Consider the following 121,702-nt stretch of genomic DNA (forward strand, 5'->3'; position numbering starts at 1 on the left):
TCGTGATTACATTTAACGTGTATTGGGGCCTCTGGGTTGGAGCAGGGGAAGGTGCAAGTTTGGTTTTCTGGCCAGAGACACTAAAGACACACCCCCCTTTAGCAGAAAATGTTTCTGATATGGTTGACATCAAACCCTGACATGTAATATCTTGCTTGCTAAGACTCTGCAATTGAACTGACTTCATCTTTTGACAGATAAAATAGGCATGTTACCATAATTACTGAGTTTGCTTTGCAGATTTTCAGATTCGCGCAGTGTGTGACATCAGTGTACTCACCTTTTATGTGGGATCTTTTGTTCAGGATAAATAATCTGTAAGTAATCCCCCAGTTTATACACTTTCATATTCATAGCAGAAGTTAAAGGTGGTGGCCCATGGATATACAAGAAAAAGAAAGAATGTTAACCTTTTTCATTGAACAGCCGGTTCGATTTCCCATGCAAACTGTCACACATGAACGCCTCAGTGCCCCACATTAGAGAAAAAAAAAACCATCCCAGTTCAAAGGCGCTATACCTGAAACCCCAATCCATCTGACACCAATTACTCTGATATAAACGCCCTATTTTAGCCGGGGCTGAGGTAACGCCCTAAATGCCATGTCGGAGTCTAATCGGCTCTATGTGGGTCAGTGGGAGAAAAACAAAAGATCAGAACAGAGTGTACGGGGTTTAGCACATTCTCCTCATGTCAGCCGTGAACTAAAGCCCTGGAACTGAAGAGTCTCTCCCAGAGTTCAGCGTGTACATGTGTGGGGCCTCGGTACAGTACACCCGTGAGTGTTCTGTACATCGGAGCTGAATGAGGGGGGGGGGGGGGGGCGTGTGGGGAGCACGTGTGAATGGACTGAACCACTCTCACTCCATGATGCAGCAATGCGTTTATGGATTTGCTTTTCATACGAGAGAATGGTTGTCCATAGTAAGTGTCAATATAGCAACAAAGATGAGGAGCGACCAGAAAGGTGACAAAAAAAAAAAAAAAACACTATCAAAAATGACTGTGCTCTGTTAAGGTGGGGGTTAAGAGGTTAAGAAGCAAAAGGAAGAGGATAGTGGGAGTGTATTTTGTGACACAATGCAGTTCTGAAGCAAAGAAAATTAGACAAATTATAAAACAGAACTGGAATACCCTCACAAGTGACAGCCAATTTGGAGAAGCCCTCCCAGAAACCCCCACTATTAGTTTACGAAGATCCCCCTTCACAGGAAATGACAGATGCGGTGACTGTACCCACTGGGACGCCATAAAGACAACTGTTTTATGGACAATTCTTTTACTAACACCAGTTATGTGGTCTACAGGCTCCAGTGTGTGGTTGTTTCTACTTTGGTAGATTGGCAGAACACAAACAGGCCATACGGAGAGGGAAGCCTCTATACCCTGCACTGCATTTTAAACAGTCTAACCATGGATTTAACACCTTTAAAGCTTATGGTATAGATTTTATCCCTGTGTTCTTAAGAGGAGGCGACAGATGTAAAAGGGGGAGTCCTTTTGGGTCTACTCTTAAAGCAACAGTATCCAGGTCTCACTGGACTTTACCCCTTTTCTTTAACCTCTAACCCCTGGCTATTACTGAGTGCTTTTTCTCCAGTTAGGCTTTACCCAAATCTAAAAGCTTCTTGACAGGAGAACAGTGTAATGCCTCATTTGAAAGCAATGACCTACAAAAGTGATCCTAACTTTTTTGTCACGTTTTTGCGGCACCTTTTGTCATTGTTTTGTTGCTTTTTAGTTGCTTTTTTGTCATGTTTTTGTCAGGGTTTTTTTTTGCTTTTTGTCGTGTTTTCATCACGTTGTGTTTTTGTTGTTGTTGTTTTTTCAACAATCTTTCAGATTTGCAAACTGGAGAGAATGTACTCAGTTCAGGTTTGTTTCCCTTTTGGGGCATGTATTCAGGATGACTTTCAGTCGTGTAACCTTCCTTAATGTAGATGCCATCTTGACGTTTCTACTTTGATCAAATTGTGCATATATTCCATTTTTTGTTGTTGCTGTTGTTTCTTTGTTGTTTTGTTTTGTTCCGTTTTTGTTACATTTCTATTGTGTTGATTTTGGGGGTTTAGATGCTCATAAGCTTCTTGCTTCAACCCACTCCTTTTGAGCAGAATGTATACGGCTCAAATAAACAAATAAACCAAACTAATCCTGTGAGCTTCACCGTCAATTCTAACAATCTGTACATGGGGCAAAAATATCGAGGGAAGGGGAGAATTCTGCTGCCTGAACGCCCGGATGAAGCTGTCCTTCAGTCAGTTGGACCTGGCCTGTGTAGAGGCTCCCCAGTTCCACAGTGAGAAGGGCTTTAGTAGGCCTTTGCAGTTCATCGTGATATCCAAAAAGCGCACATTATGGTGGCAGTCTGGCTCAGATACCTCTTTAACTTATTCTGCTCCCTGTTGTTGAGCTCCTCAGTAGATCAATTACTGCGACGTGCTCTTTGATCCAGATAGCAAAACCATTATTAACAAAAAAAACATCTTACTTTTGGGAATAAGAAGCTACAGCATGTTGGACACATTGCTAAAAATATTGCTTAAAGGTGGATTATGCAGCTTTTTATGTGGAAAAAAAAAGTTGATATTTGTTTGTATTTGACCATGTAGTGACCCTGTGGCTGTGTGGCGCCGTTAATTTCCATCACAGTGTTCTCTCGGACGCTTCAGGATCAACTGTAAGGTTTTCACTGCTGACGGAGCCTCTCACCAGAAAACCTACAAAACAATTGATCCAGGAGCGTTGTAGAGACCACCATGATCGAAAGTAAAGGCTTTGTGTTAACCACTCATGCGGCTGCTGGTCAAATACACACAAATATCAACTTTTATTTCACATCAAAAGTTGCATATTGCACCTTTAATGTCACATCACATCTGTAAAGGCTTAAAACAGGAAGACGCATACACACTCCAGTCTAGAATCGCTGGTTTACTTACGCTTCTCCTACACGCACATTAGCGCTGCTTAAACACACTTATCCCCTTTGTGTTAACTTTTTACCATCAGGCTGTGTATTAATAAGGATTGCCTTTCTGTGACTTTGGGGCATCTTAAAGTTTGCTCAAGGAGAATTCTTCATACTCCCCTTTCTTGGAGTGTCATTACACTTAGAGGAGTGAGGTGTTTCTCAATGTAACTGAATGTCATTTCAAGAGCTTTGGAACGCTGCCACAACACTCCGGCTGGGGGAAAAGCTTCAATGTTGGCCTTGTAGCATTATTACGATCATCATCACGGATTAATACTTGAGAGTAGTAGTTCTATGTCTATTGAGGCAATACAGCATGTCCCTGTTGAAAATGATGGTTTGATGGTTGTTTGGACTTGGATGGTTTCCAACTGGGCTACATGTCATTGTGAAAACTAGCCTCCTCCAAACTGTTCTTCTCACAACATTCACATTTTGTGTTACATGGACGATGAGGCAAATGAGTCAAGGACCTACTTAGATTTCAAGAGTGGCGAAAGGTGCTTCGATTGACTGTGAAAGTATGGCTGTATTTATGTCACAATATAGAGCTCCAAGGTTTTAGTAATTCTTCTTTTGAACCTAGAGGCCTAAATCTCACCAGGATAAGAGAAAATGTGCATTCTAGTTTTGCACGTATTTGTCTGCAGAAGGTTATACCAGCCCTGGATGTTTTTGGATTAACAGGGTGCATTGAGCCATTAGTATAATTAGCTTGTTTTATTAGATGTTTTCAAGTGGAGCTACTGCTATAGTTTGTCCTTGAGTTATATCGAAGGTAGCTACAACCTAAGGCTAGTGCTGAATAATTGTAAGAATCTGTATTTTTTTTATGCAAAATCAACGTTTTCAGAGTGCTCTGCCACGTCATAATGTTGTTGCCTAATCAAAAACATGCCTAGAGTTGTGCTTTCGAGTCGTTCACGCACGTTTGAGTAATCTTTGAATCTCTCGCGGCTGCTATTTGAAGTGCCGTGAGATACCACCTGTCTCGGTTTATTAGTTGTGTAGCCGCCCGGTTCATCTGTTCATCTCCCGCTTCATTGCACTGCTCCCCTCTCCAGCAAGAGGCAAAACAACACGCTTGTACCGCTCTCTGATATTAGCACCGATGTCCAACAGCACTCTGCATCCACGGAGCTGCAAAAATTAAGCAAAATTTACTTTTTGGAGCTTTTTCCCATGTTGCGATGTTGTTTTCTACTCTAAAACGTATCCGTAACTGTGTTTCAAGCCACTAGCGCATCTTTGAGTAATCTTTGGATCTTTTCCAGTGGCTATTTTCAGCAGTGCTGCCGCAGCTCCCAAACAGCCCTTCCTATTCAAACTGCAAATGGCCAATAAAATGAATCGGAATCGGAATCCTGAGGTGATCCAGGAAATGCTTTCCTCACCACTCTCTCTCTCTCGCTAAGCTTAATCCTCTCATCGCGGAGTAACAACACTCGGCATAGCTTTACTCGTGCAGCAGGCTTTTTTCTTTTTATTCATTATGTGTTCTCTTTTGAAACAGCGAAGGAGAGCAAGAGGGAAGGGAGCGCTTACAGGGAGATCACTTGAAAACCAGGAAGTGAAACTGCCAATAATACCACCCCATCTTGGTTGGTTTTCTATGCCGTATGTCCCTACAAGGCTGCCGTACAGATTACAATGTTACACTAGAGTTCCGCCCCTTAGTATTTATTTCTTTTGCCAACATAATTCTATCTCATTTTATTTTCAATTGAATCAGCTCTCCACACATCTTCCCTGACTGCTTTACTCCGTCTCCAGTCATCCCGGACACCAGAGTCCTTAAAATCCAATGGGCCGTGCCTGCATCTAATACAACAAAGACGCTGAACGATTTGCAGTTGACACATAAAATTCCAAGGTCTTTGAACGCTCAGCCACTGTATCCCACACGGCACCGTTTAACTGGCCATTTTTTTTAATCAGCGCCCGCCAGTCTATCACTTATCTCTATGAATTAGAGGCTGTACACCAAAAGTAATTGCCACTCAAAATGGTAAAAGTGCTCGTAATGAGTTGTTAAATAGGCTTTAACACTCCAAATGTCCCCAAAAAGAGGCTAGCGTGTGGGAGGGAGAACAGATTTGACTGAGCACCTCTAAATAGCCTTTTTCACAGTTCCACATTTGTACATTGGGAAAACATATCAGTGTTTTGCCTGGGTTAGATAATTACCTGCAAATTAGGTTGACTTGGATTTGCATAAACACATATTTACCTTTAAGGTGAGTGTTTTATTTCAAATCATTTATTGCGGCGCGGTAAACAAACCCTGAATAAGGCTTAGCATTCACCCGGGGGCAATTTGAAGTAATCTAAGTTATTTCAAAAGTTTGGTCAGATAGCTAAATAATGTAAGCTTTCACAGAGATTCAGCTTGGAATACTGTAGTGTTTTGCGAGCAACTGAACTTGAGCTGCGCTTGTTGCTGCATCACTGATTTGTTTGCATGCTGTTGACTACAAATGAAAGCTTGTATTTGATGTATTACGTACAGCCAGCAGAGGGCGCTTGAACCACAGAAGAGCAGCCCTCACTAATAAAGTGTCTCCTTTCAACATACATTATTTCAAAACAGACAAATCATGCAAAATTGACTTTTTTGGTTGTTTCTTCTTCTAATGCTGCAGCGCTCCGATCTGGATTTTCCTGGATTATAGATTAAAACAAACACTGTTCCGTATTTTCAGTGCCCATAATCCATCACCGGGCCGTTGACTTGCTAGCATACCGTTGAATATCGTGAGAGTAATCATTGTTTTATCATGTGCCATTCCCACGTCTGCCTGCAGAGGGTGCTCCAGGCCAGTTAAAAATGTTGCCTGACTTTTCCTTTTATAGACATGATTTCAAACTTTATAAAGCGTTATAAAAGTTGTCCGAAGTGAAATATCAACAAGCCACAATTACGCACGAGTCCACTTATTGCACTAACGTGACTAAAACTGTGACTTTTGTGTGTATGTGCGCAGTTCCTAAAGAGGGTCTGAAGAACCAGGCGGCGTTCGAGGAGATGAGGGTCAACTACATCAAGGAGCTGCGGCGGTCGGTGGGGAAGGCAACCAACAACTCGGGTCAAACCTGGCAACGCTTCTTCCAGCTCACCAAGCTCCTGGACGCTATGCACGATGTAAGGGAAACTGAATCTTTGAATGGGAACTTTTATAAATTATCTGACTCCTCCGTCATATGGGCTTGAAAGTAGGGTAGATTATTTACCTTTGCAACAGACATTTACTAAAGCCCAACAAAAGTTTCCAGGCTTAATGAACAAAGATATACTTGATACATTTTCCTTGAAGCTTGGGCTTTCCAGTTTATCCACCTCTACTTTAAAATCCAAACATTTTAATCCCACAGCAAAAAAAAGCAAAAAAAAACTGCAACATCAGGTCATTAAATAATGGCTTTATTTAGCAGTTTGTTGCAGCTTTGGTTGGATACAGGGATTACGAGAGCCCAAATGTGTCCCAGAGGGAAAGGTCACTGTAGAGCCACTCACCCCGCAGGGCAGCCGGATTGGTGCCAGATTAAAGTTTATCGAGCCTGTCTGAACGAACACAGGAGCTGGCGTGCTAACTCACAATAAGTAACCCGCGCTAAGTGTAATGACAATAGCACTGGAGGGTCATGCAGATTAATGGTTCACCGACCCCTGTGAGCAAGTGCATGGGGATACTGCTAATATTGCGTGACCCCAAGCAAACAAGTGTGTTAGATAAGACGGAAACGTGTGCTGCCTCCCTGTGGTGAGAAGGGGAAAGGCAGTTTGTGCAAAATAAGTCCTTCATTTTACTGCATTTACATTTTCTAGCAAAAGTTTCATTCAAGTATTGTTTTGATATTGTTTGACAGTATCGTGTGTTTTCTCATTTTATCAATGGATAGGTGGATTCAGCGAATCTCAGTGAAGTTTGAACTTTCAGAAGTAGAAAATGGCTTTAGTGACCTCTTAAAAGTAGTATGACTAAATATGGAAAAGAATCTCGATAAAATCAAAATTGTGCTCACGACATGTGATATATATTTCTTTTTTAGCAGATTGCCCACCCCTAATATGATACTTTGACAACCAAAAGATATGCTACAATGCCATGCTCACCTATACGTAGTTTTCTTTTGTGACATAGAGATCAAGATACACAATTATTTGTGGTCATTTACTACGTTGATGCACCATGGATATGCCACAGGCTGAACGGCCATTACTTAGAGTTACTTGTGCTAATACAAATCAAATGCAAGTAATAGAAAAAATGCCCAGAACATCAATATATCCAAACACATAAAAAATGTATTGTAATTTACTGTAACTACTTCTATTCTTACTCATGAATTTGTGACATGGGCGACATGGATGAACTTCATAATCTCTTATAGTTCATTTGACAGGTTGTCATGTTTTTCTAAATATTACTTGGTTTGGTGGGATAATTTTTTGAAGCAATTTTGAAAAACAGTTGCAAATTTTGTGGCATTAAAATGTCAGGGAAAAACTCTTGTACTTTATCTTGATCAAAGTAAATATATTTCCTGTTGCCCCCAAAGCGAGTAAGGCGAAGTAAAATTCTCGTGTATTCTTGAGTATATCTGACAAAAAATGTGAAATGTTCCAGATCGATTCGATTTCTAAAATTGCTGTGTGTTTTGCAGCTGGTGGGGAACCTTCTGGACTTCTGTTTCTACACGTTCAGAGAGTCGCAGTCTCTGAAGGTGGAGTTTCCCGAGATGTTGGTGGAGATCATCAGTGACCAGATACCAAAGGTGGAGTCAGGCCTCACTCACACCATCTACTTCCACAAGAAGTGACTGGGACGAACTCACGGCTAGAAACAGGAGCTGAAGAGGATCAAGAGGCTCATGGAAGGATCAGAAAGAAGGGGACGGGGCCCGAGGATCAGCCCGCCCCCTTGTCCGCCTGGTTTGGTCTGGTCTTAGAACTAGATACAAAAGCAACGCGGTGACAGAGGCCTAGAGGAGAACGTTTTGGCCCCAAAATGTGGCTCGAGCAGTTTGATACTATGGCGAGAAGGCAGAGCGCCAAGAAGGACATGCGACCAACGAAGCAACCCTCCCCCCACGGCCCCCGCCTCCTGCCCCAAAGACGATGACAGTATTTTCTATGGAGTAAAGCCATACATTTCTTCGGACGCGGCAGTCACAGTCACTTACAAACACTTCAACATAAAAATGAAGGACAAATGAAGGGGAAACCATTCATTTGTCTGACGATGCACAGATGCACTCCACAGACTCCCTGAGGCTACGTCCACACTCAAGCATTTTCACTTATCAGACCATTTGTGGATTTTGTCCACCTTTTTTTGCCTGTCTGAGAATGTAAAGCATTGTTGGAAGTGGATTGTTGTCAAAAAAAAAATCTTATGGTTTTGCACTGTAATTTGGCATGGCTAAAAGTGACTTACAATTTCCCTTGTTAAAGTATGTTAAAGGCCCTATACCTGACTTTTTTTCTGTGCAAACAATGAAAGCATGTGAACTTTAAATGGTTAGTTGTGCTCCAGAGTCACTCCTTACTTGTTTAAAACATTGCTCACAATTCTCCACAGAAATCACGTTTCACACGTCACGTTAGTATAAACTTCAACTTCTAGCCTGCTCGCTCTTGATGGATAAAAAACATTTCTGAAGGTTACTTTTTCACAATAAGATCTATTATTACAATACACTGAAGAACAAAACAAATTTTGTTCCACTACGGAAAAAATCAGGTATTGCGCCTTTAAGAAAGGTATCTTTTTTAATGTATTAATTTTACTTAACAATTTGGATGACTTCTTTTTTATGAACTTTGTTGTCCGTGTTCCTGTTGACAATTTAATTTATTGCTTTTTTTTTTTCTTTTCTGAAAACATCTAATAAAAAGAAAATGAAATGATAGGCTATTGTTAGTGTGGACGTAGCCTTAGTCACCTAAAGACACGTTCTTTTGCAAATATTACCTGTGGCTTATGCAGTCTTTAAAGATGAATAGCACTATGAAAACAGATGCCAATGCGTAGATTTCGCTTTGCAAAGAGATTTTAGACACTAAGGCAAACGGTCTTTTTGACTTTGTACTACTCCAAGGGCTATACCCCAACGTCACTATTAATAGGAATTATTGCTACATTCACACAAGCTTAAACCGCTCAATTGCAGCCATCAATAACATTCTACATGCTTCTTTTTTAAAAATGTGTAATGGAACAATCATAACTAATATGCAAGAATCCAAAGCGGAGATAAAATGAACGCTTGCACGTGGAGCTAACCATGCCATACACTTTAGTTTGGCTCTAGACTTTATCACAGAGGTGTTGATAGGGCACGCTGTGGTAGGCTTTTGGACTGAGGGGGACCCTTAGTTTGCGTTTTCTCCAGAGCAGCTGTGTGTTTCTACTCACGACAAAGCAAAACATCTCTTTGTGAACAAAAGGCGTTTCGTAAAGATTTATTTTTTTTTCCTCCCAAAAAAAACAATGTAGTTTCAGGTGCTAACAAGCAAGGCTAAACATGTACAGTAACTTACAACTTATTCTGTAAAGTAAAGCTCATATCCAACAACAAACATGGAGCTGCAGCGCTAAAGCTAACGGCTAATGTACCAGGCAGGCGTGTACAGGTATTAACCACTCTCTATTTAGCTTTTGTACAGAACTTGTTGGGAGGTACACTGCTCAATCGGATTCTTTACTTTTTTATTATTTGGGCCAGCTATTGGAAATACAACCGACCACTCATGATGAGCATATAGCTTGTGTTATAGTCCCGTGTGTGCGGATGGTTAGGCTGGTGGTACCACATTGACCTGAGTGTTCTCATTAGCATTAGCTTCGCTCGGGCTAGGTTCTGTTGATCATCGTAAAGCATTGGTCTAATGGCAACTGGTCTCTTTCCCGCTTGAAAACAATGACTTCCGACCTCAGAGCGTACAGGTGATTGAACCCGTGTGTAAACAAAATGGCTAATGCTACAACAGCTAGCTCATATGATGCTAACATATGAAAGTTACCAGATATAATAAAACATGCAGCGTTATGTTGAAAGCTGTGACCGAAAGTAACATTCACGTCACTGATGCAGTGGTTTTGTTACAGTTTTATCACTAGGTGCGCTCCTCCACTGGGGGCCGCCATTACTATCTTCATCTCGAATCCGAACTCGTAGCAGTCTTGAGGTCTCCGAGTTACAATTATCAATTCGAGCGGTGTTCCAAGGCATTTTTCCAAGTTGGAGGTGGTGCCTGGAACGTACCATTATGCACGTAGTTTCCAACCATGTCAAGATGAAATATAATTAAAAAAACATGATTATTGTTACTGCTAATTTTTACATGGAATTACTTTTTTTTCGCTTCTTATCAATTAGTTTGAGCGGGTGAAAGATTATGGCCTTGTTAATTCCCAACACATTGGTATCGGTATCAGATCGATATTGCGATCCTCGCCTCTGTCCCTGCTGATGATTTTGCTGTCCCATACTTTTAATAACCCTCGTGGCACAGAGAGGATTTCGCCTTTTTTAGTTAAGAAATAAATTGGATCCAACGACTTCTATTATCATCAATCAATAACGGCTATCATGTTTGGCCTTAAGCTTTGCGCATTTCCTGGTGGATCCGCGGTGTTAAAACGCCGATCACATCCACGATCGCGATGCGTGACTTTATTAGCTGGCGCACAAGTGAAGCTAACGCGAACACCCAGGGCTGATGTGGTGCCCACAGTGCAAGACCAAAATGATGCTACTGAGAAGTGATGGGGCCGCTGGGGGGAGGCAACAGCGGGGCGTGCGACCAGATATTTACATGGGAAAGAGCGGGAGAGAGATAGCTAGAGAGAGAGAGAGAGAGATTTTTCCTTGGCAAAAGTGTGCCTAGTGAATCTACTCCTTCAGTGTGGGTATTATGCATTTAACATGATAGGATTAGCCATATACCCGATTTCCAGATTTAAATTTGCACAGAGATGATACAATGTGAAAATGAGGCATTAAAGCAGCTAGCGTGGATTTTTTTTTTTTTTTTTTTTTTGTATTTGTGATTTTTTTTTTTCTCTCTTCTTCAGGAAGTTTTGTGCATGGTCACAGAGTCAAAATTTTTTGCAACCAATCCGGCAAAATCATTGACAAATGTTCTACGTCATCTTGTAAGCTAATCTCTCACGCTTTCTTTATTCCACCCCCTTCTTAAAAACCTAATCTAAAAAGGTTCATAGGAACGAATGGGAAAGTATTTTTGAGAGAACTATATTTTGCTGGAAAACAATATTTAAGTACTTTGTCTAAACTCCTTTTTGTAAAATGAAACGTTAATGCATGCTTTTTTTGAACAGATGTTTACATTGTATTTAAAAAAAAAAAAAAAGGGAAACTTGTGCCTTTTTATCTCACCACAATTTTACACTATATAAATATTGTAAATAGCAAGTCTTTATGTTGAGTATAGAAGCGTTTCTACATCCTTGTTGGAATTTTTGGACGTAATGTGCGTTCCTACTTGCCATGTCGTTTGTTTAAACATATATTGCGGCTCCGGATTGGGCCCTATGAAGATCTGAATGTACAAATTGTGTGAGAGACTTATGGAACTTACTACCTTGAATGTTAGAGAGAGTGCATTTTTATTATCTTTTTATTTGTTTGTTTTTGTTTTGTTTTACTTTTGCATTCTTGTTCATGTGGCTTGAAAAGTTTATTTTGTAACAAGTGATGGATCCTTGAGGTGTTGATGTTTTAAAACATTTCCGAAATCCATGGTGAAAAGACACCATGTAAAAAAAAAAAAAAAGAAAAGAAAAAAAGTGTTCTCAAGTTTCGTGCACAAAATGAAATGGATGTAGAACGGGGCTGTTTTTATGAACGATCACTGTTCTCCCGCTGCGAGCTAACACCGGCTTAGTTTGAGCTTGTTTGAAGATACGTATAAAGTAATGGAGGTCAATAGCCTTGCCCACCTCTGTTTCTGCTTTGGTGGTTCTATACGAAATGCCTTTATTTTACAACTCCTCTGTTTGTAAAGTTTGGGATAATTGTTGTAACTCCCAAATTCTATGAAATCTTAGCACAATCCCAAGCTCAACAATAATACATTTGGAAACGTGTTTCAATTACAAACCGCTCTCTCCAACAAAAAAACTACCATGTTGACAAAAATTCCTCTCACTGTTTTCACTTAAAGTTATATTTCAGGATTTTTGACATAGGGCTTAATTTCCTAGTTATCCAGAGTGTTGTTGATTTCTGAAGATTTTTAATTTTTTTTTAATTCATGCAATCCTTAATTGGACTGCTAGGCTAGCAGTCGTTTTGCTAGGCTAGCGCTAGGCTAGCGTATGTCTATGGTAACTAGTAGCTTGCATTAAAAACCTTTTCAAAATCATGATGTACTCCTCCAAACGTTGCCATATCTGATTTGTAGAAAGCTCCTTTGTGAATTCCACTTGCAGTAATGCCGGCTGCAGGTAAACAAACTACCGCAGATCCGGTAACCGAGCAGATCACTCCGCCGCTGTGTAGCTTACAACCAGGAAGCTGATGCTGCTCAAATATAAATAAATATAAATGCAAAGTGGTAATATTTAAGAAATTATTCAGTCAACACAGCCATTTATATCGGTAGTCTGGTGTTATAAGTTATTTGCCTCAGGTGCACTGTGCTTGGTCAGACTTTTTTTTAATGCAGGCTACTAGTTACCGTAGAGATACACTAGCCTAGCGCTAGCCTAGCACCACTAAACTCTTCAAATATAAGGACTGCATGAATTAAACTTTATATATATATATCCAGAAATCAACAACACTCTGGAAGACTAGGAAATGAGGCCCTAGGTAACAATCCTGAAATATCCCTTTAATGGCTTTTGTGTCTCCTTTAAACACAGCTTACAGGCCTAAACCACCAGATGTATTATGTAAATGTTCCACGTCAAGTAGTAATATATTCCTGTGGCAAAAAAAAAAAAAAAAAAGAAGACATTTCTTGGAAACTGGATTTGTGAATTGGTATGGAACATCCTGTTCTTCTTCATTGCTTTTGTCCTAAAAAAAAGAAAGTCTGCGGAGTGAGTTCATAGAAACAGCCCCTGAAATTTGGTTGTGTTATATACTGCATTTGTTGCACTAAATCCAATCACAAATTCTGATCCAAAGAACGCTACTGTAAAACATAAGAGCTAATCACTGTTTTGACCCCCACAGAAACAGCAGCCTTGACTGTTTTGCCTCATTCTTGTCCATGATATGAACTGCTTCGGTCGGTAAGAACCATGGGCGCGCAGTTTCCAAGTCGTCCCGTGGTGGAGCTCTTGTGGGCGGGGCTGACGCAGAATGTGACGTGTCGCTGTCACACATGTGCAGTCATTTCAATGCCATTTTGTGTTCGCGCTGACGAATCGGCTACAGAAGAGACCAAGCCATATCTCCACAGCCGTGGCAGCGCATTTCCTACGAACAGACACAGGCCAGAGGAAAACGGATGCATTTTTCCAGTTCCAACGAAACAACTTTTTACTCTGATGCTTTGTACAATATTTCTGAACAACTCTCCAGCTAACGGACAGTAGACATCCTTTGACATACACACATCTTTGAGAGCAGTTACTACTGTATATCTTGATGCAGATATTGCCATATTTGTGTTTGCAGAACTTGCAAGATTCTAATAAAACTGTCAAAGTTATGAGCCTGTGTGGTGTCATTAGTGAGTGTTTCATTTCACATTTCAAGTTCCAGTTCAAGGAAGTGTGTGATTTTTTGTGTCTATAGTAATTAATTTGTTAACACACTCTCCAGTTTTCCCTTTTTATCCAAACTTTTGCGTAATTAGTTGATTTGGCAAACCCAGATTAAACAGCGATTGATCAGAGTGAACCGTCTGGTGCAAAGTAGTTCGGCTTTGGCATCTCTTAAGCCGATACCAAATGTTTGGAGATTAATTCAAAATAGTTCATCAAGTTATTGACATTGCATCATTCAATGTAGTACTTTTTAAATTTTACATTAAAAAATTTCAATCAACATCAATATTTGCAGTGCAAGTGATTAAATCTCTATATTTCAACATAACTATGGAAACAATGAATGGAACATTTTGTTATAGAGCAGGTTTAGAGCAGTCAATGTGGAATTCCATAAGAAGGTGTAATGTTACATTTTTGTGGCTTTTTTAGGATACAAATTATAGCAAACACCCAAAGATTGAATCCCGGACGAGCCCCTCAATATCACATTTCCCGCCTTGATTTTAAGAAATCAATGTTCATCTATAAAACATTGTAAGTTTAGTCACCAGCCAATCTCAGGAACGATACTTAAGGGGAGACTCGTTTTCTTTCTGTTTTTTTTTTGTCATTTTCAGGTTTTGGCCCAATTTGTTCTCTTCAAATACAGTATAAACTTTCACCTAGAAACAAACAAAATACCTAATCTTCACAACAACATGTTTAATTATTGCACCGACTCAATGTTTCTCCATAGGTTTATATGGACAATTGTAATTTCAAGAGCCATTTTCTCAAAAAGCATCTTTCTCACATTGTGGTAAAGTGTCTCCACATCAGTACCTACAGGCTCCAGACTTTCCATTCTTGGATTGAACAATATTTGAAGGTTTTTTTGAGAGGGATTTTTTTTTTTAATTATCTCATTCCTACACTGATTTTTTTTTCTTTCTTTTCGTTTTTTTTTTTACAGATTTTTACACTAAAAACATCCCAAATATCCAAAATCCCCCCTGGAAAAGGATTTGTTACAACTATGTCAACAAAATAAATCCATAATTTTAACCAGGCTCAATTTTTCAGAATTTGTCAAAGTGTAATTTGGGGCATTTTTGGGCATGAAAGGCTTTATTTGTATGAAAACATAAACTTGCAATACATTTTTTAAATCATATTTATGTCAGCAATCTACAGCAAAAGTTTCAAATCGATATCTCTAAATTACAACAAAAAAAACAAATCCCTATTCACATGCAGCGTCTCGCCTTAATAATATATTTTATATTCAGTCAGGCTGATGCTGATGCTTGTATTATTAGAGACTGAAGCTGGGGAAAGGTGCCCTAAAAACGCAATGTTTGATCTGGATGAATCTGAAACAGCTGCGTTTGTTGGTTGTGGAGGATAATGAGGCAAAAAAAACAAAAAAAAAACACTAAATTTGCTTCAAACAGGCGGGATACGCTGCAGCAGGTAAAGGGCAACTAAACCACGTGAGTTAGCGAAGGCGAAACACTGCATATGACTATTGTTGTTCCCATAGGCTTTATTAAATAGGAAAATGAAACGTAAAATAGGGTCAATATAAAGGAGAGGCATTCTGCAAATTATCAGAGAAAAACACCCTGCCCTGAAACGTACTTATTTGGTATAAACTAGGGCTATATACAGTACCTGGTTCAAATGCCTAAAACATGACTGAAGTAGTTATAAGCCCAAGAACAAAATAGCAAATACAATCTTCTCTCGACCAGACAAGGAAGCAGTCCACATGCTTTGAGTTCGAGACCCTTTGGACTAAAGCGAGTGCACAATATGATACTCCTGATAGGATAGAGAGTGGGATACGTATTCCGCCTAGATTACTGTGACTCGCTCCGTTGTGGGCTGGACAAATCCTCACTTAAGCGTGCTGCTGCCACGCACGCTTACTGACAGAGACAAGACCTCTGTGCTAGCCTCCCTCCATTAGCTACCTGTCAGTCCCAGGATTAATCGACTCTTTAAAGCTTTTCACCATGCTACGGTGTTGTCCGCTCATCAAAAACAAACCTGCAGAATTGTGTTTCGATCCACTCGCGCGTCTTTTTGAGCATCATCGTTGTGAAGTGAAAACACTCTACAGTCACACAGGCCGAGCTGTGTGTTGTTGTTTTTCCTCCTCTTTATTTAAACCAGCTGCTCAGTGAAGGGGAGAAATAAGAGGGGGTGGGAGGGGCTTATTTGGAGATCAGGAAGTGAAACTAGTTGGATACAGTCGGCATCACATCCTACAAGGGGGCGTGGCCTCGCTGAGGAGGAAGGAAGGATGTTTTGGGAAACCTACTTTTAGCCGTTTTCTGGCGGAATCTAAACTTATTTATCACACACAAATAAATGAAAGTTTAAATCGGGTCCATATGGATATTTTTTCACAGCAGATTGTTCAGCAGAAGCGAAAAAACGGCAGTCATAGTAAGCGTTAGCATGTAGCATGATGCTAACATGAAGCATTACGTTAGTATTCTCCGTTATTTATGTAATTGACTCAAATCATAACAACGCCGCCCAAGAAGAGACTTCCTGTGTGTTTTGTTTGTTAATAGTTAGGCAAAAAGAAAGCTGAACTAATGAACTAATGAATAAGATGGTGCTTTTATTTTGGTGTGCTGGATCGAAACAGGAAGCCCCTTCTTGGGCGGCGTTGTTATGATATGAAGTTATGCACAAAGTCTACTACTACTAGAAACTACTTTGCTGCTACTACTACTAGAAACTACTTTGCTCCTCTCCATTTCTTTGTATCTTTATTGGGTAGAAAACTATATTCATAATTCAGCATTTAGTAGTTTTGGAGAAATTATAAAAAGTTTCAATTTTTCTCTTCTTTGTTTTCCCCCTCAACTGCTTCAAACTTCACCATTCATAGGCGATTCCAGAGATTCCGTCTGTATCTATATTTTGTCTTAGAAACATGAGATACTTTTGATTGCAGGCGACATGTCAGGGAGACAGGTTATCACGTGCCATATATTGCCGGACATTTTGTGATACCTAATCCATGTATCGGATTGCAGTGTCTCCTCCCCAATAAAACCTACTGTAGATCTTCAGCCCTGTAGTCCGGCCCTCCAGACGAACACATCCTTTAGCGCCGTTGATAGCTCATGATCTCACTTCTGTCCTCTGTGTGGACGGGTGGTGTGCTGACTCACGCCGGGGACTGGATTTGGGCTGAAGGACACTGCGTCATGGGAGGACTTTCGGGCACGCTGCCACCAACGCCAGGACTGAAATGAGACTGTCCATCTGCTTAAAAATACACACGCACCAACTGTGACATCTGTAACAAGAGCTGTGTCTGGCCATCCCAAATAAAAAACGAACTACCAGGCGTTTAGCATGAGCTACACCTATCGGGATGCGGAATGTTAAAGGCGAGACACTGCGGGCGGAAAGGGAGAACCTCACGCGGGATGATGCGCGGAAGTCAGAGCGGAGTCTTTATCCGATTCAGGTGTTTTGTTTTCCATTGGCATATGAATAAAGGAGATAAAATTCCTCTTATCTGCTCGGCGTGCTGCCCTGGGGGTGGTTTAACTGTGACACAATTCTTCGAAAGAAACATAACAGCGAACACAATCCAACAGCGCTTAGATGTTTATTTACTGAAGAGCGCTGCTGAAATTCAAATATTGTCTCAAAAGAAATCCCAAATCAAAGCGCTGACAAAACAATCTGTTCCTCTGACGACTGTTAAGGAGAGCAGTGTTTCCGGAACTGAAATTTACACTTTGTTAATGGATTTGCGGGGTTTAAAAATGGATGAGAGACCCATCCGATGTCTGTATTTTCTCTCCCAATTTATTTGCTCTGTCTGTGGGACCGCTACAAAATGTACATGTTCACATTTTGTTGAGGAATTACTTACTACACACGTTAAAGTGCAGCAAAAAAGTGACAAACGCAAAAAAAAAAGCAACAAAAAAGATGTAAAAGAATGTCAAAAAAGGGATGACAACACGGCAACAGCAAGGAAAAAGATCCATTAAGATCAATTTTGTGGGTCTTAGCTTTCAAATGGGGCGTTACACTGGCCTATAGGCTGTAAGCTGTGGTCCAGAAGCTTTTAGATTTGGGTGGTAAGAAGTGTTAAATGTATTTTATTTCCATGAGTGTTGAGAGAACATTTGAAACCAATTGAAATGAATTTGAATGACAATAACATGCTTCCAATACATTAGGGGAGCGACTGGTATAAAATGTGTCAATGAGATTTTACCAATGGCCGCGGACTATGACGCCATCGCTGCAGTACCTCCATCTAGTTGCTGCAGAACAAGCTAGTTTCACACAAGAAAGCATTGCTCTTTACCCATCCATCCATCCATCCATCCATCCATCCATCCATCCATCCATCCATCCATCCATCCATCCATCCCTCCATCCACGAGGCCTTCTTCCACTAGGACATGCCTGGAACACCTCCCGAGAGAGGCGACCTAGAGGCATCCGAAACAGATGTCCTAGCCACCTCAGCTGGCTCCTTTCGACGTGAAGGAGCAGCGACTCTACTCCGAGCTCCCCCCGGGTAACTGAGCTCCTCACCCGATCTCGAAGGGTGCGCCCAGCCACCCGGCGAAGGAAGTTCATTTCGGCCGCTTGTATCTTGTTCTTTCGGTCATTATCCAAATCTCATGACCATAGGTGAGGGTGGGAACGTTGAGAGCTTTGCCCCGACTCAGCTCCCTCTTCACCACAACAGTCCGATACAGCGACCGCATCACTGCTGATGCCGCACCGATCCATCTGTCGATCTCACGCCACCTTTTTTCTGGTGGAGAACCATGGCCTCGGATTTGGAGGTGCTGATCCTCATCCCGGCCGCTATACACTCGGCTGCAAACTGCCACAGAGCGCGCTCTTTACATACGTTTTAAACAACTGTAAAGCCTGGTTCCTAATTATGTTAAACCTGTGATAACACTGGGTTAGGTACAGGAAAAGAAACCAGGCGGGTTTCGTGAGGAACATTTTAGAAATCTCGTATATTAATGAGGGCATGACTTTGATTGACAGGCTGTTAGCATCAGAGCTAACGGCACGGGCCAGGTTACAACCAAACTATGCCGCGAGGGCGGAGTCTACAGTGAAGATCTTGCCCTTATGCCCTTTTTTAGGAACATGCTCCATCAGAGCTGGGTAAGAGGAGTCTGTAAATCCAGAATGGCAGTTATTAATGCAAAAAGGGAGGAGTGAGCAGACCCTGTCTTTTATTTTTTACAGAATATGGATTTTACTTATAGCGGTGTTTTAAGATAGTGTGGTAAGTGGGACTTTCTTTTCAAATGCAGGAGTCTGAAACTCATAACAACATTGCTTCCACCATCTAATTTTAGGGTGGTCCAATCACAGTCAAAAACATTTCCTCTTAAATGTCTCAAATTCTGCTCTTTTTTGTTTATGCAAACATGGCAGCTTATGTCACCGACCATGGGTTTCTCTGATTGGTTAATCTGCAAGTCAGTCACGCACATCTGAATTTGGGAGGACAAGATGAGGTCCTTTGGCTGAAGAAGACGTTTTTGTCCATCAGCTTCAGATTGAGGGGCCATTGTCTCAGAACACCTTGAAAACAGGGAAAGTACATCATGGAAGTAGAATATTATGCACAAATTTAAATAAACCATAACTAGCAGGTCAGAGTCTGCAAAAGGCACTCTTTGACAGACAGCGCAGAGGCGAGTGAGAGGCAGGAGCTGTGGATATCTCTATGATTCAGCAGTACTGGAGGAAGAGGAAGGGTGACAAGGGCCCTTGGGTGCAAGAGTGGGTGGGGGTGCCACTGGGGGAAACAGTTCCACCATGTCATTAGCGCTTGCTCATTTCATTATCTCTGCATAATTTTAGATACTTTTATTTTACCCAGTGGCTGGAGGATTGACCGATGGTTGTTACATTTCTGCATGGGGGAAAAACTGCGAGGAGAGGCTTAATATATCATCTATCCTTTCAGTACTTTTGGAGAGTTTAGCTTTGATAATTTAAAACTTTACAGAGTTTTATACTTGTAGTAGAGTAGAATCCATCTTGACATCTGCAGACAAAATGAGACCTCTGCTGCGTATCATGAGAGATCATTAATCCAGAAGTAGCACCGATGCTACAATAATATTGAAGATTACCAGGCCACTGTAAAAGATGTAGAATGAAGGATTTGGATCTTAGCGTTGGGGAAGGAAGCAAGAAGTTTGGACAATTCATTTTTTATTTTTGTTTAAGTTATTTTTTAGATAGTCTAGAAGGCCTTTAAAAATATTTCTATTGAATACACAGGTGACAGTTTTTTTTTTTTTTTTTTAACATTTCTGCACAGACAAAAACATTATGGTTTCGAGCACATTTTCTCCGGTTTGGCATTACCCAAATCTAAAAGCTTCTTGAAAAAAGCGCAGAAAACGAGGATGAAAACGCAACAAAAAAGCAACAAAAGAGCGACACAAACATGACAAAAAATTGTATAAAAATGTGACAGAAAAGCAATGACGAAAAAAAAGTCAAAAGTGTGATTGAAACGCGGAAACGACGCAAGGAAAATGATCTGTATAGATGAGTCATGTCGGTCTTAGCTTTCAAATGAGGTGTTACTCTGGTCTATTGCTGGGTTGCAGGTGACATCACAGCATTCTAAAGGCCTATACTATTATATAGAGGAAAAAATATTTTGTCTTTGAGGACATTTTTGGCTTGTACAGAGAGATCATGGACCCAGTGACTGATATTAATGATCATTTTTCTAATCCATACATTTTCTTTTTAGCTACGACTTGTGAAAGTGTAATGCTGTTAATAGGAAAAACTGGCTCCTGCCCCCCGCTGGGTCCGGTGACATCATATTCTAGAACCTGCAACCCAGCAATAGAGCTTTTAGGTTTGGGTAAAGGTGAACAGGAGAAAATACGCTCAGTTCAGGTCTTGGTCAAGAGGTTGACATGAATGAAACAAGACTGGGTAAAAGAAATTTCCAACAAGAGTAAATGATAAAGGCGTGATATAGAGGACAAGAGGATGTTCATCTTCCAGTAGATCACAGTGCAGTGTATGCTAGCACCTACTGTATGCTGATGTTATTTTGGAGGTGGCTTTCAGACAGTGCAGGTCAATAGGCAGAGGGCTTGCATTACATGACGCTGCTGCTGCTCCTGCTGCTGCTGCTGTAACAATAGTGGCTGCAGCAGAGAGGCCTCATTTCCACTTTATTCTTAGACTCTGTGGGAAAGCAGGAGCACTTCTCGGTGACACCAGCGATGACTCAGCACGATTTGGACAGTGGATTTCACAGCAGTTAAAAGTGGAGAGAGGCCTGTGAATAGGAAGCACATCCTCAACTGGCTATTATACGCAAGCAAGAGTACGCCTTATTAAAATGGACGGTTTTATTGCTATGTTTTGCGAGTTAAAAATAACACTATTTCAGTGGTAGTTTCTAGTGTTTCAGCCTATTGGTCGGATCAAAAATGTGTAACTGTGATTAACCTCTTAACCCCCAAATCAAGAACCCCGAATCTAAAAGCTTATTGACTGGAGAGCTTACAGCCTGTATAGACCAATGTGTGATTTGAAAGCTAAGATCTGCAAGATATTTTCCTTGTGTTGTTGCCATGCTGTCGTCACTTTTTTGTCGTGTTTTTGATTTTTTTTTTCATGCTTTTGTCACATTTTGTCACTTTATTGTTGAATTTTTGTTGCTTTTTTTGTCATTTTTTTTACATTTTTGTCATGATTTTGTTGCTTTTTATATTTGACTTTTTATGGCTTTTTTGTGACTTTTTTTGTTTTTGTTATGTTTGTCACTTTTTTGTCGATTTTTTTGTTGCTGTTTTGTCATATTTTTGTTTTTTTACATATTTGTCATGATTTTGATGCTTTTTTGCATTTTTTTTTGTATTTTGACTTTTTGCTGAATTTTTGTGGCTTTTTTTCTTTTTTTGTTTGTCACTTTTTTGTTTATTTTTTTGTTGAATTTATGTAACTTTTTTGTTGTTTTTGTCACATTTTTGTCGTTCTATTATTGCATTTTTGTTGCTTTATTGTCACGTTTTCATCCTTGTTTACGTCTCACTTCTGTTGCTATTTTGCTTTTTTCAATCAGTCTATAGATGTGGGTAATGCCCAACGGGAGAAAATGTGGTCGGTTCAGGTGGGCGTTAAGAGGTTAAATACAGGACACATACAATCAATTTATTCAGAAACAATTACTTGCCAAAGAATCTCAACATATAGAACCTGCAGTTACGCGTAAGACCTGAGGTGGCAGTAGTGAGTATAAAAATGACCAACTTGCATCGAGAAACTTTAAATGAAAGACAAAAACTAACACTCTACATTTCCAATATGACAACTTACTGTTACAATATATACGGACTGTAGTAATGCCTTGGTGGAGGTCTGCACTCTGCTCTCTTCTCCTTCTGGTCAAATCGGAGGAAATCTTCAGCCCCGGGTGCCATGGTAACCAATAATCAATGTAACGCACATCACCAGTCAGAGTCAAGGAGAAAGTGTGACACATTACTGTTCCTCCTTCATATTAAACAGGTACAAGACATGAACTTGAATTTTATCTCTTCACTGTATCATTAATAAAAGATTATGACAGCATTCACCTCTGCAGAGAAGCCCAAAGACAACTTTTGGAGTTGCGCGGCTGCTGAATCGAAAGCTAATCTCTTAATACTCGGTCCTGAAAGCAATCAGACAAAAATGCAATAATGAAACAAAAACTTTATTTGTTTAACATAAATCAAAAGAATACCCGAAAGGTATAAAAAAAAAAAGAAACAAAGGTGATGTCAAGGTCTTTTACGAACGTTATAAATCAATGTCTTAAATTATTGCAACCACAATTCCAAACATAAACAACTGGCTGAACTAAGAGCTCTCAGCGAAATTAAAGTGTCTCTTTGAACGGCGCTGGGATCATTTCTGTGACATGGCTTCATTCTAAAACCAGAAAAAGCTTCAAAACTTGTAACTTTATCAGTAAAATGTCCTTAAAATCTCTCTCTATAAAAAAATATACTGCATTGTTCGAATAATTACCTTTGTGGGCGACGATGCTAACAGTATATCGAACAAGTGCAAATTTTGGTTCTTAAAACTCAGCTTTGTAGTTGACAAATTTAACGGTAAGGATAAAAGGAGTGCACTAAAAACAAATAGTGTTTGCAAAATTCAAAACTCATGCATTGATGTGCCAATTAAATAACATACAACAGCAATGTGCCACATCTTTAAAATTCAATTAGCCGTTTACATTCGAGCGGGCTAACAATATGGCAAGCGTGGAGTTGTCAACAAAGCCAAGTACTTTGTAAAGCTAACTGAAACGGATGAATGATAAGAAATAAGTACATCTAAAAATGATAAAGAAAAATGATGAGTAGTGAATAATAACCCTAATGAGCTAGCGCTAACTCTGGGTAATGCTACGGCGCTAACAATGCTAACTGTACTGGCTCCTAGTTGTAGCCATTTTTAAATAGTTGTGGGGAAAATAGACCTAATCCACTAATTATATATAATAATACACTGAGGCTAACGCTAAACTAAATTTTGTAGATACGTGTGCCATGTAATGAAAATGGAGAAGCGCCATTCGACCTAAACGTATGTGGACAGTTAGCTAGCAAGTTAGTTAGCACGTATGTGGACAGTTAGTTAGCAAGTCGGCTAGTCCAGGCAACTTTTCAGAATCCATCAGCCTGCTGAATGTATTTTTCCTATAGCCGTTAGCATTAGCCACCAAATATTATGAACAATCCAGATGTCTTCAGCTGTTGTCAACCCATCGACCCCATAAAGGAAGTCAAAGCCGAGTTAGAAATCATTAATGAATGAATGTTTTTTTTATATACAAATTAATGTCTGGAAGTGGCCTAGGCTAAATGCTAAATCAAATTTAGGTACGATTTTGCTTATAAGATAAGTGGATGTTATGATAAAGAAACCACAACAAAAATATATATATATATATATATATATATATATATATATATATATATATATATATATATATATATATATATATGCCATGAAAAGAACAAAACGTACCACACCATACTGCACTTGGCTTCACCATTCATGTGTACGTTCAGATAGCTAAAGGCATTTTCATGTTTTCTATGACTTCTATGACGTGTGCTAGCCATAATAGTTCTATGACATTAAGTATCTACCATATTGATTTGTGAGCGTGTATGTGCAGAGTAAAAACAGTGAAAAATGAAATCATTATCACAATAATAAATAAATAATTTCCTCCACAACTGCCATATTGTTAGCCACAATGTAACATGCTAGCGAACATTGTTAAAATAAAAAAAATGATATAATAATAGATTTCCTTTTCCTGTACATACATTACAATGCTGTGGTGGATAAGGCACAGGCATTCTGATCGCTGAAGACAAGCTTGTGTACATCATTGTCATCACAAAATACCCATCACAGCGAGCAATCTTTGGGGTCTTCTTTACAATCAAAACAAAAATTGTAAATGACAAGCTCTGTCTTACCCTTAGCTACGTCATGTTTGTATGCACCTGAAGGAAAAAAAAAAAGTTGATGGCAGATTTGTTGATAGAAACTTGGGTTTGCTCTCTTTCTAGTTATGAAACAATGTCGCTTTTGGCATGAGCGTAGTAGGCACATGCGTCTCGCCCCTTTTCCTCGTGTCCGGAGATAGTCGGCGCTACATCATTTCCACGTAGTTTTCCGGTATGAGGCCCCTCTTGCCCTCCAGCTCGCCCTCCAGCCAGCCCGGCTCCCTCGACTGGGTCACTGCAAAGGTAGGGCAAAGCAGTGTCACCATATATAACAGCGTGGCATAGGGGAGAGCGAAGAACAGACATGTCATTGAAGTCATTGAAGTTCTTAAAACAGACAACAACATGAACCTAAACCAGGGGTGTCCAAACTTTTCTTCATTTAAAGCCGCATATTGAAGGTTATAGGCTGTAAGGGCCACAGATTGGTGGCCACTGAAAAGAAACATTCAACCAGGTGCATTTAAGAAAAGTATTAACTGCCCCACACCTTAAACATTGGCATAAAAATGAAAGTCTAAACCAGAGAAATACAGGTATCTTGAAACAATATGCTGAAAGTTTTATTCATGTATAAATAATATCTTATGTGAGCAGAAGAGGGTAGAGTGAACAAATTGTTTACTCAAGTAAGAGTAAAACTGCTTTCAAATCATTTTACTCAAGTACAAGTAAAAGGTAGTAACCCAAACAATGACTCACAAGAAAGTAAGAGTAAAAAAAGTACTTGGAGAAAATGTTACTTGAGTATTGAGAGTTACTGAGCAAGTGTTTGAACGAAAAAGTCTGATTTATTTTCAATGACGCCATAAATCGTGTGAAACAAAACATAAAATCATATGGAAATTGTGATATTTCCAAAGAAAATACCAAGAAAATACAGAAAAACGGAATAATTCTGAAGAACAAGATGCACCAGACAAACTACATCTGCTTTATAGATCAAAATTAAGCATTTGCCGCTTAAATATTTACTCCCAGTGGAAAAAGTAATTATTTTTTTTTCATTCAAGTAGAAGTAAAAAGATAAAACTTCTCGTACTAAGAAGCATTATTTCTACACAGCTACATATTTCTATACAGCTGCGGAAAAAGTGAATTAGAAGAAGAGGCACAGTCTGATCTAATTCGGGGGTAAATTGGGACCAACCCTGAAGTGTATTCTAACCAGAACTATTGTAAAGAAGTTCCACAGTTTGAGAAACACTGTCAATAGGTCTATGGGGGAGTAGGTACATAGCTTCCTGAGCAGACTTTTCTCCCATTCCCCGCAGTCTCCGGTGAAATAGAGCCTTCATAAGCTGTTGACAGATGTGTTGCACTGTTGTGGTGGTGCGTCTTTTCCTAAATCTTTTCCCCTGAATTTCGGAATTTGTCAAACTTTAGCGAGCCAACTTTAAACACTGCCGCAGTCTCAGGAGCCATCTGCCAGAGCGAACTTCCGAGGACGCTTAAGATTAATAACGCAGTGAAGACTTGTCACATTTGTAAAGTCACTTGTTCGTGGCTGAATCATCACAACAGATTTAAAAATAGCGGCCCAAGGTACGGCAACAAGTCTAATCACATCCTTTCAAAATGTGCCGCAATATGGTGGTAAGCTAATCCCGTGAAACAGAACATACTGGACATTGACAGCATTATATAAAGCAGTACTAAGTAACTCATGACCCTAGAGGCCATAAGCGCCACTGCAGGTGTCGTAGCATGTTGCGTTTTTTTTACTCATTAATTGTCCGTGAGAGTAAATACTACGCTGACAGAAAAGACAAAGGGAGAGAAGGATATTGTGCATCCAATTACACAATGGAGATATTTCTTTTCACTCAAACTTGGCTGTAAATACTGTTTAAGTGGCGCTAGCCCGCAGTTAGCTTTGCCCGTTAGCCTGTTAGCTTCTTCTTCGTGATTCCATTAGTGTGTATTGGTGGCCCCGACCCGGAGGCAGGAAAGTTGCAATTGTGGTTTTCTGACCAGAGACACCAGGGGGAGGTGAAAGACCCTCCAATCATAACATTAACACTTGTATTACCCCCACAGGGACTACGAAAAGGATTTATTACGGTAAACAAGTTACTTAGTTCTGCTTTAACCTCTTAACCCCCCCCCAACTGAGCACATTTACCTCCAGTTCGACTTTACCCAAATATAAAAGCTTCTTGACTAATGCCTCATTTGAAAGCTAAGGCCAACAAAACTAAAATGTTTCCTCACATTGTCGTCACTTTTTCGTTGTATTTTTGGTGCTTTTTTTTGTCAGTTTTGTTACGTTTTTGTTGTTTTTTCTCGTCGATTTCATCTTCATTTACGTCTCATTATTGTCGCTAGTTTGTCACTGTTTTTGTTGTGTTTTTGTTGCTTTTTTATTGCTTTATCATCACTGTTTGTTGCCTGTTTTGCCTCTTTTTTGCAGGGTTTTCATCCTCATTCATTTAAGAAGCTTTTTTTCAAAAAGCTTTTAGATTTGGGTCAAGTCCAACGGGAGAAATGTGCTCGGTTTAAGTGGGGGTTAAGAGGTTAAAGGTAAATTAAATTTTAGTCCCTGAAATAAGTTGCTAGATGAGGTACTGTTCAGATCGTGGAGTTGGCCATTTAAACATGTAACCGCCTGACAAGTCCTGTTTACGCGTCGGACTGTTACAAAAGGTACCTGTGAAATATATTAACTTGTCAAACGGTATCTGACAAGTAAATTATCTTCCACTTGTCAAACTGAGTTAGCCTTGAAGCCTTATATATTAGCATAAAAATGTTACTGTATTTCAGCTGCAGGAAAAGGCTTTGACTAAGTTTAATAGAAACATTTCACTATTGTCTATAAACCCCTTTTCAACACACACTTGCACGAAGAGTATAAATTACATACTTCTGGATACCCAATTTGAAGGTTAAACACACAGCAATCTATATTGGATTTTCCTGTATACATTGACACTGAAAGAACATCTCTTTAGACCTCTTGACCTTTTGAACACTCATTATGCATGTAGAGGATGCCTAAAGTGTGAAATAAAATCATAAACACATGCATAAGTAAGTCAAAAGTGTGGCGGTGTCAGAGGTCGTAACGATTTGGTGGATCTTTAGTTAATAAGACACTCATCGCGTTGTACTTTCAGAACAATGGCCGCTGCACACCCTCAAACTATTTTCAACACTCAAAGTTTGGACGGAAGTAAAACAATTTAATCAAATGAAACACTCTGCAGACGGTGTTATTGGCGCTTAGTTTTGAGTGAGGTCGGAGGGTCACTGCTTGAAACTGGACGTTGCATCTGCATTTGTTTCTATACTAAAAAAAGAGTAGGCTGGTCAAAAAAGTTGATGAACTAGTTGATGCATCAGGCCAAATAAAATAGATCATTTTCCTTGTAGTATTATAACCAATGGGATTGAACTTTGTTGTTGCATACCGAAATCTGTCCTTTGCATTTGACCTGTCATTCAATGATTGTAAATTGTTTTTTTAAGGGACCTTTCGCAAAAGCCCCGTCCATCAGAAAGTAGTTTAACACGGGTCCAAGTTAGTGACTCTTTTTGGTGTGACACCAGCGCTATATCCTCCAGATCGAGGCAAAATGGGTTGCAATGTGCATTATAGGAATATAATCAGAACAAAGGAGACACTTACCATACCATCGTACTCATTACATTCAATGATTGTATCATCTGTAAAGCACTTTGTGTTACAACCCTGTATGAAAAGCGCTTTATAAATAAAGTTTTGATTGATTGATTGATTACGTTTCGTACAAGGGTCTGGATCTTCACAATTGAGCTTCGTTATCAGGTGGGAGGGGTGAACTCCTTTGAAACAATTGGTCAGATTTTCGCTAGCGTTTGGTCGTGACGTATGTAATGCGCCCAAGTGAGTGAAGCGAGATATCATAACTCTTGGGAGCATTCCTTGCGCATTCCAAGGTTTCAATTTTAAATTTCTGGATATTTGGGAGCCAAGCCAGAACGGATTGAAGAGCTTCCATTACTTTCGTATCCGCCGCCATTGCCAAACTACAACCAGCGAATGTGGTGCAAATGCTTGACGTCACCTACAACCCCCTCCTCTCCTGTTCGCTGAATGGTAACACGGCCACTGAGATCAGACCCAGACGTACATGTAGGGAAATCATAATGGACCGGAGTTTACGGATGGCTAAGGCCAGGCTAATGTTAGTCTAGCATCTAAAATATTGTTAAAGTTAGCTAGCTTGCTAAACCTACAGGAGCCAAGTGCAGCAGCTGCTGGTGCATTGGACACGTCTGACTTAAAAGTTGCAACCTCTTTCTTACAACTTGTGACCACTCAAACTTAAGCCCTCGGCGCCTTACACCTAAGTGTAACTTTTAAGGCCAGACCAGGGTAGGCATAAGTGCCATATTTTGTGGCTATGACTCCCTCAAGGTTGTGTTTTTTTGTAACGATGCCCAGCAACGACAGCTCATGTGACCTCTTGGCAAGCGACAAAACGAGCCTTACCTTGGCTTATGAAGCAAATAAGCACCAGTCCTGTTTTGTTTTTGGCTTTCAGTGGGGAAAAATCATGCGCTTCACTCTTTTCTATGACAGGAAATCCGGATAATGCAGCGGTTGCTATTGACTGTTTTGGGGCGGGGTTTTGCGAAAGCGATTGGACACTTTACATTGGATTCTTTATTCACTCCAGAAGCAGAGATCAAAACCTCCAACCTTCTGGTTATATGACGACCCGCTCTATCATCTAAGCCATGTGAGGCACTTAGGATTGCAGACAGATGACCCCAGTGCAGCGCCCGGGAACTAATCTGAAATTCTTGAATGCTAGGTTTAATTATTGCACATTTTTTAGGTTGATGGGGGAATACCGGGCAGGAGGAGGAAACCCTTGCGGGCGCAGAGGGATAATGCAAACTCCACACTTCACCACCGTGCCCAATATGTTGAGTAAAACACAACTGTAGTGTCATTGAGAAGGATAAAGGCGTGATCCATCTACAATCGACTCCAATGGCCAGTATCAGTACGAACATCATCACTCAAGACACCAACAGAATGTTCATTTCCTGTGAGTGATTAAACCTCAGAGCGCCGTTTTCCTGCCCGTCTCTCCATCCCGCCCTCGCCTCTGTCTCATCCGTGCGTCCGATTGAAGATCAGATTGGCTGTTTTTGGTTTCCCCTCTCCCCTAAAAATCCAATATGGTGCCGGGCGTGTGCGTGGTGACTGGCTGCGGGGTGATAAGGCTTACCGGAGTTGAATATAGCTCCGACCTGGAAGGAGAGCTCGGACTCGTGCTCGGCCTCACACGGGTACACGGCCTTGGCCTTCCTGCTGCTGCTGCTGACACTGAAAAATGAAGGCAATCAGTGAGCTGGAGCAGGATTACAGAACGCTTCAATCCAGGAAACCTCTGCATTGGAGCACTAGAGTGGGGAAGGTAAACTGGGCATGGCAGGAGCAATTAGAAGAGCGCGTGTGAGCACTTTTAGATGGTTTTCTTAATAATAATTCAAAGGTTGTTGCTTTGGCAGATAACTAAGTTTACTAAGTTCAATAGATAACTGGCATCCAGATATCCAGGATTGAGTCCCATGGTCCAGGATCAGGTTTCCATTAGGTACAGCACCCCATCAACCCAAAAGATGCACAGTAGGCGAGTCTTCCAACCAGGCAACCCTGATATTGGTTCAAGATCGGCAGATGGGTTGTTCCGAGGCCCTTGCTGAAGGATGAGTCAAATGCAAAGAACAGTTTGTCCTTATCTAAAGGAGACATATCAAGTAAAATCATGTACATTTTTTTTAACTTAAAACCATGTTATAACGCTGTTCCCTTGTCAAAAACATACCAGGAGCAGTATTTTACGTCACTTTACATTCAGTCATTTTTCAGTAATTCTGTTCAGTTTGGTCGCCTCTACTGCTGAGTGCTGATATATTCTGATCTGTTTTTATTGCATCATAGGTTAACAACAAACAAAACAAAACTGCCATCAACAGTTTTAGAGCCCATAATCAAACATCAGATCGGTTCTGAGTCCGTCATGCACGAGCTTAATACACAAGGTGCAGTTACACGTCTGACCTGAGGTGGCAGTAGTGAGTATAAAATGGCTAACTTGCGTGTAGCCCCTTTAACGTTACTTTGATCATACTGTATAACTAATTACTTTTTTAAAATAACATTCCCGACACCGACAGTAGCACAAGAGCAAGCATTCTCGTTTCACACCAAGAAAGTCCCGGATATGATTCTGTGTGGGGCTTTTCTGTGTGAAATGTAAGAGTTCTCACTGCGCCTGTGTACGTTTTTCCCTTCAGGTGCTCCAGTTTTCCCAAACACTAAAAACTTGTCCAAAAACGTTCCCTCTTGGGCCAGGACTCCCCTGAGAAAAGAGATGCTGAGATCTCAGTAGAACTTTTCTGGTTAAATAAAGTTAAAACTGACCCCTTAGGGAAATTTGACTCATGCATTCGGTTGACCACAGGAGCTTTGGGTGACCATTTTTCTCCCCCATTTTTTTCATTAGTTTCAGGCAGCAGCAAAATATGGTGTGATTGAATTCAAGATGCTAAAGCAACAGCTCGTAAAACACAAAGATAATGGACAAAATGTGTTTCCCACAATCAAACCACTGATAAGTTCGTATCGGGTCCCTCCACTCTCAATCTCTGCAAGAGTCTCGCCCCCCTTGCATCAATGTGTGGACGCGGGGCACAACCATAGAGCGTATAATTACGACATTACTCCAGTATTTGTGCATGCTTTTGTGCGCGAGTAGAGCCAGCATCTGCGAGATAATTTAAAACTAGCGGGGGGATTGGGAAGCAGGTTCTGCACTCGAACACAGCCCGAATAGGAAGTCTGTGTCTGCAGCGCTCCAGCTTTTAAATGCACATTCGGGAGTTCAGAAAGCGCATTTTAAATCAGTTTGATGTAAAAGAGCCCCATCACAGCAACCGCATTCATGGCTTTGCAAAGGTTAGTAAAAAGCCGTATTTATGCCATTCCGTTTGCGTCAACATAAAAAAGAAAAAGAAAAAACCCTCTCCCCACAGAAAGCTTGTTTTGCCAGCTATTGCCGAGCGTTATCTCCCATCCCAGCGACATTAGCATGTAGAAATGGCGCCTTCAAAACGCCAAGCCCTGATAAATATTTCATATTCTTTCTGCACCGCGGCTACAATACAGGAAGAGAGAGAAGCCTCCAAAAATCGTGGTCAGGGCGGCGTCAATACACTGTTTAGTAGAGTTCCTGAATTCTGAATGCAGTTACGCAAAAGCCTTTTCGGGGGACAAAGAAAAGAGGGTTTGTATCTACATGAAAAAGGCATTAATGGACTTCTCATAGAATGACAGGGCTTTTTGCGTTAGCCTCCACAACATCTGAAAGCACTAGGGTGGATTCATTATTTAGCCAAAGCCATACATCAGCATAATGTGAACACATCCAGATAGCGGCGAGTGCATCGGGAAAATACATAACCAAAACCGAAGCCAGTGTTAGAATAGTGTAGCAGATTAGTCCAACTCCGACTCAACTTTTGATCCTTTTTTTCCCACCCCCATAAACTTTTTATCACAAATTACTGTAAGCCATGACAGCACTAACCTAAGGAACAGGGACATGGTTGAGTCGGTCTGAGAGCCCGGAACCCAAACACAAAACTCTATTCTAAATACCAACTCAGATAACAGGCAATTAGGGCTGGGCACCGTTAAATGATATCAGTCTGGTATTAGAAAAAAGGTTTAGGTACTAGTGGTATCGAAAAAATATACCATCAAAAGCTAAAAAAAAGCATTAAAAAACTTATCATTAGATCCAATTTCTGATGCTGTTGGTCCAGGGACAGCATTAAAGTGCATATGACACATTAGACATAATTTCTGCTAAAACATTGTTGACACAATTATATTTAAGATTTTGCTAAAATTGTATCCAGCTTTCCATACCTTGGCCACTTTTGTGATGTTTATAGTTTCACTTCCTTGTTGGACACTGACAGGAAGTGACATAGATAGAGGCAAACGTTTTTAAACTGTTACCGTGTCAACCGGTGTTATGTCAATGGGAAATTAGTCAAACTGTTGTGGAACTGTACCTCTATCTATGTCACTTCCTGTTAGGAGCTTAAAGAGGGGGTATTATGCTTTTTTCAGCCACATAGCACCAGTCTATATCACACTACAATGATGACGAAACCTTCTGTTGGTCTGTAAATGCAGTAAATTAGAATAACTGCCTTGTATAAAATTGCTCTTTCAAAATGGTCGTAGCAAATGACTTGAAATAGGCCCCTGTCTCTTTAAGACGCTCCCTGACCCTTTCCGACACGCCCCCTCCACACGCTGTCTGTGGCATCACAACACTCCGCTCGTTGTCTCAACAGTATAGAAACTACGATCAGTGCATTTTAATTTTTATTGTTGGAAAGGAGCTACTGTTTATCACTTTGGGAACAATGGCCACACAGGATATTATTTGGAGACGAACCTTCCACACCGGACGCTTGGAAGGGGCTCTTGCCTGAAAAATAACTGCTGTTTGGAGCCTCTCTCTTTGCATCTGCCATGCCGTATGGATCTCTAACTATACCCCCATGGACTACATCAGGATCTGCAGGAGCCCATACGATTCAAAGACGGACATTATCTGTGCAGGTGGACAATGTTTTTTCGAGGTTACCCCGTTAGCTTGTTATAATCGACTACAGCTCATTGTTGATGAAAAGTCTGCAATAAACCACAAATGTGTAAAGCCAGGCTCATTGTGTGATCATCGTAAAGGCTGCTTCGAGTAGTTGCCTGCTTTATTGACGTTATTTGTGCATAATATGCTGCCTGTTTTCAATGAATGTTGTGAAGGTGAAGGTTGTTAGCTTGTCGCGGCTAATAGTGCCTTAGCTCCGGGAGAAAACCACTCGGCTACGACTCACTGTAGATGAAATGTGAGCAATAAACTACGAAATCAACAAGCCCGGCTCAGTTTGTGATCATCATAAAGGCTGCTTCAAGCAGTTGCCTGTTTAGTGACGTTTTCAATGCATAATATGCTGCTTTTATTCAGTGAATTTTCCCGTTAGCTTGTCGCGGCTAGCTTGTTAGCTCCGGGAGAAAGCCACTCGGCTGTGACCCATTGTAGATGAAATGTGAGCAATAAACTTCCAAATCAACAAGCCCGGCTCCGTGTGTGATCATTGTTAAACGGTTCTTTATGTGTGTGGTGGTTTTATTGACTTTATGTGTGCATATTTCTCGTTTTCACGTGATGACTCTGTTTACATCTTAGGGCTAGACACTGCGGGGAGGGGGTTCTGCTGAGGAGCAGTGGTTGGTTACTCGGCTGGTGACGAAAGGTCGGAGGCGTATCCTGGAGGTCGAGGGCGTTCCCTGAAGGAATCAGGCGTTTTATCCCTAAAATGGCTGCCATCAGAGTTTTTACAGACTACTCGAAAATACGTGAATGTGCCCAGGCAACACTTCAGGCATGGTTTTAATGAGGGAATGACTTAATAACATGATATAAAGCTTGAAAAAGTCGATTTTGCATAATACCCCCCTTTAAAATTAAAATAATAATTATTACTTCAACAGATGTTATGCTTCTAAATAAGTCACATTTTCAAAAGCATTAAAACCTGTCATATGCACTTTAAAGGACTTGGTTGTTTCAGCTCAAATTTTTGCTTCCACTATTTTGTTTCCTTCACATTTTTACCTTTTTTTGTCCAATGTTTGCCCCATTTTTTCATTTTTTTCCTCTTATTTTTCCTTTCTAATTTTTGCTCATTTTCAACTACTAATATTTTCTCTATTCAACCCCACCCCTCCCCCCCATTTTTTTTCCCATTCCCCCCCCCCCCCCCAATTTATTCCACTTTAAAAAAAAATGTTTTACCAATTTTTTTCTTATTTTTGCTGCAATTTCTCCCAATCTTCCCCCATTTTTCCCACAATTCTTGACATTGGAGATGAACCCGATATTGTAAATTTGCAGATCGTCCACACATTATTGTTCTGCTTTTGTCCGCTTCAAGACGACAAATATATTTAGTGTTGGTATCGTTCAGGTATCGGTATCGAAAACCAAGTATCGCTAAAGCACTGGTAAAAATATAATGGTACCCAGCCCTATAGGCAGCATTTAATAATATTGCAAGAACGATATTGTACTAAACAACACAATCTGTTCCATTTAAATTGAAACAAAAAAAGTTTGTTCACTAAAATGGAGCTACATTGGGAAAATCATTAAAAAAAATATTTTGTTTTTGTTATGCCTTACATAAAAAAAAAAAAAAAGTGTCTCATGATTTCTTTCCATTGACCAAAGTCTCCCATATACATAAATCAAATCTGCCAAAGCAACAGTATCCAGCTGTCGCCTTCCAGTGAGCCTCGGAGAAGCTCGGCAAACAGATTTCAAAGGGCAGGCCGCCGTTACCTTTCCTCGGGCTGGCCTTTGTCCGGGCCGGCGGGGGGGCTCTCTGAAGTGGGACTGGACCAGGAAACCGCCGCTGACGACACCCTGCGCACACAAACGCGTTCTATTACCCGACTGATCAATTTCAATTACGGGACACCGGGGATTCTCAACTGGTGGTCGCGCGTCCAAAAGTGGGTCACAGGAAAGTTGCATTTCGAACGAATTAAAAGGATAAAAGAGCACATTTAAATGGTGACGGTTTGGTCCTGGTGTCGCGGGATTGTCGAAAAGAAAAAAGTGACTTCCTGTGATTATCCAGGTTACAAAATGGACTGAAACAGAATAAAGGATTGTGGTCTGTAGTTTTTGTGCCTTTAACGATGCCTTTAAAGCGGGGGTGTTATGCAAAATCAACTTTTAAGAGCTTTTTTTTTTTTTTTTAAACCATATTGCAAGGTTGTTCTGTCAAAAATATACTTGGAGCGGTATTTTGATCCACTCGCGCATCTTTGTACCATCTTTGAATCTTCCCCAGATGCCATTTCTTAGCATTGCGGCGACAGCTTCCTCACTTCTCCATCTCCTGTGAAGCTTAATCCTTTCATCGCAGAGTAAAAAACACTCGCCATAGTTTCACGACTGCCACACAGCAGGCTTCTTTTTCTCTTTATTGAAACAGCTGCGCAGCAAAGGGGAGCAAACGGCGAGGCGTGGGAGGATCAGGAATTGATGAAGTTTGATGAAGGTGTCTAGACTTTATAAGTCAGAGAAGGTTCTGGGATTTGTATGTGTGACATATATTGTAATGGGGCTGGAGTTTTGAGTGTGGAAGGACTAAATGTGAAGGATAATAGATACATGTGCAAATGAAAAACAAAACTACTTTCTTCCAGGCACATTTTTGACCAAGATGCAACATTGCAACATTAAAAGCTGTTTTGGGACAAGCTCTTTCCGTTGTAAACCGAAAGGACTGCACTAAAACACAACTTCATTCTGCCTGCTGCTTTTAACTAGTTGTTATGCAGTAAACATTTTTCAAAAGTCCGATTTTTTTTTTTAATCTTCACAAAACTTAACCAATTAAACCGGGAAAACGCTAGGTTTCTTCTTTCACCAGAACAATAGTTGTTAAGTCTGCTGGTGTTACCTGTTGTTATGGCGACAATGTGAGAAAAGATTTTGTGAACCGAGATGTTTCTAGACCAAAATCTGGGATGTGGTGAAAGCACTTTTGGTGAGGTACCATCACAGCCCGAGTGTGGCACTTAATGAGCCGACTGTGCACAGAGACTCTCAATTTACCTGAAACCCATGATTAGTAAAGTTAATCAAGGTCTAACACACAAGGGACTGGTAAAGTGATAAAGTTTGGAGGAGAACAGTTGTTATTGTTAATAAAAGAACTAGAAGCAAGACGACTGAGAGCTCAGACAAATGTTTGTGGGGGATGAAGGTCTCCAGTGACTTTACAATCAGTTATTTGTGCTTGCTTTATCATTGCCATTTCCGGGCCCTAGTCTCTAGAATTGCCTCAAATGCTATTGCTCTGAAAAGTCGACATAAGAAGCGTGATCTAAGTGCAGTGTGAGTCCATGTACACAGCAGACAGGAGTTTGAGAGGAAGATAAAGCCGGGTGTACTGAGGGTGCCGTCCTGCTGTCTAGAGCGTCTGATTGTGTGTGTGGAGCTGGAGGAGGCAGGGGTCCTGGAGGAGCAGACAGCAGCAGAGCAGAGGAGAGCCACGGCCAGGCACCCCTCTGTGCTCCATGCCTGCCCCGGGGCCAGTGCTAATACTGCACATAATGAGCAAATTGCTCCTAGCTGCCGCTCCCATAGAGACGTTAATAAAGGCAATTAGAGAGCAGCTGGGAGGGGCCGGGCTGGACGGTTGCATTGGCTCTGGTGGATGAAACACATTTAAAGGACTGGTGAAGTGAGGTGAGCGTGGGGCTTTCATCTCCCTGTCCTTCCCCAGAGGTGCTGCTCCGGCCCGGCCCGACTCACTCGGACTCTCACAGTGGTGATTTATAGCTCTGCAGCAGCCAGGGCCACTGTGGAGCTCAGCTGCTCCACATCAGCATGGGGGACAGGCGCTGCAGTGCACCAAATCCACTCATTAACCCTCACACCCTCCGCCCCTCTCCCGCCACGGCCGGACGCCGTCTGCTGGGTCACCGCCAGGAGCACCGCACCTGCAGGACCTGAGCATCTCAGCCAAAAAACAGGCTCATGGAGAAGCAATAAGACCTGCGCGAGACTTATATACTAATGCAGACTACCACAGAAGTAACGGACAGCTGAAAATCACAGCGCCGTGCACATTCTGTCATGTCATGCGTCATGCTCATCTGTCCTCTCATCAAAAATAAAGCATATCAAATACTTGTGCCCTCACGCATGTGCCCGAATAAAGCTATATTTAACTAAGTTGCTCTGAGGAGAAAACTAATAAGAAGGAACTGTACAAAACACAAAATACACACAATGGCACAAAAGTATCACCATTTTCTCCACAAACCGCAAATAAAAATAGTTTATGCGCGCACATCCATCTCACCGCGGAGTAAACATCCAAATAATGACACCTCCAACAGTCGCTGAAGTCAGTGAATGGCTGCCCTAGAAACCGGTTAAATGCACCAGAGGTAAATGGATTCATCCCAAAATTGCTTTTCACAATTACAGCTAAGCCAAACCGAGGGAAATCGTTTGCCATTACTTCCAACGAAAATAGCACGGGCCTTTGAATTGCTCATGCGTTGTTTCTGCCCGTGCTAAGCCTCTTCTGTAAACATGATTAAATACAGCAAATGGGGCTTGTGTGGAAATACACTGTATGCACTGTGTGCATTCGCCAGAAAAATCCCTTTCCAGCTGTTGCTAATGTTCGCCTTTAACATGGAGCTGAAGACATTATTTATTAATATCAAAGAAATGCAGAGTAATGAAGAAACAAACTCGATGTGTTCCTATAGAGCAACACCTGGAGGTTAGGGACACGCACTTTTGCTTCACATGAATCATTATCAACAGCAACCAACCTGAGACATATCTCCGCTAACAAAAATATTTAAATATGTGCCATGAAAGCTTTGCCGAGGTCAAAGTTCAGAGATTATGGAGAAGGTTAGTGCCCCCTTTGGGTGAAGCAGCAGTTCTCGTCCATTGAAATGAATGGGCAGAGATCGTCGGCGACCGTCTAATTTACATATGAAAACATGTTTTATTTATTTATTGAATGTGAAAAGGAAGCCATGGAAGTGACCCCTGTTTCTTCAGATAATTCACAGAGAAGACGATTTTTAACGTTTTTAAACTGAGCGGCTGAATCATGACTTTTCAGTAACTTTTGCTTGTGTAACTGTTTCACTGGTTGCTTTGGAATGTCATTACAGCTTCAGCTTTTAGTCTGTCCCTTTTATATTGTTATCAAATTAAATGTCTGCAGCCAATCGTCCTCTGACAGTGAGTTGATGTGTCCGTAATCAAGAACGGTCATCCTGTTCCTGCGGTTCTGACGCTTGGAATATTTTACCCACAGAACGAGAAAGGATGCCTGTTCCCACATACACACCAATGCAATTTTTAACTCTTGTTTCCCACAAAAGAGGGCGTGGCTCAGCAAAAGTTCCCGGATGTTGCTCCCATGTATGATAAACGATTATTTTTCTCTATGCAATGTTGATACCTTTTCTGGTGTAAACAAGATCTTTATTTCAAATAACCCGAGCTGTGATTTTTTTCCATTTTCAAAACTCGTGTGTGTAGCCGTGCCTCCGATTACTGCAGGAATGTCAGCCCGGTCTCTCAGGCCTCTCTGATCCTGTCTGGGAGCTAACGCAGGGATGAGCTCAGGGATACCGATTGTCTTTGTACTAGAGCAAGACAGGCAGAGGCATGGATTTCCGAGGGGTTTCTAGTCAAAAAAAAAAAAAGAAGGGAAGGATCAGGCCTATATTCCCGGCAAACCCAACCAAGCTTTTACCAGTTTGGGTGGGCAGGAAATCAACTCTGATCCGCCATTTTTACGATCAACAGCTGTCCGAAAGGTGCACGGGAGGACGCGGAGGCAGAGGAGTATAACCTCTTCGGATCGCGCTGAGGGCAAACTGTGACTGCGTTTAGGGAGGAGGAGGAGAAATGGAGCGCGGAGTGCACGATGACGGAGATGATAAATCATGCCACGCTCCAAAAAAGAGTTATTGCTTGATGATATAGCGAGTCGGGGACGCATTAGGGTGTGACCAGGCAGATTCGGTTGCAGCCATTCTCCAGAAAAGTAATGTACATTTGCCTCTTACAACTGCATGTCTGGGTAGAAAAGTAGATAGAACTAGGAGGCAGCGGTATCTGGCCGGAGGGAACCCAAACTCTGGAACGCTTTGAAGCTAACATTATGCGCACTGAGAAGTAGTGCTTTTTACTCCTTCATGTATTATTCTTAAGAAGCATCAATACTATTAAGCACTACGTTTATGTTTAGAATTAGGGATGCACCGATTTTATATCGAATACCGATACGAGTACAAGGCATTTTCTTCAACATACTTTTTGAAGTGAATAGACGGTTTAGAGACTTTTTCACAGCAGATTGGTTAGTAATTAGTTAATTTACTCATTTACATTTCCTTGAGTAAAGTAGGCTACATCAGAATTGAACATATGCCATTTTATTTTTTAATTCAATATATTTTTTTATTTCTATTGCACTAGACAGAACAGCCCTTGTCCAAAAGCTCCACAATGCATGTGCTTTATTCTTTTATCTATTTTCATTTAACAATAGTATTGAGATTGTTACTTATTACTGCAGCTAAATGGTCTCTTTTCGCCTTTACTTCAGCTCAGATTTTCTTGTGTGTTTATAGCAACTTAGCCAGTAGCTACAGCATTTTGATTGTTTTGCTGCAGCTCATTTTCGCTCAGTATGGACATGCTGTATCTCTTTGTTTTGGATTTTTTGAGGACTTTTTGGTCGCTGGGTTAGTTTTTCAGATGAATAAACCCCCGGGCATAAAACGGCGCAAGAATCGGTAGAAGTGTTAGCCGTGAGTTAGCGGCTAGTTTAGCAACATTAGCCTGTATCTTGTAAACACTGCAGACTCCACGCTGCAACACTAACATTTCGCCTCAAGGGGCTTTAGTGGCACCTCCATAGGTTAAAATGAAAAGCAAATGTGAGGCATGTCAACAAAATAAAATAAATTAAAATACATTGTCAGAAAACAGACTCCAAAGGACTTCAATAATGGGTTTAGAAATGGATCCCAAGAGGAAAACAGCAATCACTCAGGACGGAGTTGAATTGAATTGGGGAAAGCTCTGTGAGAAGAGTTGGCAGAATATTCCATATTTTGGGTCCTCTGTATAGAACACTGAACTGGGAGCATGTGGAGCGAGCAAAAGGTGCTCTAATTAGATTGCTGCTGCGAGTGGGAAATCTATGAAATTCATTGTTAAGGGAAAATATTTTATTGAGGTGCTGTGGCAGTAGCCCTTTAACTGAAACATAAACATAAACATAAACAAATTGACCAACTTGGAAGTGGTTAACCTGGTAAACACTAAGAACACCGGCTTTCGCAAACAGAGACCTTGATATGAGAATATGATGAGTGTCTACGATCTACACGAAAGATTATTCTTACGGCTCGTTTCTGGAGACGAAGAATTGGCTCAGTTTGGTTTTATGAGTGCTGGCCCAAACAATATTACAATAATTAATATATGGATATATCATTGTGTAATACAAGATCTTTGCAACATTTGTGTTAATCAGATGCCGGGATTTTCCCAATATTCCCATTGCTTTGGCTATTTTTGGACTTATGAAATGAAGGTGTGGTTTCCCGGTCAGGGATTCATCCACCAGGACACCGAGGAAGCGAGCGGAACTCACATGCCTGATGGGAATGCCATCAATTTGGATTTTTATAGAAGGGTTTAAACTTTTAGGTTGTGTCCCAAAAAATATAAAGCTTCTTTTCTTAATGTTAAGTGATAATTTATTGGCCTTAAACCACGAAGATAGTTGTTCCAGTTCTTCATTAACCACATTTATGAGCCTATTAGTATCTTTATGGGAACAAAACACACTTGTGTCACCTGCAAACAATATTTTAGAGAGTTTGATGGAAGCATCAGGGAGGTCATTAATATATAACAAAAACAGCAAAGGCCGAAAAAAATCTAACCTTGGGGTAAGCCGCACTGAAGAGGAAGAAGAGGAGATTCATGGGCATTGTATTTGACGGTTTGGTAACGGTCCGTAAGGTAACTAGTAAACCATAACTAGCTTTAACATGCTTTTTTCTACTGTCTCAAGAACGTGTATAGCTCCAATGATTCTTTTGGACTTAGATCATGTGACTTGTCTAGCATCATGTGACGCATCATACCACATGACCCATGTAATCAAGTTCTCTGTATGTACAGGTGTGTTTGAGCTACTTTTAATTGTATGAAGAAGCGTCACTTGGTGAGCTTATATTAAAAAGCTGAGGTGCTAACAGTTGTGCAGATCTTTCGTCTTTTCTTCAGGATTTTGTACCAAGTGGATCCATCCATCCATCCATCCATTTTCTTCCGCTTTATCCGGGGCCGGGTTGCGGGGGCAGCAGTCTCATCAGAGATGCCCAGACTTCCCGATCCACGCACACCTCCTCCAGCTGTTCTGGGGGGACCCCGAGGCGACACCAGGCCAGCTCGGAGACATAGTCCTACCAGCGTGCCCTGGGCCTTCTACGAGGCCTCTTCCCACTTGGACATGCCTGGAATACCTCCCGCGGGAGGCGACCGGGAGGCATCCGGAACAGATACCCGAGCCACCTCAGCTGGCTCCTTTCGACGTGAAGGAGCAGCGACTCTACTCCGAGCTCCTCCCGGGTAACTGAGCTCCTCACCCAATCTCGAAGGGTGCGCCCAGCCACCCTGCGAAGGAAACTCATTTCGGCCGCCTGTATTCGCGATCTTGTCCTTTCGGTCATTACCCAAATCGTATTGACCATAGGTGAGGGTGGGAACGTAGATCGATCGGTAAATCGAGAGCTTCGCCCCCCGACTCAGCTCCCTCTTCACCACGACAGACCGATACAACGACCGCATCACTGCGGACGCTGCACCGATCCGTCTATCGATCTCATCCGTCCCTCACTCGTGAACAAGACCCAGAGATACTTGAACTCCTCCACTTGAGGTAAGGACTCCCCACCAACCTGTAGAGGGGAAGCCACCTTTTTCCGGTGGAGAACCCTGGCCTCAGATTTGGAGGTGCTGATCCTCATCCCGGCCGCTACACACTCGGCTGCAAACCGCCCCAGAGCGTGTTGAAGGTCCTGGTTTGTTGAAGCCAACAGAACAACATCGTCTACCAAGTGGATGTGCGTGCATTTACCCACATACAGTACCAGTAGAACCTAAACTTTATTTCCAATGTCATACTGGTGTCGTTTAACGGTACCTGGCCCTACTCATTCATCAAACACTTTCACACATTTACTTGAGCAAATATCTGTGTCGCTGCCTTTTACTTCTATCTATTTGAGTTGTAGCTTATGCCATTGTTCCACTCTCCTGGCCAGAGAGATGCTGCTCTAAAAGGTCTCCCCCGTTCATGTTAAGATTAACAAGTGAACAAAGCCAGGCTGACACCCGGTGACATATGGCGCGAGCCTTCATAAAGGACTATAAGGTAAACAAGATGAATCTCTCCCCCAATGTCAATAGCATTTACAGTGCCAACGCACGGCCACCTGTCTCCCAAACAGATCAGGCCTGAGATTTACGGCCCCCTCCTGGTCAGCGCTTCCGTGCTCCTATGAGGCCCCATATGTGGGAATATGCACGGTGAAACAGAACTGGGTTATGTAAGTGGAAAAAAGGGGCTTGTCCTTATGCTGTGATTTGATTATATACAATAAATCAAAGTGCGTTTTGATCATTTATTGCAATATTTGTCTCATATATTACACCCAAGGTCACAGAGCGAGCATTCACTACTGACTTTGCACTAATAAAAAAGCATCACGTCAATAGAATGATATTTAACTTGCAATTTCACGATACTCTATCTAAGCTCATCATAAAATAAAAGAATGTAAAGAGTGTCTTCTATGAATAGCTTGTAAGATATAATTTAAGTTTTGATTTACAGGTTGCTACTGAACTGGTCTCTGGATGTATTTAATGCCGCGTGTGATGTTGAAAGTATTTACGAGGATACGAGGTAATTTATTGCCATTTCTCATGCAACGACAGGAGTGATCAAATGTGCTACTCTGGTTGTCACTTTCGTGTTTACGATTTCTATTCAAGACAGTGGCACAGTGTACGACCATCTGACCCGGCAGTTAATCCCGGTCTCTGTGTCCCTGGGCAAGGCACTTCACTCCTGTCCAAACATAATGTGACGTGTTGCATCAAGAAAAGCATTCATCATCAAAACAACATTTAAGAACCCCACAAAACCTGTGTTTGGTTTACATACTACACTTCAAATAAAATCCAGTATTTAGTTTGACCTCCTTTAGCTTCGATTACAGCACACATTCGCTGATTCATTGTTTCAACAAGCTTCAAGATCCAATGTCGGTTAAAGGAATAGGCCACCGTTTGTCCATGCTGAGATATGTTCTTACCTTAGCTGAGACGAGTTGATGCGTACCTGTCGGGTCTTTGTGAGTGCGCTCAGTCACGGAAATGTTGTTAGCATTTAGCCTCTCCCTGCAAAGGTATTGCTCCAAACTGGGGTGAAGTTAGAAGCTACCAAGTCGTCCCACGTTTTCCCTATTTAAATACAGTTACGTGAAAGGTTACACGATCCAGGTATAGTTACACAAAATTATATTTGGGAAAATTAGGGAAAACTCGTCAAAGCTAAGGTAAGAACATATTTCAGTATGGAAAAAACGGTGGCCTATTCAAGGTTAAAGTGGTCTTTATTGTCCCTGTAGGAAAATTTGTCCTCAGCATTTGACCCATCCTTCGATGCCGCTGGGACAAGATGTGGAGCCAGGCCAATGGTCTAAATCACCTGGCTGGAGGATTAACCTATTGTGCATGTTTTTGGTTGATGAGAAACAGGCAAACTCCACACAGAAAGGCCCGCACGTTGCTGCCTTTTGGTCGAGTTTTTTTTTCCGAGTTTTTGTTGTTGAATCTTTCTTTGCCATGCTTTTGACGCTGTTTGTTGCTTATTCACTGCTCATTCATTTGTGAAATTTGTCTGCATTTATTGTCATAGATTTGTTGGCATGCCGTTAGCCTACAATGACTGCTTGTTTTGTGTAGGCTTTTAAACATTGATTAGTCTCACAGCTGCCAACAGAAGATGCTCAACTTCACAACAAGATAAAGCCTTCCTCCATGCAAAGTTAAACATTGAACTGGAGCCAATGACAATGCTATCAACATCAACACTAGCATTAACTGAAAATGCTCCTTTGCTCGTGATATGAAGATATTAATAGCTTTTCTTCAGTGAATGGAGAGAGAAAAAAAGGGCATTTGCTGAAAAAAGAAATAAAAAAGAAAGAGAAAATATGCCCAAGTGGTCTTTTTCAAGGTGATTGCGGAGACATGACACAGCAGAGAGCCGAACATCTGCCGAATAACCCAATAATTCATCTTTCACATCAGCATTCGAGACATGTCCTGGGCTGGAAACAACAAAACGGACCAAGGACTCCGAGAGAGGAGAGGACAGAGGACAGACAAGAGCGAGGTGTGGACCGGACTTCTAAACTCACTCACTCTCACTGAAGCACCGGCTGTAGCTCATGTTTACACGCTGTGAACAGGAGTGGACAGTTACTGTTCCTGCTACAACACAACATGACCTAGCATCATCAAAACATAGAATATTATCAGGATTTCGAGTCCACAGTGCGATTTTTGTTAGTTTTGTTTTTTAATTTCTTCTTATACGCATAAGCCCCAATAGATACAGACGGCCTGTCTGGAATTGAAGCATATCCATAATGTCCATAATTACTCCAAAACTGCTTTAACAAATGCTGAATTATGAATGTAGTTTTCTACTCAATAAAGATACAAAGACACGGAGAGGAGCAAAGTAGTTCAACAGCCCATAATTACATAAATAACGGAGAATACTAACATGACGCTTCATGTTAGCATCATGCTACATGCTAACGCTAGCTACGACTGCTGTTTTGTCGCCTCTACTGAACAATCTGCTGTGAAAAAGCACCAATATGGATGTTTTTGTTGACTTTTTGTTGATTTTTTCCTCACTCTTTAGCCGTGTTTTTGTTGATATTTTTTTATTGTGTTATTGCTGCTTTTTCCAGCATGTTTTTGCCGTGCTTTTGTCACATTTTGGAAGTGTTGTTGTGTTCTCGTCTTTTTTAATTGCTTTATTGTCATGTTTTTGTTTTTCTGTTGCCTTTTCATCGCTTTTTTCATTGCTGTTTTGTTGCGTTTGAGTCGTGTGTTTCTGTCGCTTTTTTATTGTGTTATTGTTGCTTTTCCAGCACATTTTTGTTGCTCTTTGGCCACTTTTTTTGCTTTTTGATTTGGGTAAAGCCAAACTGGAGAAAATGGGCTCAGTTCATGAGGTTAACTTCACCGGCAGTGAATTTGTCCATGTGTTAGTTCTTAGGCACTCACTACAGCCAACTACAAACATTACTTTTTGTGTGTGTATCTCGTCTACACTGCTAAAAACTATCATTTATACAACAAAATACTAACTATGACACATAGTCTTTCACATAATTCATGCAGCAGGGGGTGAGAACTTGTATTGCCAAAACCTTGATGACATTTCTCCTAAAATGTGTCTGGACTGCAGACAATGTAAATAAAGTTGGGGAAAGCTTTGTTGTGCAATGTCCTGGATTTATTGTTAGGAGCATTTTACTGGCCGCGCACTGAACTGTTGAGAGAAATCTTGCCTGACCTTGATTTTTTAAATAAATATTGCTATAATGGAATCAAGAGTACAATCTGCACAATTGATTTGTGTTAGAACTGAGAGCAATATGTGCCAAGAGAGTGCAGTATTTACCATAGAACTATTATTGATGTTAGTGGGTTGGTAATAGCTTTTGAATAAAGGTGACATATTGTGCGAAGTTTACTTTTATCTTTGAACCTTTAAGAACTTCAAAAATGTGAAATAATTGTTAGTAGTAAATTGCATTCTATATAGTTAAGCAGTTAAAGGGATCTGTGATTTTAAAGTGCTGTTGCCTCATGAACAGCTTCTTCTCATAACGCTGCCTGTGACTTACTTGGAGTTGCTTCCAGAGCTCAGAGTGGCACCGAGCGGGACGTGGTCGTTCTTGTCTGTGGGGGTTTCCGAGGCGGAGGCTGAGGACGAATGGGAAGACATCGACTCGTTGCTGCCCATGGACGTCCCGTCCAACACCAGACCCACAATGCTGTCGGACACTGGTGACACTATCAGGAACAAAAACGTGAACAATTAACATGGTGACTGGGGATGTTGATGTCAAAGAGTGAGATGGATGGATGGAATACTGATTGATTTATACACATACAACATAGTAAATGCTGTTTTCAAGCCCACACTACTTCTTTTACTGTAACCTCTCTGAGCTTTATTTTAGGCCCACTTGTCTCGGTAAGACCCTTCGCATTACACTGCTCCTCATTTGCCTCTTCCTGGTTTTGGCTGCCATTCTCCTGCCCCTCCGATCCAGCGATCCCGTCCAGTCTCTCCCTCCAATCGAGAGCGCCCACCTGTACTACCACGCCTGATAAAATTCGTACCATTTCACCCGCTCGCAACAGCTGGGCTCAGTTGGACCCAGTTTGCTAACCCCTTTGTTGAGTCTTGTTTCTGTTGTCAATGATGGCTTGCCCTGTGCTTATATGTGAGACCTAACTTGCCTTATTTCGTTAAGTTAATTCCTTAGTTGAAATTTTGTTCAGGAATTCTCAGCTAAATTTGAGTTCACTTGTTTTTCGATAATTCTTGCATTTGGGAGTTCTTTTGTTAAAAGTGTACCATGTAACTTTGAACTGATATTTGTGCCTACGGTGGTCTCTAGGACGCTCCTGGATCAATTGTTTTGTAGTTTTTCTGGTGAAAGGCAGTGAAAACCTTGCAAACATTATTGATCCTAGAGCATTGTAGAGGCCACTCATACAGCTGCTGGGTCACTACAAGGTGAAATACGCACAAATATCAACTTTTTTTCCGCATGAAGAGTTTCCTCATTTGCCACAAAGAGTCTTTTTGTGTTGCTTCTTTCAACCTGTAGCACAGGCAGGTCATGACAACTGTGTAATAACTAAACACTCAAAAACAATATTAAAGGTGTACCAAAAGGTTAGATCATCAGTATCAGATCATCATCCTAACCCCGAATGATTGTCATTTAACGCTTTTCCCAATTTTAAAGTTGTCCCAGTTGATAAATGGTTCCTCTTTATTTGAACTGCTCTTCAATGCCCTTGGGATAAACCTGTCACGGGCAGTGTGTGACCGCAGTGCAGCGTCTGGGGACCCTTTTTTCTTAAAGCTTAAAAATAATGGCTGCAGGATGCGCTCTTGGTGGTTTACAAAAGGCACTGCAACGACAGCCGATCTTTGGTCCCAGCCAATCATTTCCCACAGACATTATTAAAACTTAAAGGGGGGGTATTATGCAAAATCGACTTTTTCAAGCTTTGCATCATCTTATTATGTCATTCCCTCATTAAAAACATGCCTGGTGTGCCAAGTGTTGCCTTGGCACATTCACATATTTTTGAGTAATCTGTAAAAACTCTGATGGCGGCCATTTAAGGGACAGGTTTGCCTGAGTCCTCCAAGGAACGCCCCCACCTCCTGGAGACGCCTCCGAGCTTTCGTCACCAGAAGAACCCCCTCCCCACTGATGCCACAGCCAGCATGTGGAGGGGGCGTGTCGGAAAGGGTCAGAGGTTCTTAAAGAGACAGAGGCCTATTTCAAGACATTCACTACAGCCATTTTGAGAGAGCAATTTTATACAAGGCAGTTATTCTAATTTACTGCATTTACAGACCAACAGAAGGTTTGGTCATCATTGTAGTGTGCTATAGACTGGTGCTATGTGATTGGAAAAAGCATAATACCCCCTCTTTAAAACTAAAATGAATTGAGGTAAATGGTTGAATTCTATGGGCCTTCCTCAAATACACCACAGTTTATATCTTACAGTCTCAGTGAGGAAACTGATTGTTGTATGAGATAACAATGAAGGTAACGCCTTCACTTCATAAATAATGCAACACAAACAAGATTTGCAGGGATTGACCTTGATTTGGCCTTAAGAAATAGACACAGACTTCTAAGCTAGTTTAATTTCAAAACTTAACTACCACCTTTTTTCATAATGCTGCATTTGATCAACAGTTCATCATTACAACAACTACAAAAAAATAATCATTTCTTTTAAGCCGATTACACATTTCTATACACTGTAGTAAAAGACTTGGCCCAGTTCTGCTGAGTGATGAGAGCTCATTGCCTGATAAAACACATGTGAATAATTTATCAATACATAAGGCGAGGCGGCGTCAACAGGGGAGCGTATAAATCAAAACGCTGTCAAAACAGGCAGCACTTATGTTGAGGCCGGGCTTGTTGAGAATAATACTCTCCTGCAGATACGGGCAGACCCTGTGAAAATGCGAGGGGGATATTCAGCAAAGGCAGACGCCACGCTTTTGGGACAAGATGGAAGGCAAGCGGAACTGCTCATTTTGAAGAAACTGTTGGCTTCTTTAGCGATAGCGCAAGTTATGATATTTTTTGCAGCGCGTCAAGAGGAAGAAGTTGAAGTCTGAGGGAAAAATCTTTGATATCGGAGGCACACATATTTTAGTTGCTGTTATGAGTATGTTAAAGGGCGTGTACCTGATTTATTTATTTTGCTTGCAAACAATGGAAGAGTGAGTACATTTCCCTTTGATTAAATTTCTACAAAAAAAGCCAATTTGTTCACACTGTATAAAGAGATTTGAACCTTAACTGTCAGTAAAAAATATGTTCGGACGGACAACCAAATCCTACTGTCACATCAGGGGTGTCCATGGTTTAATAATGGAGACATTCTGCTCACAGTCTCTGTCATTAACATTCACAGTGAGGTATTTCTAAATTAGGATAATTCCAACCATGTAATACATGACCGTTAGTCACACCGGATCAAGACCAAATAAGGACTAAACCGAGTTTAAAAAGGGTCAGAGATAGGACTAAATCATCATTCTTAAAGGTGCATTGTGCAACTTTTTATGCGAAATAAAAAAAAGTTGATATTTGTGCTTATTTGACCTTGTAGTGATCGAGCGACTGTATGAGTGATCAGCATGGAGCCTTTACTTTCCATCACAGTGGTCTCGAGTGCGCACCAGGATCAATTGTTTGAAAGGTTTTCACTGCTGACAGAACCTCTTATCAGAAAACCTACAAAACAACTGATCCTGGAGCGTTGCAGAGACCACCATGATGGAAAGTATAATTGCCATGCTGACCACACATACAGCCTGGGTCACTACAAGGCCAAATACACACTAATATAAACTTTTTTTTTCTGCATAAAAAGTTGCATAATGCACCTTTAAGGCACACTGCGTGACATTTTGGATTATTCTGTTGCCAGCAATACAAAACGCACCCCTAATGAGCAGCTAGACACAGAAAATCATCCTTTTTGCAGTGAGTAATCAAAGAACGGACTTGGATGAGGACCTAACCTCTCTAAATCTCATATTTGACTGCCTTTAGTCAACATCTCCATGGAGACGAGCTGGAGACGACCCTGCTCCCAGTATGTTTGATATTTTTTAGGTATTTATTAGGGCTGGGACAAAATATCAAATTGGATTGGATCGCAATGCTTTGTGCTGTAATACCAAGTATCAATAATTTAGTGTTGCAATACTTTCAATACTTTGTTTTTCAGTAACAGCGCTTTGGAATTTTAACACTTCAATAAATATTACGGTACTTATCATAATTACTTGCTGTATCACAATACGGATCGGATCGGGCCCTGAGTATCGTGATACGTATCGGATCGTGGCAAAAGTGGCTTTAAGCATTCATGCAATCATCTCTAAAATGCTGACTCTTTTATTAATATTTCAGCCTTGAAGAGCAAATGCTTCTGAACATGTTTAACATGTGCACTCGGCCATGGACGAGCCGAACACACTTACAACCATTTTAGTAATTAACAAATTCATGAAAACCATACATTTTTGTTGTCTTTTCTATTCTGTGGATTTACTTTCTACTTTCTCTAGGAGTCAGTGTTTTCCCCCTTCTTTTATTACAAATATTTACATAATTCCTGTTTAAAGGGATATTTCAGGATTTTTGGCGTAGGGCCTCATTTCCTAGTTGTCCAGAGTGTTGTTGGTTTCTGGAGATTTTTTATTTTTCTCTTCATGCAGTCCTTATATTTGAAGAGTTTAGCGGTTCTAGGCTAGCACATGTCTATGGTAACTAGTAGCCTGCATTAAAAACAGTCTTACCGAAGCAGAGTGCACCTGAGGCAAATCACTTACAACACCAGACTACCTATATAAATGCCTGTGTTGATTGAATAGTGTTTGAAATATAACCATTTTGCATTTAAAATAAGTTCTATTTGAGCAGCAGCAGCTTCCTGGTTGTAAGCTACTCAGCGGCGGAGTGATCTGCTTGGTTACTGGATCTACAGTAGTTTGTTTACCTGCGGCCGGCATTACTACACGTGGAATTCACAAAGGAACTTTCTACAAATCAGATATGGCAAAGTTGGAGGACTACATCATGATTTTGAAGAGGTTTTTAATGCAAGCTACTAGTTACCATAGACATGCACTAGCCTAGCACCACTAAACTCTTCAAATATAAGGACTGCATGAGTTAAAAAAAAAAAAAATCTCCAGAAATCAACAACACTCTGGATAACGGGGAAATGAGGCCCTATTTGAAAAATCCTGAAACATCCCTTTAATATACTGTGTTGTACTGTGTCACCTTTTAAAAAAGTGCGTGTGAACTGAATCTTCATCCACAAATGGCACACCTAATTGCAACACCGGAATGCCCGTCAGAACGATCGCAATAAGATATTTTGGAAATGAAACTATTAATTATGCATAGGCGTGTGAACTCTTTCTAAACCCTCAATGTAAATGTTAACAATGTGAGTCACCGCGCCATGTTGATGCTCCCTACCGTTCTGGATGTCAAGGACCTGTGGGTTGTAGACTGCCAGCGGCCTACTCTGCCGGATCAGCTTCTTGGACTGCCTGGTGGGAGCGGTGAACGCGGGCGCCGCAGGTGAGGGGGGGCCCGACTCCGGAGCATCTGCAAAGATCTGAATACACAATGGAGCCAAGTCAGAGCCTATAAAGTGAGAAGTCTATCCGGACCTAGAGTAGCATAGCGGCGTTTGAATACAGCAGCAGAGCATATGTCCTCAAATGACCTCTCTCCAGCTCCGGGACTGCAGAGCTGGCGTAAATGGAAAAAAAAAAAAAAGAAGAAAAAAAAAAGAGAGAGAGAGAGCATTTGCAGCCATGGCCCGCTGTGGGATAACACATTGATTGGGCCTTAAAACGGCGCATAAAAAGGGATTGTATTTGAAGCTAAGCAAACAAAGGAGCATTTTTATTTAAAGGCACTACGTCCTGGTTAGAAGCATTTTGTTTTCTTCAATGAGGCAGTATGGAGTTAAAAATGGAAACACATTGTTGTAGCTTGTTTTTAAAAGTGGATATGACAGGTTTTCTTTTTTTTTTCCTCCCCTTCAAATTAGTCCAACTTTGCAGCTTGTAAGCATTCATAAGAGTTTCACACCTGTCATTTGGCAATTTTAAGAATAAAGGTTAAAAACAAGCTTGAAGAATGTGTGGCGTACAAACACAAAGGCACATATAAAGCAAGGAGAATTTCATATATAAGGACAGAAATGGGAGTTATCCCTTATGCACAGCACGGTCATATATGGGGCAGTTATGGGGGAGTGTTTCCCTCTTCTTCCAGTCGGGAAGTAAAATCATGGAAAAACAGGCCAACACTTACGTTTAATCTTTTTGGGTTAACTGTGCTCTAGTGCAGTCGTTCCCAAAGTCTGGAGCATTGTGGCCCTTTAATCCTATGGGGGCACCCCAATACTAATATACTCTATTCAGATTACTCATAAAATGGTCTAAATACTAATTTAAAGCAGTGAATTGCAACAAATATATTCAAGTTTTTTAGAAGAGAGTCCCCTGGGCCCAGACTCCACTTTGGGAACACATGCACTAGTGAAACAGACATACAGCTGTATAGAAGTAGCTTTAGTAATGCAAGTGTAATATAAACGAGTATGTGAAGACTTACTTGCGATCCACTTTAATCAGAAGTTAATTATCTAGAATGTAGATAATTAACTTTATCATTGCACATGAAATTGTTATTGAACAGATTGTGATGGAAAACAGGACTTCAACAAAGATATTTAGGAAGGATATTAATTGCATATTTAGGCTGCCTTGGTACATTTTGTCAACAGTTGCATTGCGGCAGACATTCACATTGGTCAGTGAGGTTAGATTTAAAATGGACAAATCTTCAATCTTTGATGAACTTAATCAAATAATCAAGGTATAATGTGTCCAATTCCAAACACTGCACAACAGAATGCTGAATGCTATAAAGGTACAGTCTACGAGCTCCCATCTTCAAAAGCTCGGGCTGAAACGTTCCGGCTCAGTCCCTCTGGTGGACCGGATGATTCAAATCGATCGCCTGGAAGCATTTCTGTGAGTTGGTGGGTTTTACATCACGACTACACGCACTAATATTAAAGTGATAGTCTGTAAGTTTGCAAAGTGAGGAGATTTGAGAGAAAATGAGCAATTTCCTCTGCTCTTTAACCAGAAAGCCCTTCTTAGTTTGCAAAATGAGGGGAGCGGGCACAGAATTTTTTGAAAGTGAACGACCAAGCTCCACCCCCTTCCCTCCTGATTGGACCTGACATGCTGGTTCACAGGAAACGTTCGTCTCATTGGTCAACGCGGGAGGATACTAGACTCTCATTATAAAATGTGTAATACATAGACCTCCAGACTATCACTTTAATACACATTAACAGCACAAAAAACATTTCTAAAGTCTAACTATTGTTGTTCAGCTACATTTTGAGACTTTGTCTGATACAAGGTGCTGCTCCAGGTGCTCTGGTTTCCTCCATCAACCCATAATATGTAGACTAGATGGCTCCCTTGGCGCTGCACTGTGGCTGCTCACTGCTCCTGACAGTTTGCCCCAGTGCCATTGTTGAAATGCAGATGACAAATTTCCCTACACTGACTAAAAAGAACCCCTTACCACACCAGCAAAATGTCAGTGTATAAGGATCTGTATCTTGTACCTTTGCTGTTATTTTCCGCAATAAACCAGCTGTATACACACACACACACACACACACGCACACACACACACACACACACACACACCCCGCACTGGCCCAAACCCCTAGCATACAACAAGCGGAAAGCGGCCTTAAGTTGGAGCGACTGAAGTTTCTCTCTGCTCTGCAGCGCCGACCTGAAAGCACAAACACACACAGACACACACACAAACAAAAACACACAAACACAAGTACACACACACACACACACACACTTACACACACAGAAGAGTTTTTGGACTGCCGAGGAATGGGCCGGCTATAGCCAACTGGTGTTTACACCCCAGCCCTGTTTACATACAAACTTTTGATGTCGGGTTAAAAGAGAATGGGGGTTTGCAGAGGAGAGGAAGTCTCCGCAGAGGCAGCCTTAGAATCGGATCACAGAGGCGTAGGGAGGGAAGGGAGGGAGGGAGGGAGGGAGGGAAGAAGAGTGGCGGAGAAAGTGAGAAAGTTCTGGGAGAAATAAAAAGTGCGATATCTGATATGGTTTCTTGGTCTCTCTCCGCTCCCCTCTCTGGCGGCTGGCTCTGCAGATGGAGGTGAATGTAAAGCAGAGTCTACTGTGGGTATCAGGGGTATCAACAGTCTGCGCTTGGGCTAGGCAAGGGAGGGAAGTTAATGCCTGTCTGTCTGCTCAACTTTTCCCCCGCTCTAAAGACGCTGCTGCGGCTGCTACTACAGCTGTACTTTCTCCAAAATGCTCTGCTGCATTCTAACACAGCAGGGCCTTATCACAGAGGAGGCGGTGTGCGTTTTGTGTGGTGGGAGATTGAAAAAAGACTAGTGCGGCCGCTCAATTCAATAATCACGACCCGGGTTGTGGAAAGGCGGGGTGAAGTGACAGACGTGCGGCTTCCCAAATCACTCAACCATCACTCACTCACACGTAGGATCCCAAAAACAAATTGGGGATTGTCCAGAAATCACGGCTTTGGTCCCAGATCCCGAAACAAGCCCGAACAGCACTAAAGCACACGCTAGTTCGGTCTGAGACTGGGACTGACACGGGGGTCGCAGGAGATTTTGAGGACAGAGACGAGAGCTGCAGGAAAAGAACTCCAAACGCACTTTTATCCGTCTTTCTCTCTCTTATAAAACAGCCGCTCTGCCTCTTTTTCCTCACTCATCCTCGCGCTAAATTGTTTTGGTGATCAGCCGGGGAAAAACACTTAAAACACTCCTGTGCTTGTGTTAAAGCCTTTAAAAGAGCCGTGACGCGCCTCGATACGGCTCAGCAGACAATACGCGTTTGATAAGTAGCATTTTTGTTAGGACTCCATTCCCTTATGTTTATTATTATCCTACAAAAGAAAGGCTATATTTTATATTATTAACCGGTTTGCTTCAGATACATGTTATTTACAGTCGTCAGTTGAGAAAATGTGTAAGTAAATAAAAACAAAATGCAATATTTTATAAATAAACTAGATTTCATTGTTATTATTTATTGACAATAAAACATACAATTAAAAAAAAAAGATATACGTACAGTTTAAAAAGCCACAAAAATGTGAAATTGAAAACTGGAATTACAAGAATTAAAATAGAAGGTCATTTGAACATATAATAAAAAATAAAAAAAAACAGTTGGAGTGTTCATTTTGTGATGATTTAAGTCGACAGGGACAAAAGCACTGGATTTCACTGTAAGGGCTCAGCAACACATCCAGAAGTCATTATCTGTGAACACAGTGTGTACAAATGCAGGTTAAAGCTGTATTCTGCAAAAAAAAATAAGAAAAGTTCCACGATTCTAGTTTCACATTTCCAGCACAAGGATCTCAAGACCCTCTTATTTAGTCTAAAACAATACCCTTGGCACATCTTTAAACTAGGACTAAAGAAAACTTGCCCTGCTGTAAAGCTCTGAATCACTCTAGTTACCAATTCAATCATCTTTCAACCATTTCCCCCTTTCATTTTTTTTTCAGACTTCGGGTGCAAATGTTTTCCACAACGTTATCAATTAAACAAAGCCAATAATATTAAAAAGTGTGGTCTCATCTGATTCTAGTGAGTGTGGCGCTGCTCCAAACAGATTAGAAAACTAATCTCAAACCCTTTTCTCTTTTGGCACAGAGAATGATCCCTCTTTGAGGATTGGCACCGATTAATAACATTTTGAGATTACAGGCGCCTCTGAACCACGGGTTATGAAACAAATAAATGCATTTAGGCTGCCAACCGAGTTTATGAATATTGAAGCAGGTGCACTTACAATCTACTGTTTAATCAACCAAGTGGCAGAGAAGACTCCAGCAGGTGTTCAAAAGCAGTAAAAGCACTTAGAGCTCCCCCTATTGGCCCCCGTCAAAATTGATAAAGTACAGCTTGCTATAAAAAGAAAGAAGTAAAATGTTGTGCGCATCTCATTTTCAACGGATCTCATTTTCTCCTCCTCCTGACACAAGTGGCTGTAAAGAACTCGCAGCTGAAAACAGGCAGGAATCGTCGTCTAAGTTCTCACTGCACCTGCACTAAACAATAAGGCGTTTAACAGATACAGAACATCTGAACACATCTGCAAATGATCGCACATTTAAAGAAGAAATCTCTGAACTCTTTGGCCATTTGCAACAAGCTTCAAGCAGACCTATATGAATACTAAGTGTGTGTATATGTTGCTTGTTTGACCATGTGCTTTTTTGGCATTACAGAAACAACATGTGTGCTTTGTTTCCCAGCAATAACATCAGCTGATTCCTCTTTCAGTCAACATATCATGCACTAACCCTGTGATATGTGTCCCACTGGTGAAACTATGGAATCTTCTGGTGGCACTTTAGGTCATCTGTACTTGAAAGCATTTGATTTTCTTTTTTTTAAGCTATTACAGTTATGCTTTGGTCGGACTATACTTGGCTCACATTCAGTTAAGGCATGATTTATTGGAAAGCTAAATATTTCAGGCGCCATTGGCCTCTCCTGCAAAAATTCAATAAAGTGAGTGACATGACTTGCTCAAGGACACAAGAAATGATGAACTGGCATGCCATGGGAAATCAGGATCGGAGAGTACATAGTAGTAGACCGTTTCCCTGATCCGACACCACACGGACATTTTCACAGATGCAAGTGGCAGATGGTACTGCTTCGTGGCTAATGCTATTGCTAGCACCCAGAGGAGCCTAAATGCTAGCTGTGGCGGATATGTAGACTCAAACAATCACAGAGAAGAGATTTATGTCAGCTCTTTCATGCCTTCACTTAGACTTTAGAGTGGAAGAAGAACTTAGGCAGATTCGAGCGCTGTGAAGACGCTCGTTGATGTGGCAAACGTGGCAGCCATTTTGCAATGGACGGTGAGGCTAATGCTGATAGCATGGCTAGAAGTTAACGGATATGGGTTTTTCTAAGGCCTTTTTCTCAAATGTCTGGTCTATAATCCTGTAAAAACATAAATACTTGCCCACTCCAGCGGTGGCCAATTTTATTTTATCAGTTTAGGTGATTCAATCATAGTTTCTGTACTGGCCTTGTGCTGCTGTTAGCATTAACATGCTGTCATTAGCACTAGCATGCTGCCGTTAGCATTAGCATGCTGCCGTTAGCATTAGCATACTGTTGTGGCGAACACAAATACAATTGCGGCGGTTAAAACTAAGTCGATTGAATTCTCCATTTTCTCTGCTTCAAAATGACATGCAGCATGTCCATATTGACTAAGGTTTAGTGAAACTTATATTTAACAAATTGTAGCTAACCAATTTTTATCAGGATGTTTCTTCCCTGAGGTCAAGGGAGTTTTGGGAGCACTTGTTTCAAAGCCCTGACTTCGCTCTTTCCAATGCAACAAACGGGAAGTCTCTATCTGTCCCGGAGATATCAGCTTTTATCTGTGCTAGATCGGCCTACAGCCGATATTGTAAAATTCCAAAATATTGGCCCAATATATCGGTCGACCTCTAAACGTATTAAAAGGGGGAAAAAAATGGTTGTGTTGCTATTAAGTCTCTGTATCATATACATCTACTCTGAAAATAAGTTTTGTCAATCTTTAAAGGACTGTTGTTTCGCCTGTTGCACTATTTTGCACTATTCATTCTCCAGTTAGTGTCTTCACTGTCTCAAGTTCATGAGCTAAATATTGGTTAAATTCTGTCTATTTTCAGCTAAATGATTGTTTGAGAAGGAGCGATGTCAATCTACTATTTTCTTTCCTTCTGTGACTTAATAGATAAACTTTGCTTAATTAATGCTGTGGAATAAAATGCAATACAATTGTGAAAAGGTAAAATGTGTGCAAAACTGCAAATATACAATCCATTAACACAGTGTTAAATAGTATGAAACATATGCGTTTACACAAGGAAATGATAAAAAGCCTGTGCTACTGTTAAATAAAATGGTAAACTTAATTTTATTGCTGCACTTGACATAAGCTCAGTCAGTATTTAGAAAAAAGTCATGACATGAAAGGATATACATATGAGTGGTGTTTCCTATTGGTTTACATTAGACTAGGTTCGAGAGGACAATCACAATATGGCTGCCAGAGTTTGCCATTCGTTCCAAAGTGTTACTACGTATACTGAGCAGAGTGATCTTTTACAGGTGACGCTGTTTGTTTAAATTAACATTTGGTATCGGACTGGTACTCTGCATCGGCCCAAGGGCCCAACTACTGGTATCGGATCGGAATAGAAACAATGATTTCCGAAAACAAACCTCTATACTGTACCAAACACTGCTGCAACACACATTTAAAGCAAAACTGCACTTGGATGCTTCTTCACTGGGCCAACATTACCCACTCATGCATACTTCAGTTCAAGTACCATCAAGTACATCTACACAACTAGTGCCAGGAGACATACTCAGCCCTGATAGAATTGCTCTTTGTAAGTTACACAAAAGCTGTTGCAATAACACAGAGCCTCTTCTACTTATGATTTATTTTTATAAGCAGCCGAATACATCATACAAAAGATACTGGAGACATTTCTCTGCAGTTTAAGAGCTCCTCTACTTCCACCGCTGTAATTACTTCCAGTGGAACACACAATTCCGCTTTCTGTCGCTGTGAGATTGCTGATTTTTTGCGTAGCGTCCTGTGTAAAGAAAGTCCCTATTTGGTTACCTTTTCGTGATGCTCGATGAGGATCTCCACCACGATGTTCTGGAACTTGAGGTCCATAATGGCGGCGACGGTGTCCTCCTGTGGCCTCATTAGCGTGGGACCAAACACCACGCCCAGGTTGGCAACAGTCATCAAGTTCTGCTTACTGTGGGCCGCAACACTACAGGGGGAAAAAACAGAATATACATCAGACATTCTCCATGGACAATGGTACTTCAAACTCTTACCAAAGTGAGAGCGCCAGATATTACTGCGATACATGAAAAAGCTGCTGAGTCAAAGTCAAGGTAGAGAGAGCGTACAAATCCATTTTTAAACAGTGTTGTGGGGCGCAAAAAACATGAAGAATGAACCTCCTCACCGCCACAACTGGGACAACCCTTCTTCTTTGGCATAAGTCAGTGGCATTGACAGTATACCTGCACACTGCCACCACAGCTGGGACAAAACACGCTGCCACCTTTAGGATTTTTATTTGTTTTTATCTTTGGGGCCTTTATAAAAATGCAGGACTTATTTATCGATCAAACGTAATGGAGTACAGAACTTAACGCACTGACCATCTCTATCCATGGACATAGCCAGAGATGAGTAGGCAAAATATTTAGTCAAGTAAGAAGTACAAAGTAATGAACCAGAAACGGAATTGATAAAAATGTTCATCTAAATCCATATGAATTAACAATTCTGAGGAATAAGGTGCAAGAAATATGAGCTTCACATATGCACAACATGAAACCATGAGGCGTTTATCACTTACTCACAGTGAAGAAGAGTAATACTACTTCAAAATTATATTACAAAAATCGAAGTTAAAAAGTACTGTGTGAAAACTACTTCCAAGTACAAACATGTTCCGATTAGGGCCCAGCTGATATTTCCAAAACCGATAAATAGCCGATATCTCGGGAACCGAAAGTGACAGAGCTCAGTCAGAGCCTTAAAGCAGTACTAAGTAACTCATGTTCCTAGAGGCCAAAAGCGCCACTGCAGGTGTCGTAGCATGTTACGTTTTTTTACTCATTAATTGTCCGTGAGAGTAAATACTACACTGACAGAAAAGACAAAGGGAGAGACGGATATTGTACATCCAATTACACAATGGAGATCATTTTTCTCACTCAAACTTGGATGTAAATACTGTTTAAGTGGTGCTAGCCCATGATTAGCTTTGCCCGTTAGCCTGCTAGGTTCTTCTTCGTGATTTCATTAGTGTGTATTGGGGCTTCCGATCCGGTGCAGTGAAGTTGCAATTGTGGTTTTCTGGCCAGAGACACCGGGAGAGATTAAAGACGGCCCAATCATCTCATTAACATTTGCATTACCCCCAGAGGGACTACGAAAGGATTCATTAAGGTAAACAAGTTACTTAGTATGGCTTTTAAATGAGCCGTCCCACAAGGCCTCAGGGGAGCAGAGAAACATTGCGGTGAAAATGTTCAACAATATTTGAGAGATAAAAAAAAATGACATACAATAAAATTACTTCAAACATCGGCCAATATATCGGCTTTCGGCCAGGCCAACTCCCTTCATAGCGGTATTGGTATCGGACTCCAAAAAAAACATATCGGTCGGGCTCTAGTTCTGATGGGCATGTGGTTCTTGTAATAGTTAAGCTGTTCGAGCCCGTGGATATGTGGGTGCGTAACTTGAACTTTAGAATGAATGTTGCTTTTAAAGAGGGGGTATTATGCTTTTTCCAATCACAAAGCACCAGTCTATATCACACTACAATGATGACGAAACCTTCTGTTGGTCTGTAACTGCAGTAAATTAGAATAACTGCCTTGTATAAAACTGCTCTCTCAAAATGGCTGTAGTGAATGTCTTGAAATGGGCCTCTGTCTCTTTAAGAACCTCTGACCCTTTCCGACACGCCCCCTCCACACACTGTCTGTGGCATCAGTGGGGAGGGGGTTCTGCTGAGGAGCAGTGGTTGGTTACTCGGCTGGTGACGAAAGCTCGGAGGCGTCTCCAGGAGGTGGGGGCGTTCCTAGGAGGACTCAGGCAAACCTATCCCTAAGATGGCCGCCATCAGAGTTTTTACAGATTACTCATAAATACGTGATTGTGCCAAGGCAACACTTCAGGCGCGTTTTTAATGAGGGAATGACATAATAACATGATGTAAAGCTTGAAAAAGTCGATTTTGCATAATACCCCCCCTTTAAAACATAAATGGCAAATCTAATCTTTTCTGAATTACTCTATCATTTCATACTTACATTATTTACTACTTCACTGCAATCATTTATTCTTTTTCACATTAATGTTCATGAATATAAACACATATATGTGTGAATATTGTTGACTGGGCCCAACATTCTCTAAATACAGTCACATGGTTAGTTGTGGAATCACCGGGGCACATTTTATTTAATTAATATACAGTTCTTTGTAATATCGGCTCCACATAATTTATAATGGGCAGGAAAAAAAAAATAGATGAATGACTTACATGTGCACTACAGTCGGGGATAATCTAGAAATGAGGGCTTTAAGCGGAGTTGATGACGTTTCATACTTTTGCCAGCAGCGGTAATCCTCGCCAGTAGTCGTCAGCACAGACTTGGCTGTGCATATGGCTGCCATAGTTCACATAATATCATCCTTCATGTTGCTTTATGTTGTTGCTTTGGGCTTCTTACGTCTGGCACATGGAATAGTTTCATCTTTGAGCTCTGATTCTCTTCATGTTTAAACCATCACTATTTTCACTAGTTGGGTTACAAACATTGTTTTCCATAGTATCTAATTTGTTAACTTTGGAGTGGGCGAAGTGGCGAATGCACCCTACAGTTTGACTCAAGTGGCCATCGTGTCTAAATGTAACTTATAAACCTGCTTTTCTGAACTGTCCTGTCTAATAAATCCCATGGGCCAAAAAAAACAACAAGAGCTGAAAGTCAGTTTTGAAAATGTCCTCTTTACCCATTCTTGTACAATATGTAGCTTTTGTTGCCTTTATAAGGAAACTATCAGCTATCTGCTTCTTCGAAGAGTTCACACTTCACCGTGATTGGTTATAACCACCTGTCGCTGACCAGTATGAGAATTGGGTGGAGGAAAGTGTATGAACATAGAGCTGCATTAAACAGAAAAGACCCGAACAACAACATGAAAACCATAACCTCTTCTCCTGTTTGGCTTTACCCAAATCTAAAAGCTTCTTGAAAAAAAAAAAGCGTCAAAAAAGGGTTGAAAATGAGGAAGAAAACAACAAAGTGACAGAAAATTGACAAAAGACCGACAAAAAAGTGCAGAAAAGCGACAAAGCAGCAACAACACAGCGACAAAAACGTGTTGGAAAAGCAACAATAACACAACAAAAAAAACAAAAACAAAAATTACAAATCAAGCAACAGTGACAAAAACAACCAAAAAAATAAAGAAATAAAAAAAAAAACGCCAAAAATTTTACAAACAGCTTCAAAAATGCGATAAAATGACAAAATTTAATCTCAGTTTTGATATGAGGCGTTATACTGGCCTGTAGACTGTGAGCTCCCAGGTCAAGAAGCTTTTAGATTTGGGTAAAGCCAAACTAGAGGAAAATGTGCTGTTAAAGTGGGGGTTAAGAGGTTAACCAGACCTCACAGGCAGTCAGTCTAAATGTACATTGACATATCACACACTGAGACACTATTTTATATCGTTTGAAATGTTTTAAGTACAGAGAGCAAGCTTTTGCACATGGAAACATTCAGGGAGGGCTCATAACTGTTTTATAACATTTCTTTAACACGGACTGTGTTACAACGGCAGCTCTAGGAGTGCGAGCTGGATCTCAGAGAGCTAAAAAGTAGGTGGAATCACTACTGCGGCGAAGGGGGGGAAAAAAAGAAGAAAAAAAGAAAGAAGTTGTGGCCAGGTGCAAAGATTTCACACTCCACACATGATGATATGGCGCAGCATCTACAGAGAAGACAGTTTAAATAGCTTCAAAGGACGCCTTTGAAGACAAAAACATTGGTGACAACTCACATTTATAACATCTCGGAAAGCGCCTCAGATAGGAGTGTGAAATTCTGGCTCTGCTTCTTTCCCCTGCAGGACATGCACACACGCCAACTTCAGAAAAATATTCAAGTCTTTCCAGTCTGGAGAATTTCACGCTGGATAATCCAAATTCAATTTCAATAGCGCTGCCTTTTTACCAGCGCCTGATTCTGCAGCGGGCTTCTATGAAATAAGATCCACAAGACTCTGAGCGCCCGGGGGAAGACGGATTATTTACTTATCTCCAATTTGCTCATATTTAGTTTATAAAAAGCTTGCCGAGGTAAAACCTTGTAATGTGGGCGAACGCTATTTCTTAAATCTTCAATCAATCTATCTAATCTTTCCAATGGAGTGATGCAGAGTGGTGTGGGCCGGCAGCAGCGAGGGGGAGGGGGGAGGCGGTGGGGGGGGAGTGGGGTAATCTCAGGAGAGGGCTTAATTTGAGTGGTCCATTTTATTGCACCTCGCTGTGGAGACCGGAGCGGCATGTTAAACAGGGAGGCGGCCGAACGAGTGCGACGAGTCTGGAAACTTTCTGTACAGCAAACAAAAACTTACTTACTCCTTATATTCAGTGCATTACCAGTTACCAACACCTTTCCTTAAAAGGGTTTTCTATGCGATGCTCACGTCAGTCGACAACCAAGTCCAGTTGACGGCTGGTGGGTGCTTCGCCTCTTCACAAAATGCTCCGAAATGTCGAAACACCCCGGACCAATTGACGACTTAGGAAGCTTCTACTATGAAGAGGATGTAAAACTGAGAGCCTACACAATTACTCTCCAGATGCGAGGGAAATATATGATTTTTTTCTTTTTTCATACTTGCTTTTAAAACCATGTCAAAGATGGATTTCTGCCTCTATTGGGACAGACAATAAAGATCTCTTATCTTGTTATGACTTCAAATACTCTCTACAAATTTAAAAAATAAAAAAAAGGGAAAAGTGCAGACTGCTCTTTTAGGAGGCCATTTACCGATCGTTTTGAGTAGCAGGCGCAAAAGTGGATGAATAATTTCCGCATCTTTCACTCACGGAGCATTCTCTCATTTACATGCATTTTGGGCCCTAATTCTGTATACATGATTTTTCCACTTGTAACTACTTTGCCCAAAAAGAGTATATATTATTTTTTCAGCTTGCACTCGCTATGTAGCACCTGTCTCGATAAATGAACCCCGAAAGTGTCTCATTTAATGTGAGGAGCTCCTTCTGCTGGCAGACGGGATATAAACCATGGCCTCCACAAGAGGGGGTATTATGCTTTTTTCAGCCACATAGCACCAGTCTATATCACACTACAATGATGACGAAACCTTCTGTTGGTCTGTAAATGCAGTAAATTAGAATAACTGCCTTGTATAAAATTACTCTTTCAAAATGGCGGTAGCAAATGACTTGAAATAGGCCTCTGTCTCTTTAAGAACCTCTGACCCTTTCCGACACGCCCCCTCCACACGCTGTCTGTGGCATCACAACACTCCGCTCGTTCTCTGCGTACAGTATTGAAACTACGATCGGTGCATTTTAATTTTTATTGTTGGAAAGGAGCTACTGTTTATCACTTTGTGAACAATGGCCACACAGGATATTTTTTGGAGACGAACCTTCCACACCGGACGCTTGGAAGGGGCTCTTGCCTGAAAAATAACTGCTGTTTGGAGGCTCTCTCTTTGCATCTGCCATGCCCTATGGATCTCTAACTATACCCCCATGGACGACACCAGGATCTGCAGGAGCCCATACGATTCAAAGACTGACATTATCTGTGCAGGTGGACAATGGTTTTTCGAGTTTACCCGTTAGCTTGTTATAATCGACTACAGCTCATTGTTGATGAAAAGTCTGCAATAAACCACACATGTGTAAAGCCCGGCTCATTGTGTGATCATCGTAAAGGCTGCCTCGAGTAGTTGCTGCTTTATTGACGTTATTTGTGCATAATATGCTGCCTGTTTTCAATGAATGTTGTGAAGGTGAAGGTTGGTAGCTTGTCGCGGCTAATAGTGCCTTAGCTCCGGGAGAAAACCACTCGGCTACGACTCACTGTAGATGAAATGTGAGCAGTAAACTACGAAATCAACAAGCCAGGCTCCGTGTGTGATCATCATAAAGGCTGCTTCAAGCAGTTGCCTGTTTTAGTGACGTTTTCAATGCATAATATGCTGCTTGTATTCAGTGAATTTTCCCGTTAGCTTGTCGCGGCTAGCTTGTTAGCTCCGGGAGAAAGCCACTCGTCTATGACCCATTGTAGATGAAATGTGTGCAATAAACTTCCAAATCAACAAGCCTGGCTCCGTGTGTGATCATTGTTAAACGGTTCTTTATGTGTGTGGTGGTTTTATTGACTTAATGTGTGCATATTTCTCGTTTTCACGTGATGACTCGAGGTTTAGCTTAGCATTAGCTTTCTCCGGAGGCTCTGTGCATCATCAAGGCCCAGCGCAGAACCAGACACTGAAATAAGTGTTCTTGTCACCGGTTTTAATCCTGGGTGTTTAGGTAACAGAAACACTGATGTGTGTCTTTGTAAAAGTCTGCTGTGGCTCCGGTTCACAACACATGAAGCTAATCCTCCATGATGACTCTGTTTACATCTTAGGGCTAGACACTGTGGGGAGGGGGTTCTGCTGAGGAGCAGTGGTTGGTTACTTGGCTGGTGACGAAAGGTCGGAGGCGTATCCTGGAGGTTCGAGGCGTTCCCTGAAGGAATCAGGCGTTTTATCCCTAAAATGGCCGCCATCAGAGTTTTTACAGATTACTCGAAAATACGTGAATGTGCTAAGGCAACACTTCAGCCATGTTTTTAATGAAGGAATGACATAATAACATGATGTAAAGCTTGAAAAAGTCGATTTTGCATAATACCCCCCCTTTAACACATAGCAGTGCTAACAGATACATGGTGGCATGATAAGATAAAAGCAGTTGGGGTGTGTTGAATGGCTCAAAATCCAGGAAATACAGATCAGAGCACTTCAGCAGTAGGAGAAGAAATGACCAAAGTGAGCAAGATTATTAAAGTACATTTAGTATTATGTCCTCTTTAAGACCAAGGGAAAAGCGATAAGTTTTTGAAACCTTTGAAACTTTTGAATCAATTTGTATTACTGAAGATATCTGTCAAGGAAGCAAGAAAACTTACTTACAGAACTCCCAACTTCATTTCTTCAATCACAACAGAACATATTGTTTTCAATTAGTCATTTAGTCAAATCCTGTTAGTAAATTTGTCCAATTATACTCCAGGTTTTTCCCAGGACGCGTGGGAACCCTGACAATCAAAAAATCGGCTTTGGAGTGCGAGCTGCTCACTAGTGGCTGAGAAGGCTGAGAAGATATGGACTGACAGCAGGGAAGGGGGAGTGCGGCGAGTGGGAGTGAAGGAGAAACAGAAAGCATGTGGAGTGAGAAGCAGGGAGACAGACAGGCGGAGGAGGCGGGCGCGGGCCTAAACTCCGACCCAAACACTCACTTGGCCAGATGCTTCATGAGGAGCCCCAGGACTTGTCGATTTTTCTCGGGCAGTTTGTGCACCAGGCAGTGGATGGCTTGGATGCGAGACTCTGGACTCCCGCCCTCTGTTTCAAAACGCACAACAAGCACAGGCATTAGACTACGAGGAGAACTCCGGCGCTCCGCAGGTGGCGGCCGGCCAACGCAGCTGAGATCTGGAGATGAGCTGCAGCGGCGAAAAAAAAAAAAAAAAAAACGATTATTCAACACTCATTTGTTTTTTTCACATATTTAATCAAATGACTGTACAATCTGAGGTTTTTAGCAGGGTTCAACTGGCAAAAATGAAATGGATGAGAATCAAAAGTTTAATCTTCCATTCTGTATTTGTAAAAGTGCTACCATCATGTGTTAGCTTGGTGATTTGATACAGGAGGTAAAATTCCTGCTCGTGTTTAGCATAAACGCTGAAGTAATATGTTCAATTCCGGTATCCATTTAAACAGCGCTCTTTTCTATTATAGTGAAGTGTATCGAGCAGCGTGTCAGTCTGAGGCAGTTGTTTCAAAGTGATTCAATGCTTCTTAAAGTCTGGAATTCACCATCTCAAGCCAACAGTAATTATCAATGTGGATTTGTTTTCCTAATTTGTTGCCAACTCTCTGTCGTGTCTGCTTTGTACTTCAGTAGAAAACTAGACACTGCTGGTTAAATATCACTTCAATACAAGTAAAAGTTGTTCTGTCAAATTTTTACTCCAGTGAAAGTACTGGAGTATTTGTGAAATAAAAATGAAAGCTTTGTACTCTCTTCATTGATTGTGACCTTGCAGGCTAGCAACTGTTAGCATTGCTGTGACAGTGACCCCGAAAGTAGTGAAACCTGCTCATAAACACAACCCTGAGAAGAACTGGGATGTTTGGAATGTGTTAGCAGTGCTGTTAATGAGTTTGGACAAGGGCCATTTGGTAGGTCAAATCGATTCATATTTTCAAAAAATCATTAAAAAAAAAAAACATTTTTAAAGAATTTTTTAGCTCTCTGCTCAGAGGAAGATTGTGCTGTACAAATGTGCTAAGAAGAACAGAGCCCACCTACTGATTTTTTGTTGTTTTATTGCTCAATCCAAATACAGTATAAATAATTTGGATGTTTAACAATCTTTGTTGCACAGTGACATTTCAGTTAGAGAAAGGGTTTGCCTTTGCAATTTTGTTTATGCATATTAATTAAATACACCAAATATATATATTTAATATATTTACAGTTGTGCTGCATTTTTGGTGCTTTTTCATCACTTTTTTGTCACCTGTTTTGCTGCGTTTTTGGTGTTTTTTCATATCTTTTTGGTCGCCTGTTTTGCTGCGTTTTTGGTGCTTTTACATAACTTTTTTGTTGCCTGTATTGCTGCGTTTTTGGTGCTTTTCAGTACTTTTTAGTCACCCGTTTTGCTGTGTTTTTGGTGCTTTTTCATCACTTTTTTGTCGCCTGTTTTGCTGCGTTTTTGGTGCTTTTTCATCACTTTTTTGTCGCCTGTTTTGCTGCGTTTTTGGTGCTTTTTCATTACTTTTTTGTCGCCTGTTTTGCTGCGTTTTTGGTGCTTTTACATCACTTTTTTGTCGCCTGTTTTGCTGCGTTTTTGGTGCTTTTTCATTGCTTTTTCATTGCATGCTTTGTCGCTTGTTGCGTTTTCACCCTCATTTACGTCTCGTTTTCGCTGCTATTAGGACACTTTTTTCAAGACGCTTTTAGATTTGAGCAAAGTCGAACAGGAGAAAATGTGCTCGGTTCAGGTGGGGGTTAAGAGGTCAAGTGTCCAAAGTACAAATCCGCTAATGTGTGAGTAAAAAATAAAAATCACACCCTTTAAACTCCTTTGCTCCAATGTACTAACTGAATATGAGCAAAAGGTGGTGGTCCTACGCGGGCGCGGCCATCAGAGGCGATAACCACATCACATCCCGGCACGGCTGCGGGTAAGCCAAGGCGGGTAAGCCAAGGCGGAGAAGAAGAAGAAGTGCGATGTTGATACACATTCTGCATCCTCTCTGAATTTTGGCAAGGCCTTATAGCTGCTGGGAGCTTTACGTTAGCGTCTCTGCCGTGTTAAAGGGTTGTGCACACACCCCCCCTCCCGGATCATCTCTTAAACATTTCCTCACACATGGGCATCTGACCGCCTACACGGGCAAACAGACGCGCACGAAAATCATTACTATGGGAACGCCGAGGATTTAGGCGTTGTGTGGAGGCTGTCACCCTTCAAAATAATATTCATCGCTAATCCGTTTCCCCCCCTTCCGATTTGAGGGCATTGCGAGGGCCTGATAAAAATGTCAACCTCATCCAATAATAGCACTTGTTGTAATGTGATTCGAGCTTTGGCGGGCGCTGAACACATCGGAGACGTAAATGCGCGGAGGTGGGCGAATGCAAGGGGGGGGGGGGGGGGGTCTTTTAGCGCGACAACATTAGGGCGACATAAGGGCAGCAGAATGAAAGAGACACATAAACCGTTTAGCCGCAGGTTAATGATGCATTTTGAAGCAAGGGGATAAAAGATAAATATCCTTTTAAATGTTGTGTAATATTTCCGCTGGAGAAAAAAAAAAAAAAAAAAATCCTGGACCAAGGCCTATTGCTTAGGGACAAAATGTATGTAATAATTTTGATCTAAAGATTCTAGGACAATACAATTAGAGAGAATGTTTAAAATAAATCACATTTTTCTCTCAATACAGTGCATCCAGATATAAAAAAAATATTTCAGTAATTTGTAATAATGATATTCTTATAATGATTCCCCCCTATCTGTCGCTGAGGGCTTTGTGCCAACATGTTCACACGCACACACGAATAGTATAGTATAATCCACTAAGTAATGTGGATGAAACGCGTGACTATTTTTCTATGTGTCATAAAATGACTTTGGTTCCGTTTCATCAGCACTAGCTTTGCCATATTAATTAAAAAGGTCACAGAATGAGCAAAAACGCGGTATAGCAGCAGTTGGACAGAAAGTCTCAGTCGAAAATAGCAGTTGTCGTCAAGTGGAAGAACCTGTAAACAAGCGCTGGCATTTTGCTGTGTGGCTGTCTGACAGCTAGGTAGACCTGCAAATATATTCAATGTTAGGAAAGCATTACCTGACACAGGTGCTTTAAGGGAGATTTTTGCTTCCAACTAAATTACCATATCACCCTATCATATCTCAAACTTTTCACACCCAGTAAAACCTCATATTTTCCTTTCAAAGCACGGCAAAGACCCAGACTAAACCAACTGACCAGAGACATAACCAAATGAAAGGACATGCATAATATATGATACAGACGTAAACACAAAATTCTGGAAAAATTAACTGAAAGATTTCTGAGTAGGATTGGAATCTTATTTGGGCAAATGTTTCCCTCTCTTTCAAGAAACCCGAATCACTTAATGATCCACTATAAAAGTACTTATATCCCAGTAGACTACATCAAATGATAATAAAAGACATGTGATTTTTGTCCAGACAATACTATTGGTACTTTTCTCCATATGGTGTGGCAGTGCCCGGAGGTTCTCCAGTTCTGCGAGAATGTCTCGAAAACACTCTCAAATATTACTGGAATAGCCATACCCTGCACTAAAAGGGTTATTCTGCTAGATGACCTCAAAAATAAATCTGACAATTAAAAACCGCTGAATAATGTTAGCTGGCTTAACAGCTGCCAAAAAGATGGTAGTATGCCGATGGAAGAAAGTGCAACCTCTGACTGTAAGGGAATGGCTTCTCTCCTATAGAGATAAAATTCAGGTGGAGCTTTCTGCTGAATTCATGGAGCAAAAGTATAAGGGAAAATATATATACTTGTTGGTCCAATCTACTATCTACACTGGTTGCGGATTAGATACTGCATATGACTTTTTCTTTTTCTGCCTGTACATAATTGTATGCATCCTCTTGTGAAGGTTTCCTGCATATTGTACAAATGACGGCTCAAGTTAGGCCAAGCGCCGTTCCAGACAGGAAAGATCTAAATGTATAACTTTATAAGCGTTTAGCGGGTGTAGCCAATTGCTCATATACATTAAGCTGCTAAAAAGTCTCTGCTAATGTTTTCCACCCACTCGCTGGCAGAATACTCACAAGCTCCCAATTGCCAATTTCGCTATCCAGACATCGGAATTTGGAGCTCTTTCCTCTGCCTATCTTCTGTCATTTGTAATAAATTAAGTTTTGCTTAAGTCCAATGAGCAGCATAAAGCATGTGCATATTTGATCATGTTTACAAACACTAAACAAGCCTATAATACCCATCAGCGCTCAGTGCAGTTGTCCAAATTCGAATGTTTGCGAAACATTTTCTGCGCTAAAAAACGGCAAAAAGTTAGAATCGGAGTTGAGGCAAAGAGTCTTGTATGTGTGCTGCGACCTAACCCCTTTGACTGTACACTTTCACAGCAAATCTCAGAAGCTCAAACATGGCTCTTTGAATAGGTTTTCAATTCCCGACACATAACCATTTTGTGTATGTTTGGCATGTGAATCGGGCGTTGGTGGGAGCAGCGGCTGAACTTACTTGCTGGGTTGATGAACTCTTTGTACAGTCCATAGGTCATCAGTGGCTCGGGCAGGCTCCTTGAGAAACACAACAAAGGAAGGAAGAAAGAAAGAAAGAAAGCAAAAAGGGATGAGAGGGGAGAGGGAGAGAGAAGGAGAGTTCAAGTTAGCAAAGGGGGACAGAAATAGCACTGTTTTATAGGGTCCACGCACACACGGGGGGGGGGGGGGAAGATTAATGCGGCTGGGACGGCAGACGGAATTAGACGGTGTATGCGTTGAGATAACCAAGTTCATTTGAAGGTACTTTGGCATTGCAGCTGGACACGGGCCAAAAACACTTAGCCTCCGAGAAAGACACAGGAGAGTGACCCAGGCGAGGGAGAGGACAAGCTACAGAAATTCATGATTTCATATCGCAAGTACGCTGAGCTTTACTGGTTCATTTTGAAGTTTTCATATTTAACCTCTTGCCCCCCCGCTTTAAAGGGACTCGATGCAAGTTGGTCATTTTTATACTCACTACTGCCACCTCAGGTCTTGCGCGTAACTGCAGGTTCTATATTAAGCTCGCGCTTCAGACCCGAAGTAGCAACTTTTTGAGTGACAGTGCAGGATTTTAGAGGCAGTTGTGGTGAACAGGTCTGGGCTCATTCTACACATTAGGACATGGCTGGAAGATGTAGGGGGAGGAAAATACTTCATTTTAACATTTTTAAACTCTTTAACCCTTTAACTGAGCGCATTTTTAGTTCAGCTTTACCTACATCTACAAGCTTATTGACTGGAGCTTACAGCCACTGTCCCGCCCCTTATTTGAAAGCTAAGACTTACAAAACAGATAGTGACTTTTTTGTTGCGTTGTCGCCACGTTTTTGTCGAAGCGTTATTCTGTCTTTTTTTTCCTCCATTTTTGGCACGTCTGTCGCTTTTTGGAGGCTCTTTTTTATAGCTTGTTCATCTTTTTTTTTATTGTGTTTTTGTCGCTCTTTTGTTTTGAAATTCACAATCTCTAGGCAACAGTAATTATCAATGTGGATTTTTTCCCCTTAATTTGTTGCCAGCTTAAGTAGCTGTAGTGTCTGCTTTGTACTTAAGTATAAAACTGGACACTCCTGGTCAAATACTTCAATACAAGTAAAGGTTGCTCAGTCAATTTTTACTTAAGTGAAAGTACTGAATTATTTGCTATGGCCCTGTATCTGATATTTTTACTAGCAGTGAAATGAAAATGAAAGTTTTGTACTCTCTTCATTGATTGTGATCTTGCAGGCTAGTAATTGTTAGCATTGTTAGCATAGATTTTTGTTTTCATCCTTCTTCTCTTGTTTTTTTTTTTTTTTTTTTTGCTTTTCTGGCACGTTTTTATGCTTCTTTGTTCTTTGACATTGACATGTTTTATTGTGTTTTCATCGCTGTTTTGACCCTTTGTTCAAGAAGCTTTTAGATTTGGGTAAATTGGAGAATTGGAGAAAATGTACTTAGTTCGGGTGGGGGTTAAGAGACTAATGACTTTTGGGATTGCTGTTTTAGTTGTTTTTATCTAAATGAATAAGCAGCTCCACACTTACACTCAACCATTTCAATAGCATAGAACTACACTTTCTCAAGAGAATGCAAACTAAAAGGCCAGTGTCCTTATTATAACCATCAAAGTACCACAAATACTACCAAATACTTTCGGCTCATTTAATACTGTTCACTTAGTTTAAACCTCATGCCCTCATAACTTTTCAAATGATTATATAATGTTTTTCATCCAAGTGCGCTAGCACACATTAGCACGTGCTAATTAGCTTGAAGGAATGTCGCTTTGCTAGTTAAGCTGAAGGGAATGTGATTACCGCTTCTAAACTTCATCTAAAAGACGTGGACCTTATCAAATGCTCCAAATGTCTCGATAATTTACTGCAACCGGCATGTTTTGAAAGTAAACTTAATATAATTTTAATGCTGGCATTAGCGTAGTTTGGTCATTAGAAGCTAAAACGTTACAGCATTAAAAGTTTCTGCGACATCTTAAAGATATATGGATGGAAAATGTTATATTATAAAATCATATTATAAGTCACAAACGTATCGCATTTCAAAGCCCATAAATGTACCCGACATGATCAGTCTTCATTTTTCTCGCAGCTTCTCAACCTTCACATATCCCTCATCGATTCTGAATCTATCAATCAAAGTACGTGTGAACTGACACCGTGTGAAGTGCCAAGATGATTCATTATTTGAACACTGAAACCTACAACCCTATACAATTTAGAAATGCTGAGTTGTCGAATGCTAAATACATCTTGTATTAATAAACTTTATTCTATTCCTTGGAGAGACAAAACAAGGTGTTTTTTTTTCCAATTATTCATATTTTCTCGAGCCACTTAGCAATTGGAACAAGTGACGCTGAAATCATTATCAGTAAATACCAATGTGGAGATTACCTTAGATAAAGCTTTAATGCACTTGTTACTGTTTTGACGTCCCAGTCCTCGCTTACAGACAGATCTAGATCGTTGCTCTTCTCATCTGTAAAAGAAATGCCAAAAAAAACAGTTAGAAACATGATGAAAATCAAATGGAAAAAGTCGTTATTCCTCACAGCTGATTTTAATATACAGTATGTACATTCAGTTTGATCACATTTCAGTACCTACGGGCATTCAGTCGGGACACTTCTTCGATAATGACCTTTTATTAAATAGCAATTTCCATTATTGTCGCCGCTATTCACAAGTGGCAGCCTGGAAAGTCCAAATATGTGACTTGTAATTATCCAGATGAGGATAAAAGCAGTGCTACTAGCCTGGGGGCTTTCGTCGGGCCCCTGTGGGTGTCGGCGGAAGTTACAGCTTGCGTAGCTTCTATACTCATTACAAGTTTAATTAATCCCCTACTACTCGAGTGGCTCTATGGGGACCGCGGGGCTGTGTTGTGCTCAAACACTAAAGGGGGGGGGGGGGGTTCGTCACACCGTTAAGTAACCTCAGATGAATAACAAGGCTGTGCAAGTGCGACCAGAAAGTGTTTTGATTCATTAAGAAGAATAGTGAAAGGACTTTGTAAGGAAGTAGATAGGGGAGCGCATGATTCGTTGTAAGAGTCAAAATTGGAATAAAAGATCTGAATTTCACAATAAGACAGTGTCCACTTAAGCCTCACCTGAAACGAGCACATTTTCTCCAGTTTTACCCAAGTCTAAAAAAAATGTGCAACAAAACGTGGCGACAAGCAAACAACAAAAGTCAAGATCACTTTTGTAGGTCTTAGCTTTCAAATGAGGCGTCACTCTGGCCTATAGACTCCTATAGACGCTTTTAGATTTATGTAAAACCAAACTGAAGAAAATGCGCTCGGTTAAGGTGGGTGTTAAAGGGGCTAGATGCCAGTTAGCCATTTTATACTCACTACTGCCACCTCAGGTCATACGTGTAACTGCAGCTTCTATATAAAGCTCGTGCATGACGGCAATTCCGACCCGAATTAACACCTTTTTGAGTGAGTGTGCAGGGTTTTAGAGGCAGTTGTGGTGAATATGTCTGGGCTCATTCTACACATTAGGACATTGTTGAAACATGTAGGGGGAGGGAAATACTTAATTTTAACATTTTTAAACTCCATATAGTCCCTTTAATGCTTGCATGGCTGTCACGATAATTACAATATCGACTTATCGTTCGATAAATAGCAGATAAACGATAAATTTTTGGGCTCCACATTTATCGTCTGTACATTTATTAGCGTATCCCCCCGTAGTCTTTCTTTGTAAAACATTTATTTTGAACTGAAGCAAATTGAGCAAAGGTTTACAGTCAGTTTTATCCCTTAGAGTTGACAGTATCTAGTATCGTTCGAGTCAATATTATCGTTTATCGCAATACTTTCCTGCCTCAATATATCGAACTTCAAAGATGTATTGTGACAAGCCTAAAGTCCAAACAGCTACACAGGGATAACAAAATCACAAGAAGTGATCATTTAGGTAAAACTAGTGGTGTCCTCTGCAAAGTATGTATGTATAAACTCCCAATCAATTTAGTCTTCAATGAATAGAAAATGTACAATGAAAACTGAATGGTTATTTAAAAAACATAAATCAAAAATGCCACAAATCTTGTCAAAAATATTTTTTTCCCATTTGTTTTCAGCTCTAACGTTTGCATTTTCCACAGACTCCAATGCATGAATGAAATATCCTTGAGTGAAACAGTCATCTTCACTATGTAATTACATCTTCATGAAGGGAATCTACAAACTCAGCATCTATACCGTTACATCCCAGGCCTCGCACGACCCATACCGGCCGGTAAAAAAAAAAAAAAAAAAAGAGAGTGCTCCCGCTTCCTGATGTATCAATGCCCGACATTTAATCGCCGTTTCCTCCTTTGTTTGCGCTGTAATATGATGGGCCTTCTCATGCTATTGTTTTCTATCAGCCTGTCCTCTTTCATTGGACCGCGGCCATGTCAGTGGGTGAGAGACGAGCGAGAGGAAGAGTGGGAGGTCTTTCTTGGGCACGTTTAAAAAGCGGCCTTCTCCCACACGCCTTGAACTGTTGCGAGTGCGCAGAGGTGGGTAGAGTAGCGAATGTTGTACTCGACTAAGAGTGTTGCGACTTGCATTACCCTAGCTGACACGCTCCGCTAGTCAAAGGTTTGGAGGGAAAAAAAACTAGACATCCTTTCCCGAGTTCTTTTAGAATTGAGGACGTTTTTGCCTCTCATCCAAAAAGGTTGAAAACTGGGATTCAACAGAAGAGAGGAGTTAGGCTCTCCATTAACTAACCTAGTTTAAGTGCATATGACAGGTTTTAATGCTTTTGAAGATATGAGTCATTTAGAAGGATAACAGTTCATCAGTTGCATAATCATCATATTATTGAATGTATAAGAAATGTTTCGCAGAATTTTTTTTAAGCTGCTTACAGACAGTGACACTGATAAAGGTAAAGCTCCACAGCAGTTTGACTCATTTTCCATTGACTTAACATGGTTGGCACGGCAACAGTTTAAAATTGTTGTCCTTCATCTATGTCACTTCCTGTCGGTGACCAATACGTTGCCGCACCTACTGCTAAAAAAGTATTATTTACTAAAATCGGTACTTCCGGTTTAGCGGAGATAAATGCTAACGGCGAAGCAGCTACGCTAACCGCGGAAGTAGTGACTTTAGTAAATAATACTTTTTTAGCAGTAGGTGCGGCATTTTTGGCTAATGAGTCTGAGAAATAAGTAGGTTCAGTCACTCCCCGTTGAGTTTTAGAAATATTGATTGTTGTATTAAAGAGTTTTTAATGGGGGTTTTTCTCGCATATTAGCCGGTATGCTAGGACCCGGAAGCGGAAGTCGTGACGTCACACTTAACAAACGTATAAGGAAGTGAAACTATATGCACAAAAATGGCCACACTAGAGAAATCTGGGTACAATCTTTAGCAAAATCGTAAATATAATTGTGCTAACTATGTTTTAGCAAAAATTGTGTCATATGCACTTTAACCCAAAAATGTGCATTTATGCTAAATACAACCCCACATTTTAGATATATGCAATATTTTGGCTGAGAAACACACTTTTTTGTGCCCGGAGCATTGATATTTCACATTTTATTATTTGTATTAATATATATATGAAAAAGACACACATGTACGAGCCTTCCTTTCTAGCCAACACCATACTAACAAATCAACAATGTCTTGATGAACACAGCTTAAGCACGTAGTGGCTCAGAAAGTGTCCAGTGATGGTTAAAGCTTTGAAAATGCAGTGGACACTTCTGAATTCAATCCATTAACGCAAACAAATCTAGAAAATACAGATTGGAGCGCTTCAGCAACAGAAGAAGAAATGATCAATGTGAAATGGTTCAAATTTGCGCAAATCAAGAAAAATACTGTGTTGTTGTTGAGGGAACAACATAAATGTGTTGCCCTCTGCAGAAAACAGATTACATAGGCCTCAATTGTTACATTTTTATGTAAATACTGTAGGATACAAACTTTAACCAAAACATTTAAAGAAAACACACCTTCCACAGTCCCAAAATTGTTGAGCTGGATATGAAAAACTAAACAAACTAAACTTTCGAGTAAAATTTAGCCAAACTATTGTCACCAAGCAATTGTAACTTCCTACCCACCTCTGCATGCCCCGCAGCCTTTTGAACATGACAAATTTGTCAGTCATTTGGAATACAGCGTGAAAGACATTGTGTGCTGCCTCTCGAAGATAAAAGGTACTAAATCTGCTAAAGAGAAGTGTATGTGTTTATTGTGTTAACACTGGGGACCGGGGAAAAGTGCTCGGGAGTGCTAATGAAGTCCCCAGCATGATTCTGCAGGTTGGGGAGGCTGCAGAATGTTTGGCAGAGGAGAAAAGTTGAGGTTGGCTGGCACGTCGAGCGGAGAGAGTCTGTTGTAATTCCGAACACAGAGCTCTGTAAAGCGAGCCGGAGACGGGAGGAAACCAGAGCGCGGCAGCAGGCAATATAAAAGGACAAGGGACAAGCTCCGGCTAAAGAGGAGAGGATAGAGGGGGGTTCAAGAGGGCAAGGGTGAAGATGAGGGGACAGATGGAGTTGAGAAGAAACTGTGTGAAAAGGAAAGGGGAGGTCATTGTGTGTGACGGAATTTGGAATGTGGAGATTGTGAATTGTTTTGACAAATGAATTTTAACACTGAGGAAATTTATATCAAGCTACATCACCCGAGTGGTTTGGAGAATTGATGGTGAGAAAGAACGTGATGTAGTTGTTGAAAGGTGGAGCATATGGCATCGAATAATTGGGATGTGGAAAAAAGTAAAGCCGGCATTTTTTTTTTCTCCAAAAGAGGCTTTTCTCTGTTCTTTTGACAAAATGAGCATCTCAAATGACTCAACTTTGTTTAGTGTTTGAAAAAGCCTCTGACAGACAATCATTCATGACTTTTTTTGACGCTTTTTAGTCACTTTTTGTCGCTTTGTCAATTTTCTGTAGATTTTGTTGCCTGTTATGCTGTGTTATTTCTGTTGCTTTTTGTGCTGCGTTTTCATCTTCATTTACGCCTCTTCGTTGTCATTATTTTGACGCTAAGTTTTTACGTTTGGGTAAAGTCTAAACTAGAGAGAATGTGCTCGGTTCAGACAGGGGTTAAGAGGTTTGTTTAGTTTAGTTAAAAAGACAAATAAATCCGTAACCGACTGTGAAATATTGACCGACTGTGGTTTACTGCTTACAATGTTACCAAATCACAGATACAGTAACTAAAGCAAAAAAAAAAAAAAGGTATTTATTTATAAATTAAAAATTATTTACCAATCATAAGTGAGACAAGCTTCTGGACTTTGGAACTAACTCCCACGACTCTGTACAAGCCTTGGTCATTGATACCTACAAAGAAAAGACAAAATACATTATTAATATGGCACAGTCATTCCCAACACACTCTAGGAATGTATGACATGTATTGAAACGATCCCTGCATCAAATTGTGCTTGTGTCTAAAGTGGACAACTCAATACTGGGACAAGTCTGCCCTCTAGTGTTCAAGTCATGGCATCACAATTCATACCATTATGAACACATTTCATACTCACCCCGCGTTTCTATGGCATTTATGGAGTTCTTCACGAAACTTAAGCCTACGTCATCCAGCTGCGCATCAACTGGGGATAAAATAAAAATTAATTACTGAAGCTATGACAAAAAATATACTTATTTATCTCATTTAGATACAGCTGTGGACTTACTTCCTCTGTCTTTTGAATAAGTCCTCCCTAGATACACCCCGACCTGTCCCAAATAAACAAAGCGGTGAGTAAATTCCACAAAAGCAATGACTGTGAGGCCAAATTTCGCGACTTCCCCGTGAATTAAAAAGGAAACGGCCGGATTGCGTAAGGAGAAGTGCGATGATGTTGCAACAAATATTATGCTAAGTGACTCACGGGTTCTTTCCCACCCATCGCTTGCATCCAAAACTTCTGGTCGTCTTCTGATAGGGCTTGGACTGTCAGCACCGTTCCTGGCCTGAAGGGAGGGGAACATACAATTACACTAATATCGTATAGTAAAACTAAGTAGCAGAAATAAAACAGGCGTTCACATTTATGAATGAAGAAGTGGAGGGAATGTTGATATCAAGACAAATCATCCGAAATTTTAGTATGGCTGAAGAGTCAACTACATATTGTTTGTCAGTTGTGCTTTGTATTATTTTATATGCATCTTTAAAGCATGATTACAGCTTATGAACCTCTTAACCCCCGCCTTAACTGAGTGCATATCCTCCTCTCTGCACCTTTCATGGGTTTTGTCACTTTTTTTCCAAGAAGATTTTAGATCTGGGTAAAGCCAAACTGGAGAAAATGTGGTCGGTTGAGGTGGGGGTTAAGAGGTTAAAATGAGGGGAATGTCTGTGTTGGATTTTTAAAAGTACATATACACAAAATGCATTAAAAAAAAAATGGCAGCGCAAACCATTTTTGCAAAAGATACCCCATGAGTCTCTAACTTGAATGAAACGGATTCTACTTTCTTTTCGACACTCAGTAGCCGAGATCAAGTGAGCAGCTGCTTTACTGGATGTAGTATATCAGCTTCCAAATCATGCTCATGGTGAATTGTGACGTGTCAAATATCCGTTCTAAACCTGGGCGCCCACTCACACTTCTATTAATAAAGGAAAGGGGACAGACGGACTAAAGCCGTGCAACAAAAACAGAAATCTATTATGGGAGTGAATGACCGATGTGAGCAAACCCCAAAAGCACAGCATGCGAGAGAAGCCCTGATTCTTCCCAACAGTAAACAAGAGCGCAGTGGAGCAAGGGCTGTGCCTGCTGCTGCTGCTGCTGCTGCTGCTGCTGCTGCTGCTGCTACAACAAACACACCACTGGTATTCTGTTTAGGCCAGACTCACTTGCCCGAAGGAACTGTGTCACTCGCAAACAATTCATGTGACACGTAAAAGTCATCGCTGTATTTGACGTCGCTAAGGTGCAAGATTAGGGTGAGCGGCCTTTCTCTCGGAGCATTTCTTTCAATATTTATCCACTGAAAAAGGATACAAACAGGACTGACACTGTGGAAATAGTGTTTTTTTTTTATCATTTCAGCTTCATGTGCATATGTAATGTTAATTTCAGCTTTAATTTATGAGACATTCCAGTGTTTTACATTTTAATAACAATTTACATTTTTATTTGGGTCGAGGCTGGTCATTTTAGGGGGGTGGTTGGTCCCACTGCCATACAAGTTAAACTGGACATGCATATGGATACTAAAAATAGACTTAACCTTATTTTGGGCACCTCAGCTTTGATATTTTTTTCGTTTTATCATTTGAAATCATCTGTAAGAATTAAATAGTATCAATGAAATGCAGGCGAAAGAGCTGGTGAAGATCTTGACTGGGGCTCCTCCTGCTGGCAGATATACGATGAATTTTATTTAAAAAAAACTTCAAGGTTGGAGATGGCGCACGATCAGCTCCAGCAGTGCGTCATGAACATGCTTTGAGCACAGAATGTCTCAGAATCGATAATGTTGGATTATGGGCTTTGAAAATGTGGACAGTTTTGGGTCTGAACAATGACGCAATTGTAATCAGGAGGTACAGAACGAGGCGCTGACGCCGTAGAAGAAGAAACAGCTAAATTTAACAGCTTTGTCCGAGGATTACACAAAACTGCTTGAATGTTGTGAAATACTACTACTGGTCTGTCAGATGATTGATTTCGCATGATATGTCCACTTTAACCTCTTAACCGAGCGTATTTTCTCCAGTTCAGCTTGACCCAACTCTAAAAGCTTCTTGACCGGCCAGTGTAACGCCTCATTTGAAAGCTAAAACCTGATGGCAAAACTTGGTTCAGGTGGGGGTTAAGAGGTTAGGAATCACTGGTTTAGGTTGGTGTAATCTTCAAATTGAGAATTGACTTAACAATAAGCCACGAAAGTGTAGAAACATCCCTTTATAGCCTTGACTTGACAGACTACACTACGTTTTGTTGGTTTCTAGCCTTTGATCATTTATCCATTATTAGATCATTTTTATTTTCACTTTGTATCCCAGCTCTTTCTTACCTGTCTGTAATGTCCAGCTCTAGACAGAACCTCCTGTCCAACATGTCTGTGGTTTTGCGTACGCACGATTTCAAAGTAATGGATTCAGTCTCGCCCTGAAATCAGAACAATCATGAGAAAAACGAAGTCCGAAAAACGATGCAGCCCTAAGAGTAAACGCCATTACTTACAATCTTCCCTCCTGATCTGTGGTCGAACGTCACCATGTGTAGGATCTTCTGCTCTTTGACAAACGTGCAGTATCGCTTGACCCAGCTCGACCCGAACGGAGGTGGCCCTACAACAACAGTTCAGGAAAATAAGTACCGCGTTTATACATCTACACAAGCAAAAACAAAAAGCGGTGATGTTTGGTCGAATGTGATAAATAAATCGCATTTCCCCTTTGCTCTCGGCTCGTCTTGAATTTGTGGTTTGTCATTACGAAATCAGGATGTGTGTGAAATACTAGCACGCTTTTATCATACATGACAACCGTTAATAAAATAAAACACCAAAAAAAGAATACATGCTTGGGGCTAACTTTGTAACACGGATAACAATCTTGTCACAGAGTTTAAGTATAATTCCGAGATAAACGTTTGTGCTGAGCTTTGCGAAAACTGTTTAATTTGTTGCACATAAAAGGGATTACTGAAAAATCTGTGTTCGCCGAGGTATTATTATGTGTACACACAAAGGGTTTTAAATGACAGGGTTGAAGAGGCGTTTATTGTCAAACAGACAGCTGACTAACTCGCTGAGCATGTTCGCGAGTCAGCGTCCTCATGATGGTTCAGCAGGAACCATTTTCTGCAACGGCTGCATTTCCCTCAATGACAGTTTATCTCATATTCCCGTTCTCCTGCTACACTTTTGATTAGAGGTGGAGTCAATTCAACGTTTGAATGGCATTTGTAATTAATTAATCGCAATTAATCACATTTAGGCATTTATTAAGGGTTGTATTTATTTTTTAGAGGTTTATTTCTTTGTGTTTTCCCACATTTGAACTTGTTTTAAGTGAAGATGTGAGGCCTGTGTGATCATTTCAAACTCTTAGAAGTGGTTTGATTTATTTTGTTCTGCTTCAAGACATTGGAGGATGATCTATAAAAATAAGTTTGTTTGTAAAATTGTTTTTGGCTTTACCCAGTGTTCGTCTCTAAGCAACATCTTGCAGTAAAAAGGAAAGTGAAAAAGTGCCGCTAAAGTGAAGTGTGTGATTAATTCCGCACTAAACCTTTTGTAATTAATTAATCGGAATTAATCGAATAAAGTCCCGGCTCTACTTTTGATACTTAAGTATTCACAAACAATGGCTTCCTCCATAGTAACGTAAAACACTTTTAGCTAATTTGACAAAGTAGTTCTCCCATCTTATAATATTCACATTGGGACAATCTGCAATCAAAGTAAAGTAATGGTGCGTTTGAATAAATAACGCTGTGCCTGCAGAAAATTACCATCTACTTCACTACAAGATAAATCCAACTGCTTTAGTCTGAAGATATACTTTGCTGCATCCTCTTATCTAACTTAAGAGTCACGTTTGCATGCTTACGCTTCTCCTGCACATAGAGGTAGCCTTCACAGCTGATGGGACTGGTCTGTTTGAACTCCGGAGGGATCTCCCGGATCCTCTTCATCAGTTCATACACCTCGGACCTCGTGCCCTCAAACCGACTTCTTGTCTGAAAAAGAGGAACCAGCTGAGTCATACACAAATACACTATTTGTTTATGTCGGATATATGGTAAATAATAGACAATTACTTTAGACTCAAAGGGCTTATTGTCCTAAATTTGTATTAATAACCCAATGGCAGAGGAACTGAAGTTAATTACCCTTTGTGATTTGCATAACCAGTACATTTAAAGTGAGAGAATAGTAGAAAACAACTTGATAGTTTTCATGTGAAATTTTTGGAGATCAAAACACATGCATGTTTTTACACAGTCTCCTCAGAGAAAAAAACTGACTCCAAAATATGTGAGCTAATGTGTATTTTTGTAAATTTATCCTTGTTTTATTTGTCTTACTTAGCACGTCTGTATTGTCCTGGTTTTCTGTATTAATGTGTTGGTGAGCCAGATATGAATTTCTACCTTTGTAATCTATACAATCCCATCATATTCTAAAAACAGCACAACCGCTGTTTACAAAGAAAACAAATAAATGCCATTTTGGTATCTCAGTCAACTGCATCATGTGCCTGCAATGTTTACTTTCTGACCCATACTTGCGTATATATTATTGAATATATCGAAGTACATGTTTCTTACATTTTGAATATTTATTTGCAGGTCTCTTTTGTAATGGTCAAAGTCGTTGGCGAGCTCGAAGCCTTGGTGATAAAACGTGAAGACCGTCTGAAAGAAAGCCAGCATCTAAAAAAACAAAACCACAGATTAAGAAACTGTGTCAAGGCAACTGATACAAAAAACTAAAAGAGAAAGTGAAAGACACATTGTTATTTTCAGTTAAAGTTTCCATTTCACATGCACATTATCACACCAATATTTCAATATTGCCATATTAGACACATTATTGTCATCGTAAGAAACCACATTATATGTTAACATCACTGAGGTTCATCGGATTTAAGATTTACACATTTATTTCCAATACAGAAACCCTAACAATGATATAATTTTATGATATAACGATTTCAAATTTAGTTCCATTTTAGCCCAGTTTTGGTCTTGTTTTTGCATTTTTAAGTTTTTCCAGAACTTGATGAAAGAATGGTTTTGCTTATGATTATCTGAATACTGTTTTGTATTTTCTCATCATGCAGCCCTATTATACATAAATATTATACTATTTTTTTCTTTTTTTGCATCTTTCTCTCTCTCTCTAGATTATTAATTAGTTTTTCTCCAAAAAAAAAAAAGAAAACACCCAGTCCTACTCACTGGCTCGACACAATCAAACTTTTTCCTCTCCTGGATCTCCTGCAGTTGGCAAATGTATTCCAGCGACTCCTCCTGAAAGTGCTGCCTCATCTGCTCCACCTGGACGTCAGCCTGAGGAGCACAAAGGCATGATTATAGTCATGCACAAACCAATAAGAGTTATGTGACCACAGTCAAGTATAGCCTTTTGTAGCCTCGGTTCCTACTATAATCAAGGAAGGCGCACAACTGAAGGAAAGTTACGTTAACTAAATATGAACTTCTAAAGCAAGAAAGTGAATTTCCTCTTTTTTATTATTAGTGATAATGGGTCTAGTTAGCTTTTAAGTGGATTTGTCTATCGTTGGACAAATGATTAATATGAACAGTGACACTACCACTTTAAATGGTGACTTAATCCACTTTGTCCCAAACAAACAAATAAAACAACAACAAAAATGTATTCCAGGGTCTAAGTTTCCCCTTAGTCATCTTACAGCTGAAAGTTTAGGACTGGGACTTGAAGAGACTTTGAGTAATGTTTACTCTCACGCCTACAATTACTGTAAAGGTCAACATTTTAAAGGTAAACGTAGAGCCTTTCCTTGTTATATCTCTATTAATATTTGGGGGAGACTCTAAGACTAAAGGGCAGAGGAGATGCGTGGGTGGGCAGTGCCTCCCGTTCCACTTTCATTTTGTGTTCTGAGAAAAGGCTGGTGTCTTAGGAAGTGCAACAGTGGACTATCACTTCTTCAAGAGCGGCTGACAGAAGCCTGGCTCGGCTCCACCTCCAACAAACATCAGTGGATGGAGACAATTGAGATGGATGTGTGTGTATGTGTGTATTTTAGAGGTAAACTAGAGAACAAACAGTCCCCCATCCAACTCGTGGATACAAGCTTGTCAAAATGAGCAAATCACAAAGGCTGCAGATATCTAGGCAATTGGTTCTCTGCAATAAACAAGAATATACAAAATCAGAGTTAAGTCTGCTCTGAAATAATACCAGTTTGGTATCGGAAAAAAAGTTTAGGTACTACTGGTATCGAAAAAATAAAAGTATCGAAAGCAGGCAAAAAATATCTTATATTATTGGATCCTAGTTTTGATGCTGTTGGTCCAGGGACAGTATTTAAGGAAGTGACTTGATTGTGTCAGCTTTTCTCTTTCCCCTAACTTTTAATACTAATATTTCTCCTATTCCCCTCCTTATTTTACCCAGTGTATTCCCACATTTTTCCTTATTTTTGCCACAATTTCTCGCAATATTCCTCAATTTTCCCCCACATTACTCCCTATTGTTTACACACTTCTTGACATTGAGGATGAACCCGATATTGCAAAATTTGCAAATCTTCCACGCATTTTTGTTCTGTTTTCTGGCTCTAGGTGACAGCTATACCCATAAAATTATTGTTCAGGTTTTGCTATTGAAAACCAAGTATCGATAAGGTACTGGTATTGAAAAATGTTACAAAGTACACAGGCCTCTGTACTCTCTCTGACTCCACTACACACCGTGACCTGCTAATTACTAGTGTCAAATGTTTTAAATTACTTTAGGCAAACCCTGTCGGAAAAGAAGAAGACCAGAGATTTTGTATGGTCTAAAAGAGGGCAGAATAATCTTTGTATTATCTTTCTCCAACAAACTCTCTTCACATCTGATCCACAACTTTACTAGAAATGGGACATCCCCAGCTATTTTGCTCACCCATTGTGTCGTGCTGAGCATTAGGTCAAGGTCAAGGTCAAATTTATTTATAAAGCACATTTACAACTACTATCGCTGCCCAAAGTGCTGTACACAGGCAATACAAAGTTTCAACAAAGTTAAAATACATTACATAACAAACAATAGCAACAACAATAACCACCAAACAATTAGGAGGAGTAGGTTTGCAGAGGTTTTCAAATTCACAAAAGTTTAGCTGGTCTTGACGTAGCGACATGTTCCTCTCATAACATGCAAACATTCTCAGACAATCGTTTTCCCTCCAAGTTCATGACTTTTAAAGCCATAAAGGAATCGTTGTCTTTATCTAAGCCCGATAATCAGTCATGTGCCACAGACGCGCTTTGGTGACCAGAGTCAGGAACAGAACGGCCCGTGGCAACTATGTCAACAATGGGGGAGTGCGCTGGTGCCTACAACGTATGTGCAAGCCTTACACGGAAATAAAGCAGGGAATCCTGCTCCGGGCAGAGACAATGAGAGGTTGTTTTATCCCGCCGTGATTTAGGACCTAGAACATTTATATTACCGCAGCATGGGATGTTCCACGACTAACAGGGACTAATGTTGACCTTGGTGCAGCAGAGTGAGCACACATTTCCTCTCCAAACAAGCCAGGAAAAGTGCAGCGCGCGTCCGACGTCAGTGGAAAGTCAGCTGGATCTAGCGGGGCTTTGCACCGATGATGGCAATGTCGAGTCAAAAAGGGGCATTTTCAAAACCAAACCAAACACGCGCTTTTGTCTGTCATTGTGTGAAATTGTTACAAGTCAGTTTTGGAGTGTTTGTGCGGGGGACATTACCTCTTGAAGCTGAGGCTCTTTCTTCTTTGCTGACATGTTTAAAAGTTTCTCCAAAGAGCTGTAGTACTTCTCCGTTTCTTTCTCGTACTTCTTTTTTCCTGCCTGCAACATAGCGACAAAAAAAAAGGCATATAAATGAGGAAAATGTGCAAGGGAATATGCTTCAGTGGCTCTCTGAATTATCTACACTCTTTCTTTCTTCTTTCTTTTTTTTCTTTTTCAGATACAGTATTTGGTTATAATCTCAAACACATCTTTATCACTATCTCACACTTTGCAGGTTTAGAAACTGCTATGTTGATCTAAAACGGCAAAATATCCAGTAGTTTCACTTTCTGATCCTCCAAGCACGCAACCTAAGCCCCTCCCACCCCTTGTGGCTGTAGTGAAGCTATGATGAGTACTTTACATCATGATAAGGAATAAACTTAGCAAGAGATGGCGAGCTGGATTAGACCTCAGGAGGAGCTCTTCGGGAGCTACAGGAGAACATTCAAAGACTACTCAAAGATGCGCAAGGTTTTGGATGAGAGAACATTGTAACATTGTAACACAAAGCTCAAAAAAGTTGCTTTTGCATTATAGCCAGCCTTAATATTGCTCACTCGCCAAAACAACATATCTAGAGAGGTATTTTGCGTCATTCACACTTGTTCACTTTGATCATCTCTTCTTCTACTTCTACCACTCTGACCTGTATTCCATGGGTCATAGATGGAAAACCAAAAAGTTCTCCACATTTTTAAAGGGTTTTTGGGCCAGCATGCAAATTAATCAAATTAAAATGAATGAAGTCTCAAATTAAGAAAGAGAAAAGATGTATAAAAGTGTCATACATTACCCTGATTGCTCCGAGCTGCTCCTTCCTGAACTTCTCCAGGGGCTTCATTAACGTTTCAGTGATGTTTCTCATCTAACCAAGTAACACACAAACACCAGTAAGACAATGCCTCCATTATACATAGCTCCACTTCGCCTCGGCTGTTAATATTTCTGATGACGCAACACGTTTGGACTCTTCTAAGTGTTTGCTTCCACATACTTACGTTGGCTGTATAGTTTACAGGCCTCTTATGCAATGACTGTTTAAAGTCATAGGAGTCTATACTGCATGAGCACTAAAGATAAAGCAAGCATTTTCTTGGCAGCTGGGGATTTTTTACAAATCCTTGATACGCTTCATCAACATGCTTTTGTTATTACAAAGAGATTTATGTAACGCTGTACAATAACAGCTAAGTTTGGCGGTTAGGTGATGCATGTTATACAAGCCGGAACACACTGTTACTCTTTTGTTTTGCCCTTTTCCCCATTTCAGACTGAATAGCATTTAAATATATGATAAAGGTGAAGGAAACTTAGAAGGTCCTGGCTTCTACACCCAGACTATGGGATGTCTTTCTTTGAGGAGTTTGCACATTCTCAATACCCATGACCAACAGTCTACTTCTCCTCAAGAAACTTTGCCTGAAATCGATCCCGAGGTGCTGCACTGTGGTCACCCACTGCCCCTGACAGGTCACCCTACAGGCGCTGAGGGTTATGTTACATTACAAACTTCCCTACAGGGACAATAAAGTATGCCTTAAAGGTGCATTATGCAACTTTTAATGCAGAAAAAAAAGTTCATATTTGTGTGTATTTGACCTTGTAGTAACCCAGCGGCTGTATGAGTGTTGACGCCTTTACTTTCCATCACACTGGTTTCTAGGACGCTCCAGGATCAATTGTTTGGAAGGTTTCCACTGCTGACGGAGCCTCTCACCAGAAAACTTACAAAACAATTGACCCTGGAGCGTTGTAGAGACCACTGTGCTGGAAAGTAAAGGTGCCATGCTGACCACTCATACAGCCGCTGGGTCACTATGAGGTCATATATGCACAAATACCAACTCTTTTCCGCATAAAAAGTCGCATTATGCACCTTTAAGTCGGAATTGTTATAGTATAGCTTTGATGTGACTAAAGCTGCAAAGTGTCAACCCAAAACAACATCAGAAAACCTCATCCACACGACAACAGCTAGTCACCAATATAATTTTTATTTCTTTTTTCCTTAAAGCAGTACTAAATAACTCATGCACCTCAAGGCCATAAGCGCCGCTGCAGGAGTCGGAGCATGTTGCGCTTTTTTACTCATTAATTTTCCGTGAGAGAAAACACTATGCTGACAAAGGGAGAGAGGGATATTGTACATCCAATTACACAATAGAGATAATTTTTTTTCCACTCAAACTTGGAAACTGTTTAAGTGGCGCTAGCCCGCAGTTAGCTTTGCCCGTTAGCCTGTTAGCTTCTTCTTCATGATTCCATTAGTGTGTATTGGGGCCTCCGACCCAGTGCTGGCAAAGTTGCAATTGTGGTTTTCTGGCCAGAGACACCGGGGGGAGATGAAAGAACCCCCAATGATCCTTGTTTTAATTAAAGGATTTATAAAGGTAAAGAAGTTACTTAGCACTGCATGGCTAAATACATTCATGCCACACTATTGACAAAAACACCACCAAATGAACTTTAGGTTGATTCAATGTCTGTAACAGTCACAACTAGCATCGAATTGCCCAGCACTACCCTAAAGCTATGTTTTCCAAATCTAGAAAACCACCCCAGCTGCTGACTTGACTTGAGGTTATGTCACACCATGTTCATATTCTCACATGAATTGAAAACACTAAACATTTTAAGCTAATCTTCCTTCATTCCTGCCTTCATGCCTGGGCTTGCCTTGCCCCGTCTCCTTACTTTGCCCCGTGATGTCATCCCGCTGGGGCTGGGCCGTGAGCTCAGTGTTTACCATTACGATCCATGTCTCAGTCCACTTCAGACGCTCCACTCAGACTTGATCCAGCTTTTTATGACACCGGGTTGCCATATACTAACAGAGGGCCGGCGGCTGGTTTTGCAATCCCTGCTGCTGGTATTCAGAGGCTGCTTGTAATGTGGAAGTGTACTGCAGACACGCCCAAACCACTCAAGTCGCACTGACCCTCGGACGGCACGCGGCGAGGAAGTGTTCGGACATGATTAATGCAAGTAGCCAGCAGGAAACGCTTCCTAGTGCAAACTGCTATTGTGCGATTGAAGAAAAGTATAAATAGTATCCCACTGCCAAAGATTTATGCCTTGGCTACGGTGTTTTAGTTTTTTTTTCTTTACTAAGCAGGAAAGAACTGTGAGCTCTCAGTTGTCCAGGAGTTTTCCAATGTAGGCCAAGATCGCAAACGTCACCTGTACTTGGTAGCTTTTAGCATTGATGAATGTTTTGTTTATCTCCCCAGCCGGCTTAATCAGCAACTTATTTTTCGTATTTTTTGTGGCAGGATTGAAATTGAAACCTAGTAGAGAAAGGTTACATTACATGGCCCCCGATGATGCTTAAATTGAAATACACACGCTGAAAGCACAGGCTCAGGACGTGATTATATCATCGATTATGATTTATTCGTTTGCAACAGTTGGAGGTTTTCTCTCTTTCAGAAGTTACGGCGTAGCTTCTCGCCTCACAGAGAAGAACAAGCGCTGCTTTAACTTCGGGGTTGTGCGCCTGGTACAGTCAGTGGTCACCGGTCTAACGCCAATAACAAGATAAAGTAGATCAGCGCGAAAACAGCAACTGAACAGTTTTCTATAAACAAAGTCCTGAATAAAAGTCCTATTTCCCACATGTTTTCTCGGTGAAGTCCAGAGGCTACTCTGATGTCCCTCGTATCCAACCTGTAGGTCTGATCGTATACAAAACTGCGTGTCCAGTGGCACCAGAGACAGCAGTGGCCTGGTAGCTACACATCAGCCACTACTCCAAAACGAATGCCGTATCTACAAACTTATGAAGTCGCAACAATCTGACGTATTTTATACATGATAGCACGATGTAAACAACCCAGCTTATGACAAAAAAAGCTTAGCAAAATATGGCCTGTGTGGGTTATTAATAGAAAACTGTTGGGAGGTTGTGTGCGCTGATCTACTGTGCCAAAGTAGGTGCCAGTCTGCACTCAGCCGTAATTGCGACCCAAACAAAAGCACGTGTTCACCCCCACTCTCCCACCACCCCTCTCCCTTGCCCTCGGAGTCTGGCCTGAGGAAAATGTTTGTTCTACATAACATCGCAATTGGCTACGGGAGTCTGTCCTGCCCACTTACTGCACCAGGACTGGCTCTGCAAGATCTTTACACGCCCGCCTACTACACGCAAAAAGTTGTGCTATAGTCTGCATTTAGATACAAAGGATCGGGCCCACAGTCTTCTTCAATACAATAGTTAGTCTTCTATTCTTGTATAGTCTTTCGGCTTTCAATCTTGTGACCTTTATGGTCTCTGTGACTGAGGCGGGGAAGGAGAAGGGGGCAAAGTGGCATACTCGTGCTTGCATTCAACCTGAGCTTAAATAAGATTAGTTACTTGTTTATGAGCTGTTTGTCCATGTAGTGCTACTTTGTACTTGTCTCCACAATGCTGGTGTTGCATTTTTTAAGACGCGTGCCAAGTGTGCTTGTGTCAACAGAAATCATTGTAAAAACAAATGCAGGCTGGATCCAAGAAATGCTAATGATGTGAAACTGAATGCTACAAAAAAAAAAACTACAACTCCACCACCACACGCTGCTGCATGCAGTTACAGTATTCCCACTAAAACTTCAGCAGGTTGTGACTGGCTGCGCTCACCATCAGCTCCCTTTGGTCTTCGAGGTTCTTGAGGAATGACGAGAACTCTTGCAAGGACTTATCTGCAAAAGAAAGACGATCCAAATAAGGCCTCAAATGAAACCGTGGCGTCCCGGTGTTGACACAGGCAGCTCATGAAGCATTATGATTATCAGATGTGCGCACCGCAGACGTCCACCAAAGCTGCACTTAAAGCTCCGATGTAGACAGCACCCAAGAACAAATAAATATTTACAGCAAGAGTCTGCCCTGGTGGATGCGGAGGCGGTGGTTAACGCACAGAGGTGGGCTGTAATCAGTTACATTTACCCGAGAACATTCACTTGAACTGGAACTGATTTCAATTCAAAGAGACTTTTTTTTACCCCATTATTGACCAATTTTTATTTTGTTTTTTTCCCTATTTTCATTGTTTTTCCCCAAAACTTTTTTCTTGTTTTCCATGTTTTTCCCTAATTTTTTCATTTTTTTTATTATCAGTATTTTCCCTCTTTCCCCAATTTTTTACCTAATTTATTCCCAATTTTTGCCCCATTTTATGATTAATATTTTTTTTACACAACTTGCCAACTTTGCCACAATTTCTCCCAATTTCCCCCCATTTAAAAGTGATTGGCTATAATTGACCACCAGTATTCCAAAGCATCATGGCTCCTCCTCGAGTAAATATTTTTGCTACTCTACCCACCTCCACATGTTGGTGCCCATGCCGTGCGACGGGTAAAACCACACTCACCAATGCAGTCCTCATCGTCTGTCTTTGCGTCGCCGATGTACTCAAACTGAAACTCTCCCAGGCACTGAGCGAACTTTCTCTGGGCCATACCCAGCTCTGCAAGCCAAGAGCACATTAAAAACATGTTTAAAAAAAACAATGACCTGTTTGCCTGTTGGGGTGATCCCTTTTAGTTGGTCACAAAGCAAATACCGAGGCTATCTGCATCATATGACGACGCTCTGATTAAAAATAGTCCCATGGCATCAGACGGGTAACCACATTCTAAACATCCTGTGTGTATAAGCACCATCTACAGTACATCCTGTAGCTGAGCAAACTGCAGCAAACCAAAACGACAAGACATGCAACACTCTGAACAAACAGTGTCATTATCAATGCTGTAAAGTACACTGGAGCTAAACGACAATGCTTTATGACCTAAGAGGCATGGTTTATCCCCTTATTTATTAAACATTACATAAAGAAGACCTTTCAGAGCCGTGCAATATATTGGCAAATTATCATATTGCTTATCGGAAAGATCTTGTGCCGTTTTGAAACATGTCGCAAAATGATCAAAATCGCGAAAAAGACGACTATTGAAGAACACTTTCTCTTGTCCTTTTGCGTCTTCTCGCTCCAGTATCATTAACACTCATGCGCCGTTATTGTTACAGGATTAGCTTGGAGACCTGCAGATTACAAAGCTGTGCAACGCTCAATTCGATGGTGATTCGATTCAAATGTGATTTTAGGCACATTGCACATAAGGTATCCTCCGTTAAAGGTACACTGCGTAACTTTTGGACTATACTGTCGCCATTAGTGCAAAACATGCTCCTATTGACCAGCTCGACACAGAAAAATACTATTACTGCAGGGAATAATCAAAGTATGGATTTGGATGAGGACCGAGCCTGTTTTAATCTCAAATTCTACTAACTTTAGTCACATCTCCATGGAGACGAGCTGGAGACGCACCCACTCCCGGTAAAGACACAGTCATGTCTTAGATGAGCTGAGTCGCTCACAGCAAAAACACATGTTTGTGTGTACATATGTAGGTATTTTTCCAATGATGAAATGATCCATCATAAAATAAATGCTAGTATTTCAATTTTATTCATAAGTAAAATTCTACGCAGTGTGCCTTTAAATACAATGCAAGATGGTGGGAAAGGATATTGATTACGATGTTGTTCACGCTGCATTTCAGACAAACTTCAGCCTGTGAGACACTGCAAAAACAAATGTATTTCAAATAGTTCGGCAAGGCCCTGTGGTGGGATCTTTGACCCGGTGTAGTCCTCAAGAGAGGCACAGCAGAATGTTGAATGGGTATTTTAAGACTGGCTGCGCAGTGTTAAGTGGGGAGAAATGCTTTCATTATATGGTTATAAAATGGCTCTTCACTGTCCTGTCCTGAATGAAAAGTGGCATATTACAGAGATGCAGAGTATACTAGCGATTGCTTGTTATTAAAACTACTGGAGTACAGTATATTGAAATTAGCAGGCAACGTTGTAACAAGACTTTACAAGAAAAACAAGAAAAAATATCAGATGGTTGCGATTGCCAAAACCTACTCTGAACATGTTTAGTTTAGTTTCATTTGTTTATTTGAGCATATTATTGAGTATACATTCTGCTCAAAAGGAGTGGGCTGAAGCAATAAGCTCATGAGCATCACTCAATGCAATCAAAAAATACATTTCACAAAGGTACAGAAGGAACATAGTCCTAAAGGAACAAAACGACAACAAGGAAACAACAGCAAAAACATGGATTATACATATATATATATGCACTATCTGATCATAATAGAATGACCAATCACAAGATGGCATTTATATAACATGTGAAGCCTAATTCTGCTTCAGCTCAGCTTACATAAATACTATACTTTTTCGTTCCACAAAACACCTGCAAGTAACCCTCATTCAATTTGTAGGTCATAAAGCTGCAGGAAGTCATAAGATGCAGAGCAGACAATAGGGCAGTCTTTGCTTTGTGGGTTTCAAAGACTATACATAGCGCTTGAAGGAAACGTTACTTCTTTTCTCAGGATGATGTCATTTTGTTTGTGTGCCACTGAGAAGACAAAACTCAACTGGAGACGAAGACCTAAAAAACAAAGTGTAACAGGGGCAAACAAAACAGACCAGTCAGCATAGGCTTGAATGTGGTGTGTGGTTGTTGTAAATTCATCATAGTCATAAGATGCAATGTCATTTGAATCACACTACAGGCTTAGATTTATACAGAGTCATTTCATTAGTATGACTTTTAATCTAAAAAGCATCATGCCAGCTATTGCACTTTGTACAAATATTCAGGACATCAGTTCATAAAAGGAGAGCCAATATACACAGCAATCCAAATAAACGACATGTTAGATAAAAATGTTTATCTGGAGGACATCATCAAAAAGACACACAACCCGGGGGAAATGTTCTTTTTTTGTTGATAAATGTGAATACACTGAATTCAGTCCACTGCAGCTATTGCATAAACCGTAAGACTAAGAACATAAGTTAGACAGTAGGACTGGGACGATCCACTTCCCGATATGTATTGTGATATAGTAAGTAATTACGATAAGTAATATGTCTACCTTAAAATGTGTAAAAAGTCATATGTCTAAAGTTTGTAAAGCAAAGGCAATTTGACATTTATTGAAGTTATTGAAAAGTGCATCAACACAAAATGTAACAAAGCGGTTACTGGAAAACAAAGGAGTGTATGATAAAAATGCCTCCAAACACAAGTATTGAAAGTATTGCGATACTTGATAAAGTAACAATACTTGGTATAGCAGCCTATCGTCCCAGCCCTATTAGACAGACTATATATAAACACAACTAGCTTTCAACTGGGGCGGTTTCCCTGTCATCAAGCAAAATCTTGTTGATGTTTGGGTCCTACCAGCAGCATCATAAATTTAGAACTAGAAACTTGTTCGGACAAGTGATCACTTGAACACGATCAAACAGTACTTTCTGACTATGCAAGATAGTAGCTACATGGTATTCATTTGATGACAAGTATTCTGCTTCAAATTAATTACACTTGCCTCGTACCTCTTGCAATTTGGACCGTCGCCAAAAGTAGTCTAACTTTTGTAAGAAAATTAGTTTATGCAATGCGCAGATGGCCAGGTTAAATTCAATATCCTCAATACATCTTTTTTGATGTGAGCAGCTGCTCACAAGATGAAATCAGTCTGTCCATTTCCTCTGATAACAAGATGGAAGCTAATTTTGAAAGCTAATGTTATTATGTTTATCTACAGACGGCTGTGACGCCACACAAAGCTGCTGGATGGGGTTAAATGTATGATGCATTTGCAGAAGATTAACAAAGACACACAACTATTAAAATAAGTATGGTGCAGTTGGGGCAAATCACTTTATTTATGTCATTAATAATCATGATAATTAATTATTCATTTAGAAAACAATGGTCAACACTGTGTAGAGGCCAGAAAAGGCACACAGTTCACTGCCTATAATATGTGCTTTGATTACTATTGAATTAGGCATGGACACAGAGCAGACAGAGCATAGATCTGATTTTCTGTTATATCATCAGTCCATTTTGACCTTTATTTACCCCAGGAATCATGTGAAAAACTCTAAAACAAAAAGTATCCCGGAAACACAGTAAATGCCAAACATAAGATTTAAATGCATGAAAGACCTCTGGCTTCTATACAAGCTGTTGTTGGTCAACTTTGGCACCCAAAATACAGCAGCTGATGTGATGAATGAAGTGGAAAGTTAAGCAGTTCCCCTGAGACGGCAAAAACATGTTTTGACAACACTATGCTGAACCTTGACACACCTTTGCAAAAGCTTCCCCACACAGAGCTATGTGTGACGTAAGGCTAGGGTATAGGACGATCCAATGTCACTGCATTGTACAACTAAATGAAGTGGCTCACAATTATGTAATGGGGAAAGAATCAATAACTAACTGTGCAGGCTAGCAGTGTTTACTGACAGATAAAAAAAAAAGATCAATATGGTGTGCATTTATTCTCTCCCGAGGAACCTATAACAACACACAATGACCAAAGTATTAAAGTGATGAGCAAGAAGAAAATAAAGTATCTATCACTGCAGCACAGCGGTTAGCGCTCGTGCTTCACAGCGAGAAGGTCCTGGGTTGGATTCCCACCATGACATGCCTTTGTGTGTGGAGTTTGCATGTTCTCCCCATGTCTGCGTAGGTTTCCGCTACCACGAATAACATGTACAATAGGCCAGGATGAATGCAGGCGTGTTTACGAGTGTGAGACAACGGATGCAAATCAGCCCAGGGCGTGGTGTGTTCATTAACATGCACTGTCCCTCCCAAACAAACCAATAAACATGGCATTCTCAGAAAATAGAATCCAGTGAAAGAGAAGCTGCTGAGTTCACAATCATACCACATAATGTCATTTAAAAGTACTCAAGAAAAGAAGTCTCGCAATTATGAGGTTTAATGTTTGCAAGTATTTGCACGTTAGGGCAATGCTAATTATGATGAGTGTTTATGTTAGCAAGTATTTGCACGTTAGCGACAATGCTAATTATGATGAGTGTTAATGTTAGCAAGTATTAACACGTTAGCGACAATGCTAATTATGATGAGTGTTAATGTTAGCAAGTATTAATACGTTAGCGACAATGCTAATTATGATGAGTGTTTATGTCAGCAAGTATTAACACGTTAGCGACAATGCTAATTATGATGAGTGTTAATGTTAGCAAGTATTAACACGTTAGCGACAATGCTAATTATGATGAGTGTTTATGTCAGCAAGTATTTGCATGTTAGCGACAATGCTAATTATGATGAGTGTTAATGTTAGCAAGTATAAATACGTTAGCGACAATGCTAATTATGATGAGTGTTAATGTTAGCAAGTATTAATATGTTAGCGACAATACTAATTATGATGAGTTTTAATGTTAGCAAGTATTAACATGTTAGCGACAATGCTAATTATGATGAGTGTTAATGTTAGCAAGTATTTCACATTAACTGCATTGCCAGTTGTGATGAGTAATAATGCTAGCAAGTATTTGCACGTTCACTGCAATACTCATTTATTTCCATGTTAGCTGCAATGCTAATTAGATGCATGTTTGTGTACTGTGTTTTGAATAGCAAACAAAATTGCCAAAAAAATTGCCCATTACTTCAATTTATAACCATGAATCTGTGACAGGAAGAGAAAATCAGGCCACAAGATTAACATTTGGAATATTGGTCCGACTGTTCGTCCACAGATCCAAAAGGTCAGCGGTTCGAATCCCAGTTCTGATTGTTGCTTACGGTTATGTCTTTGGGCAAAAACATTTCAACCATCGTGCCTGTGTATGAATGTCGTGTGTGAATGATGATTGGAGGAGTCAATGACACAGATTGGCGGCAAGATTTAGCAACAATACAGCAGGCTGTAAACGTCTGAAGCCTACACTACAATGCTAACATTTAATTCACATATCAGAATAAAATGCTGAAAATTCCTTCACATTTAATCTTTTACTTGTGGGTACCAAAAAATGTTTCTGAAGAGACACATAACATGAGGCCATGTTAGCAATTACAGCGCAATCCAATAGCAGTGATGTCAGACGTTAGATTTGTGGCATTTCTATTAAAGCCACATGTGTTGAAGACAAATCGTGTACGCGATCACACCCCCATCCTACGATTACACAGTCTGCCAGGATTTGGAGTGGGCTCTTCCGATCAGCTTAGACAAACTATGCACAATTCATTTCATGCAATCGTAAGAATGAATATTTTTATATATAAAAAAACAAAAAACTAACATTTCAGAGTGACCCTACACAACTAGAACTGATTCACAAAAGGTACAAAAAAATCCTGTGTAGATTTTTTTCCAGACTTCAACATGATAAAACAGAAATGGAGGCAATAACTCACTGTGGCTAAGAATCAAGAGCCTGCAAACATTACAAGGGAAATCGCAGAATCCCTGCTACAGATGGAAATGATAGAAGCCCAAAGCAGGGAACTATCACAAGATGAAAATACCACACACTGGGGCACACGCAGGAGTCCAAGGATAGGCCTGTGTCTGCTTTTTTGCCTTTTAAAGCAAGGCATTTCAGCACAAACCTGGGAACCGTCAAACTTGGATAGTTTTCTCTGCATGAAAACAGAGACATCTGAGCAGTGAGTCATCCGGACGGCAACTACCAATCTAATACAGTATTATATGTCAGGCTTTTCTGCACCAGGAAGAAAGTGAAAACACAGCAGCCCAGTTGACGTAAACGCTGGTGTGTCCCCGATTCAGAAGGGCTTGATTGAAAACAATGACAGAGCGTTGCGGAGAGCCGTGGACTTTAATGACAATACAGACCCTGTTCCACACCCTTTCCAGCTCCACGTTGCACGAGCCCAGCACAACTGAGGGAGATTATGAAGCAAGTCAAGGCTTCTGTGCCAAAATGAGAGGAGTCAAGCAGCTGGTTGCTAATGCTAGGGGTCAGCGGTGCATGCTGAACGTTTACCATTTTGTGAACCGAAGTACACGTAGACACCATGACTATTAACTAATGAAATGCAAGTCAACCACACATCCAAGTACTGTCTTGTCACTTCGAAAGAATTAGTGACGGACTGTCTGCTGACGTCACACTTTAACGTCAGATTGATTGCAAATAGGAGGAAACAGGTCATAAAAAAGTCCTAGGCCAAGGTTTTAGCACTTTGTGGAAAAGCCTAACAGCAGCTGAGGTGTGGCCAACAAGAGCTAAACCGGAAAAAAGTACCTATACCATAACAAGAGTGACTTTTAACAAACTCATTTGAATGGGAAAATACAGGCACACTTTCATAAATTAGAAGTTCTACAAGAATAATACAAATGACCTTTCATTTGAGAAAGGTGACACCACTAAAAGCAAAGAAATCTATAAGTGGAAAATGTAAACAAAAAAGCTTCTTTCCGATTATTATTGATAGAGGCAGAGGGCAGCTCTCCCCTAGCAACTTTGGGTCTTTCCTCCACAACACTTTATGGCTTCACAATGGAAACTGCTTGCTGATAAAACATCCCCAACCCACCAGGAAAAGCGTTTGGCGTCAGAGTTCAGCGGCTGAAGATGTCCACAGAGCGTAGGTTGGCTCCTGTTGGGCTTGCTGTTTGTTTTGATTCTTCTCTCGCTCATCAGCTGTGGTCCGCAGGTCAGGCCTCGCCCTGCAGGCTCACATTCGGCAGCCATGTTTCCACTCTGCGCGTCCCACACTCTTCCTGTTCCGCTCTCATCTCCCCTCTGGCCCAGGCCGGGACCCCCTTTTTGCCCTGTCAGCATCCAAGCACACCCATCCGTCCCACCAGCTCCTCACCTCCAACCGTCATGACTTCATCCACAACTTCCTGCTCTTCAAAACAAGGCTGCACAAAGAGGCAATGTGGTCGCCAAGTTGGAGATAAGCTCGATAAGGATGCAATGATTACAAAATTCAAAGCACTTCTTCCCGGTCCCTGAAACAGCATAAGGTGTGCTATTAAAACCATAAAAGGTATCTAAAGCATTAAGAAAGAGAAAAATGATAGTCCTTGTTCTTTTAGGATTGAGTTCTGAGAAAGCATTCCTCCCAGTTTGCATCTTGTGCTAATGTGATTTTAATGAAAGATGTGATGTGGCTCCTTGGCAGAGACTTGGACGTGATTACCAAGGTCTGGAACGAGACAAGAAGACATATCCCGGCAATGTCCAATACTGATCTTGGCTCGGTTGTTCAGGTTTTTTTTTTTTTTATCTTGCTGTCACACTGAAAATGAAGGTGAAACTGAAAAGGTTTAATTCACTGGGGAAATCCAAAGATGAGTGTAGCCTCTTTATTATCAATACAGTAGGGTAACAGTACACAAAGCCACAAAAGCTCTACCCAAACTTACTTTCACCATTTCCTACAGAACCTTTCTCGCATTGCACCTAAAGTGATTGTCTGCATGTTTAAATTAGCTATACCTTGACACAGATCTTTCCATAGGACTCTCCTGGCCACTCAATGAATAGTTGTGCACCATAAAACACTGGTTCTTATGTTTTATTGAAAGGATCTGCCAAACTGTAGCTATTCTTCCTGTGGTCTAACTGAAAGAGACACACAACTGTGCTGGTGATGCTGATGTGTGGTTTGGAAATATATTGTGCAGTATATTGGCAGTTTTAGTCCAGTGTCTGACAGTTTGCCCCAAGAGTCGACGACCCATGTCCAAAACCACTGGAACTATCTATTTTGGACAATTTAGTGTAAAAGAGCCAGTTACACAAACAGCCTGAAATCAAAGCTTGAACACCCCCGTGAACTTAGGCTGAAGGATGTATGAGGCGCTGGTGAAATGTGGGGAGTGCATCCATGGCAGGTGTGAAGTCTGCACGTGGCTGAGGGGGAGTGAGAGAGCAGAGTGAAGGCTACAGACGGGAGGACGGTTCCTGGAGGAAACCCCTGAAACAGAAGCTCGCGTGCACACCGCTTCACCTCGACATCGGGCGCTTCCATGTCATGGCTCTGTGGCTCAGGTCCTGTGGGAAGTTTCCTCTCCAAAAACACGGACTTTCCATAGAGGGACTTCCTCCTCCCAGCGCTGGCAGAGAGCGGAGTCACTACGCTGGGCCTGTGACGTTATCAAAGCAAAACATGACACTGTACAGGGGCTACTACACAGTCAAAGAACTTTCGAACAATTGAAAAAAGAATGGCAGAGAGTGCTACACTGGATCGATAAAGGAAAAGGCGTTATCTTCGTAGGGTGCTCTTCAGACTTAGAGTGAAAACCCGCCTATGATGGGAAAAGTTTGAACAAAGCAGTATCAAACAAGTCCCGGATTTCCAATTACAAATGCCAGGAGTCTCACGAACAACCCGAAAGTGCCGTGCAGCTGGCGACAATTTCTCATTCGCCAAATGTGTGTCTCGAGAACAAGACATCACCGCTGCCTTAAAAAATGTTGTTCTCACAGTAGCGGCAAAGCAGAACGATTAGCGATACACTCTGAAGTCTAAATGTTAGAAATGGCTGTGAAACTGCAGCAGTCATAGAGCGGCTTCCACAGCTCTCAGGCCTGCCAACATCAAGCACAGTCACCATAAACAACCGCCTGAGAGCCATTAGAGGAGAAGAACAAGAGGAGCGGCAAACAGCTTTTATCTCGGCAAAGAGGAAACTATACACAGAGCCACATTATCAGAGTAATGCGCAAATAATGAGCACAAGACTCCACCCTGACTTTAAATGGTCGGACTGAGCCTAATGTAACACCAGGAAGGTCTACACAGCATAAAGCGAACACTAACAACAATGACTGCGGACCAGATACCGAAGTATATTTCAACCAATCTGTGCTAAATATAGTTCATTTCAAGTTTGGTGCGATGGCGGTCATAGAGAAACCGTATACTGTCATTATCAAGAAGAACCCACTTAGTGAAAACAGCACTTACACTATGCCACAAACGCCTATTTGCCTCTCTGCTGATGGAGTAGTTTACAGGGGTGAAAGCTACACCTTCTGACCGGCATACGCTGGTGCTCTGCTAAACATATTTGTGGCAGAGGCCAGTGCAAATACTGCCGTTTGAATTACCGTCACAAAGGATATTCGTGTACAGCAAGATGTTAAAAGACGTGCTAAGCTGACACGAGATAGTATGTGCTGCCTTTCAACTGCATGGGCAACATTTTTTGTGAGTGAGAGCACTAGGCCACGGGGCACAGGGGTTCAACCACAACAACCTGAATGTATTTATGAGTAGGGAAAAAAATCTTAGTCATCAATAGAATTCATCTGCAATACATAGGAGGCAAATAGTATGACAATTCATTTATTGTAGCATATTATGCTAAAAAAAAAAAGTGACACGTGAAAGGCTAGTCTAACAATCCTGGTCAGTTCGAGGAAGCATCTCCAACTGTCGTGCCAGAGTGTCTCGGTTTCTGCTTATGTTCAAGACAGTGTTCCTACTTCCCTTCTCATCATTCATAAACCTTTTAGCAGGCGATTTGGCTCTCGTGAGAACTACATGACATCCCACCAAACAAGTTTTAGTTCCTCTTTTTCTAATAAGTCGTCTAAGCATAAAAAGGCATAGGTGAGATTGCCAATAAAAGATAAAATCCTTCCATCCATAAAAAAATAAATAAAAAAAATCTTTTGAGATAAAAGCAAAGCCGGAGATTGACCAGGTGTGCAGTGGAATGCTTTCTTTATTACATTACTTTGGCAGCATGTCACTGTATGCCCTTTTGACCTCGAGTCAGGTGCATTCCTCACGATTCACACCAAATAATAAAGCTGCTTCGGACAGAAACTACAACCACTGCAGCTGCTGCCCTTGAATCAAAAGAACAAAAAAAAAAAAAAGTTGTAGATAAGATCAGAGATTCTAAAAGTGTGGGACCATTACCACTTGAGATTCCTTCGGTTTCTCTGCTGGTGCTTGCAGTTCAGGTCCTGAAGTTTTATTCCACTTTTTACACTAGCTAAAACTAGTTCTACTAAAGATTGAAACAAAAGGTATTATGCTGCTTACTGCAGGTATAAGGCAACAAAGTCAAACATATCGTGATCACACTTTGTTAGGAGGTTTGTTGTGAAGGGGAGCGATGATTTCTCTCTGAGTGTTCACTGTCAGGGCATGTCTGGTTTGGTCTCAGAGCGAGAGTGTTGCTTTCAAGTTGCGTAGCTTCGGCGGATGTTTTTTACCCGTCACTGCGCTGCGAAGGAGGGATGACGTTTTTGCCCGGGATCGGAACATAAGAAAAGCACTTCCTGGTTACGAAGGGCCACAGAAGGAGCTCAGGAACAGAAGGAACTTAAGCTTCCACTGCAGCACAAAGACTAGTCCTCAGATTCAAACTAGGGCAGGACGATATGGAGAAAAAAAAAGATAATCTGATACCAACTAACCTATATTTTTGATTCAATCATTCAAACTCGCTTTAACTGCAAAATAATTGGCTGTAAACCTGACAATTAACAAATCTCATGTCGATATTGCTGATATTGACCAAAGCTGACATTGCACTTTCGATTTGATTCCGTTTTATTGCCCAGCCTAAACATGAAAGACTGAAAACATAAGTCCAGGTATATTCTTGATGGGGGAACAACATTATCAAAAAATGGACTAAAGGGCATAAAACACTGGTGTTGAATTTTCAAAGGTTAGGGGTGGGTAGTATGACACATTAGACAAACTACTCGAAATTATAGTTTGGAATTCCACCAATTATTGCTCAGACAGAAAACTGTTAAATCAACCACAAAATTACAGACTCACTTGATCTGGAAAATTAGTAGCTTTGTTATCTTTTTCCTACTGCTTTTTTTTTTCTTCCAAAATCTAGCAATTCGGAAAAATTTTGCAACCTCACTTCAGTATAAGCCTTGTGGAGCTATACGCCATACCTCTGTGCACCCTTAAGAATGCAGAAAACAAGTCGAGTGACTGAAGCTGCAGCAGGGGGGTCGAAACTTCACTTGCCCAACTCCTGCTTTACAAGCACTCTCGTATACTCGTGAGGAGCGCAGTCTAAACTTGTAAAGGCGTATAAGAGTAGTAGTAGGTAGAAGTAGGTGCTGCTGTGTTTGGATAAGCCTGGCTGTGAGCTCACGGCAGCCTCCACAAACCCTGCCCATGAGGCTAGAGTTCAAACAGATAACAATCTAATCATTTTTTTTCACCCAGTGGAGGAGAGAGGCTGTGTGCAAACAGAGCAGTATATGGGAAATAACCTATTAACCTTCATTGTAAGTGTCCATAGAGAAAATAAATAATGGTGTTTGGCCATTCAGAGCAGTGGGGCTCAATTGGGGGGTCGGGAGCCGAAAGCGAGTCGCCGAACCATCTTTAGGGGTCGAGCGTCTTCGCAAAGATGACTGGAGTATTTTTAAATGTTTTTTTTTTTAAGTTTAATATTAGAATTAACACAAATAAGATTACTTGCCACTTTTGATAGAATGTAACACAACATAAACAAATGCTTTTATTATAAACTGAAAAATCCGTCATAACTGATATAACTGATACATAACTGATGGGTCCTGAAGTTGCAACTAGTAGCTTAGGAGCTGGATGTAGCTCTCAAGCTATCTCCAAGAAGCATCTCAGGTCTCCTACCTTTCATTTACATTTGATGCATTTTCTGTTTGTTCTGAACATGCTGAAGAAACTAAAGTCAATGTTTTTTATTGTGTTGAATTATCATCTCGACTACTGACTGTCTGGGGTGCAACTCCACCTAAGGTTCATTCAAGTTTACTCAAAGCATTCGCCCTCTGTCATTTTATTAGGTAAAAGCAGCACAGGGAAAAGGGTTGGAGACACCTCAGAGCAGGGGTAGGAAAGTTTGCGTCGTGGAGGGCCAGTTTTCCTCATTGCCAAAACACCAAGGGCTGAACCTCACCATTGTAGCTCAAAGTGAGGTCATATATAATGTAAACATTGGCATTTGCAGAGAGCCAAACCGATTGAGGTGTTCTGCCAGGAAATTTTGAAAATACCGACAGTATTTCCCACATTTTTAGATTAAGTATTTGATCTTCAGGTTGCATTATTGCATATTTCTTAAAATGAACTTATTCTTATTTATTTATTTGATAGGGACAGTGCATATTAATCAACGGCTGCACATGTGCACTGTAAATATGCCAGATTATAGCAGAGATGTTCATTTCCATCTGTAGTCCCAAGGCAGGCGACAAATACACAATTCAATTGCCTGGCCTGCCAGACACTCCTCCTTTCTGTTCAAAAGAAGAACAGTCTGAACACCTCCTCGCAGCCTATCATTTCACGATTTTACCCACATCGGTCCAATCACGCACCGAGAGGCGGGACTTCATTCCCCCAAGAGGCGGAAGCTGTCGCCACACTCTACCAAAACAATAGAGATGGCGTGTGCACTGTGCGGCGAGTGATACGATGTTTTCTTCTGCTCTTGTGTCTGTGTTAAATCATTTGAAAAAAGTTTAATCCGTAAAACCGGAGCAAGAAACAGCGTTCGAAGCGTTCCTCGCAGTAAATAAGGACGTTTTTGGAAAGACTTCCTGCCGCTTGTTACTGCGACGTATCTAGCGTTGCTCTGATTGGTTGATGCCGTCTGTCAATGACGCCCACCGGGAAATCGTTGAGATCATGCTTGCTCCCAGACTATATGTCTTTGAAATATCTATGAAAAAGCAGGTAGTTTGGCAGGCCAGGCAAACAATTCGAGGGCCAGAGGTTGTGTGCTGGAGGGCCAGATTTCGCCCTCGGGCCGGATGTTGCCTACCGAAGCCTTAGAGTACCATGATTCAAAATACATGTTGAACAACCCCAATGGTATATGTGTTATATTGGACTGCAAAATAAACAAACATTTGTCAATTGGATGATGGTAATGTCAATCAATGTCAAGTCATGTCAATAAGTTATACTAGAATAAATCTAATAAATACTGATCTGGATTGAAGTTTCGTCTCTGGCAATGCAAGTTTTCAAGACAGCTTTCAATTTATTCTACAAGTAGCCCATGTTAAGCGCTTGCAATGAGGTCATGCCCGCCGTGGCCCACACCTGTGCAAAGTACTATAAGGTAGTAGACCTTTTGAAATACTCTGCAAAGAGGGGAGTGGTTACCAAGTATGATTTACAGTCGTGACAGAAAACTATTTGCTTCACTACAACAAACTTGATCACCATGACAGACTTACGTTTAGTTGCATTGATGAGGTTTTTCCCATCCTTGTAGAGTTCTTTGATAAACCTGTTCGTTTTTTCCAACTCTGCTTCGTGCGCCTTTATTTTCTCCCTAAAGCAGGGGCTGTCCAGATAACTCTCACTAAACTCCAGCGGGTGTAGTCCCATGTCTGCTCCCCCAAGATCCGAGTCCAGGAGAACCGTTTCCCGCTCTGGTCGAGATAAAACCCCGAGTTAGAAGTCGATCAGCCCGGGCACAACATGAAACATAGCCAGTCAGTGGAGTCGGCTGGCAGCGGCGCGGCTAGTGGGTTAGCATGCTCGTCCCTTCAGTAACGGGAGCGTGGGGTGTAGTTCCACACTTATCAAATTAGGAAAAAAGTAATCAGTGAGTTTAGTGGTGAAAAATTGTGCCCCAAAAAAGCCCTAATGCCAAAACAAATAAAAATAATCCGTGGTGCGCTTTTTGGAGTGGAGGAAGGCGCAGTCGGTATGTCCAGTCCTAGCTTCGTCCATAGAGTGTCCACCTTGCTGAAGTGACAGATTGGGGAACTCTGCTGACATCTGTGTGCGTGGAGCATGGAGCGAAAAACTTGAGCCAAAGAGCAGCAGTGGCAACAAGACGCACATGCGCAACTTCCGCTTTCGCCACAGTGAAGGGGATCGTGCTTCTCCATTATACTTTCTATCAAGTTGCTTTGGGTGAAAGAATAGAAGAGCCGAGGTGACACAGTGGGGAAAGAGTTTGCCCTTTTATCCAGAATGTTGCCGGTTCTATTCCCTCCAGCCCTCTTAAAGGAATAGTTCACCGTTTTTCCATACTGAGATATGTTCTTACCTGAGCTTAGACGAGTTGATGCGTACCTGTCTGGTGTTTGTGCTTGCCCTCAGTCACGCAAAAAGACGAAAGATGCTGTTAGCATTTGGCCTCTCCCAATGTATTCCTATAGCTCCAAACGGGGTGAAGTTAGAAGTGACCACGCTCTTCCATGGGCACCCACAAAGACCAGACAGGTACGTATCAACTCGTCTAAGCTCAGGTAAGAACATATCTCAGTGTGTAAAAACGGTGAACTATTCCTTTAACAAGAGAAGATAGAACAGCACAACGATACAACTTTTCTTACTTTTCCTCTTTGTAGCAATTGATAGAACGAAATAGCATAATCAAATATTTTATGATAAGTATACTTTTCAATTCATTCATATAGATTAACAAGCATGAGTATTAGCCCCCGCCCAGGCCCGCCTTAATGTACACATAGGTCCCGGGGCTTAAACAGAATTGTAGGCCCCCACCCCCCCTCAGCGCAAACCCTAACCCTAATCCTAACCTGGTTCCCTGACCCTAAACCCACAAAAACCCTAACCCTGCTACTCCTACATGTATCCCCCTGGGCCAGGTAGGGCGGGCCTACTCCAGGTACACACATAGGAGTGCAGCGCAATCATCACATATGGTTTGTCGTGCCACAAAGTGAAGTGATTGACATGAAAATCAACGAACCACCTTTCCTTTTTTTTCCCTTAATTCTGATGCCCTTGACTATGGTAGGCCCCTGGGCTCCAGCCCCTGCTAGCCCATTGGTTAAGGTGCCTCTGCCCCCGCCTTTACCGAGTGCCTTTTCTCCAGTTCAGTTTTACCCAAATCTAAAAGCTTCTGGACTGGAGCTTACAGCCTATAGGCCTAATTTGAAAGCTAAGACCTGAAAACAAAAAACTGAGCTAAACTTTTTAGTCGCGTTAACGTCACCACGCTATTGTCACATTTTTGGAAGCATTTTTCCATCACTTTTTCATGGTTGTTTTAGATTTGGGTGAAGCCAAACTGGAGAAAATGTGCTTGGTTCCCGTGGGGGTTAAGAGGTTAAAGTATATGTGAAAACTTGAGATGCGTGCATTAAAGTGATATTCTGTAAGTTTGCAAAGTGAGGAGAGAGAGAGAGAGAGAGAGAGAGAGAGAGAGAGTGAAATTTGATAGTAAACAATCAAATTCCTCCCTCTTCCAGAAAGCAGGAACATAATTTTCAAAGGTAAACGATCAAGCTTCTCCCCCTCCCACCTGATTGGACATGACAGGCTGGTTCAGTGGAAAAGCTCGTCTCATTGGTCGACGCGGGAGGATACAAGACTCTGATTGTTTGCTGTGATCCGGAAAGGAGGGGCTTTACAAAACATAATTTACATATATTATTACTTACTTTACTTTAATGCAGGACCCGGTGGTCGATTTGGCACATGTGATAACATTTGTACAGTTTTTAGACTTCCAGACTATCACTTTAATGTTCTTATTCACAACATTAAAAAGTTGAACAAAAATTGGATATGTTCTCCAGAATGTGTAGATATATTCCATAAATAGACTTAAAGCTGGTTCGTTGCTTCTTCTGAACGAGAGTTTTTAAAGGTCAATAATAATTTAACTTTCTTGAGTAATTAACACTCTTTGAATATATGTGTATGAATCCAAAAAAGTCCATTTGGATACTTTCTACATGTGGCTATTTAAATATAATTCCTGTGAAATTACACACAGAAAACAATACTCAACATTACAGGCAAGAATCATTGTAACATTTATCGCCCCCGAAATATAAAAAGTAACGCGGAACGTTGTGTTTAATATCGTCTGTTTCTTCCGGGCCCGTTTGTTTGCCACACTTAGCTCTGCAAATGCTGCAGAAGGAGCAAAATACAAAAGCCCGACGTTGTAATTAATAATTTCTCAAGAATTATGCCGTTTTGACGCAGGGATTTTTCTACGGGGGGGCCAGGCTGTGACCCAGAGCGATGGATACTTTCATGCTAACAATGCTAATACGGTCTGCACGCTTTTAAAAAAAATTGAATTTGGGAAAAACTAGCGGCTAAGAGTAATCTCTAGAAAGCATCACACAGTAAGTGTTTTAAAGTTATCTTAATTCTGACATTTTTATATGAAAGATCACGATGTTCCCTAAGAAGTGACATGATTAATGGCATTTGAGCGCACATACTCGGTGGCATTGGTGAACTGATCATCATTGCTCTGACTATCACTATTGAAACAGTTAAGGCAGGGTCCACTGATGTTTGTCTGCTCCTAAAAGGGAAAAAATGTAAAAAATAGTGCTGTGGGAAATATTGTACGATAATGCCATAAACTCACATATCACAGAAGTCTCATTATCTCAATTATATGACTGTATGTTGTGCGCGGATTATCAAATGTGCAGATGCCGAATGCCAGTACCAAACCCAAACATGGCCGTAGAACAAGAAGAAGGCACAGAGATGACCCAGCCAGGAATGAGCTGGTGTCCAGTTCGCTGGAGAGTGCTCAGCAGTGTCTGTTCAACCAGGACTACGGAACTGCATTTGTTCACTACCTCCTGGCTCTCAACCTGGCCCCTGTTTTTAAAGACTTTGCAAAGGTAATAAGCAATAATAAATGTGAGCTTTTCCGATAGAGCTGAATGTACAGTATGCTGCAGTTGTCATTGCATTATCAACAAATGAATAAAACATTGGAAGACAGAGTGAAATGGTGTATTTGGTATATAATCTATGGCTGCCCTTCACAGGATTCCTTCCGATTTACTCTCTCTAAATGGGCAGAGGAGCTGGACTCCGTTGGTCGCATTCAGGACCTTTTTAACTGCTATGAGCAGGCCCTGGAGCTGTTCCCCGATGATGAGGTCATCCTTAACAGCATGGGAGAGCACCTATTCAGGTATTGTCCCTATAGCTTTATCTAGCAGTGTAGAGTGTTGTGTCAATGGACGTTATACTGGTCACACTTTTGAGCTCATTATGAGATTAAGATTGGTCCTCCTACTCCAAGACAAAAATTACATATTTTACTCTGTTGTTCGCTCATGAGTGCATGCAAACAGTGACCAATGCCTATCGATTTTAAATGTTCTCTATTGCTGCAGTAAAAAATCTTTAAAATGGTTACAGACTCACATACAGTAAATGCACATGACCAAATATTCCAGTATAATCCAATGATTTGAAGCCTCGTGTTTTGTTGTTGTTGTTGATGATTGTAATATGTCTTTGTCTTTTTGCCAAAATGAGGATGGGATTTCGAGATGAAGCCGCCGGTCATTTCCACAAAGCCCTAAAGCTGAGGCCAGACTACCCAGAGGCCCGGGAGAACTTTTACCGAGTGGCTAACTGGCTGGTGGAGCGCTGGCACTTCCTGATGCTCAACGACCACAGGAGAAACCAAAAGTACCAACAGGCCATTGAGAGGGCCGTCCAGAGCGGCTGCAGCACCGTGCTTGACATAGGTACTGGCACTGGAATCCTTGGGTGAGACATTTTACAGCCGAAAAAAAACAACAGTAGCACACAGTGGTAGCGTCGTTCATTTATTTGGCACGCACTATTTAAGTGTTAAAAAAATGTCATTTTTTTCTTCTTCTTGGTTTAGAATGTGCGCTAAGAAAGCCGGGGCAGCAGAGGTGTACGCCTGCGAGCTGTCGAAGACCATGTACGAGCTTGCCTGCGAGGTGGTGAGCGCCAATGGACTGGGAGGGAGCATCAACATCCTCCACATGAAGTCACTGGAGATGGAAGTGCCCAGGGACATTCCAAAAAGGTGGATCAGAGGGTTTACACGAGAGGTTAAGAATCATGTTTCTATATTCATATGTGTAACTTTGTTCTTTTTTTTTCCTTTTCTTTCATCTTTAGAGTGTCATTGGTTGTGACAGAGACGGTAGATGCAGGCTTGTTTGGGGAAGGCATTATGGAAAGTCTCATTCATGCTTGGCACAACTTACTCTTACCACGGCAGGTAATGATGCTATAGCGGTGTATTTTCTATAAACATTTTGATTCCACTTTTTTTTTTAGCTTTTTTCTTATAATGCTGTGTCCGTATTACAAACATATCTAGTGTTTCTAGAAGAGAAGAGGTAGAGTGCACTGCTCACTGCATCACCAGAGTAAATTTGCTAAAGGTAAATAGCAAACAAACTTACAAATCAGGTGCTCTTCAAACTCGTGGGGCAAAACATACTTAGAGGAAAGAGGATGAGCGGAATAAAGGGTTTAAATAATAAACCCTTTATTCTGCAAATTTAGAGTTCATAGTGCCTCAGCTCATCCTGCATACCTAGTGTTTCGTTTCATTTGAGCACTCACAAATCCAGCCTACACTACTCCGATATATGTATGTTACACTGAGAAATCAGTGAAGCTCTTCTGTGTTTTAGAGTCTGGACACCTTCACCAAACTTCTGATCCATTGTAAAACTGTGCAGATTGTTTTCTGGTTTCTACTTTTAATGCAGCAGTAGGACTGGGATTCTGGCCCCGATGGCATTTCGCTTACACTTTACATTTTGTTACAGCTGAAGTCCTAGGAGTATTTTCTATACACTTACGTTATTGTTTTAAATTTAAAAAATTGAGACGAAGGTGTCCCAAATGAAATTAAAAAATCAAAAAAGTAGAGATCCAGCTTTTTTGCTACTGATACCGATACTGGGGTTTGAGTATCTGCCGATATTTACCGATACCAAGAGACTTTCTAAACAGTGGCTTTCTCTGAGTGAAAAATTGAATAGACTCTTTTCTCCATTTCAAGATCAATAAAGCATGCCCCCGCTAGCTTTAGCATGCTATTGCTAGCCCGGCATTTTGCGCAGAGATCAAAAATGCATTTATGGAGGTTAAAACTAAATCAGCAATTGAATTCTCCAGGTTCTTAACTTTAAAATTGCTTGTTAGCAATATGAATATTAAGTGTAAACATTCTCAATAAGTGAATGACACCAATGACACCAAAATGATTTGGTGTCATTTTAACAATAACGCCAAATCATTTCTAAATGGTATGTGTGTTTCTTTTGAGACTGATGAAAACGAGAGCAGCGAGCCGTCAGCCACAGGTCGGGTGATCCCAGCCGGAGCCACTGTGTTCGGAATGGCTATACAGTGTCCCGAGATCCGCCGACATCACGGGTAAATCATGGAAAATACAGTCACTAAATGGACTATTGAACTTTTTCTCCTTTAACTCCATTAACAATTCCTCTTATTGATACTGCTTTCCCCCACAGCCTCTCATTATTATTGTAAACTTGCAGGAGCCGCAGCAGATTCATGTCAGCTGATCCACGGTCACTTCATCATAAACTAAAGTCTCCACTGTTTTAGGATCTGTGCTGCATGTTGTAACGAGACCATCTGATGGTCCTCTGATGTCCACTCTATATGCTTAGAAACGTGCACAAAGGCATGCTGGGTAATCGGGAGAGTCGGGACGTTTTCCTGGCTTTGGGCCTGTCACAATAAAATGATTAATAACGGACTCCCACAGTTGTGCTATTCTAGGCTTAAGGCTTTAACTGGGCTGCAGCAGGAGCCTGGGCTGCTGCTCCAGATATAGATGAAGTAACGCAAGCGTTAATGCCATGTTGTTCATCTTTCAAATAATGACTGATGTATCAAAACCAGAGAGCACTTTCGCATCAAACTTTTCCTTCTTTTCACACTAACCCAGAGGGGAGTTTAAGTGGAATACCTCTCCTGTAGTTCATGTTGGTGCAGTCCAATCTAGAGGACACAAAGAAGTGTCTGCATGAGTAAAGAAGGGAGGGGGAAAAGCAGGTAGATTTGAACCTTCAATCTTTGGCTTGCATAGAGCTAGAACCTCCCTAGACTTGTGGGCCGGTCTAAGTCATGAAACAATATAAATTCCCGGGCCGAAATGAGATCCCACCACGCCCTTTAACTTGCAGCTTCTTGGCACTGAAGAACCAAAATAATGCGCTCGTGTTTATACATTTACTTCAGCTCATGTCGCACGCCCTCATTTAGGGCAGAAAGGAGCTGACAAGAATGTCCTTCAACCCTCGCTCTTTAAAATAGAGGAAGGGAGGGATGCGAAACAAAAATCACTAACCTGTGTATGCGTTCGATGTAGCTGTGCACTGGCTGTTGTTAGTCAAATGAGAGTTGTAGAGAGAGCTGTTACATATAGCATGTACTTACATATTATATGATAGCCTATAAGACAATTGATAAAGAACCCTGTTGATAAAGGAAATTATCAATCCCTACATAGGATGCATGGATTGTACACGGTTGTAGAAGTTGTTTATTTCAGAATCTCGGGAATCAACACATTCCAGCATCCCTGTATTGATTATATGGGAAATTCATAAGAAATATCCCAAAGGACAATTCACAAATGTTAAACTTGGTCATTTGATGTTCGTGGCCATTATCCATCTAAATTTGTCCAATCATGCATCATACATTGATTTATCAGTCATTTCAAGATTCCCCATCTCACATAAAGTAAATAAAAACGTTGTTTGTTTTCAGGCTGTGTGTGCCGAAGGTCGGCGGTCTCTCTCTTGCCGACTCTGGAGAGCTGCGGAGCCCGGTCAGCTGTAGCTCAGTGCCGGACGACTCCATGGAGCCCTACACCACGGAGAGACTGAGCCGCCTGCCGGGAGGATACACCGCTCTGACTCTACCGTTCACCGCTCTCAACATCGACTTCAACAATGTGCAGGTAACACATGTATACACATGAATAATCTTCATTTTAACTACACACACATTGTGCTAAATCAGTCAAAAATGTTACAGCGCAGTGATGGAGAGCGTGGTACCTAAAACTGCAATAACTTACTTGTGGACAGTGACACCTTCTCCTTTTTTATTTCTTATTCCTATTTATTTGTTTGGTGAAATTATGGCCACAGTAGGATACAGCATAATTCCTTTTTTTCCTAGTTACAACTGTGATGGAAAATAAAGTTCAACCTATAAATTAAAAATAAATAAATATAGTATTATTATATAGTAGTATTTTTTCAAGTTTTGAAACAGAATTAGAATGCGTAGGACTAAGACAGACTAAAGTATTTGCTTAAAAATCAGCTCCAGCTCCATCATTTGCAAAGATAGAAAATGCCAGGCCAGAAAAACATCCAAAAACTTTCCTGACGAAGGTGCCTCTTTCCATGAGTACCGTCTTTTTGCTGGATACCAGTAGCTCCCACTCTAATTTCTGTAAACTATAGTAATTGTTTCAAGGAGGGTTGCATGAGATTTAGAATTACTGATTAAAAGCAACATTCGGGTACAGCTTATCTCATTATTAGAGCACATGGGGAAGTGCTGCTGCTCATGACTGTCCTGTTTTCGACACAACCTGGGAACCTCTTTAAGTCTAGCTATTACTACAAAAGCTGCTGCAAATATTTGAAGCTCCAAATAGTCAACGCAGTTTTTCTTTTTTTGCACGTGACAAGGCTTGCCATCATGTGCTGCGTCTTTTTCTGCGCAACATTGTACCCCATCGCAGCTCAGGTAGAGTCTCCGCGGTGGTAAAATGCTGGGAATATATTTGCCTGTGTGTCCTATGCATCAATGGCTAAAAAACTATTATTCGGGGTTGTTACAATAACTGTAGCTCGACTGCTACAGCTGATGCTTCAGTCAACATACCTACTTATTTTTTTCTTTCATGCTCTCTTTGTATTGAACTAAGCCATTCCTTTGGGGATTATTCCTCCAAACTCTTATCTCACTCACACTACAATAAGTGGGCGGTACCTGCATCTCTGAACTGCTACAAGGCCTTTTTTGTAGGCTTAAGTTATAGGTGAGGTAATACAGTTTGAGAGCCACTGGAATAAAGCATGTGTTGCCATTGATGACCGGTGTCTGCAGGAGTTGGAGGGTCTGAGCTCCAGGCCGGTGCAGCAGATGTGGCTCCCTGTCACTCAGGAGGGAGAGCTGGATGCTTTGGCCGTTTGGTTCCAGCTGCATCTGGACGAGGACAACAGCCTGTCCACTGGGCCTCACGAGGACACGTGCTGGGAGCAGGCCATCTACCCTGTCCACACCACAAAGGGTAAATACTCAAGGGGTCACCTTCTAGAGGTTTGAGATGTCAAAACTTCAGATGGGCTCGGGGTGACATACTATCTTAAAGGAATAGGCCACCGTTTTTACATACTGAGATATCTTCTTACCTAACCTTAGCCAAGTTAATATATCCCCGTCTGGTCTTTGTCCGTGCGCTCTGTCACGCAAACGGAGCACATACGCAGCCTCTCCCACATGTCATATAGCTCCAAAAATGCTCACGATAGAAGCTACCAAGCTCTTCCACGTGTTCCCTATTTAAATAAAGTTACGTGAAGTGTTTTCATGCGAAGTATATTTACACAGAAATGTAGCATGTCGATTTTATAAGCAAATAAAAAGGGGTACTATATTGTGAGGCGTAATGATACGAGGAGCAAAACGTCCGCGCAGTAACTCCTAAAGACTTCCCCCGCTCACTTCCGTCAATAGAAGCTGCGTGACTTGTAGAGAGCTAGCAGAGAAAAGTTGAAGGAGCGTCGATAATTTGTGAACAATGCCTTTTACGTGCATCGTGCCGGGCTGTGATAACAAGCAGAAAGTATATAGTGTAGTAATGTTTCACAGATTTCCAACTCACCCCGGACGACGACATAGGACTCAGGACCTCTACCATGAGGTAGGAATGCGCAAGCACTTTCCGAAAATATATTTTCTGCTTGTTGTAAAAGGCTCTCTACAAGTCACGCAGCTTCTATTGACGGAAGTGAGCGGGGGAAGTCTTTAGGAGTTACTGCGCGGACGTTTTGCTATCATTACGCCTCACAATATAGTCCCCCTTTTTATCTACTTATAAAATCGACATGCTACATTTCTGTGTAAATATACTTCGCATGAAAACACATCACGTAACTTTATTTAAATAGGGAACACGTGGAAGAGCTTGGTAGCTTCTAACGGGAGCTTTTTTGGAGCTATATGACATGTGGGAGAGGCTGCGTATGTGCTCCGTTTGCGTGACAGAGCGCACGGACAAAGACCAGACGGGGATATATTAACTTGGCTAAGGTTAGGTAAGAACATATCTCAGTATGTAAAAACGGTGGCCTATTCCTTTAAAGGAGCTATCCTGGATTTTTTTAATTTTCTGTATTGGAATAAAATTTGTTTTGTCCTTTAGTATATGGTAAAAGCAGACATTTATCCAAAAAACACTGGTTTTAAAGCCTTTTAAATAAATGTCAGACTAGTAGGCATTTTTTACAGTGAAGTTTTCCTCCCTGAAAGTTGTGAAACATGGTTTAAACTCAGTTTGAGTGACCCTGTTACTTTGTACAATCAGGTATAGCTCCTTTTAAATAAGCTGAAATTGCACCAATGTTAAACCTAGTTATAGTTTAGGGGAGTGGAAAATACCTTATAAGATATTCAAATAAGATATTGAATTTAATCATATTATTACATAATCATATATTTGTTTAACATGTAGGTATCAGGGAATCTAAACAATTATATCCTAGAAACATAACTCAAACTAAACAACACACTTTAAATTACCACTCAGTTGTGCGCAGTTATGAGTAATTTGATTTTCATGTAAATGGCAGAAGATAAGGTGTAAGTGTGCAATTTATCGAAAGTTTGGTCAGAATCTGGTTATCGTCCTGAGGATTTTAATTCATCGGGTGCGACGTAATTCTTTTTATATAACTTTAAAAAAAATGTCTACCACTAAATGGCATTGTAGCGAAAAGCATTTATATTTTGTATAAGCTAAGAAGACCATCTTGCTTTTATAAACCACATTATATTTATTGTTTTTTTAATTAAGTTGTGAACAAATTTCAGTTGTACAGTACAACAAGAAACTGACTCTGAAAAACACACTTTGCACCCTCTTAACTTCTCTCTACTCCGGTGTCACGGTGAAGCTAACCGTTGTTGACATTGGGTGACATGTTCCAGTTGGCGCGCGGGTGCATCATCTCCCTGACAGGGATCAACAGTATTTCAAAGGCCCGTTAATTGGTGAGGGCAGCGTCTGGGGAGTCTCCACCTTTTTCTCCCTCTCATCTGCAACATCCGCTTCCCGGCCGCACTGACGTGTGCGCCGCCATTTTCTGTGACACTCGTTAGTGTTCATGAAATTCTTATGGCCGATAAATATGCATTTTCCCCGATGACTGTGACGAGAGACAGAAACAGATGTTATTCCTGTAGGACCTCTTCAGAACGGCCCTGCCCTCTCCCTCTGCACCCGTCCCCCCCCTTACACTTTCCCATCCCTGCGCATCTCATTTCTCCTCTGGGCCTGCACACCATCATTTTTAAACACATCACTACTTTGTCTCCTTACTTCAGAGAATAGTTAAGTTTTTTCCCCCCTTTTTTAATAGGAAGTTATTATATGTATAGACAGTAAAATTGATTTTCATTTCTAATCTCTTTATACAGAGCAATAATAATTCTGTATATTATCATCATTACAGTTTATAATTGTGTAATTTATTTTTGTTTCAGTCTATAGTTAGTAGCGTGAAAACTATCCATCAAAAGAGCAATTTTCCCCCATATCTGTGTGACCTTCACTTTTTGTCTTGTATAATAACTATTTAAAAGAAAAAATATATATATATTATTTAGCTCTTACCCCTCGCCTCAACTGAGTGTAATGCCTCATTTGAAAGCTAAGACCTACACAAGTGATTGTAAATTTGTTGTCATATTGTGGCTGCGTTTTTGTCTCTTTTAACGCTTTTTGTCATGTTTTTGTCATTTTTATTACTTTTTAACTGCTTTTTATGTTGCATTTGTGTTGGTTATTCATCAGGTTTTTGTGTCACACATTTCTTACGGTTTTGTCACTTTTTTGTCACTTATTTGTCACGTTTTTGACGTTTTTTTTTGTTGTGTTTTTGTTGCTTTTTCCTCGCTTCTTTTGTTGCTTATTGTCGCGCTTTCACCACATTTTTGTCACATTTTGCTTTTTCCGGCTCGTTTTTTTTCGCTCTTTTGGCGCTTTCATGTCACTTTTTTTTGTTGCATTTTCATCCTTGTTTGCGTTGCTATTTTGAGGATTTTTTTGGTAAGCTTTTAGATTGGGGGTAAAGCCAAACTGGGGAAAATGTGCTCAGCTCAGATGGGGCTTAAGAGATGAATTTGATTTTATTTTCATGACTATCATATCCTTTGTTTTTCTAGGTTTTGCTCTTAAACCAGGAGACACGCTGCTAGTGGAGGTGTCCTGTCGAGACGCCTACTTGAGACTGTGCAGTGTCGCTGTGCTCAGAGAAGGTCAAGAAATCCGCCTGGACAAACCGCTGGACCTCACGAACCCTGGGCCAAGCCAGAACCCAGAGGCAGAACTGTGCAGCGCATTGGCGTGTCTTCAGACGGACCATACCAAAGACTACTGCGTGCTGGAATGCGCAGAAATGGCTCTTTTAAACAACGAGGAATACCATAGCAGTTTTCAATGTGCTGTCACAAAATTAATTTCCCGGTTGAAGTTAAACAATACGAGGCAAGAAGCCGCTGATTCTAGTGAACTGGTTTATGTGCTGGATGTGTCCGAGGGCTTCTCTCTGCTCTCCCTCATCGCTGCCAGTCAGGGTCATGTGAAAGCTTACAGTTCGGTGGAGAAGAACAAGCAACAGGAAGTGCTCAAGAGGCTGGCCCGCTCCAATAATATCCCCGAAGAGAGCCTGGAGTTCTGGCTCAACGGCACAGAGGACGAACAGGGCGTGCTCCAGCGGCCCTCCACCGAAAAGCTCTGGAGCGCCATCATCCTGGACTGTGTGGAGACGTGTGGACTGGTGAGGCAGAAACTGATGGAAAAAGCCTCACTGGCAAGGTAAGCCATGCCAGTCCTGCTATTCTTTTATGATTCATAAAATCTATTGCTGTCTGCTCGGGAGGAAAAAAAGGTGACTGAATCGGCCTCAGAGTTTGAAAGGCGTGCATATAGAGATTCACATTATTAGAATACATTGTGAGGAAAATAAGACTGAGGGTGCAAAGCTGCAAACATTTTAAAATGAGGTTGTAATGCACCCTTTTGCAGCTTTTCTTTTGGGGTATTCCACTTATATCACCAATAAACAGCAGAGTATAACGTGAATAACAGTGGAGCTAAAGGAGGCCCCTGTGGAGAGCCTCATTGAAAAACATCAATGTATAACTTGTGCCAGGGCTGGGCATCTTGGATGCCATCTGCTAGAGAGGGTGTCAAATTTTGCATTAAAGAAACCCTTTGAGGTCCATGACCCCACCATCTACATTAGGAGAACAATAAGTACGTACATATAGGCCACTGATTTTTAGTCAAGGAAGGCTTTAATTTGAGCTTCCACAGCTGCTACAAATACAAATACAAATATTATTATCATGATTGTTGAATTATATAAATCTTTAAAAACTACTTTAATACTTTTTAGAGTATAGATAGGCTAACAGAACAGTTAAGTCAAACTGGTAGCAGCACAAGAATAATAAAAATGTTTTGTGTTTTAATTAAAAGGATCCTTTTCTCGATAAATGAATATGCCCAATCCATATTGCCTTTTGTTACATAACTGTAGCATCTTGTTATAATGGACACATTTAGTTTTACTTTTTGTTTTACTACATTAATCAGTTTAATAAGGAAGTATTTTTTTCATTTTGTGTGGTAATTCTGGATATATTTATCATTCCAGGTGTCTGCTGGAAGAAGGAGGGAGGATATTCCCAGAGAGAATTGTGGTCTACGGTATGCTTGTGGAGTCAGACATGCTGCTTCTGGAGAGTGCCGTTCAGGGACAAGAGCCCACTCTGGGTTTTAACATCGCTCCTTTTATCAACCAGTTCACAGTAAGTGCTCTTCCCAAAGACATATCAATTACTTAAACCAACGTAAAGTTGTTGTATGAACCAAATTACAATTATGGCTTAAAAATGTATTCTGTTAAGCAAAGCCATGGACTCCGTTCTAGACATAAAAAAATCATCAAACCTATTTTTCATTTTCTTAAATATTTTGCAACCTTAACTTAATATTAATCAAAGAACACAATAATGCCATATTGCTCTAACTTTATACATTTTCTTTGCTGAAGCTGTGAACCCTTTGTCTCTTCTGTCTTTTGTATTCTGTCTCATGTTCCTGATGCAAGCTCCTGCCCCGCCGGCTCCCGAGCTTTGTTCGTGAGCTTGCATCATTCACATATTATTCTGACCGCAAATGGGAGGCGGGAAAATTGTAGTAAATGCCAATTCTGTAAAAGTCAAAATTATTCTTGCAGCAGTTAAAAGATATTGGTCCTACTTGTTTTTATACACATTTTATTTTACAGATGTTAATTCCTGGTTGACTTGCCTGTACACATTACTCTGCCAATGTGCCTCTATGAAAATACAGCTTTGGTTATATATATTATTATGTAGCAATACTAAACTTTCTGCACAGATTATCCTACAATAGTGTTTCAAAGGTAGAAATTGTATGAGTTTTGAAAATGTGAGAAACAAGAAAATCATTTTCCTCGTGATATTAGTATTTATTCTGTGCAACTGCAGAATAAACAAAATAGATAAAGATTGTAATAAAGAACTGGGTATAGATATAATGACCCTTCCTTTATTTGAGATTATGTTGCTAATATTTGAAGCTTTAAAGTTCTTACCGTCAGCACTACCCAAACAAACTACTTTTCTTTTTTTTTTTATCAAATCACATTACCTTTTAGTTTTACTTTGCACTGGAGGTTGTGAATTGTCTTCTTAAAGCTTCTCTGTGGATGCATAGGTCTGTTATTATTATTTTTTAATGCGTATAAAAATGTGTTCTGAAAATGATTTACACTTCATACCGTGCGTCTTCAGGTGCCGGTGCACGTGTTTCTAGACTTCTCCACTTTGGAGTGCAAACATCTGAGTGAGTCCGTGGAGCTCTTTGTGCTGGACCTGATGGACACCAACGCGAATTACACCACCAGACAAGTCAAGGTAACCACTCCCGGCACTTTGACTGTGGATATTGCTTTTCTGTTCTAAAAGTATTACATTTAACCGAAATACATTTAAATACCCAGTAACGTTATTAGATTTCCCAGGGCTTGCATTGTAAAAGTCTTGTATTTTCCCAGGTCAAGGCCACAAGTGCAGGCAGAGTTACCGCTATTCCCTTTTGGTACCACATTTATTTGGACCAGGACATCTGTGTGAGCACCCTGAGTCAAAACTCCCACTGGAAACAGGCCGCCGTGGTGCTGCAGGAGCCTCTGCAGGTCAGCGCTGGAGACTGGCTCTGCCTCACTGTCAACCTGCACAAGAGCACCATCTCCATTTCTGCTCAGCCTGACAACGAGCCCCGACCAATGGGCTAGACTGCCGTAATGTAATGCCAGAAACGGATGTGTTCACTTTTAGTTTGCCATTGAGGTGGAGGTCAGGACAGTTCTATTATATTGAAATGCAGATGTTTGGACCTTGTTTATGGTTAATAAGATCTCTTATCCGGATGAAACAAAAACTGGCATGAAGCTTGATGTCTTCTAAGTTGGCAAGAATGAACTAAAGTGATTTGTTTTGTCCCATTTTGCTATAAAAAAGTGAACCTAAGGGACGTTAGAGATCAGACATTCCTATACATGCAAGTCTGGTTTTATTGTACATCTTCAAAATAATTCAGTATAAAACCAAAGCAGGCCACAACAAAAGTTTGAGCACACTGCAGTTAATACCTCGTAGCCCCCTTTCTTCCTTACTAAAATCTTTCAGAACTAAGATTTCTGGATTGTCTTGCATGCACTGCTCTTTGGAGGTTTTTCCACAGATCTTTAATGTGTAAGTCAAGAGACTGTGAAGACCATGGTAAAACCTTCAGACTGCACCTCCTGATGTAATCCATCATGGATTTTGAAGCATGTTTAGATCATTACTCATTTGTAGAAGCCAGCTGCTTTTTAACTTAAAGGGACTAGACAGAGTTTAAAATGTTAAAATGATGTATTTTCCACCCCCTACTTGCTCCACCAATGTCCTAATGTGTAGAATGAGCCCAGACCGATTCACCACAACTGCCTCTCAAAACCCTGCACTGTCGCTCAAAAGTTGTTTCTTTGGGCCGAAATACCAACTATCTCATCACTGTCATGCACGAGCTTAATATAGAGACTGCAGATACGTGCAAGACCTGAGGTGGCAGTAGCTAGTAAAGAAATAACAACTTCCATCTAGTCCTTTTAAGCTTTTTCACAGATGTACATTTTCTGGTAAGAAATTAATTTAAGTAAGTTAGTGCTTTATTGTCATTGTACAAGCATACAACAAAATAGTGTTCAGGTGTCCTGACCTGACCAGCATGACCTTGAAGGACGGGGAAACTGTAACATCCGGAAGAAACCTGGCTGGCTGCCCTTTGTCTCCTCTGAAACGGTGCAGCGCCTCCTGGGTTTGTCTCTGTTTCAGAGCGTGGTGTCCTGGACTGGTCAGCCTCCTCCTGCAGCTCCCTCCGCTCCACAACATTATCTCCTCGTTCGTCCCTTTTTTGTTTCCTGTAGCTCCTCTTGTGACGCCTCCACTGTGCTGCAGGTGTTGGGGCTCTTGGTGCCTCTTCAGTGTATCAGAATAAGACATTTGTAGGTCTCAAATGGGTTTAGCTGATAAGCTAGCATTTTTTCCATTCTTTTTTCTACACTGTGCCACTGGCTGTAATACTATCCCAGATCCACCCTAGGCTTAACAGTTGGACAGAAATAGTGATGGACTTAATGAGCCGAGGCACCGACACGTGTATCAAGCTCAGAGAGCAACACCTCAGCTCAGCTCTGTCACATGTGTATCATTTTAACAAAAGTCACGTGCACACCCTATCGCCCTGTCACTTTTTATAAGGGCTGGGTTTAATTAATCGATTTAAATTGATTTTGAAAAGGCCGATATCAAAAAACCCTTAAATTAATTCTAATGTTGTGTATTTCAATTGACAATAACTATGGAACTAAATGAGATATTAACTTAGCGCTCCTCATTTTGAGTGCTAGCTCGTCCCTCTAGCCCTCCAGAGCAAAGTTACAGCATGGCAAAAATATTTATAGATATAAAACAGC

The 121,702-nt window shown here is 40.9% G+C and overlaps 3 protein-coding genes and 1 long non-coding RNA gene across 6 annotated transcripts in view; 3 read left to right on the forward strand and 1 right to left on the reverse strand.

Moving 5' to 3' along the window:
* nr3c2 (nuclear receptor subfamily 3, group C, member 2) overlaps positions 1 to 8,162 on the forward strand; it is a 142,459-nt gene extending 134,297 nt beyond the window's left edge. For both annotated transcript variants that reach the window (XM_079552694.1, XM_079552693.1), the window contains exons 8-9: positions 5,960 to 6,117; positions 7,641 to 8,162. In XM_079552694.1, coding sequence (XP_079408820.1) covers positions 5,960 to 6,117; positions 7,641 to 7,796 — 314 coding nt within the window. In that variant the 3' untranslated portion in view covers positions 7,797 to 8,162. The remainder of the gene's footprint in view (positions 1 to 5,959; positions 6,118 to 7,640) is intronic.
* Positions 8,163 to 23,991: 15,829 nt separating this feature from the next.
* On the reverse strand, positions 23,992 to 105,329 carry arhgap10 (Rho GTPase activating protein 10). Of its 2 annotated transcripts, XM_079552709.1 has the most exons (23): positions 104,801 to 105,329; positions 91,086 to 91,181; positions 90,350 to 90,411; positions 86,525 to 86,596; positions 85,684 to 85,785; positions 83,164 to 83,274; positions 82,531 to 82,635; positions 81,810 to 81,939; positions 80,437 to 80,543; positions 80,267 to 80,361; positions 78,127 to 78,208; positions 77,929 to 77,971; positions 77,776 to 77,844; positions 77,495 to 77,569; positions 72,647 to 72,731; positions 70,225 to 70,283; positions 65,679 to 65,784; positions 58,198 to 58,357; positions 50,891 to 51,032; positions 45,959 to 46,127; positions 34,719 to 34,802; positions 29,520 to 29,617; positions 23,992 to 24,529 (listed from the first exon to the last, which is right to left on the reverse strand). In XM_079552709.1, exons 1-23 carry the CDS (start codon positions 104,952 to 104,954, stop codon positions 24,441 to 24,443), a joined length of 2,295 nt encoding a protein of 764 aa, XP_079408835.1. In that variant the 5' UTR covers positions 104,955 to 105,329; the 3' UTR covers positions 23,992 to 24,440. The 2 variants fall into 2 exon arrangements, with proteins under 2 accessions (XP_079408835.1, XP_079408836.1); XM_079552710.1 differs by lacking the exons at positions 90,350 to 90,411; positions 91,086 to 91,181; positions 104,801 to 105,329 and having other exon boundaries at positions 85,684 to 85,781; positions 86,520 to 86,551.
* On the forward strand, positions 76,698 to 82,839 carry LOC306960311. The gene is made up of 3 exons (XR_013792675.1): positions 76,698 to 76,928; positions 80,256 to 80,341; positions 82,552 to 82,839. It is a non-coding gene; the product is annotated as an uncharacterized lncRNA (long non-coding RNA).
* A 2,112-nt stretch (positions 105,330 to 107,441) lies between the features above and the next one.
* Positions 107,442 to 120,234, forward strand: prmt9 (protein arginine methyltransferase 9). Its single transcript, XM_079553533.1, has 13 exons — positions 107,442 to 107,686; positions 108,005 to 108,202; positions 108,353 to 108,501; positions 108,852 to 109,088; positions 109,210 to 109,377; positions 109,473 to 109,575; positions 110,638 to 110,747; positions 112,116 to 112,308; positions 113,475 to 113,658; positions 116,814 to 117,465; positions 118,310 to 118,463; positions 119,475 to 119,597; positions 119,738 to 120,234. The coding sequence occupies exons 2-13, from the start codon at positions 108,005 to 108,007 to the stop codon at positions 119,975 to 119,977; spliced, it is 2,511 nt and encodes an 836-aa protein (XP_079409659.1). The 5' UTR covers positions 107,442 to 107,686; the 3' UTR covers positions 119,978 to 120,234.
* Positions 120,235 to 121,702: the final 1,468 nt, after the last annotated feature.

Source organism: Gobius niger (assembly GCF_951799975.1).
Source record: "Gobius niger genome assembly, chromosome: 3".
Lineage (NCBI taxonomy): Eukaryota > Metazoa > Chordata > Actinopteri > Gobiiformes > Gobiidae > Gobius > Gobius niger.

Bases quoted from the DNA above. Each gene is read 5' to 3' on its own strand.
- prmt9 (XM_079553533.1), top strand. From the start codon at position 108,005: ATGCCGAATGCCAGTACCAAACCCAAACATGGCCGTAGAACAAGAAGA. The intron at 109,378-109,472 runs GTGGATCAGAGG...TTTCATCTTTAG, and splicing joins CCCAGGGACATTCCAAAAAG to AGTGTCATTGGTTGTGACAG. The intron at 113,659-116,813 runs GTAAATACTCAA...TTGTTTTTCTAG, and splicing joins CCCTGTCCACACCACAAAGG to GTTTTGCTCTTAAACCAGGA.
- arhgap10 (XM_079552709.1), bottom strand. From the start codon at position 104,954: ATGGGACTACACCCGCTGGAGTTTAGTGAGAGTTATCTGGACAGCCCC. The intron at 77,845-77,928 runs GTAAGTCCACAG...TTTTATCCCCAG, and splicing joins TTATTCAAAAGACAGAGGAA to TTGATGCGCAGCTGGATGAC. The intron at 72,732-77,494 runs GTAAATAATTTT...TTTCTTTTACAG, and splicing joins GCTTGTCTCACTTATGATTG to ATGAGAAGAGCAACGATCTA.